Consider the following 121896-nt stretch of genomic DNA (forward strand, 5'->3'; position numbering starts at 1 on the left):
CGTTGGTCCTTTGTTGTTGGGTCGATCCCCAATTCCGCCCCGCGTCACAGGCTTGCGAAACTGTAATCCAAACAAAAGACAACAAGCGTGAGTGCATTTCATCAGTCTTTTACAACATGTGCAGTCGCACATACCTCTTGAAACAGTTTGAGGACCAACGGCCTAGTTGTTTCACTTCTTCCGCACCCAGACCCCGAGACGTAGCCTCAGCAGCGGCCCCTATTCTGAATGAGAGGGTCCCAAAATCGAACGGGTTCAAGCCCACCGCAGCAATCGTAAGTGCCAGCACCCTCTGAAACTGAAATTTCGTCAACGGGGTGCCGTCCTTGTGTCTAAGCAGGCTCCCCCCCATGTCGCCGGCCTCTGCGCCAGGTAGTCCTCTAAATACCTTATGGGACAACTGGGGCTCCCTCGGGCGCGCTGCAAAACCACACTACTCCCCAAAGCTTCCTGGTCTGTCTTGGACCTGGCTATCGAGATTTACATGGAATCACTCCGTATTTGGACATGATCCCTGCATAGACCTCCCTCCACATCCATCTTGTTTCTTGCTACGAGTTCACTTACCCGCATGGCCCCATGGAATGCCAATGCGAAAGCCGCTCGGAACAGAACTACCTCGGAAGGGGAGGAGCATGTCTCCTCAAGTTTTGCTAGTAGCAAAGACAATCTTTCTAAACCAATCGGGTGCCTTGTATCTTGTCTGGGACCTTCCAGGCGCTGCCAACCGCGGAGCGCCTTTCTGACTAGGAAGAAACCCGTCGGGTCCCGCATGCCGTGGAGCTGTGCCATGAATGATATGGCCGCCCTATGTCTGTTGGCAGTAGCGGCTGATCGGCCTTCCTTATGAAGCGCCACTAAGAACCCTAGGAAGGATTCCTCCTGCCCCCAGCTATGTCTCCCTACCGGCCCTAAAAAGGAGCAGTATGAACGAAACGCTCCCTCATAGGCTTTCCTCGTCCTGGGCGCTAAGCTGGCTGCCACGAGGTCCTGTAATCTGGGGCACCGATCTGCCATAGTGCTTTGGGGAACGGTGCCGCCACTAGATCCGCTGTGGGTAGATAACCCCTGAAAGCCTGCATGTGTGAACGAGAGAGTGCATCAGCTGCATTGTTCAGTACACCCGGCACATGTTTTGCCCTGAATTGTACATTCAATCTCATGCATCGCAATACAATTTCTTTCAACAGTCTCAAGATCCACTTGCAGCGTGCTGCCTGGTGATTGATGCACTCGACCACCGTCATGTTGTCTGACCAAAGCACGACTGAGCGGTCCCTAAAGTCTTCCGGCCATGCCAACAGAGCCACCCAAATGGGAAATAGCTCCAAGAATCCAATGTTACCTGTTAGGCCAGCGGAGTGCCACCATGTTGGCCATGCTTGCGCCGACCATCGGTTACCGAAGATTGCGCCAAATCCCATACTCCCCGCTGAGTCGGTCCACAAACTCAGTTCATCAGATGACGCTGGGGGTTTGTTCCACGCCACCCGACCGTTGAAGTCCGCCAGGAATGCCAACCAAATGCGCATGTCCTGGCGAACCTCTGCCGACAGTCTCGTGCGGTGGTGTCCCTCCTTGAGGCCTACCATAGCTTGTGCAATGGAACGTGAGAAGGGGCGAGCCATCGGTATCACTTTCAAGGCAAAGTTAAGCTGACCCACTGTTTGTTGTAACTGGTGCAGGGTCACTTTCTCCTTACCAAGGCATTGCATTAAGGAAGCCCTGAACTTGGCCACCTTCTCCATTGGCAGACGGAAGCATCCCTCCACGGAATCGAGCTCAATTCCCAGAAACTCCAGTGAAGTAGATGGCCCCACTGTCTTACCCGGTGCCAATGGGACCCCAAACTCCTGCATGAGAGTGCAGAAGTCCTGCAGTGTCTGTGCACATTCCGTAGTGTCTGCCGGACCCAAGAAAAGGAAGTTGTCTAAATAGTGCATCACCTGTCTACGCCCAGTGGCCTCAGTGAACGCCCATTCCAAAAAGGAGCTGAACATTTCAAAATAGGCACATGAAATTGAGCAACCCATGGGCATGCATTTATCCATGTAATACTTCCCTTGGAACGTGAATCCCAGCAAGAACTGGTCCCGAGGGTGTACCGGGAGCAACCTGAATGCTGATTCGATGTCTGATTTCGCCATCAAAGCACCGGGGCCCAGGCGATTTAATAACTCAACGGTATCGTCGAACGATGCGTATCGAACTGAACATACCTCAGGGTCAATAGCTTCATTCACCGAGGCCCCCTTTGGGGCCGACAGATTGTGAATGAGTCTATACTCCCCCGGATCCTTCTTCGGAACCACTCCTAGAGGGGAACACACAAAATCCGCCACTGGCGGGCAGGCGAAAGGGCCTGCTACCCGTCCCAAGCTGACCTCTTTGGTAATTTTCTTGGCGGCCACCGCCGGGTTACGTTGAACAGATAGTTGATTCTTACAGAAGGGGCTCCCCCGAAAATTCCCCGCCGGGATGTTGAAGCCATACAGAAAGCCATTCCTCAAAATTGCGGCGGAGACATGATCAGGGTATTTGTTCAGCCAGGGAGTCAAAGCCAAGATGTCGATGGGTGAAGATGACTGCTTCCCAGGCACCACATCAATCCTGCTTGGATCCCCCCTTTCCTCCCGAACCCCCGGACTTGGATCTACAGCTAGTTTCTGGGTGTGAGGAGTTCCCACAGCCCGAACAAGCATGCCGGTACCTACATGTTCCCTGAGGCCTGTTACAGTTACCTTTGTTGAAACCCCAACAAACCCCACGCTTGCCCCCATTCCCGCCGGTCTTGGGCTGTGATTCCCCACCGGCGCTCGCACGAAAGGGCAGTGCCGGTCTCTGTTGGATTGTCCCAGAGCCGCTCCAGCCTGGTGACGACGTACCCGCCGACCCAGGCAAGAGCTGCTTATGCCATGACACCGGGTCGAGACAATCCCACGTTAAAGCCTCGTCAAACTCTTTAGCTTTTCGAAAGTTAACGTCATAACCCTTCCATTCATTCCCCCCGTACATTGTATAGAAATTCATGATCCTGTCCTGGTAACATGATAATTCGGGTAACACTTCGGGCTTATGTTCCCCCATTACTGCTGTAAATATAGAAAAGGCTTTGACCCAGTTCGCCATGGTCTCATCGACCCTAAATTCCGCTATCTTGGCCCGCCATACGCTGGGGTGCCATAAATCTTTCTGGGTCTTTGCGTATTCTATCTCACGATGGTCGGTCAACAGTGAAAACATGTTAATATATTTGTCCCCCCATATCATTTCCTTCGTGGCCGCCGGGATGTGCTGAGACAACCTTTCCCGCCTTGAAGGCACTGAACTCTCCCCAACCAATTGCAATGGGTTCTTACCGGGTTCAACCGCTGTGTCCGCTGTCTTCGCTCGGCCATCCGTTGTAACCCCCGTTGCTACCTGTGGGGGAATATAAGGAACATTCGCCGTCCCGGCTTCCCTTGACTGCCGTAACTGCTCAATTATTATTCTGGCTTCCTCGGCCGGGTCCCCAGCAGCCACTGGCCCTCCTGCTTTCTTCTTTAGCCAGGGTAACACTGCCGCTAACTGAAGTGCCAGTTCTGAGGGCATCTGATCATCCTCGACTGGCGTTATCACTACGGGGATTGGTAAACCCACGTCCGGACCTGGCACCGGGTTATCCACCGGTGCGACTGGGTTGATTGCGCCCGGGCTCGTTGGGGGCACCTCTGGAGCTGGGCTCTCCCTGGAACCCGCTCGCCTCTTATTCCTCTTACCCTTACCCTCTGGGGCGATGTCTGGCAAAGCCGGCCCTAAACTTTCTTAGGCCGCCCCGAGAGGTTGTTCTGCGCTGCTATCTGCTTCTTAACATCTGCTAAGCCCCGACCGATCGCATCCACTTTACCCATTTTTCGGTCCATCACCGCTACCCCGTTCACGAGGGTGCGTAGCAACTTCTCCATCTCGGAGCTCTTTCCCGCTTTCTTGCCCGACATATCTTGATTACTTCTTCCAATTTGATCCTCGAGGTACTAGAGCTTCAATACGCCTGGCACTGAAAGAAAAACAACAAAGATTACAAGTTCTCAAAATTGCCGCTTGTTCCTTCGAGGGCTCACGAGCGACGAGTGGTGCAGCCTTCAGAGCACCGGAACAAGAGGAAGCCTTGTTGGATTCACGCTCTATTTATCCTTCTGCGGGAGGGCGGGGGCCCGCCTCAGGTACGCCCATCCGTGCGCGGACTTCCGGGCAGGTGTCTAGGACAACCCCTTCTGGGCTCACACTTCAATACAAGGGTGTTATTGTCACTACAACCAAAGTATATGGAGGCATTTACAAAAATCTACTTTAAGCATTGAATATTCAACAAACAGTAACTTTGCTTACCAGATTAAAAAGTTAATTGCAATGGCATATGTGCCAACAACAGAAGTTGCTAATTATTACAATTTACTACTTGACAGCCCTTTCTACCGCAACAATGAGAAAAAATTAACGCCCTTCTTAGACTATTTTTAAGACACCTGGGTGGGAAGATTACATCGTTCTGGTCACCGCAGACAACCTAAATTCCAAATTCCTTGGTGGAATGTGCATGCTAGTACTATAGCACAGAAAGCCAAAACCAACAACGCAGTAGAAGGATGGCATAATGCCTTCCAAGCCACAATAGGAAGAACACAACCAACACTCCATAAACTAATCCAAAGCATCAAAAAGAGCAAAGCTACCAAGAACTAAGAATAGAGCAATCTATATCAAAAATCGGCCCTAAACTAAGTAAACAAACATTAAATATGTACGAATACCTGCAACAAAAAACAAGAATGTACCCAAGTATCCAAGGTCTAGAATATTTAGACCTAATTGCAAAATCTATCCTTTAACAAAAGACAAATCAAAACGCATCAAACAATAAATGAAACAGGCCTTTTTTTTTAAATAGTTAAATTATGTCATGTAAAAATAAATGTAATGAATTATTACAAGACATAATGGAACTAACTAAAATTTTTTTTACAATTAGGCAAAATCCACCCCAAATAAATATAAATTCTAACTTACGGTTCTGCAGCTGTAGAATGTGTTGCAAGTAGATAGTTTCAACACGAATAGAACCAAAAGCAATCCACAGGTAAAAAAATATCCCCACAAAATGCAAAAAATACAACTGTGTAATCAGGGTCCAACGTAGCAATCCTCTGGATAACGGAACCATAGTAAACCCGAAAATAAATCACTATAAAAAACGCACCAAAATCCCAAAATGGCAGGAAATGTATTTAAACATTACCCTGTATGTTTAAAAAAATCGAGAGGAAATCCATCTGCTCACCAAAACGAACACCTGTAAATAAAGTAAAAACAAAACCCACCCGCAATAAATACGAAACCCAGAAAGCCTAAAAATAACATATAAAAAACAGTAAGAGACATAAACTAATACTTTAATACTATACATGAACATTACTTCCATATTAACTATCAAACAAAGTACGTTATCACTAACGTCCCAAAATAACACGTACTTTTCACATAAACTGTAAAATACAACACATATCCACACGTACACACGAAAACTATCTCAATTATGTCTTATAATATACTTAAAAGTAATTAAAATCAAACTTACTTTCACCAACATGAAGCAGCTCCCAACCGCGAGGTTCCGTTTTCTGAAATGACCCAAACAACGATGTAGATAGAGTAAAAGTGAAGTACAGAAAACAAAATGGCAGCATAATAAAAACAAAAATAGGACTTAATCCCAATTATAGAAAAAAAATATGTGTTATAAATTGCAATTTTTTTTCCATGATTATTAATAATGTTTTAATATTTTTTATAAACATATGATGTATGTAAAATATACAATAATGTATTAAATAGAATTATATATTAAATAATGATTGTATATTAAAAATATGTTTATGATTGTAAAAAAATATTTTTATGTATATAAAAATGAGCACTATTTTTTGTTTATAATTTTGCAAATGACAATTATATGTAAAATAATTAACATATTAAATGTTAATAAAAATATTTAACATTTTATATGCTAATTAATATAATATTACAATGTATACATGACAGAAATTTGAATGTAAAATGTTATGATAAAATTGATAATTGTGTATAACAATTATGTACATCTTTCCATCTACAAATGAAAGTATTAATAAAAAAAATTTGGGCACAAAACTATATTACTATTGTACCTAAAAAATGTTGTTACTTATAATCTAACTGTTAAAATGTTTAAAATACTTATATGTGTTTCTTTATAAAAAGAATAATTGGAAAAAAATATTATAATAATTGCACCAAAAAATAAAATTAATTAATAATATATTTTTTTCTTTAAATTAACAATTGTTAATACTGTAACTACAAATCAAACATAAGTCATACAAAATGTTTAACAGTAAGCAACAATAACTTAGTATTCTAACTCCAAATACAACATAAGTCATGGAAAGTGCTGGACAGTGAACCATAATAATTTACTATTCTAACACCAATCCAACATAATTCAGGGAAAGTGCTGGACAGTAAACCATAATAATTGACTATTCTAACTCCAATCCAACATAAGTCAGGGAAAGTGCTGGACAGTAAACCATAATAATTTACTATTCTAACTCCAATCCAACATAACTCAGGGAAATTGCTGGCCAATAAACCATAATAATTTACTATTCTAACTCCAAATCTAACATAATTCAGGGAAAGTGCTGGACAGTAAACCATAATAATTTACTATTCTAACTCCAATCCAACATAAGTCAGGGAAAGTGCTGGACAGTACACCATAATAATGTACTATTCTAACTCCAATCCAACGTAACTCAGAGAAAGTGTTGGCCAATAAACCATAATAATTTACTATTCTAACTCCTAATGTTACATAAATCAGGGAAAGTGCTGGACAGTAAACCATAATAATTTTCTATTCTAACTCCAATCCAACATAAGTCAAGGAAAGTGCTGGACAGTAAACCATAATAATGTACTATTCTAACTCCAATCCAACATAAGTCAGGGAAAGTGCTGGACAGTAAACCATAATAATATACTATTCTAACTCCTATCCAACATAACTCAGAGAAAGTGCTGGCCAATAAACCATAATAATGTACTATTCTAACTCCAAATCTAACATAATTCAAGGAAAGTGCTGGACAGTAAACCATAATAATTGACTATTCTAACTCCAATCCAACATAAGTCAGGGAAAGTGCTGAACAGTAAACCATAATTATTTACTATTCTAACTCCAATCCTACATAAGTCAGGGAAAGTGCTGGATAGTAAACCATAATAATTTACTGTTCTAACTCCAAATCTAACATAATTCTGGGAAAGTGCTGGACAGTAAACACTAATAATTTACTATTCTAACTCCAATCCAACATAAGTCAGGGAAAGTGATGGACAGTAAACCATAATTATTTAGTATTCTAACTCTAATCCAACATAACTCTAGGAAAGTGCTGGCCAATAAGCCATAATAATTTACTATGCTAACTCCAAATCTAACATAATTCAGGGAAAGTGCTGGACAGTAAACAATAATAATTTACTATTCTAACTCCAATCCAACATAAGTCTTTGAAAGTGCTGGACAGTAAACCATAATAATTTACTAATCTAACTCCAATCCAACATAGGTCCAGGAAAGTGCTGGACAGTAAACCATAAAAAATTACTATTCTAACTCCAATCCAACATAACTCTGGGAAAGTGCTGGACAGTAAACCATAATAATTTACTATTCTAACTCCAAATCCAACATAACTCAGAGAAAGTGCTGGACAGTAAACCATAACAATTTACTATTCTAACTCCAAATTTAACATAACTCATGGAAAGTGCTGAACAGTAAACCATAAAACATAACAAAAAATAATATTTCTTTACAATTATTGTTTGTATTAATATTTTTTAAATTTGATTCAAATATCCTTATTTTTATAATATGTTTGTAAATATTTTAGCTTCACATTTCGTAATTATGATACATTTACACACTTTTTTTTATATTACTACCCACTCCTATCTACTATGTAAAAAAATTTTTAAAAAAGAAAATTTAATTTTAAATTTGATTTGTGAAATTAATTTCTATTTCCAATTTTTTTTCCACAAACACACATTACTATTATTTAGTACACAATCTTAGCATGTATAAAAAAAACAACACAGTAATAAAATATCACACACTTTACTTCAGATAAAGGTATTGACATTTTTTCCAAATTTCTAATTTCAAAATTCTAATTTCGATTTCAGATGTTCAAATTTCAATTTTTATTGTGAATTTTGTTTTAACTTTAAACACTAGAAATAAAGATTGACACACTTAATTTTACATTTACAATATGATAAAATAAATATAAAATTTACATTTCGAATTTCGAATTTCTAAAATATTTTTTTTAAATGTTAATCATTTTAATTTACACATTTTAATATACTACCCACCCTTATCCCCTATATAACCAACAACCCGCTACTAAATCTTTCACATTCTTAAAAAAATTATTTTGGTTTTTAATTGTGAAAAAATTTTACATTTCGCAATTCTAAATCAATTTTTATTTTGCGAAATTATTTATTTTTCTCTTATAATTTTTACACAACTTTTTTAAATTACTACCCACCCTTATCCCCTATAAAACCAATAACCCGCTCCTAAAATATGTACTATTATTTATTAATTTTTTATTACTTGTTTACTATAATAATTGCATTAGATATTTATTTACTATAATTTTAACTTAAAACATACATATTTCAACTTTTATATTACACATTATATTATTGTTGCGATATTATATACAACGATATTTCTCTCTACTACATTCTATACAACGATATTTTTACTTGGCGATATTTATGTAGGGGTGGGCGGCCAGCTATGCTCCGTGCACGGAGTGTGCGTAGTGCCGCCTACTCCACATTTTGCGGAGCGGGCGGAGCCAGGCAGCACTACGCACGCTCCGCAGATGGAGCGTAGCTGGCCGCCACCCGCCTCCCTCCCGCCCTCCCTAAATACTTTCAATTAAAGGAATCAAATAATTTAAAACGCACTTACCTTGCCCGCCGCTGCCCGCCGCATCCCCGGGGCTCGCTATCTTCCGTCTTCCGTCTTCTTTACTAATGCGCATGCGCGGGCGGCCGCGCATGCGCATTTTCTTGTGAGAAATGCGCATGCGCGGCCGCCCGCGCATGCGCATTAGTAAAGAAGACGGAAGATAGCGAGCCCCGGGGACGCAGCGGGCAGCGGCGGGCAAGGTAAGTGCGTTTTAAATTATTTGACTCCTTTAATTTAAAGTATTTAGGGAGGGCGGGAGGGAGGCGGGTGGCGGGGCTGGCGGCCAGTGGTGTTTGCTTACTGGGGCTACGCGGAGTGCGGAGGTGGGCGTAGTTTCTCACCCACTTCGCGTAGCTCCGCGAAGCCCCACTCCGCCAACTCCGCCCAGGGTTATATTTATGTCATTCTACAAATTTGATATTTACAACAACGATATTTTCTTTGACGATATTTTATTATCTCGATATTTTTACCACGATATTTATGCTAGTCGATATTCTCCCGTAGATATTCCTGCTTTATACCGTAAAACACACCTAGCGGTTTTGCCAATTCATGTTATTTTCAACCTATCTGCTAGTGAATGAAGATTATTAGTCAGCAATGTGGGTGTTAATTATTATAATAAAAATATAGGGCTTTATAAATTATTCATTTAACATACACCAATGGTGCACAATAATATACTTAGTTAAGTTGCTCACATATTGATAGTGGACAGCATGTATTATGTGGTATTGGTGGAAAGCAGCAGCGGTTTCTCTGCTAAGGCGGAGGAGCGTTGCGCCACTGCTATGTCCACAGTTCAGAAAGGAAAAATAAAATGATAATAACTCAATGTTATAATCATTTTCTTTTTCCATACTGCTTTAGGTGTGGGTGGGGCTGGGCTGGCCAGAGCAGTGGGAGGAGTGGTGGGCACTGTCTTAGTGGGCATGATGGTTTGCCTGACTGACTTGGGCCGGCCAAACAGTCAAGCGCACCTAACATGTTATCCTGCTTCCAGCTTCTAGGAGTCAACAACTGAAAATGGCCGAGATGCTGCAGCCGGTCTGCAGGTAAGTGATTTTTCTCCCACCACGCCACCCCCATTAAGTAGCATCCGCCACCGGTGAAAAGTAGTATTCATCAAGCATTCAGGTACAACATAGAGTGGGTTTCTTTGCAGTTACACCTAAGATTCAATTACTATGGTAACACTAAACCCCACCAGAGGCTATTGATGTTTCCCGTTCATCCTCCAGGTCATCTCCAACCCTTCCAACTGACAAACATGGAATAAGAGATAGGGAACATGTTACAGACACAATTCAATGCACAGGAATCCTGCACTATACCGTCTACCAGTGCAAGGAACACATGGGATACTACAGCGTATGCACAAGTGAAATCAACATTCAAAACCAGCTTAGCTTACAAAACACTAAGGGGGATATGTACAAGGAAGAGGCGGAGCGTGTCGTTAGCCTCCTTATCTTAACGAAATGCTCCACCACTTCTGAAATGCAAGGCTGCACCATATTTACAAGAATGTGGTGCTGCCTTGCGTTTCCCCCTGCGATGGCGCTAAGTTTAGGAACTTAGCGCCAATGCAGGCACCCTTGCACCAGAGTGCAATGGGTGTCTGCGTGCAGGGGAGGATTGTTTATGTGTAGGAAGGTGTCCCTTCCTGTACACAAACAATCCTAAAATGACATTCTGTCACTTTCATGTGTGCTGCTTCATGCAGCACACATGAAAGTGACAATATTGCATTTTTTTAAAGGTTTGTTTATGTACAGGAAGGGACACCTTGCTGTACATGAACAAACCATGGAGTTTGGCATTTTCCATGTGTGCTGCAGCACATGTGGAAAAAGCAAAAACGAGGAAAAATAATGCACTTCTCCTCGTTTCGCCAACATAAGCCCAGGGCTTTCCTGGTCTTAATTTTGGCGCTGCCTCCTATGTATGCCACCCTTGTGCAAAGGAGGCAGCGTCAAATACAATGGGTGTTGCGGTGGAATGCCCACCACAACACCCACTGCACGCCCTTTTCATGCTAACTATGGCGTGAAAGGGTGCCTTATGTACAAGGCAGCCACGTTAAGTGGCTTAACGCTGCCTTGTACATAAGGCGCAGCCCCTATCACCACCACAACATCCGTAAAATAAGCCCTTAACATAGCTGCCAAGGTTTTAGATTGCTATGTGTGACATTTTCATGATTTCAGTGTAATTATGAGTGACATTTCAATAACTATGAGTGACACTATCTCCGTCACCACTGACCAGTGTCACCCGACCATCACCGGCGCGGCCCAAACATAGCTGCCAAGTTTTATTACACATGAGTAACATTTCTATGTTTTCAAGTCACCTATGTGATTTTCACATCTCCTGTGCACCACCTTTTGTGATACTTCATAAGGAGCAGTGGTTTAAGAAAATGTATGGTACAAAACGAAAATCTTTTTATTAGTAAGTGCAGTGTAGTACCTGGATTAAACACACTACTCACACCTGACTTGTGAGGTTGCCCTGCACCCTTTCCTACCATACCATACCATACCTTCCTGGCTACCTCATATTATTATGCAAGCTGAGTGACTGACTGCTGCAACTTTTTTGCAACACGTTTCTGAACTTTGCACTGTGGCACGTGACAACTTGCAATAGCTAAGTTTGCAATAAATCCTGATTACCTATATTGATTTGGTCATCTTGTTTACTATGTACTAGGTTGGCACCTTACAGTCCTTTTCTTGTTAAGTGCATCATTAAACCTGTGCCAGATCATTTATGTCTGTCATGTGCTTCAAGATTCATACCTCACTCTGTATGTCACACGCACGCACCTTTTCCTGATTGAATGTCGATCCTTCGCTCCTAGTTGCTGTCAATTGTAATTTCGAATATTTCGAATATCAGATGGAGGACATTTGTGATTCACAAATCTGGGAACAAGAGTAGTTGTTCTAGGTTTTATGCTCACGTCGTGAAAACCTATTCTCAAGTCGTGAAAACCTCTTCTCTAGTCGTGAAAACCTCTTCTCTCGTCAAACCCTTTCCAGGAAGGCTGATTAGTGCCGTCTCACTTACATTCGTCAACAAATCAGTGTCAGGAGCACAGTCCAAGTGACTCTAAAATTCACTGAACCAAATCCCTAACTCCGGTTATATGGACCTCCCGGGAATCAATCGCCCTATGTAGCAAGTGAGAAAATCCTGTGTGTGTCTCACATTTTATAGAGAAGGGCAATTAATTGCAACATTTCTATGTATCACGTTTCAATTAAAAAAAGAACACGGAAAATTTACTGAGATGATTTGTTGAATGAAGAAAAGCCAGAACGTAACACCAGTACGAATCGGCCAGGTGCAGGACTGATGCAACTCTCCTGAAACAGGCTTCCAGGGTCAGGCTGCAAACCACATCAATCAAAGTTAATTCGGGTAGTATTCAATGCCACCCGCTGTCCAGGATGCCTGTTTCTGTGAGTCCTGCAACTGTCCAGGAGGCCGCTGCAAACGAAGTGCATAGTCAGTGTCAGTGTGACGCCGGTCGGTAAGCCATCACTCCGGCGATGATGCACGTAATTCTCCCAGCCCGGGCCCGGCAATAATTAATTGGACGCTGCATGGGCCATAAAATCACAATTACAGCGCTGTTTCAGATGCCATGCCGGCCATACTCACAAATTCCCTGCTGCGTAAGACCATAGCCAAATTGTAAAACAATCTGGGCCCAGGCTGTCTCTGTAGTTGCTGTTAGGCACTACCCGGCGGGCCCGTGACGTCGGGCTGTCTTGCTAAAAGCGGCGCCGCTGTGCCACAAAATTTAAGATACATTGTTGTAGCACAGTGGCGGTCAGACGGGACTCGGAGTGCCCCAAGCCTGAGGGAGGAGCGCACGCAGCCACAGGCACTGGCAACTGCTGATAGCTACCGCACACGTATTTCCTTCCAGGGCTTTAATGACAGTTGAGACATCAGATATGCGTGACAACGCATTTCAGTGCGGTGATTCGGATCACCACACTGAAATGCGTTAGTATAACGCGTGATACTTGGCAGGACTGTCCTAAATGTCAAAAAACTGGTCAAATGTGCCCCTCAGAACACTGAAAATGCAAGAGATATGTGAATTTGTAATAAAAAATGTTTTGAAGTACTTCTAATTGAATCAGTATTCGTTTTGTTCTATTATAAGTCTGACTGGACGTTAAAAGGGGTCGTGTGACTGGTTAAAAACATTTCTTTTCATACTAAGGCCGTTTCAATAGCTTCTGTGAACCGGAAACACTTAAATCGGATGTAACCTCGTATTGGCTGTCTGTCAACGGACACTAGCCATTCACAGAGCGTTCAACGTTACACGATGTGGATCGCGCAGCCGCAGTAACTGCTGCTTGGGTTTCTAGTCAGAAAAAATACTGAAGCCACGCCCAGTGATGTGACGTGCGCTGCGCCTCCTACTGGCGAAAGGCTCTATTGTCCCAGTTTTCTGACTTGGCCAGCCGTAAAAACAGAAGGGGCCGCTCCCGCCCCGAGGGATTCTGGGAAATAAATCTACAGCAGCTCGCGCTGAGGGTGGGGGCGGGGTCAGCATAAAATGACCACCGCGCGAGGCGGAATTAAGCTGCAGCTGGCGGCTCTAATTGTTTGTTTCGCCCGAATTACAGCTCTTCAGACATTGAAGCTCTCCCACTGCACGTCCTTATGTTCATAGGAGCCCCTGCGCGCGCTTCCTCGCAGGAGCGGGCACGTTCCAGGAGCTTCCGTCCGTACGAGGACAGCGCCACCTGCTGCTGAGGCTGTGAAGGGCGGCGCTCTCCAGCCATCTGCTGTCCACTTCGACATGAGCCAGTTCAGGCGGGTGGGGGCCCCGCCGCCCAGCATACCGACCGAGGCTCCTCCCAGAGCACCTGACAGCGCCCAAAGGTGAGTCACAAGGCGCTGCGTGAACAAAATGGCAACAGGTCGCCCATGTTATGGTCATTGGCCCTCACCTGTGCAGCTTTGAAAGTCCTAATTCGTATATTGTTACCACCGCCTACCCCCACCCTCTGTATGAAGGGAAGGTGAATCTTTGCAACCCAAAACGTATCAAAAGAACATAATTTAGATGGAATTCATATGTATTTGCCTCAACATGTTGGCTGTTTTCTAAATAACCTTCATCACCATACTAGTTAGGGTATATGTTTCATCTCGCCCTCACTTGGAGGGTGTTATCTGCATTAAAGCCATTTTTTATCCATCCCAGCATTACAGGTGGTTCCTGTAGACCTCAGTGGGACCACTAGCTCAACAAAACTCCCTAACCGTTTAAACATTTTTATTTACCTCATTGCCTTGAGTAAAATACCCATGACAAAAGCGGACTCTCCTCTAGTAAATATCTCGTTTTACCCTCTTTGCAGTACTTGAAATGGAAGTATAGAAGTGCTGGTACTCACTACTCTAGGCTGCCTGTTTGTTTCGGAGAAGTGGTAGTACTCTCCCCTTAATAAAGTATTGCCTGCTGAGAGCAGGTACTTGCTCAATTTAAACAGAAGTGCGAGTCATGAGTAGCATTAAAAGAAAACACTGCCTCATTGTAAACTCATTAGGTTGAGAGGTATGGAAATGTTTTCAGTTATCTGTAGTATGCCATACATTTTAAGAAGAACCATCATTTTGTCCTGGAATTGTGGTAACTTACACGCACCGAAACAAAACAAGTGTCTCACATGGTGGTAGTAGAAGGTTAAGTGTTCTTGCAGCTGTGCTTTGCCATAAATATCCCATCTAAATCCGTTATGCTTTGCACTGGTTGTTAATACAGTATGGCGGGATCCCTTCTGGTCTTGCATAGTGCTAGCGAAAATGCCCCGCAACAGTAGAGTGTATACAGCAGCTAAATTATTGGCTTGAGATGGAGTTCCCGGGTTCCAATCAAAGACTTTTTGCGTAACCAGTGATGGAGACCTTGCGACTTTAGACTATGGCCATTTCCACCTCTAACATATTTAAAGTAGAAACGTGTACTTCACAAGAGGGTGGAAATGCTGCTCCTAGAGAGCATCCTTGTCGGATAGAAAATTTTATATATTTGTTTCATGATCAACATGTGTTGCACATTTCAGACATCCTTTGATATTACACTGAGTAGCCTTTTTGACATATTCTGACTGAGTTCGGAATTAGAACAACAATTATCAAGCTTAGGTGTTCGTATTGTTAATGTAAAATGTACTCTGGTTTCCACGTGACCACTCTACTGTTTGGCAGATATTGTCATTTTCACTGCTTGCACTTACTAGTTTACATTTCATCCATTATAGCAAAGGTTTGATTCAACATTTTCGTCTTATCTTTGAGAATTTCTGATTGTGTTTAATAGCATGGACGACACACCACATGTTCTTTAAAGATATCTGTTTAGCACCGTCTCCTTATTTATTAAAAAATAATATAATGCAGAGTGACTTTCTTTCTTAGGCATCGCCCTCGCATCTATGACAATTGTGGTTTGTAGAAAAAATAAGCACTGTGAAAAAGAGGTTTGAAGATGATTCCTTTAATCTTTGGGTCTATTAGTGTTTTGTACTCGTGGGTATTTGCCCTGGTTTGGATTATTGTGATTGACAACTTCTGATTTACTGCGCAGCTGTAAAGAAAAATGTCAGACGATGATACAGTTAGATATTGTGAAAGGAGCCTGTATACTAAACAGTGAAAAATATGGAAGAGAAATACATCATAGACATCAAAATACGATTTATCAAGCTACAGAGTAAAAGTAAAGTTTTCAGGGGCAAAGTAAATCATTATATAACACTACAACAGAACAGTTTATAACCGTGTTTTATTCCAGGTTGATAATAAAAATAGTTCAAGAAGATAGTCCAGTGATCTGATAATATTTAGAAGCCGGCTTCTTTACCAGCTATAGCGCTGTACCGCAACACAGGTGTATATGTGGGAGATAACTGTAACGTGTAAGCAGAAAGTGCAAAATGTTTGGAAAGTAATTGGCGCTAAAATGTATGGGTGTAAAGAGGAGTGTACAATGAAGTTATATACTACATATAACGTGCACTTTGAAATATTACAGGAATTGAGAGTATATGGGTGATTTAAAAATATGCAAAATACTATTTACATGAGAAAAAACATGCAGGTAATGTATGCCCATTATCCCGCACAGCGGCAGTTCGTGCTGCCAGTGGTGAATGTATGTGTGCAAGTATCCGGTCTTAGATTGGGGTCCTTTACTCCTGCGCTCGGTGCGCTAAACCTATTGTTTGTGTTATTTTTCCATCAAAGGTTTTATGTGTGAAAGCATTGTCCCTGATGACTTGTTTGAGTAAACATATCTACTAGGAGATCAATTAGCATTTGGCATCCTCTTGAGAGAATTGCGGTGCCAATGGTTGTTCTCATGCCAGGTCTTATTTCGGTGAGTTTATGCTAGTATTTAGTACCGCCACTAGAGGGGAGACTTGTGCTCTTAGAATCAACTTTACCATTTAACAGTGACGCCATTAGATTTTGTTTTGGTTATAGAGTGGCTCCGACCTCAATTGCATGCCCGTCATCAGGGAAACTAAATCCATGAACCGGAAAATTGAATGTGAGAGACAATACGGTGAAAGTCATATGTTAGCATTTTTCATTGGCTTCATTTATTCTGCTTAAAGTGTTTTTGATTTTGAGCAAAGCTGCTTTTGTTTTCTTTCCCAACGCATGTAACATTCAAACACGTCCTTTTGTAATGCTGACACGAACAAAACAATAACGTTAGTACATGATTCAGCTAACCCATTTTAATAGCTTCTTGCATGTAGATAAGAACGGGTCGCAGTTGTGTTGCTTTTGATGTGCCAATTGCACGTTTAAGCCCCACAGGGTAGTGCATGTTTTGGGATAAACCTGTAATTTACAATCTCTGTTTAAATGAAGGACTTCCTACTTTATCTCCTCTGGTATGTACATGCCATGCGACGGAGAATCTCAACTTAGGTAAGCATGATTTAGGGTTGTATTGAGGGGGGGCGAGGGGGGGGGGGGCGGAGGACATTCCTAACATGACTCTAGGCCCACTTGCAAAGAAGGGGGTGAGAAGGCTCAGATCCAGAGTGCGCTGCTAGAAATGCGATGGCTTGCTAGGTGATCTGCTCCCCAAATTATGAGGAACACCTGATGATCACCTAGTGATGACACTTAATTTTGTGGGGTTCCTCAGGGTGTAGGCTCTGTAGGGCACAGGCGGTGAGACGAGGGAAACCACTGGCCTATGAAGAGCACATGAGCGCAAACGCAGTGTGCTTTTGGCGCACCTGCATCAGTAATTTAAAACGTAATGTGGACGACACGTACTGTTTCCTCTGGGCAGCACCGTGCATCTAACTCTAAACTTCTGCATTGGAGACTGTTATCGAGGACCTCGATATGCAAAGCTTTTTGATAGGCAAGGGTTAAAAATATCCATGTCGGGGAAGCCTTTTGAAATGTTTTGAGCACTATTTCTTCCTCAGTTCTACATAATTGCCAATTGAGAGAAACATTCATCGCCAGTATGAACTTTATTAACTTTTCAAATTGCATTTTGTATGTTTCTCTGTAATCTAGATACGGAAAATCCACATTATTTTTGTTTAAATATGTTCGTTCTTTCTTGGTATGTTAAAGAATTTTATGTTGGGTATCCAAAAAATGTATTAGAATTGGACACGTTCCCAGGTGTTTTTCTGCTTCGTGTTTGACAAAATGATGTTACTAGCCATCAGAGCTGGTCTCGTTGTCCGATCAATATTCTGTGAATCTCGGAACATCCCTTCATTACCCCTTGCCGTAAAATAAATGTGGTCTTGTATTGATGTAACTCGTGTTCGTGTAAAACTCTCCAATACTTCGGGTTGAGTTCGCGAAAACTGGAAAAAATGTAACCCTCGTTCACCGAATGCCGCAACAATGACATTTCGGCAATATGCGAGTCTCAGGTGAAAAATCTATGTACAACGAAAGCGTCAGTTATTTTTAATAGTCCCCTCTGGGCGCTGTCCTTTAATATTTTTCGTGTTCAGCACAAGACACTGCCGCTGTAGCTCATTGGTTCAGGTTTGTGACGTCTGTGACCCGGAAGTGCAGTATCAGTGTGTGGCTCGGTATTGGCTGGTTTCGAGTTTGCGAGAGCCACTCACAATGTTGCCAACGTCTACAGCTCCATATTCAGGATCCCGATTGGCTGCTTCAGTGGGCGTGTCCCCCCACCGCTATTCTGATGTACTGTGGAAACATTGGTTGGTTGCTCGCTCTGCACGGACTAGAGTGACAGCAGTGGTGTTTATCTCTCACGAATGCACTGCTGCGGCGTCTTGGTACCACTATAACGATGTAGCCATCGATCGCCCCATACTTGTAATCTCGAAACTGAGCTATCTAGCTGCCTCTCGAAGCCTATAGTTTCATTTATTTCCCTCACGCGATAGCACAGCGCCACCGTCTGTTGAGGATGGTGGACGCTCCTCTGTGTTTTGGGTTCCCCTCCCTTCTTGCCAAATGTAGGCTAGTGTTTGCGTCGCCATGTGACATGATGCATTTCGGCCCACCCACCCACCCCCTCAAAGTGAAGATGAGTGTAGTGTCATAGTAATCATACACGAACAGAGGAAGTGATTTTATATATAAATATTTATTTATGAGTATAGGTAAAGAGCTTGCGGGGAAGGAAGCAGGTCGAGAGGAAGGTCACAGCATTCTCACGTACAGTGCCACTGACGTCATTTAAGTAGGGAACCAACATTCTAAGTGACGTTTGGCTAGCAGCCAATAAGAACTGGGCTCCCGCCATGAGAACTAGACCTACAACATCTCCCTTTCTTAAATGAACAGAAATACATCAATGCATGGTCCTCCAAGTGCTGGGAACTATGGGAGAGGTGCAAGACCTAGATAGGATGCTATGACACCTCGATGAACCACGGGGAAAGGTTAAAAGGCAAAGAGGAGGTGGAGGTAATACAGATGTCACCAAAAGTGTTAGATCCTCAGACACATTTGAAAAGTGAAATGCACTGCTATTATCTAACCATTTACAGTCTTCACCTTATACTTCGGCTGTAGATTGAAGATGATATTATCTGATATGCTCACATTAACAACCATAGAATGGGTGTAGGTAAAGTGAATAAAGACATCTATTAAAGGAACACAGTGTTTCTAAGGGAACAAGAAAAGGGAATCACAATGATAACAGGTTTATACACTACCTAGAATGTGCTATACATTTTATGCTACAAAGATATCCATAACAGTTCCTATATCACAGGCCTAAGCCCATGTATGACCTAATAACTATCTTATACAAACATTATGTATCGATTGCTGACCCGCAACTGATGATATAATATGTAAATAATGTAATACGTCTTAATAACATGGGCTTAACCACGACTATCCCTCTTATAAAAGAAATAATTAACAGTTCATTTCCTATCTCCACATGAACTCCCAAATATTGGTCCTATATGTGTAGAATAATAAGTTATCAAGTATGTGGATGTAGGCGTGACTACGGGGGTAACCACTCAGTCTGTCACAGAACCCCAATTACGTCATATAACTATCAATACACCCTGGATGTTATAAATCACATCAATATGTTGTAAAGAACTTCTAAACAATCATAGGAAGACATGTTTCCAGATCTTATACCTTAATAAACAAGAAAAGAGAGACTCAGTGGCACTGTCCATGATAGAGTTGTAGAAAACTTAACCGGCCGGTGGTGTGCCACGGAATATGGATTCCGTTTTTGAAGAAGCGATTCTTTCTCTCAATATGTCCAACAGATCTTTCTTGCCAAATTCCTCGACTGGAAGATTAGACATAAACATGTAGTTCATTTGTGTACTCCTTAGTGGAAAAGTACGAGTTTAGGAAGTCCAGAACTGTATCAAATCCAATTAGAGTACTATTCCAACTGCAAATGGAAATACATTAACAGACAGAAATAACTAGGTAGAAACACGTAGATATTCCTTTGTTCTGGTAAAAATTATCTAGTATATGTATGCAGATCACCAATCTTGAACTTTTATGCTAAAAATAAGGAACACCTGGTAACACTTCTTTTTGAAAATATGTACTTAATTCCTTTGGTCGAACCATTGAACAGTGAAAATACTTACACAATAAAATGACAATCCAGCTTCTATTAAAAAAAAATATAAGAATATTGTCAGAAATCTTAGAATTTTACCTAACGTAAATTGGAGCATTAGATCCTGGTTGCAGTATAACATCAAAACAGCATTATCACCACGTGCTACTATATTCTTACCTCTTACGTATCTTCTACTCCTACTGCTCGAGAAAAAATATAGGTGTAAGAAAACGTGGACCTAACTCGAAATTATTTCTACGAGATTATTGCAATATACAACTATGAGTATACTCAGATAGTGAGTCAAATTATTCCTGATGCACTAAATTTATATGGCCATTACCATAACCATTTCAACCCCTATGCAGAAGGGATACAAACAGTGCTATTTACTATGCTCATGAACCCCTAATATGAACAGAGAGCCTTAATGACGATGTGATAAAAATCCTCAATATGATTTTCACCCGTAACGAAAATTAAAACAAAAATGGAACTTATGTATATCATTTAAAACATTGACCCAACTCATTTTGGTTCCAACGTCGCATTTTAGGCTGAAATTCCTATGCAAAATTGCTAAACGACCCTCTTTTCTTTGCATTTTGTGCATTCTTTCCCAATAGAAGGAAAACTTACCGCATCGGCAAAATCTTCTGTTTTCAAACAATAGCTCAATACCCATCACCCCGGACAATGTTGGATTTTTACTGACACCTAATTGCTTTTGAAATTTGCGCATGAAATAAAATATTAAAACATGAACGTGAATGTTTCTAACTTCCAGGTCTCCTAAATCGCATTTTGAGGCTAACTCCTTTACTTTACCAATAAACTCTACCACATTTTCCAAAACTAATCTTTTCGTTACAGCTACGCAGTGTCTATCAAGCATCACGACCCTTTCTTGATTGAATCTCTTAATTAGGTATTTAGGTCGGCTTCTAACTAATACCCGGCTGGCTACTACTAAAGACCAAAACAAAATAGTACTTTGTTTGTACAGCATCGAAAAACTTACCATTAAAACTTCTATGCGAGTGAGATAAGGACAGAAAATATAAACTAACTTCGAATTAGACATGCCTAAAGAAACGATTTTACGTTACCTCGCACTCACTTAATAAAGTTCCACGAAATGTCAGTAGCACTTGTAATCAGTCTGAATGCAGGAAAGCTAAGAAACCAAGATGGCTACTTACGTACACGTTATGACGTAATACGTCTTGCAATACCTTAGCTGTAGGATAACACTGAACACAGAGCGCGATGACGTATCTCTCTCTTCACAGCTGCTTTCTGACAGTTGCACGTTAATTAACTGTCACCTGTAACGGCAACCTTCTCCTCACACACCCACGAATACGTCTGAAAGTCTCTGACAGCCGTCAAAGAAATTCAGGAATCGAAGAAATTCTCCTCACAATACCAACGATTATTCCTAGAAACACACATATTGCCTTCTTAATGTGAATATTCACATCCCAAAATAAACAAATTCATACGTAACTTGCCTGAAGTTATGAACTGAAGTCGAAGAAGTTATGAACTGAAGTCGAAGAAGTTATGAACTGAAGTCGAAGAAATGATGTACTGAAATTGATGAACTTTACGCTGGTTTGCTTTACGTATCACTAGCAAAACCACGCACGAAGAAACTCGTCGAACGTCACGAATCTCCAGAAGTTAGAAAGAAGAAAATGGAATAATATTACCACAAGAACTCTTATTTCATTAAAATGAAGTAGCACTAGACTTGCCTTGAAGTTGTCTTGAAAGCAGAAAATGTTTTATTCCTCCCCAAGCTCGTCTTTCTTAACTCGCATCCCGTACCCTCGTCGCCATTGTAGTGTCATAGTAATCATACACGAACAGAGGAAGTGATTTTATATATAAATATTTATTTATGAGTATAAGTAAAGAGCTTGCGGGAAAGGAAGCAGGTCGAGAGGAAGGTCACAGCATTCTCACGTACAGTGCCACTGACGTCATTTAAGTAGGGAACCAACATTCTAAGTGACGTTTGGCTAGCAGCCAATAAGAACTGGGCTCCCGCCATGAGAACTAGACCTACAACATCTCCCTTTCTTAAATGAACAGAAATACATCAATGCATGGTCCTCCAAGTGCTGGGAACTATGGGAGAGGTGCAAGACCTAGATAGGATGCTATGACACCTTGATGAACCACGGGGAAAGGTTAAAAGGCAAAGAGGAGGTGGAGGTAATACAGATGTCACCAAAAGTGTTAGATCCTCAGACACATTTGAAAAGTGAAATGCACTGCTATTATCTAACCATTTACAGTCTTCACCTTATACTTCGGCTGTAGATTGAAGATGATATTATCTGATATGCTCACATTAACAACCATAGAATGGGTGTAGGTAAAGTGAATAAAGACATCTATTAAAGGAACACAGTGTTTCTAAGGGAACAAGAAAAGGGAATCACAATGATAACAGGTTTATACACTACCTAGAATGTGCTATACATTTTATGCTACAAAGATATCCATAACAGTTCCTATATCACAGGCCTAAGCCCATGTATGACCTAATAACTATCTTATACAAACATTATGTATCGATTGCTGACCCGCAACTGATGATATAATATGTAAATAATGTAATACGTCTTAATAACATGGGCTTAACCACGACTATCCCTCTTATAAAAGAAATAATTAACAGTTCATTTCCTATCTCCACATGAACTCCCAAATATTGGTCCTATATGTGTAGAATAATAAGTTATCAAGTATGTGGATGGAGGCGTGACTACGGGGGTAACCACTCAGTCTGTCACAGAACCCCAATTACGTCATATAACTACCAATACACCCGAGTGTGGGTGCATGCCAGGCAACCGATGGGAGGAGGGATTGTATAAAACCTACTAGACCCACCAATGACCTGTTACAATTTTACTGACTAAACTGATCTAAACTGGATGTTATAAATCACATCAATATGTTGTAAAGAACTTCTAAACAATCATAGGAAGACATGTTTCCAGATCTTATACCTTAATAAACAAGAAAAGAGAGACTCAGTGGCACTGTCCATGATAGAGTTGTAGAAAACTTAACCGGCCGGTGGTGTGCCACGGAATATGGATTCCGTTTTTGAAGAAGCGATTCTTTCTCTCAATATGTCCAACAGATCTTTCTTGCCAAATTCCTCGACTGGAAGATTAGACATAAACATGTAGTTCATTTGTGTACTCCTTAGTGGAAAAGTACGAGTTTAGGAAGTCCAGAACTGTATCAAATCCAATTAGAGTACTATTCCAACTGCAAATGGAAATACATTAACAGACAGAAATAACTAGGTAAAAACACGTAGATATTCCTTTGTTCTGGTAAAAATTATCTAGTATATTTATGCAGATCACCAATCTTGAACTTTTATGCTAAAAATAAGGAACACCTGGTAACACTTCTTTTTGAAAATATGTACTTAATTCCTTTGGTCGAACCATTGAACAGTGAAAATACTTACACAATAAAATGACAATCCAGCTTCTATTAATAAAAAATATAAGAATATTGTCAGAAATCTTAGAATTTTACCTAACGTAAATTGGAGCATTAGATCCTGGTTGCAGTATAACATCAAAACAGCATTATCACCACGTGCTACTATATTCTTACCTCTTACGTATCTTATACTCCTACTGCTCGAGAAAAAATATAGGTGTAAGAAAACGTGGACCTAACTCGAAATTATTTCTACGAGATTATTGCAATATACAACTATGAGTATACTCAGATAGTGAGTCAAATTATTCCTGATGCACTAAATTTATATGGCCATTACCATAACCATTTCAACCCCTATGCAGAAGGGATACAAACAGTGCTATTTACTATGCTCATGAACCCCTAATATGAACAGAGAGCCTTAATGACGATGTGATAAAAATCCTCAATATGATTTTCACCCGTAACGAAAATTAAAACAAAAATGGAACTTATGTATATCATTTAAAACATTGACCCAACTCATTTTGGTTCCAACGTCGCATTTTAGGCTGAATTCCTATGCAAAATTGCTAAATGACCCTCTTTTCTTTGCATTTTGTGCATTCTTTCCCAATAGAAGGAAAACTTACCGCATCGGCAAAATCTTCTGTTTTCAAACAATAGCTCAATACCCATCACCCCGGACAATGTTGGATTTTTACTGACACCTAATTGCTTTTGAAATTTGCGAATGAAATAAAATATTAAAACATGAACGTGAATGTTTCTAACTTCCAGGTCTCCTAAATCGCATTTTGAGGCTAACTCCTTTACTTTACCAATAAACTCTACCACATTTTCCAAAACTAATCTTTTCGTTACAGCTACGCAGTGTCTATCAAGCATCACGACCCTTTCTTGATTGAATCTCTTAATTAGGTATTTAGGTCGGCTTCTAACTAATACCCGGCTGGCTAGTACTAAAGACCAAAACAAAATAGTACTTTGTTTGTACAGCATCGAAAAACTTACCATTAAAACTTCTATGCGAGTGAGATAAGGACAGAAAATATAAACTAACTTCGAATTAGACATGCCTAAAGAAACGATTTTACGTTACCTCGCACTCACTTAATAAAGTTCCACGAAATGTCAGTAGCACTTGTAATCAGTCTGAATGCAGGAAAGCTAAGAAACCAAGATGGCTACTTACGTACACGTTATGACGTAATACGTCTTGCAATACCTTAGCTGTAGGATTACACTGAACACAGAGCGCGATGACGTATCTCTCTCTTCACAGCTGCTTTCTGACAGTTGAACGTTAATTAACTGTCACCTGTAACTGCAACCTTCTCCTCACACACCCACGAATACGTCTGAAAGTCTCTGACAGCCGTCGAAGAAATTCAGGAATCGAAGAAATTCTCCTCACAATACCAACGATTATTCCTAGAAACACACATATTGCCTTCTTAATGTGAATATTCACATCCCAAAATAAACGAATTCATACGTAACTTGCCTGAAGTAATGGAACTGAAGTCGAAGAAGTTATGAACTGAAGTCGAAGAAGTTATGAACTGAAGTCGAAGAAGTTATGAACTGAAGTCGAAGAAATTATGTACTGAAATTGATGAACTTTACGCTGGTTTGCTTTACGTATCACTAGCAAAACCACGCACGAAGAAACTCGTCGAACGTCACGAATCTCCAGAAGTTAGAAAGAAGAAAATGGAATAATATTACCACAAGAACTCTTATTTCATTAAAATGAAGTAGCACTAGACTTGCCTTGAAGTTGTCTTGAAAGCAGAAAATGTTTTATTCCTCCGCAAGCTCGTCTTTCTTAACTCGCATCCCGTACCCTCGTCGCCATTGTAGTGTCATAGTAATCATACACGAACAGAGGAAGTGATTTTATATATAAATATTTATTTATGAGTATAAGTAAAGAGCTTGCGGGGAAGGAAGCAGGTCGAGAGGAAGGTCACAGCATTCTCACGTACAGTGCCACTGACGTCATTTAAGTAGGGAACCAACATTCTAAGTGACGTTTGGCTAGCAGCCAATAAGAACTGGGCTCCCGCCATGAGAACTAGACCTACAACAATGAGTCACTTGTGTAAACACCGTGAAACCACTCTCTGGTTGGGTGACAATTTTATGACTAGACAAAGTTGAGATGGTTAGGTACTTTGTTGATTTTATTTGTAGCGCACAATTCGTGGTTTCGTGCACAAGAACGATACCTCGTAGATGGATGTATTATTACAGGTAGCCTAAAAGCGCCAGAGACGCGAAAAACGAATCGTATAAGTCTGTCCTGTTGCAAGTTTCTTAAATGATCATGATCCACAGGTTAAACACCAAAAGACTTTCAATTATTAAGATCAGAATCAAAATGTAACTATGCAAGAGATGTTTAAACTAATTTCGATCATTTAGCAATAGGGAGGGTAAAAAAAAGGAACATATATGAAAAAAAATGTTTAAGCATTTAACAAAAGGCAACATATGTCAAACTTTATCAATAGGAAGGGTAAAGAGAAGGAACATGAACATTCAAGCACTATTATCAAATATGTAACATTTAGGGAGGGTGAGAGAAAGAAACAAGTCAATGACGAACCCACATAAATTTATATTTACCTAGAAATGGTGCGAAGAACTAACCCTGGTCACAGGTTAGTTTAAAGGACAGACCCCCGAAAGTTTCAGTCGCCAGTAGGCTTGCAGGTGCAGATTCAGAATCGGGACAGGTAAAGCCAAATTGGATCAAGACAGGACCACCAAAGGTAAAGACTGGCACCTGCAGTTAAGTTGCAACGCCTGCGCTACTCCCTCTCTGCAGCAAACAGTCAAACCCCGATTGGGTTATCGATTTCCCCGACAAAGTGCTTCGCCAGCACTTCAGCTTCCCAGAACCCCGATTGGGTTACCAAATCTTCTGACAGAGTGCTCCGCAGCCCTCTGCTCTTGGTCACCGATTGAGTGCGTTGGGTCAGTGACAGGTCAGCTATTCAGACAAGTCAAACAAATTCTCTTGCTAAACCTACGCTAGTTATACTATTTTTTTGGGTCAGTGTACCCCCCCCCCCCCCAATGTTGCAAGCGTAAGGATCCCCAATTTTGATTGGACAGAAATATGAGGAGAGGTCATCACACCATACCAAAATGACACTTTCTGTATGTCATATTTAAAATATTGTTCCCGCCCATCAATTTATTTTTCTCATGACATCTTTATTCCACCCAACAATGAATGTTGTCTTAGTAAATACATTGTATGCATGAGCTTCATTCGACAGGGGTAAAAGGTTAGCTTCCCGGGCACATCTTGGATGAGACTGTTCTTTGGCAATCATTCAATGTCATTTCTGAAGCGTCCCTTAGTTTCTTGTGCGCATGTTCAAAATGGATGCAGTGGGTTCTCGTCAGGCCCAAACGTTTTTATATGTAAAAATAGAAAAGAAACAGTTTGAGAACACAGAATAAAAGAATTCACTGTATACCACTTATCTCTATTCTATTCCCATTTATTTATTTTTAACTATTGCGTTAAGGTTAAGCAGAACAAACAGCTTAGCAAAAGCAGCAGTGCAAGCTTCATGCATGCTGTAACACAGAGCGCCATCTTAGTTCTAGTGCGCAGATGCGAAAGTTTCCCTCCAAAGCAAAGAGTACCTCATGTCACATGAGTATGACAGACGCATGCGCAGTAGAAAATCCAGCGTAAAAGAAGCCATATTAATGCAAGGGGATTACAGTTAGTAAAAGCACATATGCAAGCTTCCCTCGTATGGAATGTAATGCAGTATTAGTAATACAAACATGTTTAATTTTATTAACATGTCGAGAGGGTTGAGTACAAGCAAGTCTCGTTATGTGCGAATCCTTGCTCCATCAATCCCCTCTTTGATGATATTTTATATCCTCACCAATTAATAAAACAGATGCCAACTTTTCACAATTCACCCAACTCAATTGCTTCAATCTTTCTTCTGGGATTCTTCTCATTATTTAAATGAAAAGTTTTCATTTTCTTATACATTTTGCCATTTAATTCTTCAAGCTCCATTTCATTGCAATTTCTTTTCTTCCCTCTTTCATTTACTGTATAACTCTTTCTGTGTTTACGACATTTGCAACAAATTATTAACCCTAAAATCAGTAGGCCTATTCCCACCATTGGCATCAGTATTCTACCTACAAAACTTTTCCCTACGTTAGAAATCCAGCTATTGAGGAGAGACCATCAGTCAGTCTCTTCCATGCACTATCAACCTCCAGTGGTTTGAGCTCTTTTTCTAAATGTGTAATTTCTTACATACCCTTTAATTTCAACACTCTTGTCAGGTATGTAAGTGCAACAATGTTGCGCTTTCAACATTCTACAGACTCTGCCCTCTTTTGCTAATAATTATCAAGATTAAGTCGATTTTGTAAAACCATTGATCTGATCGCAACCAATTCGGTATTGACCATCAAGAACCCTCCAGCAGTGTCAGTTGATAACCGATCCACAACTGTTGACAATTTGCAAATTCCACGCGTATTCAGAGCCACTCCCACTGTAGGTATCATTGCACTAAATATATTACCTACTATTTCTCCAAAACTTGCTCTTTTGCTACGTATTAATCCATTCGTTTCTTCATTGCTTCCAGTGATTTTATTTACATGATATATCTTTTTTTTATTTATTTTTTATTGGGAATATAAGTGCAATTACAGTTGATATAAAACATTATTTATAAAATCCGGAGATAAAAGCAGCAGTTCTAACAAAAAGACACTAACAAAGTCACTAACAAACAGATCACGACTAGACAATACAATAAATTATGTGGCAATAAATATAAGCTCAAGTTATACAATACGGCTGAACCAATTTCATAATGATTACATCCTGTTACTATTTCATAATAATCATAATAATCAATCTTCATCGGTTAATCGAGAACTAATAACAGGCTCTAAAAAGACATTTTCACATTTTGGCTTTTTACAGTTTTGATTTCCTCCAGTCTGTGACTGGGGCCCAGAGTCTTCTTCCAAAGTCCCGAGTTCTTATTCCTTTAAGTTCATACAATGCAGACTCAATATTATGTATTCCAAGCAATCTGGTGAGCCACATTTGGAAAGAGGGGGCCACACTATCTTTCCAGCCGGCAGAGATCAGAAGCCTAAGCACCACCACAGATATAAAGATCAAAGCTTCTTCCTCCTTCCCAAGTTTAAGTTCAGAATCCGTGCCCAGAATCATTAAGGTAGGGGATAGGTCAATCCTATGTCCTAGCAGCCCCCCCCCCCCCCCCCCCAAAATTTTTCAATCTCTTTCTTTACCGGTGTTAAAAGATTGCAATTACAAAACATATGTAATAGGTCTGCTTGCCTATTCCCACATCTTGGGCATGTATCATCCGTCCTGACCCCCCAAGAAAATAGTTTTGCCGGTGTGTAATAAAGATTAAACACTGTCTTGTAGTGCTGGGCCCTTAAGTTTGTAGCTCTAAAAATCTTCTTATTCAGTAATAGGGCCTTATCAACATCTACATCAGGATTTCCCAACTTTCTTGTCCAGGCTACCTCGGTCTTATCAACATCATCTTTGATCTCTGATAATAGAATATTATATATAATGTTAATTTTGCTGCGCCCTCTAGTAAGCATCTCCAATAAGGGACAGACGTCAGGAGGTAACAATTTTGGCCTCTGCGCCTTCATTATACAAATTATTTGTGTATAAACAAACCAATGATTATCTGGGATACCATATCTACTTTGTATAACATCAAAGGTTACTACTCCCTCTCCGTCCATCAATTGCCCCAGGGTTTTAATGCCCAGCTCTCTCCATATTTTAAGAGTTCTGTCGGCTTCGATTGCTGAGAGAAGGCTGGATTTATAAATCTGTAAGTATGAATTGTTTTTTGGAATATTACAGTGCTTTCTGCAAACCGTCCAAACTCTCCAGACGCCATCCATAATCTTAAATCTTGCCTTCTTGAAGAATTTGCGGTTTGTTTCACATACCATTAACCCCTGAGCCTTTCTACCTAACAATAATTCAAATATGGAAGGAGGGTGTTCTACTCCTACCATTGGGTCGTTGTCATTTGACTCAGACTGAAAGAGCACTGACATTTGTGTCAACAGACAAGTCCAATGATAAATCCTTAAATTAGGGAGAGCCAAGCCCCCACTGTCTTTGGGGAGAGACAGCAAATTGGTGGATCGTCTTATCTTCCCAAATTGCCAGATAAACTTAATTAAGATTGATTCCAGACTTGTAATACTTTTCTCCTCCAAAAATAAAGGAATGGCTCGAAATAGATACAGGATCTTAGGAAACATTGTCATTTTGACTGCGTTTACCCTCCCGATCAGGGACAGATGTAGCCCATCCCACCTTTTCAACTCCGATTTAATCGATTTAATAAGTGGGGTATAATTTTCCTCCACGATTTCTCAACCGAAGCATTAATTGCCCCCTAAATCGCCCGGCCCTGCCAAAAATTGTCTGCTTGAACACCCTCTTAAGTTAAGGAGCAGTTTGATCTTGTCTAGGATACTGTAGGTGGGCAAGAACTTGGCAAGGTCTTTTACAAATGGCCCACCTAAGAGAAGAACATGGGCCATGAGACTGGCCACGGATGCGTCTAACTCGTTCAACTTGGTGCAATGCGCATCAGGATAGACCGCCTGTGTACTGCTGAAATAGCTCAATTGTCATAGGGCTTGGCCCAACAAACTAGGACATCTGTCTATGGGCGTAGAAAATTCCTTCTCTTGAAAGGCAAGCCCGAGGATTTTTGTCTGAGGACCTGTCATATCGAGCAATTTGTCTTGGCAATTGTGCCAAGCTCTCTTGTGGTGTTTAGCATACCTTTGCATGAATGTGTAGGGTCTACCTCCGGGGTCTCAGTATCTTTGCCTGTAAGGTCTACTCTGGGTACTCTGAACGGAGTTGGGCTCTGACCTCCTTCTCAAAACCCTGCCTAATATGGACCTGTACATAATCTGCTACCTCAATTGGGGGAAGTGGGAGGGGTAATGGAGGGGGTGTGGGGAGGGGTTGTGTTGGGACTAACTAGATGACCGGGGATGCACAATGTCACTGGGTTGCAAGTCCAACCCTTTTAAGGACTTCAAGATCAACAAGGGATCACTCAGATGCTCAGAATGTTTCTTTTTGCTTGGTCCAGGCAAGAATATTCCTGAGCCAGTTTTAATTGGCTCAGGAATATTCCCACAACCATTTTATTTGTGGATTTCCTGGCCAGGATACAAACATCTGTAAAGGACAGTAATGCTCCTATCCGCAAAAAAGTCAGCATGTTTCAGCTGTCATATAAGTTGCCCAACAGGGTCAGTTGGCCTTCACCGGAATACAGATTCCACAATGCCCCAATTTCACTACCTGAAATCTCTGGTAGGGAGATATCAAACCAAATCTGGTCATTACCTTGTAATCACACTGCGGTAGTTCTGAGTTTTATAAATTCGTCCACTGAAACTGGTGGGCGAGCATGAGCATCCCCCTATAGTCGGTCTTCATGGAAGAGATGCCGCCCCATTGAGATTCTAATTTCACAGTGTACATATTAAATCATCAAACCGATAACCACAATATCAGTGAGTAGGGTAATCATCGCCTCTGTGTCCTTGATAGAATTAAAAATGCTTGAGACAGTAACTAGAAATATTTGTATTCTTAGGCAGATTATGCTTGTTTAAAGCTCTCCCAGAAGAACATAAATAACATCTTGAATAGGTTTACAATAAAACATTTTAAATGTAGACTCAATCTTCAGTCAGCTACTCTCATAATTTCTTCGAACCTAAAACCCAAGGCATAAGCTTTTATGCCTTTGCACCCTGTGGCACATGTACCTGAAAAGTCCAGGTGTCCGTACATGCTTCATATGAGAGCCATCTAATAGGCTTCTAGAGTACAATAACCAAATGGGCCTTGCAATTTTTCTGGCACTCCCTAGAACTATCTTTATATGCTTTCAACCACTGTACCACACATAGTTTCTTGTTATTCGGAAACACAGGAGAAGAAACGCAACATAAATTTGTCTTTGTGCGTTTGAAAATGTGAAACAAGTCAATATCTGGAGAAAACCCTCTACCTGTTAAATCAAAGGCTTATATCAAAAAACCTTCCCTCAGCAAGTGAGGCATAATAACATAGCTTGGCCGACAATTGATTGAAAAATCAATGTTATTCAACAACCAGTCCAAAAACATTCATAACACATTATAGTATGTTTTTTGCCGCTCAAACGGTACAGGCTCTTTTGTTTAACCAATGAACCCATCTCCTCCAGGATGAAGAATATCTCTTAAGCATGCTGGATGACCATGTCTGTTGAATGTAAAATTTAGCCTGTTGAAAAGTCCTGGCATTTCTCATCAACTCACAAACGTCTCCAAACCATGATTCTCAGGTCCCAATACTGCACTATGAGCACTCTGACCTAACGTGTCCCTGAGAAGATTTGGAAAGGAAAGAATTTCCACTAGAGATTTGCAGGCTGGTGCTAAGAGTACCCGAAACCAAGGTTGCATTCTCTACAACGGAGTCAACAGAGTCAGCGCCAGCTCTGTCTTGTCACTTGAGCTTTTACTCTTGGAGTCATCAAGGGAGGAAGAAACTCAAAATGACGATCCCCAAACAAGTCCTGCAGAAATGCACCCATGGTCATCACCATAGGATGCAGCCTACAACTGAAGAAGTTCTTTCAGTTGTGTGTTCAGTCTGGATGCAAACAGGTCCTCTGCAAACAGGTCCACCATGCATGGACCCCACATCCGATTCAGTGGGTGTTGCCTCCAGCTGCTGTTGCCTGTCACATACCTGGAGTCCCAATCTGCTGTGGCATTCCGGTACCCCGGAATGTGTTCTTTCGTCACTGAAATTTGATGTTGAAGTCAGAAGTACCAAAACTCCTTTGCCCTATCCTCTAACATCTGCAATTTGGTGGCACCAAATTCGTTAATGTGTCGGACTGCTGAGATCTTATCTATCCTTAGGAGAATGCAACTATGCACTTTAAGATGATACAGTTCTGATGGCAAATGAACCCACCAACAGCTCCAAACAATGTATGTTAAGGTTCAGTTCCATTGAAACGCAACAGGCTGTCTAGACTGATCTGTTGGTATTAAAGTATAATATTATCTCCGCCTGGCAGTCCAAGATGGCTCTGCCATTGCATGCCTCCTTGTGCTCCAGCCGCCATGTCCGGTCCATAGCAGCCTCCATCGACAGTCACTTGATCTGAATCAGACAAACTCATGTGAAAATTCTGGATCGTCCCTCTCTAAAGATTCCTGTAGCGCAAGGGCCCAGGGAAAATCACCTACATCGGTGAAGCCTAAAAGCCCAGAATCGTGGCCAACGTTCTCAATGATAAATTCTGGTTGATTCTGATGTCAATTACATCTTGATGCTCTGTATCTTCTGAAGCAGGAGCTGTAACTGAACTTGCACCGATCTACTTGAAACTTCAAAAACTCTATATTTTGGGAAGAAGTCAGGATTGATTTCGTGACATTGGCCACAAAGCCCAATTCCTGCAACAATCCAATTTCCCAGGATAAAGGCAGCCTTATTGTGCACTGCTTCTGGGACAGAATAATCACATTGTCCAAATCGACTATTACCTTGATTCCCCTGATGCCGAGAGACTTTACTGCTGTTTTCATCAGCTTTGTGAAGCACCACAGGGCGAACGGTAAGGCCTGGAACTCGTACTATTGATTCCTCCATTAGAAATGAAGGAAGTGTCTGTGTGGTGCAAAAATCAGGGTGGTGAAGTACGCATCTTCTAAATCCACTCAAACCATCGTGCTGTTTGAGGAGGTCTCTTGCTTCCATCTTGAAATGTCTGTATAAAATCAAACTATCGGACTCTCACAGGTTTAATATCAACCTTCAACCTCCTTTTTTCCTTAAAAGGACGACCTTGCTGATGAACGTCCTACGATGAAGGTTGGCGTGACATATCGCCACTTTGGCCAATAATCCCAGAATTTCCGACTATATAACACTCTGCTTTGGAAAGGAAACATATGACTGTGTAATTAACACTTGTTGCACTGGAGTGCCGTAAACCTTGAGCAGTCTCCAACACTAAATAAATCATCCTGCCAATTGTGTACAGAGTGGAAAATAAAATTGTGTACAAGTACTGTCTTTTGTAGTTTCTAAGAATTAAAGTATTCCCCTTACTTACGGTATATGAAAGCTAAAATATATAGCACAAGTCTGTTTAGTCATTAGCCTATACCTCAAGATTTTAAATCCTGAGGCAATGTTGGTATCTATGTTAATTTAAAGCTAACCCAAATATATTACAGCTACTAATATCTAACCAGATGCAGTCTTTCGGCATAAGAGTCTTCGGTACAAAGATGCATAAACATAAGCAACCGTTTTGCATGCATGTTCTATTTATACTACTCTTCTTTTCTGTCACACTTCAAACCTACATGGTCTAAACCAGATGTAAACATTTATTTTTTCTGGTATTATTCGTGTTGGTTATCTTAAGGGTAAGACTTATGTGGTCTGCTCAAACGGTACCAAGCAAATAGATTGAAATATTAATGAATTAAAAAGTCACACATTCAATATAAAACGAGGTAGTACTTAACTTATGTAGTCACTGGATGGTAAAAGATGTAAATACTCTCATGACTAATGTCAAATTCACCAAATCTTGACATTGGAATCCGAAACCGAAACTGATCCTTCCTTTAGAAAATCAAGGATATTTCTAAATCATGTGTGAGAAAAGATGTGGACTTTGAACCATTGATGAGCTCAATATTATGCCAGATATTTAGTCTCCACGCCACCCATCCAGTCAATGTTGTATCTGGGAGAAGTTTCACCTTATGTATTAACCGCAAACATATTTAAAAGGGTTAAAACATTTAAAAAACGTATTCCAGTGTATCAAAAAGCTACTCCATTGATTATGTAATCTATCGCTCAATGGTAAAAAGAAAATGTACATTTACTCATGACTAGTACCAAATGCACAAGCATTGAAATAATACTCCCAAACCCGGACCGATCCACAAGGAAAGTTCACACCGTATAAACTTGTATGTTGTGGGATATGTGAGCTTGAACTCTTTTATAGGCTCCATATCATAATAAGAATTTACACTGAGCCACCAAGTAAGTCACTGTGGTAGCCAGAAGAAAATCCCCTGTGCCTAATTAACATAGAAGTTATTTATGAAAATAAAAGTTCAAAGAACTTTTTCTATTGAATCTAGATTCCACTCTATTGTAGAATAAGGAATCTACAAAGAGTGACCATATATCAGTTTGTACCTCTCACTAATAATGAAATAGTACAGATTAAATGAATCATTAATAAGGTCAGTCTGGAACCACCTGCAATAAAGTGAGAGGAAAATCTGCCTAAATCTGATAGATCTATAGGCTCTAATAGAGTCCCAATTTTACACAAATAGTCATAAATCCACTAGACCAGCCCTAATCATAGCATCAAGGGAGACCTAATTAGAAAAAGAATTTCATATTTATTTAGTTTTTTACAAATTTCGATTCAAAAAGCAATATTGACAATGTTTGCATTACATAATAAATAATCAACTCCATCATCCCAAGTCCCACACGTCCCTTCAGTCAATCAAGTCGAACCACACATACTCACACATTCTTCATTCACCCTTCTTGCACCACAGCCAAATTGACAGTTGTTATAGATGAGTCGGGTCCCGTAAGGTCTCAAAAAGAAATAGAGACAAGATGGAAAAATTGCGGGACAATCTTCAAGCGCCAACGCACGTTTCGGTGTTCGGCCTGGACTTGGGCCACACCTTAATCAGGGCACAAAGCGGAAGGGAGGGGGACAACAGCACAAATCTGAAATAGTTGAAAACCAGACATTTGTATTATCCGTTTCTGGAACCACCAACATCTGTCATTGAAGATCAAAACAGACGCAAATACGTCATTTGGTTCATGTATATTGATTCAAATAAATAATATCTCTAAAGTCACAAAAAGATATAGCGAACAGATGTTCTAAATACATACAGAAATGTCAATGGAACTCCAAACAACTCACTACATATGTTAAGCTTTTGGATTACAGAAAATCTGTATAGTAAGAATTGTGACTTTAGTTTATATTCTAATAAATAATAACGATAAAATAGGTCATGATAAAATTTATAATGTAAGTAGCATGGTTAGGTTTCAGATTCGTTCGAACAATGTTATTCTATCTAGATTCTGACGCAGTTCCACAGTTTTAAGTTATTAATCCAGTATTTTTCCTCGCTCCTATTCTTAATTCCACATTTACGATTCGCTCTAATATGTTCTATACCAGTTAGTTTAATCTTATACACATCCTTCTTTGAATGTATATCCTTAATATAAACAGTCATAGGATATTTGGTGCCATGGTTTTTAAGTGCCCTCATTTGTTGCCTTCCATCTCTCCTTTAGTTTCTTTGTTGTGCATCCTATATACACACAGAATCGTATCTACACATTTTGTGAAATTACAATTGATAAATGACTAGGTACATACGTTTAGGTATGATTTTATATTTGCAAGTGTTTTAGCATCGTCATTAACATGTTTGCAACCGACAAATTAAAAACATCCCTTTGGAGGCTCTGGTAGCCCCATTGACGCATCTATTAAGGTCTTACTGCAGGCATAAATCTTTTAGTGTCACAAGGACTTGGATTACTCTTTAGTGTAGGGATTCTTTAATAGTTTAGCAAAGGTTGTTTTGAAATGCATCTTGCCAACTCCGGATCTGAATGTAAAATATTTCAGTGTTTCATTAGGCTGTTGAATACTGTTTCATTACCATTGCTATGTTTCGAAAGAACACAATCTTGTCTTGTTGTACAGTTCATAGGTTTAGTCTTTTCTTTAATAACTCTTCCCTTGGTATCATGTTGGCTTTCTTCGCGGCTTTCTCCAATATATTAAACCTATAACCTCTGGCCATACATTTTTCCATAGTAACTATTTCCTCCTTATGATATTCAGTGCATGTACTGCAATCTAGCCTTACAATTAGAGCGGTCGACCTCGAAGCTGGGGAACCGGGTTCGAGCCTCGGCAATGACGCTCAACATCCTGTGGTTCTGGGCAAATCAGTTAATCTCCCTGTGCCTAACAAAAAATAATATAACCATATGTAACATAACTGGTGCTCATGTAAAGCGCTCTGATACCTGATATCTTCGGGTCTAGTTTGTGCTATATAAAACTACAAAAATAACTCCCCCTTTCTTTAGAAATTTCCCAAAGGGTATATTATTATTTTTGTCAGTGTGACCAGATCTTGCATGTAAAACAGAATTCTCAGAAGTAGGTTTCCTAAACATTCTATAATTTAATACTTTGTCAGGGGTGTGGAAGTCCTATAGCCTCATGCCCAGGAAATATTGTTTTGTGTCAAGGCACAACAACTTTTGAGGTTTATTTTGTCCTTGGGAGAGTAGGCTCAACCCCCTGCAGCACAAACCCTTTGGCTGCCATTTTATAGTACCACATTCTTGAGCTCAGGGAATTGTCTGCAGTTAAGGTAATCTTTGCGTCCATCTGTTAATGCTGTTTGAACCTGTATGAATGAATGAATTCTTTTTATTGTTTGTTTACTCAAAACCATTACATTAAAACAAAATACAAAATTATAAAATTACAAAAGTTAAAACCAAAGAAGTTTGTGCCTCCGATGGGGCGGGATGGCGATGAGGGAGGGTCATATTAAGGCATGGGTCTTCTAAGTCTCTATGGGGGGAGGCCCTCCCGTGCCATTAGCAGAGTTCGTGTCTGATAAATGAACTTTCCGAAGGAGGCCATGTGCTTTACCGTTGTCAAGGTGTAGAGGTAGGTGGTCGCCTCCTTTGCCCTGCGGAGTCCTGATTGTCTTTGAATTGGCCTAAGATAGAGATTGCGGGCCGCGCGCAGGGCCGGGCAACAAAATAGTAAGTGGGCCAGTGACTCACGTTTGTACCTGCAGAGCCTGCATTCCCGAAATCCTGAGCAGGCCGTGGCGAAGGCATAAAGTTCTTTGAGAGGCAGCGGGTGTAATCTGTAGGCTAAGATCTTATGAAGGGCTGCGCGGCCCACGGCCTGCTTGAGGTGATGTTTGGGATTATGCAGGATATGTGGTAGGACCAAGGTCCCATGTAGGTTCTTTTTTGCCAGCGACTCCAGGTCCAATTCTATTGACCGTGCCCGTACTTGTTTTTTGATGGAGTTTTTGATGGCACTGTAACTGACATGTTCGGGATTCCAAGACTCAAAGGCAAGATTGAGTTGGTCCTTCGCCGCCTTGAGAGTGGCCGACCAAGGGTTCCCCGATTCTCTGAAGATGCAATTCAGTGTTGCCTTAAGTGTATTCTCCTTGGCCGTTGTCGTTAAAAAGTAGTACTTGCTTAGGGCTGCCATCTCTTCCAAGTATTGCTGATTGAGTGAGAACTCCAATTCTGACACACCTCGGAAGATGGAATAATCTCTTGTAGGCTCTACAGTGGATTTTTTCTAGTTCTTTATGCAGATTCCCTGGAAATGCTTGGAGTGCATAGTTTAGGGCCGGCATTAATTTTGCTTTGAGTACACGTTGGATAGCCATTGTGGTCGGGCTATATAGAGAAGCGTGCAGCTTGCAAATGGCGTAGGTTATAGATTTGCCTTTGCCTTGAATATTCTTTAGGTGTGTGCTAGAGAGCCCCAACTCCTGAAAGCAAATTCCCAAGTAAGTATACCGCTGAGTGCTTTCCAGCAAAAGGTTGCCAAGCCGCCATTTTAATGATTTTTTCTTTGGGTGCTTTCCAAAGATAATGATTTTGGACTTAGACAAGTTTGCTACAAGCTTATTTTTGTCATTGTATGCGGCGAGTGCCGTCAACGCCTTTTGTAGCCCAATTCTCGTGTGGTCCAAGAGCACCAGGTCGTCGGCGTATTGCATGAAGTGAATTTTTGTCCCGCCGATCTTTGGGATATGCAGTGATGCTCCAGACAAGGCTCTCTGCATGTCAGCTGTATATAGATTAAATAGCATTGGAGCTAGCACGCACCCTTGTTTTAGCCCACGATCCGTGTTGATCTTTGCTGATGCATGGTCCCTCGAGAGTTTAATTCTTACCCACGTTTTGTGATACAAAGATTGGATCGCCCTCAACAAAGCTGGGTTGATGTTCCATTGGGCCAGCTTTCTCCACAAGATTGCACGATCTACCCCGTCGAACGCCGCCGAATAGTCAATAAAGCAGGCGAATAAGGGGGGGCTTTTGCGTGTCCGAGCGTGGTGGACCAGATAAGCGAGTGCAGTAATGTTGTCAACTGTGGCGGACCCTGGTCTGAATCCAGTTTGACAGAATGGCAGGAGACCTTCAGCGTTCGTCCAGTCTGTAAGGTCCCTCAGGATCGCACTGGCATATGCTTTGCCCTCGATGTCTAGAAGGGCAATCAGGCGATAGTTTGATGGTTCAGATTTGTGCCAAAGTTCAAAGGCCTTTTATTTTCGAATTAATTATGCTCACACTGGCTCTGGTTCTGTCTGCCCTGGATACAGGTGACTGGATGATAGATTTGGACCCGCAGGATACCTATTTTCATGTACCTTACCTGTCGTCCCACAGACAGGAGCATTTCCAATTTGCAGTGCTCCCTTTCGGTCTCACATTGCCCTTCATGTGTTCACGAACGTGACTGTAGTGGTTACAGCACACCTTTGGAGGTCAGGAAATCCTGTTTTTACCTACCTAGACAACTGGTTGTTAAAGGCCGGCTCCCTGCAATAACTGATAGACAGCCTTCAGATGATGGAGAAACCTCCTAACATTGTTGAAGTTCACTATCAAAGTGCAACGCCCCATCTGATTCCTTCACAGAGACTCCCCTTCATTGGAGTTATCCTGGATACAGTACAGTTTTGGGCCTTCCATCCACAATACGTCCTGGGCATTTGGGGTTTGTCCTGATGTTTCAGCCTGAGACTACTGGTCCTTGTCGCATCCTGCATCCGGATAGTTGACTATGCCAGGTGGCATATGTGGACTTTGCAGTGGAACCTGTAGTTTCAGTGGGTCCAGAACCAGGGAAACCTATTAGATTCCATCCAGATCCTGAAAGTCCAGCAGTTGAGACTCTACTGCAGTTGGTTCAGCTGCAGACCCCTCTCCCTGTCCAATCTAAAGCTGACAGTGGTTACAGATGTGCCCCATCTGTTTTGGGAAGGCCATCTGGGAGAGGTGGCTGTAGGAGACTTTGGTCTCCGGCAGAGACCTGTCTCAGCCATTCGGAGTCATGGGCCATTTACCTGGTGCTAAAGGCCGTCCTACCATCCATCAAAGGGAGGCCGGTTCAGGTTTTCAGGGACTACACCAACATTGTGTGGGCTGCAATAAGCAGTCCCGGGTCCTGCGCCAGAAGGCACTTCGTCTCTGGTGCTGGCTGAAATGACTGGGCATGAACCACCTTACCAGATCTTTGAATGCCAGGGTGGGTGAAATCAACTCGCGGCACCTTGTGAATCAAAAACGGCTCAAACGCTCTGAGGCATCACAAGGTGTCTTTGAGCAATTGGGAAAATTCTGGTTAGAACTTTTGCCACTACAGCGAATGTGAAATGGCAAAACATTTGCAGGCTGGAGTTTCCAGGAATGTTCTCTCTCAAAGACTCATTTTGGCTAGATTGGAGCATGGAACCCCTGTACACCTTCCCGCCTTACTTCAAGATCTGAAGAAGATCAGGAACAACTGGGCCCCAGCTACCCTAGTGGCTCCTAATTGAGAGTGTGATACCCGGAACATCTGAGTAAAGTTATGATGGCTTTTCATGTCTGAAATCCATCACTCTTACAACATTCTTTGTCCAGCTTCAACTCTTGAAAAAGGAGTAGAGATTGCATCAGCTGGATCCTAAAAAAGATCTGAGTTTAGAAATCAGTCACACCAAACACTATCAGGTGGATGATCAGCTTTTTGTTTGCAGGGTTCTCTGGGGCAAAGAAATTGAAGACATGCAGAAAAGGACGCTGTCAAGGATAGTCTCTAGTTATGAAGCATCCAGCTCGGTGAGCAGCTATTCCACCAGAGCGAAGACTGCTACCACTGTGCTAATGGTCAGCCCCTTCTACCCAGAGCTGAACCTGGATCAGTTCTGATATGCATTGTCTAATGATCCCATGGGTTAAATTCATTCACGGATCTACTTACCCAAGATAATGAATCACAATGGGGTATGATAGTGGAAATGCATAATCAAACATAAGGCTCATAAGTCGATTGATGATAATATATATTCATAAATCACAATACAATAACATGGCATTACATAGAGCAGGCTGCTCAAGGTGCTAGAAAGTGCTCAGTGAGTGACACATAACAGGGTGTCACACAATAATATACCATTAAGTTTAATGTCCTCATGGGATCCTCATTTGACAATGGTGTAAAAGACAAACCCAGTGGTATGTCGACGTTTGACCCAGATGGAACAAATTCACTGGTCTTCTCAGGTCAGCCCCATCTGTCTAATGCCTGTAAATCAAAGACATAGGGCCTTAGTGTAATTAGGCTACTATGATGACCAACTGTGTAGTCCAGGAGTGGTGAGTCTGCATACCTTGTGAATAGACAATCCGTGTTCGATATAATCTTTCTAGTCACCTATGATCCTTAATTATATTCAATAAGTAAGACATACATTCTTAATAAGGATCAGGGGACATGTGCACGAGTCCACACCACATGTTATTGAAATGGGGAAAGAGTGCCCAGTGAGTAGACAAATGTTTTGAGGTGCCCAAGCATCCTTATTTTAGGGCTCGCACAAAGACCAACTGAATTGACAGGTTGTGGTTAACTACACAGGTTACATCTGTGCTATGACCCAGAGTAAACAAATGGCAACCACAAGTAAAAGCTGAAATCTGTTTGTGTGTTCACCCACAAAGTAAATACCCTGTATACCTACTTTTCTCTATTAAGCACACAAACCACAACACATGCCATTAACTGGTTGCTGGTAAAGCCCTGTTCCCAAAGTGGACGCCAAGGGTCTTTACTGTATGTGTAAAGTATTGTACAGACTGCGATATATGCCTTTAACTATAGTCTCCGTACAACAATGAACCATGCACAGCAAAATGTGCCACCAAGAAACAGGCAGTGATCAACATGCATGTACCTTACCATTCGAAACACATATCAACTTCCCAACAGTGTGGTAGAGAACCCCTGCATGCTTGCATGCCAAGCTGGGGCAGTCCGTGCTAAAGTTTCCAGAACTCAAATCATTGGGATATGCAGGATAGATTCACCCATGCATCTCTGCTCCCGTATGTGTACCTCTCTGGTGATACACTAGACCACTGACTATAGTAGCCATATAGGATATGAAAAACTGTGCGAACAAGGGCTGCATACAATCTGTATCATTGACATGATCATACTTTGCTGGGGACGTGCTCTCCAGCTTGTGAGATTTGTTGCATCGATCTCCAAGAGGAATCCTACATTTTCTAAATGTTAACTAGTGACTAAAAACGATGTATAATAACACTGGTAAGTCCATCAAAACCAAGTACATATGCCTAAATAGTATACATACCAATATGACTACCCATACTGACACACAAAAGCATCTACTCATTTAAGCAAAAGATGACACTTTCTTCCACGTAACTGTTCTTTGCATGTCTCTGTATCGTATAGGTGTTGCAATTATAAAGCTCATGTTAGTGAAAACACATTCCTCTTTTTCTAGAGTTAAATTGCATAAAAGATGTGAGAGAGTGACTGTAGCTATTGGAGTCTGGAGCCAGAGTGGCAGCTCATCCTTTTGAAAAAGCAACCACCAAGCGGTATTTAGAACGCCTGGGTGGACTAAATTTGGCAGCATTGCCAGCAGATCGCAACAGGGCAATCACATTCAGAGGTGGGGCATGGTGTCTTCCAACAGTAAATAGAACCCTAGTTCGATCTTTTCGCCTCTGCTGAAAACACAGTGTCCTAGCTTGCACATTGGAGTTCCCAAGGCTACTTAGAGGTGCTTACCACCTAGAATGGAGCTCAGATTCCTTTATGCCTTCCCACCTCTCCCTCTCTTGCCCATAGTTCTGAACAAGATCAGGAATGAGCAGGGGGCATGTCATCTTAGTGGCTTTGAGTTGGCCCAGGAGAGACTAGTACCCAGAACCTCTGGTCAAGAGCATCTGTCCCCCAATCAGGCTGCAGATTCAAGGGGATGTTCTGTTGCAGCAACCAGACGGAAGCCTTCACCCGGGCCTGTACAACCTTTACCTCCATGCTTGGAGATTGAGCGGCGACAGCTGACTGCTTTCGACATCCCTGCTGACTTAGAGGATATTATCTTAGCAGCCAGACAGTCATGTAGAATACAAATCTTGGGCAGTGGGAGAGGTTTGTGGCTTGGGGAACCTCTTGGCAGATAGAACTGCTGCAAGCAGGGTTGTTGGATGTGTTGCTCTTTGTGCTATCATTCTACTAGGTCCAAGGCTGCTACCACTGCATTGGCACATGGACTGCCAATCCTGAACGAGATGTGCTTCATTTCACTTGTTCTTGAAGCACTACTGTGATGATAGTCAAATCTGTTGGGTGGGAATTTTTACCCATTCGGTCCTGCCGGATGTTTTGGTCAGAGCCATCCCTCAAACCCATCACTTTGGAGGCACTGCTTTTGATATATGTTCATAAGATGAGAAATCTACGGTTACAAGTATCTATCAAAAACAAGTTACTTATATTCTGTAATGCTCTTTCAACTGCATACTCTATCAAACCATCTGTGACCCTATCAAACTCGTTTTATAGGTTCACTGATGCAGAAGAACACATCTCTAAACTGGAAGATGTGGTTCAGGGCCTAACCTCATTAGTAAACAGGCTGTCTGCCTTGTCTAAGGACCTAACGGGCCACATGGAGGATGAAAAAGTGAGAGCCTGTGGCAACAACATCCAACTGGTAGACTTCCTGGAGAGGGTGGAAGGCACTGGCCTGAGACCTTGCTGAATTTGCTCCTGAGTCCTTGAGGCTGACCTCTCCCCTTGTTGTCGAACTGAAAGAGCACACAACCAATGATCCAGAGGGTTTAACACCACCAGAGTCTTTGCTCCAGACCTTTTATCGCAAGGATACTGAACTTTAGAGACTGTGATTTTAGCCTTTGTGCTCCATGCCAAAAAGGAACCATTATCTATGACTTAGCCAAAATACTCCTCTTTCTGGATTGCACTAGGCTCAACAACTGAAAACTTTTGACTGTGTAAAACAAAAACTGAGGGCAATTCAACTTAGATATTAGCTCCGCTACTCAATAAAGCTAAAAAGTTTTCTGAAACTCCAAGATCTGTTTTTTCAACATACCGTGGGTGGCCTGGGATTGGACAACTGAGAAGAAACACCTTAAAGTTCAACTTCACCTATTCATGGCTTGGGGAACTCCATTAAGATTAAACCAGAGAAGGGGCCATGAGGTGAGAAACAAAGGTAAAAAACAATTGTGTGAGGTGGAATGGGGAAGCCCAAAGTCATGAACTTGGTTCAGATTCCATCCAAGAGAACTCTGTCCTAGAAGAGAACCGCTGCCTGATCCTGGTGTAGCCTGAACTAAAATATATCCAAAATAGCTCTCTGTCTGATAGTAGACTGGAGGCAGAAAAGACTATTTTAGAGAGAGGCCTGGAATACTTGTCTATCCATATTACTGTTTTTGTAACTTATATCGAGGTTGCACCACATTTCAATCCATAAGTAATCCACTTAAATCACAGGCAGTCCGTTTTCACAAGATGGTTCTGATGTCTTTTTTTATTATTTTTATTTTCTCTTTCTTTTAGAAAAACAACAGCCAACGCGTTTCATTCTGAAACCAGAACGTCTTCAGGGCATATATGAGTTCCAAGATGTCAATAAAATCCATAAATGTCACTATTCGTTGTATTCTTCAGTGAAGTGCTCCATTAAGTCTTTTGAACCTCTGGTTAACTTGTATGTTAGTCTTATTCTGTACATATATCAAGCCAAGTTGATTGTAGAGTATATTGGTGTGATTTAATAGTCACTTGAAAACTCCAGGGCATGTGTATGTCAGACCTAGCGCCTCATAAACCTTACTGAGGCCGTCAGTTCACCATAAACTCCTCGGCAATTCGCATGTCCTGCTCGGGCTGCATCCCAATCCATCATTATTTTGCACCCCATGTCATCTCAGTTTGGACACAGCTATATGCAAATCAGTCTTGACCCTGCTCCAATTGGAGCAGTACAGTCTGAACTGCCAAGCCATTTCCTTCCTGGACCGGCACGCAAGCAACCCAGGACCGGTTTCGCCATTTTTCGAAGCTCATGGTACAGCGTGGTTCCAGTGACCCAGTGCACACAGGACCAACGTCTGGGTATACTTGTCCCTCTTAGGGTGACAAACTAAAGTATACAAAAAAGTGATGAATGAAATGCTTGAATTAATCTCAGACACTGGTAGTCACTCGGGCCGAATTCCAATCGATTGGTATTTTACACACCATGTCACCTCAGTTTCGACCCAGCTGTATGCAAATTAGTCTTGAGCTCTGCTTCTGCCTTGAATCAAAAGCCATTTTGAAATTTAAGTTGCTACGCAAGTGGTCGGATTACAGACAGTCCAAGTTGGTATCCAAACTATATTTTTTCCACAAACAAACTGAAAATGTTTTTCATGTTTTATTACTCCATGCATACTGACGTATAATACGTAGAGCTCAAATACGATACAGGTGGGTGACTTTTTTCCTGCTGCAATAGTATTGGCTATATATTTATATAAGACCCTAATTGTTCCTCCCACTGAGATATTTCCTATTTGTTACTGCTTCTTAAGTGGTGATAATTTGACCCTTTGGTGCATTGCCAGTGCTTTTAATTTTCAAAGAAATTCGAAGCCAGAGTGCCACTGTGATGGTCAGTTTACCTGTTCTTGCGTATGCTTAAACATTAACTCCATGTACAACTTGTATTTGCCCATTACCCCACCCTGGTATTATACTTAAGTACACCACCTTGATTTGAATGTAAAGCACAGATAATAAATTTTAGGTGACTTAGGCAGGGCGACTGAAATTATGCAGCGGGGGAGGCCCAAATTATGCTGCAGAGATGATTAAATTATGATGCAAGGAAAGGTAGCCTTTGCAGCATAATGCCGCACTTTTCTGGTTGTTTTACCTCATTAAATTGTCATTTTTCCACTTTAACAGTTTGACACCCATATACAGCGATAAGTAACAAAAATATGATCAGTGGACGTTTGTGAAGGGCCTTCCACTGTACGTCAACACGCGTCCCCACATTTTTAGTAACTTTCAATCCGTTTAAGCTAGAAACACTTTTTTTTGTTAAAATCTGCAAATTATTTAGCAGATGATGGATTATGTGGCAAATGCGACTGATCCATAGGTATGTAGAAAGTGCTACAGACATAAAATTGCATAATTCCAATGGCCCTGCTTACAGGCCTGTGCTAGGGATGATGTAGCATGCATGGACCCACTTTTGATTGCATTTCCTTTTTGCAAAGGGGCTCCTGCATCAAAAGGTAGGTTAAGTCCTTTGCACCCAGTTATAATCCATGTCCCATCAAACAATATCATTTCACCATAAGTAAATCGTTCTAGTAATGCGAATGTTTAACCTTCTATGAGATTAACAGTAGAAGGTGGTTGCATGGGGTTGGAAGGGTGTAGGGGGGCGAGGGTGAACCTCCAAATTTGGTTTGTATCCATGAAATCAATCAATCAGTCAATCAAACAAGATTCGTAAAGCACTGCTATTCACCCACGAGGGTATCAAGGTGCTGAGAGACAACCTGAATGGGAGGAATCTGCTGAACAGCTAGGTGTTGAGTCCTCCTCTGAATTCCTAAAGAGGGTGAGGTCCTGCGGTGGAGGAGGAGACTGTTCCAGGACTTCAAGGCAAGATATGAGAATGAGCGTCCTCCACTGTTGCTTCAGCGGATGCAGGGGGTGTGAGTGAGGGAAAGGGAAGTGGAGCGCAGGTGTCGGAAGTATTTGCGGAAGATCAGGCGGTAGTTAATGTATACTGGTCCTTGATTGTGCGGGGCTTTGTAGACTTGGGTCAGCATCTTGAATTGCCATCTCTTATGGACAGGAAGCCAGTGGAGTATCTTCAGATGTATGGTGATGTTTGGGAGGTTGAGAATGAGTCTGCCCACTGAGTTCTGTATGGTCTGCTGTCTCTTCAGGAGGTGTGTGGTAATTCCTACGTAGAGTGCTTTGCCATAGTCCAAGCTGCTAGTAACCATGGCTTGAGTGATCGTGCGTCTGTTGGTGACTTGGAGACATTTGAAGATCTTTCGGAGGATGCGCTGATTGAGGAAGCAGGCGGAGTAGACTACATTGATCTGGTAATCCAGCATGCCACCAGGAGTCATTCCCTGGGGAGGTGTTGTTACCAAAGATCAGTACTTCTGTTTTGTCTGTGTTGAGTTTAAGGCAGATGTTTTGCATCCAGGCCGCAACGCTGGTCATGGAAAGGGAAGTTGGTCCTCACAGCGGAAGGGTCTTGAGATTGATAGGATGAGGTGGGTGTCTTCTACATAGGAGATGATGTTAAGTCCTTGGATTCTGATTCGCCATGGGGGCCATGTAGGCATTGAACAGAGCAGGGCTGGGGGATGAACCTTGAGGTACGCCTCAGATGATGATCTCATGTTCCGAGGTGAAGAGTGAAAGGCGGATTCTCTGGGTTCTTCCGGTGAGGATGGATGCATTCCATTTGAGGGCGTTCTGATGAAGCCTCTTGATCAGGGTGTAGTGGGACACAGTGTCGAAGGCTGCTGTGAGGTCCAGGAGGATCAGGGCAGCCATTTCTCCACGGTTTAGGAGGATTCTGATGTCGTCTGTGGCTGGGATCAGGGCAGTTTCGGTGCTCTGGTTCGCGTGGAATCTGGATTGGAATGTTAGCCGTCCGTCCCCCCTGCCCCCATTCCGGAGAGAGAATCTCTGAGAATTTCTGGCCCCCTTTAAGCAGGTAGAAAGTATCCTTGGGAGGGCAGATGGTGGTTGAGTGTGTGTGTTGGGGGCATCTTGGGTAAAGGCAGGCTCCATCTTGTCCGGGATAAGTATTGCCCGCTCTCTCCTAGGTGCTGCAGGGGTTGTGAGGGTGGCTTGACTGTGCTGCAGTCCACAGCTCCCTACAGCAGTTAAAGTGGGCCTGAAATTATCGTGTTAGTAGTTTGTAAACCTGATAATTCTGGAACCGGAGACCCCTACGGTTACAAAAAGCGTAATTCATAGCTCTAGGTAAATTTGCACCATTTGTAATGAGGGCTATAGTCTAAAAGTGAACTGGCGTTGTTAGTAATTTTCTATGGTAGCCATATTTTAAGATGAGCCTTACTTTATATAAGTTGACTCATAATGTGAAACTGAAACCTTGACGCTTTTAATTCGTAACTTCCGTTTTTAACTCACTTCTTTTTTTGTTTCATTTGTTAAAGCATTGCAATAGGTGGAATATACAAAATAATTAATACTTCTCTGCTGGAAGGAAAAAATGTTCTGAAACTGGTTCCTGTTTCTCCTTCACCCGTCACGACCAGTTCTTCTACTGCCAGTATTCCAAGTCCCAAAAGTGCTTCACTAAATACGCCGTTCTCGAGCAGCACTACAGTTCCATTGGTTCCTGTGCCTATTGGTCAGCAATTAAACACTGGGACAAGTATTTTATCTGGCAAGAATGATCCCCCAGGACTTGTTCACAATACTGCCATAGAACGCTCCACCTCATCCTTCCATGGCACTGCTGTTCCTGTGGATAAACCTTTGATGCACCAAAGGACCGCCCCTCTTCCACTGTCAACTAAACACGGAGATAAGCCATGCATGGCAGTAAAACCAAACAACCTTCCTGGTACGGTGGGGTGCCCTGTGCTGTCTTCTGGGCATCATCTTCAGATCCCAGCTAATGCTGAGGTCAAGTCAGTGCCAGCTTCTTGTTTGCCTCCTGCTGTTCAGCAGAAGATACTTGCAACTGCTGCAGTGAGTGCCTCTGGGACACAGTGCTCCAAGATGCCAAGTGTTATTTACGTGTCACCGGTCAACACTGTGAAGACAGACACTCCTAAGCGCTTGCCAACCCTATACCCCAAACCACACGTACCGCACTCCAAGCCAGCAATGTATGCCACAGCACAAGATCCAAAAAGCTGTCCTGCCCCTGGTGTAAAAAGCTCAAACCGTGAGGAATGCCAGGGTAGTCCAATGAAGTGGGTTGTGCACGATAGTCCACAGACAGAGTCGCAGTGTCTTATTCCTGTAAAGTCCTCAAACAGTATGGCTTCCAAGATACTAAAGACCTTGACAGGCATGAAAACAACAGAAAATAGTTCAGCAAATCTGATTCCTCTGTGCCCTACGAGTACATCTGCAGCCACAACTGGCGTCACTTCGGTTAAAGAGAATTCTTTAGTCTTGTACAATGGCAAATTGTATCTGCTTGCAAAAAAGGGCATTGATGTTTGCCCGAATGAATATGAAAAAACAAGCTCATCCGATATTAAGACTCCAGACAAGCCTACAGATGGAACATTGGCCACTGATTCTGTAAATAATATATCTAGCAAAGTCGTAGATATGGTCCTATCGAAAAACAGAAATACTCCTCACGCTGGCCCCATCAAAACATGCATAAATTCAGAAGTGAGCTCTCCGTTTAAGGTCAAGGAAACTCCTCTATTAACACAAGGTGTTGCCATTCCCGGAAATAAAGAAAACCACCCAAGAATTGTGTCTACGATTAAAATTAACACGAATGGCGAGTGTTCGATTAAATCAATTTATCCGGAAAACCACAAACATTCTACTGTGACCATGAATGAATGTGCAACCCCAGAGAAGAATGATCCCATGAAGAATTTGGCAAGCCGATCTGATACTACGGTTTCGCTAACTCGGGAGGTAAATATGTTTGATCACATATTTTCTTTTTAAAATAACTAGTTCCTACTGTGTTAGGTAATGTCTAAATATGATGTACAGTATATTAAACGTTAGTAATCTTTGTTGGCATCTGAAAAACATGCAGATAAGATGTTGAATAAGTCTGTTTCACCTTCAGTTTATCCCTGTATACTGGTTTCACAAACTTAATACTGACTGAAGCTTTACTCCATTTATTTTTGCCCTTAAAGTTTGCCCCATTTAACTCGGTGAAACATTTAACTTTTGGTTACCTTTTGAAGAAGGCTCAAATTCTTATGCAGTGGCTGTAATGTTTATCATGGCTTTGTGGAACTTCAGAAAAGGTAGCATTTATGCAATCATGCTCCTTTTATTTTGTTGCTCTAAACACTTGCAGTCAGATTTTGCCAACAGCACAACAATGGACGAATAAAAAAAAAACCTGCATGCAATTTACACTTATATTTGTGTTGACAATTTTATCAAGATAAAGCACCTACTCAGGATCAAGCATGTATGAGACATTGTGTCTCTATATGGCACCCAGACATAAAAAGAGAAATAAATATCATTTTCGAAGAAAAACTCTTCTGGGGTCAGTAGTAAATACAAACCATAAAGGGATATAAAAATAATTCAATGTGCAATACAGAAGGTAAAAAACAATAGTTAATAAAAGTGCATATCCGATAAATCTAAGGCATTAGCTTAAGGGTTTGTCAAATTCAGCAAGAGAATTGCATGAAGTCAAGTCCAAAGCTTGATACAAACCAACAAGGGTTTAATCTACAAACCAACAAGGGTTTAATCTCCAAAGTCTGGGATCAGAAGTCTGTCTCACCTCCAAATTGTACTAACTTGTATAGTGAAATTCACAATCGACATCAATGGAAAGCATAAGGTGAGCAAAGCTAAAGGAATCCCAGTGCAGAATTCTATTACAGGACCGGAGGCTTCGTATTATGCTTCTCTTTCTTTTATTTGCTACTCACAGCAGCCAATGAAAACGTTTTGTATGCAAATAAAACTACATTTCCCATGATGCTTGTCTATACATCACATCCTGTACAGCCCTATAAGAGCCACTGCATCCTGTTTCTCTTCCTCTTTCTTTGCTGCTCACGCAGGAAGTTAAGTGCTCGAGAACTATAATATGATATTTGCCTTCTTTGGTCGTTAATTAATTTGTGATGATTATGATTGTATGGCTATGCTTGCACGTAGATCACGCTATGTTTTAAACTCTGCTGTTTTGCATTTGTAAGCGCACTAGCATCGTAATTCTCTCCATTAATACTGTCTTTACGCTAGCACACGCATCGCGCTGCGTTTAAACATTCTGGTGTTGAGTGTGTTTCATGTGCATCAGGCTGATTTCCCGCTGGCCTGCTACTACCTTCAGGCATGCTGATGAGCTCCAGCCGGGAGCGATAACTTCAAGAGGCTCTCGCCGAGAGCGAAGCTAAGGCGTCATGCGGGCGGCCCCCGGGCTCATAATTATTCTGCTGCTGAACTAATATGCTTAAGTTCAGTTGTGTTGGCGCTCTTAGTTGTTCCCCCTTTAAAGCCTACATATTTCTTTTAATGCGGCTGTGCCAAATAGTTTTGGCCGCTCACACGAGCGCACGAAGACCCTTCTCCCGCCTCCGGCGGGCGCTATTTATGTTTTAAGACTTCCAGCCTCAGGAAATATTGGAAAGCCTCCCGTGCTACGATAATATTGCGCTGCCTTTGGCGGCATGTTTTTCAGTGTTTCAGGTGTTCCTTGTGTCTGCTCCCCGCTGGGCAGATACCGCATTCTCTCACTGCGGCCCACGCGGCCGTCCAGTCAGATTTCTTTTTGGAAGCACGCAGAATAGAGGCTAGCGCTGCCTCCTTTAGAATTGTATGTACAGTGTGCGTCTGGTGTCGACATCTGTGCTATTCATATTACGATGGCGCTCGCTCAGCCCGATATCCACTCTTTTGATGACTTACTCTATTTATTTATATGTATTATTCCTTTTACAATAAAGGCCTGACGGATTTCTGTTATATGTATTCATATGTACTTCTACCTGTTATAGTAAGGACCTTGCAACTTTCGGTGTTATTTACTGTTCCCTTAGTTTCTCACACTTATTAAGCATTCCTGCCAGGAATTGTTTTCGCCCGCGGGCGAGATAATTGAAATGTTCCTTGACCGGTTGGGTTTTAGCAATGTGCGCATCAAGTTGCAATACCTGCACAATTTGCATTATACGCTTCAGGCCTCACTTCCCTAGTAGATGAATGTGTTGTAACACGAAACGGTTAACCCTTCCGGTCACACAACCTGAAGACGCTCCTGTGGGAGTGGAGATAGCTTGCTCTCATCTTACATTTTGACTCTACATATATTGGCCCAGCTGGACACAAAATCCAGACGCGGCCAGGAGAGCAAGGCACCGTGCTGGGGTTCCAGCGTTCCTACTAAGCCACTGTCGGGTAGTGGTAAGGTATCTTACTAATACCAAGGGTTGCGTGTTCAATGCAGGTATGTACTAGATGTTGTTCTAAACTAGTAACTTCACAATGTACGTCCATGTGTATATCAGGGAATACTTCCGTTCATGGCGCAGTTTCGCGCTTATCCGCCAAAGGCCTTCCCTAGTGGCTGGGTGCGGAATAGAGCAGATGACGCTCCGGGGGACGTAACCTAATCGGGTTCAATTTATACCAGTTTGGATCACGCCCTTCGCACGATTTCCGAGTTTGCTCCTAATGCCTCATGTTCAGACAGAGCAATTTTGACTTGCGCCTTTCCGGCTGTAACAACAGGAGGGCCCTCGGAGTGCGCACACGCTCCTTATAACTAGACATGGCTCTTACACCCTTGTGGGCTGGAATGACTTGGACTACAGCTTTGCTGAGGAGCCGGATATATTATTATTTTCACTTCTAGTGTGCAAAGGGTTGGCTCCCCCTCTTACTCCTCCGTGATTGGTGCCTTGCACTACAATATTTCATTCAGACACCCTTACACAGGCCAGGTGAGATACAAGGAGGATGAAACCTACATTAATGAGCGTTCGCCCCAGAATGCACTCGGTGCCAATCGGGATTTTCCATCCCAGTGTCAGTCACCAGGGCCCAAGGTATACAGTCCCCAGCACAGGGTAGCAAGCCTCCAGGACCGCCCATCATTATTTATGCATATACTTTGGGCGTTGTTTTTTGTCTTGTTTCGTTTTCTTTTCGTTTTCTTATCCTATTTTATTTCTCCTAAAGCCAAGGTCGGTCTTCTTCCTAGTGTTGACATCCGCTCCCTCCTGATTCTAGATCTTTATAGGAAGGATTTTTCCAGAACTGTCGTGCTAGATGGTTCAGTCTCTGCGGTGGCTCCGCGGGTTGCAGTGAACCCGATACGTTTTTTTGGGTACATCTTTCGCCCCATCTCCTCCAAGAGGTGCAAATCCTTTTTCGGCAAAATGGATAATTTAATCATGTCAAATGGGTGGCCATGCACCATTAGCTTTGTTGCAAAGGTATCTAGAGTATATGGGCATGTTTAACCTTCCCCTAGATTCTCAAGGATACTTCATACTAACAGTCCTTTACATTTCCACTTTCCCTCATTTAAAAAACCTGGGCTTTAGAACATACGCCCCGGCCTACAGAGTCCTAAAGACAGATTTATCTGTCCCAACAGTGTTTGCAATGGCAAAATTCCTGACTGCAATGTGGCGGGTGCGTGCACGAATAATTAAGGACACTATAACCGTGCGAAACATCTTTCTTACCCCCCTTACAATTGGTCCAGTCGTGTTCTTCAAAAACTGTATTACACCTAGCATCTGTATAACCATCTCTTTTAGAATTGTATTTTAAAAAATAGCATACTTGTATAATGTTTTTTTTTTAATTCTTCTTAATGATAAAATAATTTGTATTTCCTTTATGACATTTAATGATCGAAATAAAGATTTCTGAAATTGAAATTGAAATTTCCACTTTCTTATGGCCATTTTCGACTATAATCCCTTATGCTTCAGGGTTTCAGCTTCCGGTCCCTTTTCGGGAATACACAATATCATGGCCGGTTCCAGCTACACTTCAGTTCCCCTATGCCTCAGGGTGTTCGTCCTCTAAACAGTACCCCGTTCTCTGGCCTGTCTCTGATGGTGCAATCCTTCACATATTCCCCTGGAAGCTCATTCTGGAGCTCTCCGTGCAAGAGTCCCTTCGGGCACTTGTTGGTGTACTGGTATTATTACCTTTGTTCCCATTAGTTTCTCTGACACTTGTACAATATATTTGTAACCGGAGCTACCGCCAAATTAGAACGTTCCTGATCTTCTTACTATTGGAAGCTTCAACTCCTAATCCCTCAGCCACCCTTCCAATGCCTTACATTGGCAAGGGGCGTGGTGCCAAGGCGATTGACACTGGAATCTGGGGATCACGGTTCGATCCTCGGTGCCAGATTAGCCCAGCACCATGTAACTCGGGGCAATAGCTTGCTTAATCTTCCTGACCGCCCCTGCGCCATGAGACCCTACTGTGATCGTTCACGCTTTACAAATGTGGATTATTATTTTTACACCTTCACTGTCAGCAGAAACAGATCCTAGCATTTCTGATGTATGAAGACCTCCATGCTGACTTCAACATCCATGGCTAAGGGTTGTGTCCTGCTCAGGATGATTTGTATCCTTTCACATGATTACCGGGGCTTCTTGCATGTCCGCCGTCAAGTAAGCAACCACCTTTTCTTGTTTAAGGTTCCCGATAACGGAAACTTGCCCGGCGCTTAACTGCGTTGCTGGCGCTCCCTTATACTCCAGGTTCTTCATTCCATTGCGATCCTTTCAACGTGGAAAGGTCATGTTAGCGGGTAGATACATCACACATGTCTCTACTGTGGGGTTAATTTTCCCCACATGACGGACGCTCTTCTACCAAAACTGTTGTACATATTGATTTTTCGCTCGGCTTACAACAGCCGTTCGGCCATTTTTTCGGCCTAGTATTTTCCAACAGAGGGTGAATGGATGGGCTTGTGCCAATCTTTCTCGTCAGGTATTCCATTAACTCCCTCCCAGATCAGGATATTCCTCTAAGGGGGCGGGTTTTTCTCTAGCTTCCCTTATTTATAATGGGCTATTCATATATACTACCCAGGATTAGATTCCGGTTCATGCGGTGACGCAAGGCCTTTTTTTACCTGTCGCAGTTCCTACAGCAGGTAACACCAAACTGGATTTTTACAGGTACGGTAGTCATTTCAAACAAGGTTTCATTTCGCTTTATACCAGGACCACAGCTTATCAAGGTCTGCTTCATAGAACGCTTTCCAGCTACAAATTATGGGTTTACTGTTTTACAATTTACAAGCGGTCCTAGTAACAACCTGTTACTGCGGTCTCGATAGCTACTGGCTCAAGTCTGCTATGAAGGCAGCAGGGATTCCTACCCAAATTGTTTGGGGCACATTCTATTCCAGGTGCTTCAGTATCCAAGATATAATTAATGGTTGGTTGCGTTACAAAAATCTTTTAACATCTGCCAGCGACTATACTAACCACATGGTTGAGGACGATTATTCCAGGGAATAATAATTTCATACCAAATGTCCGGTCACAGCCTGTTCATGATGCCATGGTTCTTAATGTTATATGATTATTTCTGTATGTTCAAACACCTCAAGGTCTCGATTTCTGAATTTCTGTTTCAGCAATTATTACCAATCGGTGGGTGATATAAATGTTGCTGTGTATTATAAGCGTTAAACTAGCATAATACGAAGCCTCCGGTCCTGTAATAGAATAAAAAATTTGCTAGCATTCACAGCAAGAATTTTCAGTTCTATTAAGGACACGGAGGCGAGGATTATCCCACCCGGTTTTAGTACTATATTGGTAATAATTACCCACCCACATGTATTTGATATGCTGTTTAAGCAAAAGTTACGGGTTTTTCCTGTCTCATTCCTTTCAGGTTCGAGAAAGACGACGGAGCAGGTCTGCTTCTGGTTTCGGAGACGTAAACTTCTCAATCGGAATGTGGTTCTTCCACGTTGGAGGATGGTTGTTGGGATTCCTTCTCCTTGTTTTTGGACTGCAATTATTAATGTTATTGACTGTTAAGGTTAGAGCAAAGAAAGAGGAAGAGAAACAGGATGCAGTGGCTCTTATAGGGCTGTACAGGTTGTGATGAATGGACAAGCATCATGGTAAATGTAGTTTTATTTGCATACAAAACGTTTTCATTGGCTGCTGTGAGTACCAAATAAAAAAAGAGAAGCATAATTCTAGCCTCTGTGTCCTTAATAGAATTGAAAATTCTTGGAGTGAATGCTAGCAAATTTTTTACTCTACAATGTCACCTATTGCCGCCATCCCAGCACTATCCTCCAAATTACTAAAAATGTTCTATTTTCTGAGCTAAGGTCCGATGTGGCAACAAAAATCTAGTTACACAAACAGTGGAAGCCCCATAAACAGCGATACAGGCAGGCAGAACCTTGAGTGTTGCAAAATGATTCCTCCATAATTCTTCGGGGAACTGCATGTGCACACAGAGTACCGATGTACATTAGGTTACATGTGGTGCCAGAGCAAATTTGCTGCGTTAAAATTAATGACTGAAGTAAAGTCTAGTTTGGGGCTAGTTAAGCCAATCGTAGGAAAACACAGATCTGTCAAATGCAGCGTTTTTGTTTAAATGAAGAACAGTTCATTATGTTAAGCACATTTTTATTCAATCAAAATCAGCTCTTACATACCTGTTCATGTAGCTGTAAATTGGAGTAGCCATTCGATATAAAAGAAAAGGTGCCTTAAAGCAAGTTTATAGTATGATTGTTTTAAAGAAAGAGTGGTTCTATTAATGAGGCAAGCTGAAGAATAATGGCACATTCTATGTGAATGCCTGCAAGAAAGAAAGGCAGAGAATCAGGAACTAGTGTTTGAAGGCATGTGTGGCTTTAGATATACATGCTTCGCATAATCCTGCCATCTAGTGTTGGGCTTGGATGTGTGCAAGTTTTTTTTCTTCGAAGACAGTAGTTCAAGTCATGAGGTAGTGTGACTCCTCCTCTTGCTAGTAATCTGCATTTTCATAGACTCAATTTATTTTCTTCCACCGTTTGGTTCGGACGTGGGCTGTCCTGCTCCGGTTTGACACCGTCGTGCTGCACTTTTCTCAGTTCATACCTGCTTTCTGTTGGTACTATCGATTTTGTGGTTCTCTCTCCTTCTCCCTCCCTCCCTTTCCCTCCGTCCTTCTCTCTCCTTTTTCCTCTCCTTCTCCGCCCGTCCGGTTTGACGACTTTCATTTTGTAAATGCTTAGTTGTGCCCCCCCACACCAAGTCCACTCAGTGATGAAACGGACACCTTTTCGCTTCTGTCCTCCGTGTCATGCTAAATATCCTCGCTCCGATCTCCACCAGTTGTGTAATCTGGGCCTTTACCCAGAACATGTCAAGGACCGCTACAAGCCTTGCCACTCCAGGTCCAAAAAGACTTTAGCGACAGTCGGGCTGACATTTCGAAATGTCTGGTAGGAGTGTGGACGATACACCAGACATCCAAGACAATAATCACTCAGAGTTGTTGGCTGCAGACCAAGATACCTTCTTCCCCAATGATAGCCCCAGCTCCGAAGTTGTGATACAAGATCTACCTCCTGCTCAGCCGGTCGTGAGTACTGCGCCCCCACCACCTCAACATTGACCCCAGCTGACCACTGCAAAGGGTCGACTTCCTGTTCAAGCACAATCTAAACATATTGCACGGGCCACAACTGCCTTTGGGCCATGGACCTATGGCTTCTTCGGAAATGCCCAGCCCTTGCTCCGAGCCGAAGAAGCCATCAAAGCCACAAGATTCCGAGCCAGCTACTCCAGTGTTAGACTCAAGTCGAGCTTTGGAGCCAAAAACTACCGCATTGAAACACCAACTGGTGTCTGCACCAAAACCTACCCCATCGGAGCCGAAATCTTTGAGCCGAAAACATCAGCATCGGAACCGAGCACTTCGGTGTCCAGCAGAACCGCCAGTCGATCGAGTTCCTTGGAACCCTTGCTTCAAAGACTTCAAGACAAGCTTGACTCTCTGCAAAAGCATATTATGATCCATCCCAACACAGGCTGAATAATCACTAGATCTATCCACTCTGGTGCATAATCTTCCAAGAGGCAGATGTCTTTTGAATACTTGAAGACGCTTTGGACTTTCCAACTCCGCCCCAAACAAAGGAAAAAGATCGACAAGGCTACAAGTTCTGTGCATATCATTCCACCATCTATACCAGCTCCAAGATATGCACCCTAACCTCCTGCTTCACCAGCTGACCCTGCATCATATTCCCCTGAAGGGTCAATAGATTCTTACTTGGAGGGTGGAGATGATAACACTTTCAATATCCCACCACAGGATTACCCATGGGACATGTATGATACTGACCCACCAGGTAATGCAGACCTACATCTGTACCCTACAAAGCCATCTCCCCCAGATGACACTACTGTTTATCATGACTTAATTGGTAGACTTGCCACCTTTCATAAGGTGCTGCTACATACATAGCCCCTGGAGGACAATGTTTTATTTGAAAGACGCTCCTCCACATACTATTCTACACTATATTTGCCGATGCTTAAGGGTTTGCTCCATCACACTTATGACATTTAATGACTCAGATGGATCTAGGGTCATAAAGCAAAGAGTAGGTAAAAAGTATAAACCTTCCCCTAATGACCCCATATATATTAACAGTCAACTTCCACTTGACTTTTTAGTTGAGGCTCCTGCATGTAAAAGAGCATATTCCCAAACCTCTGGTGAAGCCCCTCCACCAAATAAGGAAAGTATAAAGATTAACGCAGCAGGAAAGCAGGTGGCCGCACAATCCGCCAGTCATAGGTATTGCACACTACATCCGCTCCCTCCCTAGGTATGATAGAGCCCACTGGGACGAGATGGAGCAACTCCTCCAATACCTCCCAAAAGAGCACAAAAAAGGAGTCTATCAAATAGACTCTGAGGGTAAGTTAATTTCTAACACAACTATACGTTGTGCTCTCGATGCTGCTGGTACGGGAGGAAGAGGAATAAACTCTACCTTATTCCTACGCAGACATGCCTGGCTTCGGTTATGAGGGTTTGAACCCGAGGAACAGCAACATTTTCTGGCCCTCCCATTCGCTGGGGAGCATCTACTCGGCCCTCAGGAAGATGCCTTACTAGAAAAAAAAAATATAATGAGACAGCCAAAGCCATGGAAATGCTGCAGACACCATCTCACCGTGGCTCCTTTTGCTGCTCATCTTATTGTTGAGGGTCTAAGACCACCTCTCCTGAAACATCCATCTCATACCAACAGCCACCTCGCCTAGAAGATACTACCAATGCTCATATAGGGGTGACCACTCCAGGCACCAGGTCGGATGTACCAAACTTTCGACCACAACCACCTAATCACTAATTCCCCACCAATCACACAACACCTGTCGGGATCGACTACAAAGGTTCGCTCCCACCTGGTGGAGCATCACCTCCGACCTGGGTGTTGGATTTTATCCAACATGGTTATTGTCTGGTGCTCACTTCCACACTTCCCAACATTCCACCTCGCAAACACAGACTTTACTCACAAAATCAACAGTTGCTGGAGGAAGCGGTACAATCACTTCTCTGAAAAGGAGCTATAGAACCCGTTTCACTCCACCAACCGGGCGCTGGGATCTATTCACTAATCTTCCTTATTCCCAAAAAGGGGCGGGTCCCTAGACCAATTTTGGATCTCAGACCCCTAAACGAGTACATTCTCTCAGGGCACTTTCACATGGTCACTCTTAACCCCTTCGATGCTTGTGACAAGGTCAACTCGTCATGGGTGTTACCTGCGCTGTGCGTTTGACGAGTTGACCTTGTCACATAACAAGGGATTTTAAAAATTGCAGCGCAGCACGGGAAATAGCCGTAGCAATGATGCGGTTAATGATATCATTCCGTTGTTACGACAAGGAGACTTCATGGGCACACTCGACCTCAAGGATGCCGATTTTCATATTCCTATTCACCCAGCAGAACCCCCGGTATCTAATGTTTCTAATAATTGGTCAGCATTTCCTGTTCCAAGTGCTCCTCTTCGGGGTCACTACCTTGCCTAGAGGCTGCACCAAATGTCTTGCGGTAGTGGCTGCTCATCTGCGCAGACAAAGCATACATGTCTTTCCATATCTGGACATTGAGCTCATTAAAAGCACAACTCGTTAAGTCTTACCGACACACTCAGGTCACCATAACCTACTGCACAAACTAGGTTTTACAATCAATGCCTTAAAATCCCACCTCCAACCCCTTCAGATCCAACCTTGCCTAGGAGTAATTCTCAACTCACAACTCGGAATAGCTTATCTAAAAAATGCCAGGTTACAGTCTTTTCAGGTACACCTTCCCCAATTCCAACCTGGTCCACCAGTAACCATGAGAACAGCCTTGTGTCTCCTCAGCATGATGTCTTTATGCACAGCCATAATACCTCGAACCAGATGACACAAGCATCCATTGCAGGAGTGCTTAGCTCACCAATGGTGTCAAGTGGAGGGCCAATGGGACCATCTACTGTTGGTAGGCTGTCAAGCTTGCCACTTTCTTCAGTGGTGGAACACTAACGACCTGTTAAAAGGACGTCCTTTCCTAGACCCAGTTCCACAAAAGACGATAACAGATGCCTCCCTTAGGGGATGGAGGGCGCATTCGCAACATCTAACTGTCCAGGGACTCTGGACAGCCAGTCAGCAACACCTCCTCATAAATCACCTGGAGTTACTAACTGTTCACATATTGCTGAAAGCCTTCCTTCCTCACCTCATTGGCAAGGTAGTCTTCATGAAAATGGACATGACAGACCTGCATTATCTCCAAAAGCAACGGGCACCATGGCCCCTCCGCTTTCTCATTTAGCCCAGGCCATTTGGAGCTGGACTCTGCGACACTACATTAATCTGTTAGTGAAGAACCTACTGGGAGTGGGCAACAACTCTGCAGATCTCTACAGCAGGAAGTGCCCACAAGTTTGAATTCTACACGCAAGTTCTCCACCAATACTTTCAGCATTATGGACAATCACAAATAGACCTCTTTGCCACAGCAGAAAACAAGGCAAATGGCCAAACTTTGCCTCAAGGTTTCCACACCCACAGTTTAAGGCCAACGCACTATGGATGAGTTGGTCAGAGAGATTTGCTTACACTTTTCCACTTCTCCCACTGCCTCCGTTTCTGGTTCGCAAACTTTGGAAGACAGCTCTCACCCTCATCCTGGTGGCTTCTACATGGGCCCGATAACCACGGTGCACCACACTTTTAAAACTGTCAGTAGTTCCCCACAAAGCACTGCTGAAAAGGCAAGTCATTCTCACACAGAACCGTGGAGAAATCAGAACCTGGTATTAGCAATAATGATGGGACCCCCTCAAGACTATTACAAGCCAGGGAAGGAGGGGAATGAAATGATCAAACAAAAGAAGACAGCTTTCCCTTATCTACCATATAATTAGAAAATGCAACTAATCAGATATAGGTGACAAAGACTAGACCATGACTTGCAATATTACAACAAAATATATATATTTTTTAATTTCATGTTTATAAATATATGCTCCATAAATTTGCTTCAAATAACATTGTTTTATAAATTCATCAAATGTGATAAGATTTACAAATTTTATAAAGACAAAATATTTTTATAAATACAGAGAAAAAGAACACAAGAAAATATCACAAAGTGTAAATGAATCAGACATTTATAACAAATCAAATGACTGAAAACTAATACATATATGAAACAGCCCCTGGAAAAAAGACAGAAGTCCAGGGGCTGTTTCATATATGTATTAGTTTTCAGTCGTTTGATTTGTTATAAATGTCTGATTCATTTACACTTTATGATATTTTCTTGTGTTCTTTTTCTCTGTATTTATAAAAATATTTTGTCTTTATAAAATTTGTAAATCTTATCGCATTTGATGAATTTATAAAACAATGTTATTTGAAGCAAATTTATGGAGCATATATTTATAAACATGAAATTAAAAAATATATATATTTTGTTGTAATATTGCAAGTCATGGTCTAGTCTTTGTCACCTATATCTGAGTAGTTGCATTTTCTAATTATATGGTAGATAAGGGAAAGCTGTTCTCTTTTGTGAAATCAGAACCTGGACCACAGATCCATCAATCTTGTGATCGGGCTCATGAGGTCCTAGAATTTAGTTAACTTAATCTCTCACAACAATGTGTGGACATTCTGAAAGAGGCACTCAGGGCTACTACTTGGACCTGTACGCTGCTAAATGGAAAATATTTGTTGACTATTGTCCTGCCAAACATATTGATCCATTATCAGCCAAGGTGGAAGACCTTGTCTGCTACTTATTTCATTTGCACACCTCTGGTTTAATGTTTACATCCATAAGGCTACATCTAGCCGCAGTACTTGCATACCTACAGAATAGGCAACACACTTCCCTATTCAAATTCCAGTCATCAAGGCCTTCCTGGAAGGTCCTCAAGAGTCATTCCTTTTAGGATGACGCCAGCTCCCACATGGAATCTCAGTGTTGTATTAACAAGATTAATGGGCCCTCAATTTGAGTCCCTCTGCTCCTGCCCCCTCCAGTTCTTATCATGGAAAGTAGCATTTCTGGTCGCTATCACTTCACTTAGACGAATCAGTGAGCTTCAGGCACTAACTTTAGAAGAACCTGTTTTCTAAATACATATGGACAGAGTTGTACTTTGCACCAACCCCAAATTTCTTCCGAAGGTGGTCTCACAATTCCACCTTAATCAATCTATCACAACTCCTGTTTTTTTACCCCCAACCTGACTTAGTTGCAGAAAGTGCTTTGCACATGTTGGACTTAAACGAGCTCTCAAGTACTACCTTGACAAGACTAAGTAATTTAGGAAAACACCACAACTATTTGCTGCTTTCTCAAAACATCACAAAGGAAAGGCCATTCCTCAAGCAGGCATTGCATGGTGGATTGTGAAATGCACCCAAACGTGCTATGCTAAAGCTAGAAGAACTTTACCCATTCCTCCTAGATCTCACACCACTCATAAAATGGAGCTTTAATTGCCTTCCTAGGAAATATATCTATAGCTGACATGGTGTATACCACATACATTTACAAAACATTGCTGTGTAGATTTACTGTCCCGTCAACAAGCCAATGTCGGCCAAGCTGTTCTAAGTACACTATTTCATACATATATAACTCCCACAGGCTAGCCATCACTCAGGGAGGAGGACTGCTCTACAGTCTACGCTAAGAATGATTTGATTGATTTGATTTAAATTTTGTAAAGCACGGCGAATGCCCGTGGGCATCTTGGCTCTGCCTTATATCTGAAGGAGAGAAAGCTGTCCCAGAGTCAGCCTAATATATGACTTACAGTGGGGAGGTGAACATCCAGGTTTTAAACACTTTTCTAAAGGCACGGATATTAGGCTGGTGTCTCAGGTGCCATCGTATCTGATTCCAAAGCCAAGAAGTGATGCAAGAAAACGTTCTGCCACCCTAGGAGGCTCTGTGAATTAATGGCACTGACACTTTTCTGGCAGTGGTTGATTGCAGTGGGTTGTTCGGGATGTACCAGGAGATTGAATTTTTTAGGAAAGCAGGCCCTGAATGGTTAAGCGTTTTATGTGCTATACAGATTGCTTTGAAAGCTATCTTTTTTTTTTGTAGGGAGTAAGTGCACCAAGCGATGGGGGCGTGGCCAGAGTTGCTACTAAAGCGTAATCCAGTTTGGAACCAGGTGGGGAATTAAAACGAGTAACAGGGGTCCATCAACTCCTGATGAAAAGCAGCTTGACTCGCAAGACTTTTGATGCCGCTCGGTGCAAACCATCTCAAGTTCACCTTAATATTTAGCTATCAAAATAACGAGGCAGGCGTTGGGAATTGGAAGGCGAAGAACAAGTTTATTGCTCTAGAGGAGAGTACATCACATCGGACACCGGGGCTATCGTCAGGAGGTGCTCTGCCTGCATCTCTGTGGCATGGCCTTTTATACACATTTTCGTCCGTTTATTGCATGGTCAAACATTCCTGACATCAGTTTATTGCATAGTTAAAACATCTTTAGAATCCTCGCCTTAAGCTAGTTCCCACACAAACCTAGCAGCAATCGTCCCCCACCCAGATGTAACAGATGATCGCTATCTCGCAGCTGGACATTCCAACAGGATCTAAACACACGTGGGATCGGTCAGATCTAAGGGTTTTGGGTTATTGATTAAGTTAGACCCCTTTGTTGGTGAAACAAGCCTTCTGTGTGTAGGCAATAAACAATGTCCACAGGGGTCGGTTAGTGCCTGGGACCGGACTGAGTGGCCAGGTGCAGGGAAGGAGGTTATAAAAGGGGGCTTGCCTGTGCATGGAGGATGAAAGGACAAGTGGGTTTGGCGCGGGAAGTGACTCTGGGGCATTGTCATGCTGACAAGGTTTTACGACCCTAGTACGTGTGTTCAGGCTTAGTCAGAGCGCGGGGAATGATGGTGGGGTCAGGGTGACACACAGGTGACCAGCAGTGTATGAAACATCTGTGATGTCTAAAATGGTTGCCGTTTACCCGCACGAAGAGGCTCTTGTTAGGCAAGATGGCGCAGGCAATGTTCATGCTAGTTATTTTATTTCTAACACTCCACAAACCTCTGCAGGCTCTCCTGCGGGAGGTAAGGTACTGGTAAACCAACAATAATTAAAACAATGTGTGAAACAAGAAATCATAAAATAGGACTAAAAGGGGGTTTGCCCCGCTAAAATATGGCGCCTGCCCTACTCGGAGCCAGGCAAGTCCAAAATGTTACTGGTGGTGTGCATGTGTATCTGCACCCACACATGCCTCGAATGGAAAATGTTTCTTACCCATTGAGCATCTGTTCGTGGCATGTAGTGCTGTAGACCACATGCATCCACCCTCCTCCCTGGATGCCTGGACTGTTACAGTTATTATCACAATCTCCTTTTGCATGGCCATATCTATACACTACACGTTTCTTCACGTTTAATACTCCCCCACAATGTGGGAAAACAATCTAACAATGAAGTCGGTGACCATATGCATTACCAGCAAGAAGATGAGTAGCATTACCTCGTGGCTCGAAAGACTTTCTTTGAAGAAAATAACTTGCACACCTCCGAACCTAGCACTAGATGGCAGGATTATGGTAAGCATGCGACTCTATAGCATTACATACCACGTACAGATGCGTACTGGGTAAGTAGCATATTCCTTATTTTGAGTATGCCAAGTGGCACTATGATATGATGTCATCATTTATTTCTGACTTTTCTGCCAAATGCATGATGCTTTGAGGGGCTTGCAGGTTTGCTTTCTAACACAATCCCTATGAACGCATAATCTCATCATGCACAGTGCTGTTGGCTAAAATGCCAGAATTGGTAGACGCCGCTAACCTGGAACCATTTTTCTCCTGTGTTTAAAGTTTTTAAGAGTTATCTAGCCCACCTCAAAAGTACCTTTGGTTTTACATGTGAAACCAAAGGTAAACTCTGCTCACATATTTTGTGAGAGTTTACTCGCATTATGAATTAAAACAAGCAACAGCAAAGCAAATCATTTTGCCCTTTGTGTAGATTAAAGTTGTATATAGAGCTTCACAACACACTACATTTAACAGGGCATCACGATCTTCCTTAACACAATGAACAAATAAAGGACAGGTGGAAATAGCAGAAGGAAAATGACATGATTCTCATTTATACAGAACAGGAACAATAATGGTAGCTAACACAAAAAATAGTCTGTTAAAGGGTTTAAAAGATTGTTGTATGATTCCTGGAAACGGACAAAAACATACAAAAAGTAGAGAACTGCTGGAAGAAAAGCCAAGCCTCTTGTGGAATTAGCATACTTTCATGTACTCACAAACGATGATGAATCCTCACATACCTAGTTTTCTGTGTGAAATGCTTCATCGGTGAGTTAGACATCTAGCGCTGGGAAGCATCCATGAATATAACACTTCACTGATTACACAGTCTTTTAGTTATGGTTTCCCTATTTTGTGTATGGTTATGTCCCTTAAGTCAATTTTCTCCCTCAGTTAAACTTTCAGAACAAATATAATCATAGATGGTTAAGCTAAATATGGTTTTACTGTTGTCTTACTATAGAATGGTTGAGCAACAGACCCTGCTTCTCTTTTCTGTCAACACGTTTCGGCACTCAACAGTTTCCCTTCTGGGGTCAGGTGTCTTCCTCAGGACAATAGGTATATAAAATAATGTGAAACTGCAACAGAAGGAGGGGCAAGAGGAACTCATTTTCCTAGGTCCCTCTCCTTGAAGAGGCCTTGGGATACACTGTTATTCAGGCTGTCGGCATGTGTGGCAGGTTTAACTGGGCAGGACACTGTAATAATAGCCTGTGCCATGAAATAGACCATACCCATTCATTGACTGCTGTTGTTTTTATAGCGGAGGTTCAAACTTTTAAATGAAAGTGTATTTTGGATGTATTCAGTTAAGCACATTAGATAACAATGCTTCACTGAGTGGCTGTTATTTTAATTAACAAACCATTCCCCTTCTACCCTGACAAGTTTATTAAGTCAGTTGTTTGGTTTGTTGTATATAAGCTTATAGAGCAATATGACGGTGTATTAAAACATGTGCAAACGAGATTTGTGCAGTGCACATCCTGAACAGAATTATTTCAAATGTGATGATCACTGAAGGCAAGGCATAGCAAAGAAAATTAATTGCCCAGAGTCGCCCAGTTTGGCCAAGCTAGAAAGCTGAGATTGAAACCAAGGTCTTTGGGTCAGGGCGCCTGTTAGACTTGACTTTTTTTAGCGGGTTCACCCCCAAACGTTTTGCATTTTGGCCTCCTGTTTTTGACCTTGTTTCTGCTGGTTTTAGGACTCTGGGCACTTTACCATGGCTATTCAGTACTGAAGTGCATATGCTCTCCAAGTAAATTGTGTGTGTAAGTATTGGTTTTTCCATGATGGGCTTATTTGATTTACTACTTAGTACCTAGAAATGTGCACATGTGTGCCCAGGGCCTGTAAATCAAATGCTTCTAGTGGGCCTGCAGTACTGATTGTGCCACCTACATCAGTAACCTTTCAAAGGGGTTTTCGGACCTGCTACTGCAGTGTCTGCAAACAGTTTTAATTGCCATATCGACCTGGCAAGTGCGCCCACTTGCTAGGCCCAAACCTTCCCTATGCTTACATGTAAGGCACACCTAAGGTAGGCCAAAGGTACCCTCAGGGGCAGGGTGTAGTGTATGTGAGAGGTTGGACATGTACTGGAATGTGTGACAATTTTCTCCTCACAGTTTACCAGCCGTCAGTGCACGTTTTCACCAGGCACACACACCACCAGCCGTCAGTGCAGCAGGCAGGCTGTTCTCAGAGATTCTTGATAAATATGTGTTTGATGCTTGGGAGGGAGTGGGTTGAGTTTCCTTAAACCATGCTGAGTATGCAGGGGCAGTGCATTAACTCCTGTGTGAGTGAGTCAAGCTGCCTGGGGCTCACTCACTCAACACTTGTAAATTGTGCCTGCACAAGGCTTTTTCTCATTTGTAAAGTTCGGCGCATGTGCACAGCTAGGCAGCCCCCACACCCCCAATGACTGCTTCCTAGAACCAGAATGGAAACAACATTCAGAGCAATGAAAACACGTTCATTTGATGTAAAGAAATGTTTACAGAAACCATGTCCAGCTATTATAGATCTGGCAACTTAAACAAAACAGCAACAAAAAACAAACAAGCATTGGCATAGCCAATAGGTCTAGCTTTTTGGACCCTATAAGTATTTAGTTATGCAGAAGAATATCCTTGGTGCAACAACACCAACTTTGCATGGCTAAACATTTAAACGGTCCCAAATGCAAGACCTATCGGCTATGCCAATGCTTGTTAACTATGAAATTAAAGCATGGTTTGAAAGAGGATTCGCTCGTAGGCCATCCCGCCTCACATTGAAGGTTAATGAGTCTTTCAGTTCCGGTAAGCAAACAAGGAGCACAGTTGGCTCTGCTTCTTTGAGATCAGCTGCAGGTTAGTCCGTTTAGCCTATTGGGCCATTTTCGAGTGTTTGGTTTGACCCCATTTTGAACCGTTTGGTTGAGCCTATCAACAGGGCCAGGGGTTAGTGTGTAACCTCTAAGGAATTTCGACCTCGTGTGTCCCTGGCCTCAACCGACAACCTTTAAACCGGTATTTCTATCTTTGTCTAGGAAAAAACAATCTTCTGCAACGAGGAACTGACCAGATATTTTAGTAGGTGGAACCATTGCTGTTGCATGCTTTAATCTGCAGGTCATAGGTTTAAACCCTGGCAAAGCTAACACTGCCTTATATCCTTCTAAGGTCGGAAAATTGAACTGAATTAAATTAGCTTTTACAAGTAGCAGAAGTGGAAAATGAAGCTGTGTGTGCATCTATGTATGCGTGTGTGTGTGTGTGTGTGTGTGTGTGTATATATATATATATATATATATATATATATATATATATATAATTATCCACCAAATTGTCCTAATTTCGAAATGCGCTCTTTGCACAGCTGGTGCGCGTGTCGAGGCAGGACAAGCCTCGTGATCATTTCCTTCACCAAGACGCCAAAAATAACACTCGCACTCTCACAGACCTCAGATTAACGATTTATTTCGTTTGTAGCAGTGCCATTATCCCCCTTCACCTAAGCATTATGTGAATCACAGAAAGTGACAGAGGACTAACCCCACTCAGGTCACTAAACGCACCATCTTGGAATTGTTTAAATGCACCATGTCAGTCTATAAAAGGAGTGAATAAAGCCCACCAATGGGCTGATATACATAGACAGGGGGTATTTGTGACATCAAAATTGTTTAAGACATAGACAATGCATAAAGCCGTGGATCGGCAAATGTACTCTATCAATTCATTTCATCATAATAATACTTATATATATATATATATATACAATGATACATATCCTATTTCATACCGAGTTATCATAAAATGCCTCAAATTTCATCCATCAAAAATTCATATGCATCAGGCAGTTCAAAATCATGTCTATAGTCAATTTGCAGTTTATTGCTTGCACTGCCCCTGTGGCCTTCGCTACATCGGCAGTACAATCAAGGAGCTGAAATTGAGAATATTAGAAAACCTCAGGGCCATAGACAAAGCAGACCCGACTTATGGTGCATTTAAACAATTCCAAGATGGCGCGTTTAGTGACCTGAGTGGGGTTAGTCCTCTGTCACTTTCCGTGATTCACATAATGCTTTATTAACATGCCGGTTGTTGTACATGTGTAATTCACACTGACGAAGGCAGCACGCCGAAATGCGTCTGTGTAAGCCCCCAGCATAATAACAACTTGTGTGGTTGAGAAGAACTCCTCGAGTGCTGTTTTGTTTCTTCGGCAAAATGAAGGAAAGTTGGAGCGTCATGTAACGCGGTATCCCGCGAGCCGCCAGCAGCACCCGTCCGTGAGTGAGCAGCTTTTCTTCGTGGAAGAGGAGCGTTTTTATTATATATTACCTACTGGCGGTCGCCAGTAGGTATATATAGTTAGGATTTTTTCTCTATGGGATTTTTGAAAATTCTATGTCTAATAACTTTGGCGTTTGTGGACGGAATTGGCTGAAATTTTCAGGAAAATGGAACATTTTGTTTCTGAGCAGCCCCTGACAATTTGGGGGGGTTTCATCAAGGGGGGGCCGAGAAAAAAGGGGGGTCCCAAAACACATTTTTCCCATGTTAATTTCCATAGGGCGGTTGGCCTCACTTTTAGCTCGAACGGCTGAATGGATTTGCACGAAACTTGGCAAAATTGTAGGGACTGTTAGCCTGATGTGCCTTTGCTAGGTCTCAATATATGTGCTCCAGTGGATTTTGAGTAATTTAGGTTCAAAAAAATATATATATCTGGGCGGAGCCTAACCACACATCTGATCTGATTGGCTGTCAGCACTTCATCCAAGAAGTGTTGGCAGCCATCTTGGGACCAATATACATGATAGCACCTCATTAAAAAGCATTGTAGTTAATAGAGGGTTTTAGGACTTTAGTTACATTATAAATCATTTGTTGATGGTACCATACTCGTTTTAGGAATTGTGGTGGGTTCTAAGGTGATTTTACCATGTGAAAAAACCTTCTGCTGTGATATCATGAATATTGTTTGAAAGAAAACTAATATCTCATGATTTTCCCACAGTGGTTTGGAAGGGGATCTATAAGCTAAACTGAAAGCATATTTTCTGTAAATTCACATTATCTTTCTCAGTCATGTGAAAATGAAGTCTGACATTCTCAGTAAAACATGTACATCCAACAAGGACAGAGACTGTCAGTTGATTCCTTTGTGTTCTACTGCAGCCTCCTAGAGTGTTCTAAAGAACAACTAGAGCGCTAACAGTCCTACTTATTACAAAGGTATGGCACACCTGAAGCCATCTTGATTGGAATAAAGTGGTAACTCTTAAAACATTTAATTTAAAAAGAAACAACATGAAGGGGTATATTTTGCCATAGAAAGTATGATTAGTGCTGCAGAATGAAAAATTAGGGCACATTTTGAGTGACTTCTCAAATCCTTTTCTATTTCATTAAAACATTCTGACATGCAGTCTCCCAAAATGGCCACCAGAGACAAAAGAGCCCAAATGTAGCCCAAATATCACCCAGATGTAGCCCAAGTATAGCCCAATGACAGAATGTCCCAGAGTGTTCTAAAGAACAACTAGAGCGCTAACAGTCCTACTTATTACAAAGGTATGGCACACCTGAAGCCATCTTGATTGGAATAAAGTGGTAACTCTTAAAACATTTAATTTAAAAAGAAACAACATGAGGGGGTATATTTTGCCATAGAAAGTATGATTAGTGCTGCAGAATGAAAAATTAGGGCACATTTTGAGTGACTTCTCAAATCCTTTTCTATTTCATTAAAACATTCTGACATGCAGTCTCCCAAAATGGCCACCAGAGACAAAAGAGCCCAAATGTAGCCCAAATATCACCCAGATGTAGCCCAAGTATAGCCCAATGACAGAATGTCCCAGAGTGTTCTAAAGAACAACTAGAGCGCTAACAGTCCTACTTATTACAAAGGTATAGCACACCTGGAGCCATCGTGATGGGAATAAAGTGGTAACTCTTAAGACATTTAATTTAAAAAGGAACAAAATGAGGGGGTATATTATGCAATAGAAGGTATTATTAGTGCTGCAGAAAGAAAAATTAGAGCACCTTTTGAGTGACTTTTCAAATCCTCTTCTAATTCATTAAAAAATTCTGACATGCAGTCTCCCAAAATGGCCACCAGAGACAAAAGAGCCCAAATGTAGCCCAAATATCACCCAGATGTAGCCCAAGTATAGCCCAATGACAGAATGTCCCAGAGTGTTCTAAAGAACAACTAGAGCGCTAACAGTCCTACTTATTACAAAGGTATGGCACACCTGAAGCCATCTTGATTGGAATAAAGTGGTAACTCTTAAAACATTTAATTTAAAAAGGAACAAAATGAGGGGGTATATTTTGCCATATGAATTATGATTAGTGCTGCAGAAAGAAAAATTAGGGCACATTTTGAGTGACTTCTCAAACCCTCTTCAATTTCATTAAAAAATTCTGACATAGTCTCGCAAGATGGCCACCAGAGACAAAAGAACCTAAATGTAGCCCAAATATCACCCAGATGTACCCCAAGTATAGCCCAATGACAGAATGTCCCAGAGTGTTCTAAAGAACAACTAGATCGCTAACAGTCTTACTTATGACAAAAGTATGGCACACCAGAAGCCATCTTGATTGGAATGAAGTGGTAAGTCTGAGGGGGTTAATTTTGCCATAGAAAGTATGATTAGTGCTTTAGAAAGAAAAATTAGGGATCATTTTGAGTGACTTCTCAAATTCTCTTCTATTTCATTAAAAAAATTCTGACATGCAGACTGAAACATGCACTTTGAATACCAGCAGCAGACGTCCCTGGTGAGCAGTAGCTTTACTACAGTGATCTAATGTGCAACCAGAGTGCTAACATTCAGAATTTATGGCAAATGTGTGACACATCTGAATGCCTTCTTGATGGAACCAAAGTAAACAAGCATTGAAAATGCAATAGATCTCGCCCTCATTTAAGTTAATGCCATTCTGTTTGTAATGAGGTGGCTTTTGAGCTTTGCTTTTATTAGTGTTTTTTCAACTTTCATGTAAATAACGCACCGTTTTCACCAAATCGACTTTGCCCAAGCACACCCTTCCCTTCGGCCAACAAATCCCAAAAATTTGGCACACCTGCCGATCCACTCTCCCTACAGCTCACCCAAGCGCCGTCCCTCTAGCGCAACTGGAACATCCCAAATTCACCTTCTCCATGCGCACCAAAAACTCCCATTGAATAACATGACAATTCGCTACTCCGCACAAAAATTGCTCTTTAAAGCACTTCCACTGCTCCGATCCGCTTCAAACTTGGCTGGACACTAGTTCCAGCGATTCCCTAACATCTCACCAAAAATCAGCTCAATCCATCCACTGGAACGGGGACGAATTTCAACCCGAATACGCGCCCCCCGCAAACACAAAAAAAAGCCATAAAACGGCCAAATCTCGACCAAAAACCGCCAAAATCCCTCAAAACCTTGCCAACACCAATACGCACGAAACTGAACCGGCCCCTCAGCCCTAGGCTCCGGGAACCCTACTTAATTGACCCAAAAGCCCTAAAAAAGCAACATAATACACATGAAAACGCCCTAACAACCCTAAAATGCATATAAGTATATGTATGCATGCATTTATGTTTGTATTTATATGTAGATATACAGATGATATATGTTTATATATGTATGTATATATATATATTCACTGAAAAAACCATAGGCTATAGACCATATATAGTTAGGAATTAGCATTTACAAAACCTTAAAAATTCACTGAAAAAACCGTAGGTTATAGACCATATATAGTTAGGAATTAGCATTTACAAAACCTTGAAAATTCACTGAAAAAACCATAGGTTATAGACCATATATAGTTAGGAATTCGCATTTACAAAACCTTATTTTACTCACACAAAACCATTGAAATTCCATATATAGTTAGTTGCACTAACTATATATCGCGCACCCGCAATCCACTGCTGATGATGTCACATATTACATCATTCATGACATGGTCAGTGACATCACTGATGACATCACTGATGACATCTCAAATGACATCACTGATGACATCACTGATGACAACATCCAGTGACTGTATGTTTCTGTAAAGTTAAAATATGTCTTACATATTGAAGAATGAGTGGATGTATAAGTGTCTGGATGAAGGATTTAGTAGGTGCATGACTGACTGTATGAGTGAGTGATTAAATGTGTCTCACTGAGTGCATGGGTTAGTGACTAAACTGTCTTAATTTGTGCATCATTATGTCTGTTGTTCTGTAAACTGTTGCATGTGTTGATAAGTAGCTATATGAGTAACTATATGGGTTATTGATTGGTTGCCCAAGTATTTGTATGGGATACTGAGTGTGTGTGGGGGTGGCTGGGAGGTGTATGACTCTGTGCATAGATGTGTGAGCAGTTGATTCACTAGATGTATGGTTTCAAAAGTGCATGTGGAAACAGCTGTATGGGCGGTTGACTGTGTGCATGAGTGTATTGGTGAGTGAATGGATATCTCAGTGCTACATGTCAAAGTAAGTACATATGTAAAACACAGTACATGTGAGAGTTGACATATATAAATAACTGTGCATAAGAGCCAGTGAATGTGTGAGTGGCTGTATGGATCATTGTGAACTTGTATCAGGGATTGTATAAGAGAGTTAATATGTGTTAGTATATGTTTGAATAAGTAAAGTTTGTATAACTGTATAGTTGAGGAAATGGAGGTGTGATTGATTCTTTGATTGACTGACTAGGTGTGTGAGTAACTCCATGGATGAGTGACAGTCTGTGAGTGTCTGTTTACACTGATTGTATCTAAGGTTATATTAGAGTCTGAAGAGGTTCATCGTATTATCACATGAATGATATCATCAGTGATGTGATCAGTAATGTCAAATGAGATGTCATCAGTGATGTCATCAGTGATGTCATTTGAGATGTCATCAGTGATGTCATTTGAGATGTCATCAGTGATGTCATCAGTGATGTCACTGACCATGTCATGAATGATGTAATATGTGACATCATCAGCAGTGGATTGCGGGTGCGCGATATATAGTTAGTGCAACTAACTATATATGGAATTTCAATGGTTTTGTGTGAGTAAAATAAGGTTTTGTAAATGCGAATTCCTAACTATATATGGTCTATAACCTATGGTTTTTTCAGTGAATATATATATATATATATCTATGATTGCTCAACATTCCCAAAATGATCCCAGCCGGGTTTGGAAAAAATACAGCACTCTCGGGGTTCCTATTTCTCAGCAACCAGGATTTATTTTTCCAAACAGACGCGTTTCGGGAGAAACTCCCTTCGTCAGTGTTTACATGAAAACGCGCGAAGCGGCAACATTATATCACATCATCGTGGGTGACAGACATAACCTCATAAGTGCTGCGCCTAGTCCAACGGCACCACTAACTCGGGAGTGCTGCCGTCGTCCGTTGGACTTTCGAACCTCACCTGCGCAATGGAACGTTCAGCACTGGAGCTGGGCGTTCCATGGTGCTAAGGTGTTAAACATAGGACTACCGTAAGTATTTTAACCAGCGCCATCTTGTAGTATGTTATTGTGTCACATATACCAGTGTGAATGTTGAAAATACATCAGCCTTCATAACCATAAAGTGGTCAGGCTACCATTTGCTGTGTTGAAAAATATTCACATGTGTGTGGTGAACATGGACAGGGTGCATCTGGTGCTCCATAATTTTATATATAGGATTATACCTTCAATTTAAGCACCAAAAATTGTGCGTTTCAACGTTAAGACCAAACGGTCATCTCGTTGTAATCTTACCGTGGATCGGCGATTGCAGCCAATGAGGCTGCTAGTTTCCAGAATATACATCATATCCATGAACCTCCACATAATCACACTGTCAAGGCTAACTCAAAGCACCCATCCAGACAATTTCAAATCCTCTTATCCAATACATTGGTTCTCTATTCTATTCCAGATTCGGGTAAACAAAATTCAGTTAAGCGAAAAACAAAAACACAAACACACAAGGGTCATACAAGTGCAGTTACAAGGAAACAGACAAGTTTCAGCCCAGGTGAGATGATAATTCTTCCCCCATATTCAGCCCTCCCGGGGCCTTGGTCTCTAAGTCTATAATATATTGGGATTCTAATCTCCTAAACATCTGTAACTTGTTGCCCCCTCGTGGATTTTCGGATATGCAGTCCACACAGAAAAACCTCAACAGATCCCTGTTGCTGTTGTGCTTTATGGCAAAATGCCGAGCGACCGGATAAGAGCAATCTCTGTTTGCGATCGCTCGCATATGCTCAAGCACTCTTAGTTTCACCGGGTTGATTGTGCTGCCAATATATCTCATTAGGCAACGACGCATCAAACAGTAAATCGCATAATCTGTGTGGCATGACATAAATTTATTTATCATCTTTCCACCCTTGCAGCCTCTCACCTCGAATGATAATGTTTGTTTGATGGATGCGCAGGCCTTACATTTCCCACAGGGGAAGAAGCCCTTTGCATCATTCAATGTTCCCTGACTCTTGCGTGTGGGATTTAAATGGCTCTGAACCATGTAATCACGCAAGCTTCTAGCCTTTCTGAAGGTAATTAATGGAACAATTGGCATATCTGGGCCAACAATGTGGTCGGTCTTTAGAATGTGCTAGTGTTTTTTTATTATAGATCTCAATCTCGATGAGTTGGATGAATAGGGGGTAATCATGCGAAATTGACCATTAGTGTTTTGGCGTGGCTTTTTCTCAAAGAGAAAATGTCAATGAAGTTTTCTCACTCTATTGAGGGCATTATTCAAGAGGTTACGTTTGTATCCTCTCTCGGAGAATCTGTCCATACTTTCCCTAGCTGCCTGTTCAAAATCTTTGTCCAAGGTACAATTGCGTCTTAACCTGAGTAGTTCTCCGTAAGGAATACTGTGGATAAGTTTCTTGGGGTGACTGCTGGTGGCGTGTAGCACGCTATTTCCCGCTGTTGGCTTGCTGTACAGTGAGGTACATATCTTACCGTCTCTCACAGTAACTTGAAGGTCTAAATGGTTGACCTGCTCTTGACTAATGTCCCCCGTGAATCTCAGATTACAATCATTGTTGTTCAACAATTGGATGTACTCTTTTGCCTCTTCTATCGACCCATCCCAAATTAGGAATAGGTCGTCAATATATCTACACCAGGCGACCACCCTGTTATTAGATGTTTCATGTTCCGGGGCCCAGTCTACCTGCTCCTCCCACCAGCCGACGAACAAGTTCACATAGCTGGGGGCGAAGCATGAGCCCATCGCTGTACCAGACAATTGTTTATATATTTGATCCTGAAATAGAAAGTTGATATAATATAAACAAAATTGGATCAACTCCAGCAACATTTTGTTGTGCATAGCAAATTGTAATGGTTTCTTATCCAAAAAATATTTCACAGCATGCAGGCCCTTCTCGTGTTCAATACACCTATAAAGACTCGTGATGTCTAATGTCAAGAGTACATAGGTGGATTGCCATTGTAGGTTCTCGATTTTCTCAATGAAGTCAGATGTATCATTTATGTATGACTTCAGAGAGAGCACAAATTCGAACAGGTCCCCACGGAGGGCAGAGTGACTTCCAGTGTGTTCCTATGCTTCAGGGCATTTGCCTAAACACATTTCTACACGGAGTCCTGGCCGTGGGGAGCTGCACCATCATCACCTGGGAGAGAACCTGCAACCAGATGGTGAGGCTGCCGTTCTGAACTTTTCATTTTCGGATCAGCAAGCCCCTCTATATGCTAAATTAGCCTGCCTGTGTGTGACATCACCTACTCAAGGAAATAATGAAAAACGAAATTACAGACTATGCATTTAAACTTACGAAAGGAATACTGCGTCCCAACATGCACTGTAATTAACATTTCTTCAAGCACACGCCCATAACAGGATGAAATGCAAATGAATAAAAACCGGAAATGCAGGCATGAAAGTTTCTGATGCTTTGTGTGTTCAGCCCATGAGGAAGGGGTCAAGGAACCCTGAAACGCGTTGGCACTTTAATGATTAATGGAACATTAAGGCAGGCTGCATCTTTAAAAGCCGGAGGGCAGAGTGACTTCGAGTGTGTTCCTTTGCTTCAGGGCATTTGCTTAAATATATATATATATATATATATATATGCCACAAACGTTGCCCCGGTGAATGAGCCACAGACTCTGCAGGGCGGGTCAGTGCAAACGTTAAAAGCGATGGGGGAGTGTTCATCATGGTATTGCCTCTGAAGAAGTGAATAAACGAAACGCGTTAAGCAAAAAAGGTGATTTGCATTTATTTCTGCTTGCAGGCGGATGCTGCCCGTACCAGTGATTCAAGGAACAGGTTGAGCCTTCCGCAGCTTCTCGGGTGCTTTCCAAACTGCGTGTGTCAACCAGGAGCTTGAGATATATATATATATATATATATATATATATATATATATATATATATATATATGTTCACAAAACCAAACTTGTCTTTCAAGTAGGGAACACTGACACCTTGCTGCTGGTTCAAAAGGTGCTTTTATTTTAATGTTGAAAGCTGTACAGGTCCAAATAAACCCAACGCGTTTCTCTCTTGGAGGAGAAACGCGTTGGGTTTATTTGGACCTGTACAGCTTTCAACATTAAAATAAAAGCACCTTTTGAACCAGCAGCAAGGTGTCAGTGTTCCCTACTTGAAAGACAAGTTTGGTTTTGTGAACATTTTCTACGAGGGAGTCCTGGAACCGTTGCACTGACCCGCCCTGCAGAGTCTGTGGCTCATTCACCGGGGCAACGTTTGTGGCATTAATTATCCATGAGCCCAGCTCACCAAGCATCCTGCTAGATTAAACACGGAGATTTGCCAAAAGAAAATCGAAAAGGAATGCTGGTAAGGGAGCAAGATGTCGTTTTTTCACTTGCTGGCTGTGGTAATGAGGGTGCTGCATATGAAAGTATTTAAAAAGACAGTTTCAAAACGAATTTGCAGTCACAGACAGTCCCTATTGTGAGACATTTGGCAGCATGTTGGTAAAGTGAACAATAAAGTTTTCACATGCTGCAGAGAAAATAAAGGACACACCTGCCTGTAATTGCACTCTGCAAGAAAACCAAGCTGCAGTGTAAAACCACGAGGCAAGGAGGAAGCAGAGCTTTTACCCGTGATCAAGCCTCTCTTGGAGGAGAAACGCGTTGGGTTTATTTGGACCTGTACAGCTTTCAACATTAAAATAAAAGCACCTTTTGAACCAGCAGCAAGGTGTCAGTGTTCCCCACTTGAAAGACAAGTTTGGTTTGGTGAACATTTTCTACGAGGGAGCCCTGGAACCGTTGCACTGACCCGCCCTGCAGAGTCTGTGGCTCATTCACCGGGGCAACGTTTGTGGCATTAATTATCCATGAGCCCAGCTCACCAAGCATCCTGCAAGATTAAACACGGAGATTTGCCAAAAGAAAATCGAAAAGAAATGCTGGTAAGGGAGCAAGATGTCGTTTTTTCACTTGCCGGCTGTGGTAATGAGGGTGCTGCATATGAAAGTATTTAAAAAGACAGTTTCAAAACGAATTTGCAGTCACAGACAGTCCCTATTGTGAGACATTTGGCAGCATGTTGGTAAAGTGAACAATAAAGTTTTCACATGCTGCAGAGAAAATAAAGGACACACCTGCCTGTAATTGCACTCTGCAAGAAAACCAAGCTGCAGTGTAAAAACACGAGGCAAGGAGGAAGCAGAGCTTTTACCCGTGATCAAGCCTCTCTTGGAGGAGAAACGCGTTGGGTTTATTTGGACCTGTACAGCTTTCAACATTAAAATAAAAGCACCTTTTGAACCAGCAGCAAGGTGTCAGTGTTCCCTACTTGAAAGACAAGTTTGGTTTTGTGAACATATATATATATATATATATATATATATATATCTCAAGCTCCTGGTTGACACACGCAGTTTGGAAAGCACCCGAGAAGCTGCGTAAGGCTCAACCTGTTCCTTGAATCACTGGTACGGGCAGCATCCGCCTGCAAGCAGAAATAAATGCAAATCACCTTTTTTGCTTAACGCGTTTCGTTTATTCACTTCTTCAGAGGCAATACCATGATGAACACTCCCCCATCGCTTTTAACGTTTATTTAACATCTGCCACGCCCAGATGGGTTGTCCGAATGGAACTGTGGTGATTTCTGGGAAATGGAGTGTCTTAAATTAATCCTCAGATGGAAGCACATTTACTCGTGAATTTCACAAGTGAGAGTAGAACGCCGGTTGACTCGCCGTGATCAGAACTCTGACTGCGGTAGTATGGGGTGAGTTTGGGAGAATATCCTTAGGTGTTTCCTTATGAATCTCTTGTTCTCCTTGGTAAAATGGAGAACGATATGCGGTTGCAGCCGTGTGTATCTTATATACTTTTACAGATCACGTACTCGTGAACTTTACAAGTGAGAGCAACTTTTCTTCGAGAGTAATACGAAGCATAATGGGGTGAGATTTTTGTATATACTTACTTCACGCTTAGACTGTATAATAAGCGCCTTATTTTGTTATGAGGTCTTTGTCATTACATCGTTTTTCTCATACAAGAATGTGGCAATTCTTGGTTACAGATTAATGTAAGACTCCCGATTGCCATCAAATGACTTTAATTAGAAGGATACAAACTGAAGCGTTTGGACGCATTGGCAGGGTAATGTGTACCATTTGGAATAGTTTTCCCAAATTGCTTTTAAATAAGAAAGGACGTCAATAGTAACATGCTCTATGACACATACATATGAATTTTGTGTTATAGGTATTGAAATTGAATAACGGTACAAGAATACTCTTTTGTTTATTTGAGGAGGAGGAGGAGACGATAAATACTTATGGTAATACATTTTAGATTATTTAGTGGTGACATGATGGTCTGTTGTGACTGGGACTGCCTAGTGTTGCAGTGACCCTTTAGTCGATTAGAGGCTTGGTGTTTGGATCAGATTATGCGTGTGCTAGAGGATTACTAGCTAGTATGTTGGGGCATCTGAGTTTAATTTTATATTTTGAATTGTTTTTGCAGAGAAGGAATTATCTGTTGGTGTGGAATTAAACATTGATGACGGATTTATTGGTCATATGTACTATATATCAGGGGATGATATTGACCAAATGTTAGAATATTATGTTAACCTGATGATCTATTTTGTTACTAGATGTAAGAGTAAAGAAGATGACTTAATCATCGCTCTAGGGTCAATCAGTATTTTAGAAAGAAACACACCTCTTTGGTGGGGTTTTACTGATGACCTTTTCTATTCTTATCTAAGACCTCTTGGTGGTGGTTGCGTTGGAACTGTCTCTTTACCTAATCAACTTTAATGTCTTAATATGGATTATGGTTTATTATGAAGATATGATTTTGTGCTTATATATTGTTAATTTGGGTGCAGCCCTGAAGAAGTCTTAAGTGCTTGATTATAGCACAACGAAACACGTGTTGGCTGCTGCTGCTTTGGAATTGTGTTATGATATATGAATAATACAGACTATGGATACACAGATTATTTGAACTGTACCAATTGAAGAATATTTCTGTTTTGGAAGAAGAATAAATATATGGACTATTACAATCCTATTGTGATATGAGTGCTCGGGGAGGGTGTTTATTTATAATATGAAGTTAATATGCACATAATGTATTTACCAGAAGAAACCATGCCACCTCTCTTTGACAGTGATTGCAATTCCATTTATCACAGCACTGTTCAGTATCCCTGTATGCATCAGCTAAAGGAAGAGAGAGAGAAACAACCTACTTTAAATTTGAAGGTATTCCAGACCCTGCATGATGATGTACAGTCTGTTTGGAAGTTGCAGTAGCCCATCTCCTCAAAGAAATTGTCCGGACTAGCCTTAGGTCGTCCATTTGGATGCAGCTCAAAGAAACTACCAGGGTTTGACCCCAAGATTAGAGAGCATCTTCTCACCTTCTCATCCACTTAGGCCCTTTTTTCCGATTGGGTTGTAAACTCAGATACTCGCACAAATGAGAGTTTGTTCAGGGAGTTTCAAGTGTTATGATAAACAATGCACCCCATCAATTTTATTCTCACAAATTTCTGTCGGTCAAACCTCCTGAAATGTATCAAAGAAAAATGCATGGAAAACTCAAGTACACATGGAAATATGCGTGGGAAGCACCTCCCTCCCCTTTTATTTCCTCCTCATTTTCCCTTGGAAAAGTTAGAATCGGAATGTTTACTGACTGTGGCCAATATCCCCAAGTTTAGTCAAACAATGAATCGTGGCAGAAGGCTTCGATTGTGCCTGGTTAAAGGTTAGCGTAATGATCCATCTGCTACTTCAATAAAGAGGCCAAATATGGCCTTTTCATGGTCAAAAAGCTGTCCCAGAATACAGGTCTTCACGTACAGGTAAATGCAGATGCAATAATATTGGGCTAGTACATGGATATGTTGATAGCAATGTCCAGAAATCAGTATGCTCATCCTCCTAAATTGCATTAAGCATTTTCAGGAAGTTTGTTAGAACAGTAAGGTTCACTGTCACTGTGACGCAAACCTCATCTAGGACTGTACCGATTGACAGCAGGGGTTTTGCAACTTCTGTAGTAGGGGATCACTGTGTATAGTCATAATCTAGTGAATAGTCCCGCCCATGTGCGTGGACCCCGGAGCAATCAAAACTAATCTCTTAAAGTGTCGAAAAAAATGCAGAACTGCACAGAGACTTAAGAGACAATTTAAAGACATATAATGCAGCCTATAAACAGGCTACACTGTCCAGTACTTCAACTAGAAATTCCACCAAAAATCCACAAACAGCAAAGCCTGTCCAGATTTTCCCTTGCCTTCAGCAAAAACCCTCTGGAATGATAGAGAGGAAGACATGGACAGACAAGCCCCATAGGCTGCCATTATGTGGCTCAAAACAGGATACTGTGCCTTTAAGAGAACTTTCCAGAACGTCACAGTATCCCAGAATGCACTGCAGGTCCTTTTACTTTCAGTTCTTTTTTCCGGCTCTTGCCAGCAGGACCCTGGAGCATTGAGCTCTCCCTGTTTAAGGGTTTTTGGTGATTTTTTCACTACTTTTCTCAAGTTAAGTGCTTTATTGTACTTTGGTGCCTTTCTCCTTGGTTCTTGCACTCTGTTTTTTGTCGAATATGCCTGCTTTATTCGATAAATGCCCGGAGTGCTCCAGGAAGAAGGCCAAATCGGATCCCCATGAGGTGTGTATCCTCTGCCTTTCTTCTTCACATATCCCTGAGGAGTGTGTGATATGTCAAGGCTTCTCTGGCAGGACCCTGAAGGACCGGAAGAAGATCAGACTTCAGGGCCTCGAGGAAAGAAGATTGAAGGCACAAGGTGGGTCTGGAGGGGCTTCTTCTGCCCATGCTGAGGCCTCTGGGGGGCTCCCCAGGGGCAGGAAGGCCAGCAAACGTCGCCATTCTCCGCCTGGCTCTATTGCGCCCACTACTGCGTTGAGAGGAATGACTGCGGTCTGCTCCCCATCGTCGGAGACTAAACGACGTCGATGCTCGGCGTCGAGGGATGTTACTAGACCATCTAAGTCCCCGGTGACTGTCTCTTCGTCGTCCTCGTCAGCGTCGAGCTTTCGACGTTGACAGGCCAGGCGTCGGCGCTCGCCGTCGAGGCGACACCGCCGTTCGCCGTCGGCGAAGAGGAGGCGTTCGGTGTCGAGGGAGTCCTCGTCGTCAAGGTCGCCGTCGAGGCACAGGTCGCCGTCAAGGCACAAGTCGCCGTCGAAGCACGGGTCGCCGTCGAGGCACAGATCGCCATTGAGGCATGGAAGATCGCCGTCGAGGCGCAGACGGTCGCCGTTGAGGCGCCGACGATCGTCGTCGAGGCGCCAACGTCCCAGGCTGGTAAAGATGGAGGTTCGCCGGGCTCGGTGTACTCCGAGGTGTATACCCCGTCGGAGAAGGTGACTCCACCTCCTCCATTGCCGCGGGCCTCCCCCGAGGACTCCTACTCCTCCTCCGTTGCCTCCACCGCAACCTGGACCAGGGTTACCAGTGAAGCCGCCTCCAATTCCACCGAGGTCCACTTCGTTGCCTATTCTTCCTACACCTCCCAAGGGTACGCCTAAACCAAAGGCCCCGTCCAACCCCAAGTCACCCGCTCCGGTGGATCCAGTTGACCGCCCTCGGCCGAGGAGGTCACGTTCACGCTCTGGACGGAGAGGAAGATCAAGGAGTCGTCATAGATCCTCCACCAGATCAAGGCGTCGCCATAGGAGGCGGGGTTCTAGGTCCCGCACAGACTCTTCCAGGACCCATTCCTACTCCTTGACCTTATCGGACTCCCCAGAGAGCAGGGTTTCTCCAGTGGATGACATTGCCACTTTCCAGGAGGTCCTCCTGAGGGGGGCTGCGAAGTTGGGTATCGCTGTGACGGCTCCTACACCTTCGACATCAGTGATATTCAAGACACTTCACAAGAGGCATCTGTCTCGCCCTTTGCTTCCACTAGTACCTGGATTGAAGGAACCCACAGAGGAACTGTTCATCACACCGGCGGTGGTGAAGGTCACTCCCTCCTGACTTCTAAAGAAGTACAGGGCCCCGGATTCGACCCTGCCTTTCTGAGAGTTGATCCGGTACCGGATTCGGTGATAGTGACGGCGGCCAGGAAGCTACACTGTACCTCCCCGTCTTCCACCGTGCCGCCAGATAAAGAGAGTCGATGGATCGACTCAGCTGGAAGGAAGGCGTGTGGGACCGCATCCACAGCCATGAAGGCGTCCAGCGATACAGCTCTGCTGGGACGTTATGACCGGGCGCTGTGGGACTCCCTGCAACAGTTCGTGGAACTGCTACCAAGAGACAAGAGGGAGGACTTCCAAGAGATCCTCAAGGAAGGGATGCTGGTGTCCAATCAGGTCATCAGCGCGGCTGCGGATGTCCCCTTGTTGGCTGCCCATGGTTACTGCCATGGAATCAATCAGCGACGACATGCCTGGCTCCGGCTCACGTCACTCAAGCCGGAGGCCCAGCAGCGGGTGGCCAACCTGCCTTTTTCCGGGGATACTTTGTTCGGAAAACACGCAGATGATGAGATGGCCCGCATGAAGGCGGAGGCGGACCCTTACGGCTGTGGGCTTGGAGAAGCCCAAAGAGAAGAAATCCTACAGGCCGTTCCAAAGGCGCTACGGCGCACAAGGAAGAGGACGGGGGCAGTCTTCGGGACAGCAGCAGCAACAACACCAGCAGTTCCGGAGACCCTTCCGGAAACGACAGAAGGGTAGAGGGGGACAGCAGTCCTCTACCGCGAACAAGGGCCCAGCCGGGTCTCGACCCTGAGCGGTTACTTCCCCTTCATCCGTTACCCGCTCCGGTGGGGGTAAGCGTTCAATTTTTTCTGGCAGAGTGGAGAAAAATTACTCAGGACAAGTGGGTGCTGAATATTGTTTGCAATGGATACAGTCTTCGGTTCATCAGGCCTCCTCCAGCGATCCCTCCAGTCAGCTCGCAGTATCAACTCCAGGCGGAGGCCGACATCCTGTTAAGGAAAAGGGCGATAGAAGACGTACCTCTGTCTCAAAGAGGAAGAGGTCTGTACTCCCGGTTCTTCCTGGTTCGCAAGAAGGACAAGAACGAGTGCAGGCCCATTCTGGACTTGCGGCAGGCAAATAAGTGGATTCGCAGAGAAAAGTTTCACATGCTGTCGTTGCATCAGATTTTTCCTCAGTTGCAACAGGGGGACTGGCTTTGTGCCATAGACCTACAGGATGCGTACTTCCACGTGCCCATCGCGTGCAAGCACAGGAAGTTTCTGCGATTTCAAGTCGGCGCCAATCATTACCAGTACACAGTGCTGCCATTCAGGCTGAAGCTGCGCCCAGAACATTCTCGAAGTGCATGGCAGTGGTAGCGGCACACCTCAGGAAGAACAAGGTGTTTGTCTACCCGTACCTGGACGATTGGTTGATCAAGGCCTCCTCTTTCTCGGAAGCCCAAGCACACTTCCAGAAGACGTGCGTTCTCTTGAACAAGTTGGGGTTGCACATCAACATGTCCAAGTCTGTCCCGATCCCGGTCCAGTGAATTCAGTACTTGGGAGCCACCATCAATACGCTGTCAGCAAGCGTGTCTCCTTCGGAGGAGCGACGGCGATCGATCCTTCGGAAGGCTCAGGCTCTTATGACCGCTCCATCTACAACAGTAAGGACGGTGTCTTCTCTACTGGGGTCGATGGCCTCTTGTATCTTCCTCACTCCTCATGCACGACTACACATGAGACCTCTGCAGGAGTGCTTGGAGGACCAATGGGACCAGAGGAGAGGATCTTGGGACGACAAGATACGACTGTCTCTGCATGCTCGTCAGTCCCTGAAGTGGTGGTGTTCAGTGGAGAATCTCCTCAGAGGGGTTCCCTTCCACAAGGACATTCCCACTCAGACTATCGTGACGGATGCTTCTCTCCACGGCTGGGGAGCGCATTCGGGAGACTTACAGATTCAAGGCACGTGGTCTCCGATGGAGTCCACGTATCACATCAATTTCCTGGAACTCAGAGCTGTTCACTTGGCGCTGAAGGCTTTTCATCCGTCCTTCCAGACCACCCCTCTGCTTGTACAGACGGACAATACGACCACGATGTATTACCTCAACAAGCAAGGGGGCTCGAGATCGCGCACCCTGTCTCGGGAGGCGCAGACGATCTGGCACTGGCTTCTGGCCAGAGGATTGACGATAACGGCTACCCATCTACCAGGTGTGCAGAATGTTCAGGCAGACGCACTGAGCAAACTGATTCAGGAAAACCACGAATGGGTCATAAACTACGAAGTTCTAGGAGAAGTCTTCAAAAGGTGGGGGACTCCAGACGTAGATCTGTTCGCCACCGCCGAAAACAGCAAATGCCGAGACTTCGCCTCCAGGTACTACCAGCAAGGGACGCTGGGGAATGCTCTCTGGGTCAACTGGTCGAACAGCTTTGTGTACGCTTTTCCACCCATTCCCTAATTCCAGCGGTGCTCATCAAGCTGTCTCAGTCCAGGGCACGGATGATCCTGATTGCCCCGGAATGGCCCAGGCAGTGGTGGTTCACTGACCTGCTTCACCGGTCTCTCCTTCCTCACATATGGCTGCCGTGCAGGCCGGACCTTCTCACGAAGTTCGGGGGGCAGATGTTGCACCCCAACCTCTCGTCTTTGAGTTTGGCGGCATGGCTCCTGCCCGAAGATTGCATGGACCTACTGAAGGAGTCTAAGCGACCTTCCACTCGGACATCCTATGCTAACAAGTGGAAGAGGTTTTGTATCTGGTGTGCGTCCAAGAACTTTGACCCGACGACGTGCAAGGAAGATGTCATCCTTCCTTACCTTCTACATTTGGCGCGGTCTGGCCTTAATGTTCATTCCATTAAGGTTCATCTCGCTGCATTGACTGCCTACAGGAAAAGCCCTTCACAGACTTCCTTCTTCCAGATCCCTGTGATCAAAGACTTTTTAGAAGGCTTGAAGAAAGTATTTCCTCCTGTCAGGCTTCCTTCGCCTTCATGGGAATTGAATGTGGTGCTGTCCTGATTGATGAAGGAGCCTTTTGAACCCATTCATAAGGCTTCGTTGCAGCACCTGTCCTGGAAGGCGGCATTCCTCGTGGCCATTACATCGGCCCGCAGGGTAAGTGAAATTCAGGCGTTGTGTTGCCAAGAACCTTATACTTTATTTCATGCTGCTAAGGTTGTTATGCATACTCACCCTAAATTTCTTCCCAAGGTTATTTCTGATTTTCATGTCAACCAGACTATAACTTTGCCTACGTTTTTTCAAAACCCTTCATCTCCAGCGGAAAGGTCCTTACATTCCCTGGATGTTAGGAGGGTGTTGAAATTGTATCTGGATAAGACCAAAGGTATTCGTAGGTCAGACCAATTGTTTATCAATTATGGATCGGTCAGGACGGGTCTTGCGACCTCTAAGCAGTCCATCTCTAGGTGGATTGTGTCCTGCATAAAACTGTGTTACCAGAAAGCTAATAAGACCTTAGGAGGTAAGCCTAAGGCTCATTCCACCAGGGGCAAAGCTGCCACGAGAGCCTTGCTCCGTAATGTGCCGATTGCAGAAATTTGCAAGGCCACCACTTGGAAGTCGGTTCATACCTTTGCTAAGCATTACTGTCTGGACACTGATGCCAGGGCAGATGCTCAGGTTGGACAAGCTTCGCTGCGGAATTTGTTCGCACAATAGTGGTGTTGATTTCTTTCTCCACCGCCGCTTTGGTGTGGGGATGGGCTTGCCATTCTATTCACTAGATTATGACTATACACAGAGATCCCCTACTACAGAAGGAGTAGTTTCTGTCCTGTAACTCCAGTTCTGTAGTAGGGGTATCTCTGTTATAGTCATAAGCGCCCGCCCTCCTCCCCGGTGGAGAGATATTCATGTAAGGAATGCTACAGGTCTGGCGTGTTACGCCTTCAAAAAGAACTGAAAGTAAAAGGGACCTGCAGTGCATTCTGGGATACTGTGAAGTTCTGGAAAGTTCTCTTAAAGGCACAGTATCCTGTTTTGAGCCACATAATGGCAGCCTATGGGGCTTGTCTGTCCATGTCTTCCTCTCTATCATTCCAGAGGGTTTTTACTGAAGGCAAGGCAAAATCTGGACAGGCTTTGCTGTTTGTGGATTTTTGGTGGAATTTCTAGTTGAAGTACTGGACAGTGTAGCCTGTTTATAGGCTGCATTATATGTCTTTAAATTCTCTTTTAAGTGTCTGTGCAGTTCTGCATTTTTTTCGACACTTTAAGAGATTATTTTTGATTGCTCCGGGGTCCACGCATATGGGCGGGACTATTCACTAGATTATGACTATAACAGAGCTACCCGTACTACAGAACTGGAGTTACGGGACAGAAACTACTCCTTCCTATTCTTGATTAAGCAAACTGAGACAGATTGTGCTTAGCAGAACAAGGAAAACACCCAGCCTCTAAATAGTGGGATTCACTGACCCAATTCATTTATTCAAGGGTCACAAGTGGAGTCATTAGGACCTGTGGAGATGCTCCACAAGCTTGACTCCTTACTGGACCCATAAAATATGGAAACACACAAGCCTCAAACACCTCTAGTCTGCATGCCAGTAGAGGCGAAACACACATTGGTTGTCCGGAACTACTCCCTAATGGGCATTCAATAAACCATCTGTAATCTTCTTGGACATTCATATTGAATACCTTTTGAATATCTTCGAATCGAAAAAAGTATATTTATGGGTAGCATTCGTATTCAAAATACTTATTACTAGGGGGAAGTAGGCCCGTACTTCTTTGAATGTGTCCCTTCTACAGGCAACTGCTGTGCAGCCTTGTTGAAAGTAAAAAAGATATAAAACTGATATAAAAAGATATCCAACAGCCATTGTTGACAGCGACATAGCGTTATAAAAAAAAAAAGAAATTAGCCATGCTGCTGTGCAGTATGCCTAAAAAAACATTGACAGAGCCAATAGACCTTGCATAGGCAATACTTATTTGCATTTGCCAGTGTATGTTTAGAATGGCTATGCATTCTTGGCTAAGAATAATGTTCTTAGATAGAGCCAGAGTTGCGGTTATTTTTCCGCTGTGCAGCTTTTTTCGAAAAGCCGCGTTAAATGACGAGCTCAGCTCGTCTTCCGCACACGACCACCGTGGCTGATGACGAGCTGAGCTCGTCATCAGCAGCGAAGGGGTTAATACCTCATACGAACATTGTATTTGTTATGGTGACTTGGAATTTAATGCTGCTTCTTCATTGTTTGTTTCCCAAAATGTGTCCCCTTTTTCTACTTAATTGGCTTGCTCTAGCTGCGAGCTTTACCTTACCTCCTGATGTCCCACATCTAAAGGAACCACCACTAGTGATAGTATTGATTCTCTGTCTTTGAGCTCTTATTATGCCATATTAAATTCTTGTTGTTCTCTGTTCAGCCTTCTATACTATCGGGTGTAGCTGGAAAGGTCTATGGTCTGGGATCATGGGCTTCAGTAGGAGCTTAGTTTCACCACTCCTATCTGTTTCCAGTTTCATGTTTTGCCTTGTCAACCATGTACTCTTCCTCACTATTCAAACTTCCACTCAAAGTGTATTGGATCTTCTGTTTGGCCTTTCAGTGGGCTAGTTGAGGTAGGTATGCATTATGCACCCTGGATAAAGAGCAAGCGGAAGGGAGCTTGATCATATTGTCTCCAATCTCTGGGTCTTTCGTTGGTACCCTGCCACCCAGATCACTGTTTAAATGTACTTCTTTCAGCAGCATGCTCATCGCTTACCCCCAATCATCTGGCTACAGTTGTACCAATCTTCACAGGTTTTAGAATTTTCCATACCAGAATGAACATAAACCCCTCAAAATATCAAATTAGTTGAATTAAGGCCTTTAATCGTCGGTAGTTGAAGTAACTAGCAGGGTCAGTATGTTTAGCTCACTTTGCAGTTGGAGATCAAATGTTCTTATTTCTGTTAATTCCTTGTTTTCTGTTACGTCTGTTATTATCCCTATATTTCGATACTTCTAATTTTACTTTTCCAAATCCTCCAAATCCGTTTGAACTAAAATGAAAGAAAGAAAAATGAATAAAGAGTTTTAAGACCAATTTAATTTAATTTTTCATTTTATTTAAGCTTCTACCCACTTTTTTGCCCCAAACAGGAACCTCTTGCACACATTTAAATCCCCAGTCTCACAAACAGTCATTCATTAACTTGGTGGCATCAACAAAATAATAAGGCCCTGATTCCAGTAGAGCAAAACCGGTAAATTCTGATCCCGGTTCAGACTCCTGTCATTGTAAGGATCACAGTTCCACATACTCCAGAAAACATCATAACCTCACAATTTTACTTTGAATTATCGCAAGGCAAATCTGACGAAATATAATGGGTGAAAACATGCAGAATATTCAAGTACTGGCAGAATTTGGTGCAGAAAACATCATATTCAGTAGTTAATTCATCATTTTTACAACTCTGAATGGTGGTATTTACTGAACCTGATAAATATTGCACCCATAGTATCTTTGTTTACTGGGTACAGTAAATGCCTCACCCTCCTGTGGACCATTTGGAATCTGGGCATAAGTGGTGATCTGCTACCTGTGTATTGATGCTAAAAAATTCAGTTAAGTTATTGAAAATCAGGAACTGACTTTTAAGCCTTAAAAGATCCTCTTGTATTTCAATGTATAGAGTGCGTAAAAGGCTGGAAATTAAAGCTGATATTCAATATAAATTCCGTGGTTAACAATGAAACCCATATGATATTGGTGTTTTTTTTTTTTTTGCTGTTGTAGGAGGTGCCAGTTTCAACAAAACTAAGTAATTTAACAAGCATTGATAACTTGGCACTAAGCCTGGGACTCTTGAAGGAAATCAAAGTAAACCTCGAAAGAATTCCTTTTGATGTGATTGAATGTTGCAGCAAAAAGACAGAAGAACGGTTAAAATGTGGTATTTCTCCTTCAAAGGAGGAAGACGATGCAGTATTGGAAAGAAAGATGGATGGAATGACGAACGAGGCAAGTTGATTTTCTTAACTTCTGCCGTTACTTGCCTTAAATTAAAGTTCTTGCAAAGCATGACTTTTGGTTATAGCACCATATTTATTTTTATCATGGAACATTTACGTGAGAGTAAACTCTACCTATTTGTTTAGGTTATCAGGGCTCTACTCATTGGATACATGTAGATCTGAGACCAGTCAGTTTTTTGGGTCTCTCCTACGCAGAGCGCATGCGCTGCATTGGAAAAAGACCTTTTGGAATGGATTCACTGTTTGCCCTAAAAACGTGCACGCGTTGCATTGCTTTCAATCGCAACGCGCCCACGTTTGGCGATTCCCCTGCTGGAGCGAGCTTTGGCGTCATGTGTTAGCAATTATCGCTCCTGCGTTGCTCGCTCCCGTAAGGGACCCGCTTTCACTTTTGTTTTTTTTACTTTTAGCACGAGGCGCAGGCGCTTGTTTACTATTTCGTGTGGTTGAACTAGCAGCCTCCATGGAAGCCCTCTTAACAGCTTAGGCAGGACATGTAACTGGCTCTTTTTCACACACAAGGTTTCTTACAGTTCGCTAAAATAATTACAGATGTGGGAAAGGAGTAGACACGCTTTCCTGCTTGGAGTTACCGTCCTGGCAGAGTACTACAGGCTCGGTGCTGATGTGCTGTTTGAGATCAGTGCATTGGTTGCTCGTGTGTTACACTGACCAGGCATGACCAGAGCAATGGAGAACAGAAGGTGACAATGCCGTGCTTCTGGGGAACCTTGACCTTGGTACACTATGGAATATCACAAGTGTGATTGCAGCAGAATCACCTCTTTGCTTTAAACTGTGCGTCAGTCCCAGTTTTTCCCTGTAGAAAGGTGGAATCTGACAATATGGTTACCCCCACTTTTTCCTGGTGTTTTGCTGGTTTTCGACTTAGTTAACCTGGGACCCTGCTATAAGGGGCCCCAGTCCATCTGCTTTCTCTATAAAATGGACTCTGTGTACTTTAAGTACGTACCAGATTGGTTTCTGGGTCACCCTTTGGAGCCCCTGTATAGTGCACCATAGATACCCAGGGCATAGTTGCACCCTAGGCCTACCAGGGGCTGCAGTATGTATTCTGCCACCCCTGGTTTGCATTCCAAACTGACACCAGAGGTCTGTTCACACAGCCTGGGTAAGGTGGTGTAATCACCCCTTACTTAGATATAGTATACCTATATCTACCTTTATATATATATAGACACATATACACCTATAAGCCACTCCTATGGTAGGCCTCGACAATCCTCGAGGCAGAGTGCTTGGTTTTATGTGAGAGGGTGCCCTAGCATGAGCTGATTCCCTCTGCAGCTTTCGGAACCATCTCCTTATAGCTGTTCTATGATATAGCCATACCATATACTCTTAAGTGCATTATAATCCTCGGGGTTAATGCTAACTTTGGTTTGGCTTTATCAAAACATGTTGTGTAAGGTGTCAAACATTTAGTTACTGGTTTATCCGGTTAAAGTTAAACAGAGCCTCAGCATCACAAAATGGATGCTGCTGCCACAGACACGAGTCTGACCTCCTGTTGCTGAACGAAACTCCGACAGGGGAGGCCTGGGCAATAGGTTTCCTGTCCAGGGAGGTGCCGGCACCTCCCCAGACAGGGGTTTTGTGTATTGGGGCAGGGAGTGCAGCATTCAGTGAATGCTTTCAGACACTGCCTGGGGCACACAAGGTGCTCCATGCATAGCCCAGATCAAACCGGTTGCTGGGGCACACAGCCCCAGCTCTGGCATGGAAATGGACAAAGGGAAAGGGGTGTAACCACCCCCTTCTCAGGTCCACCCCTAGGAGGGACCAAGCCAGGTAGTCCAGACCCCATCCTTAGTATAAGTATAGGTATAAGTATAGGAGCTGTGTCCCTAGGACTTTGGATTACCCTGGACGAATCTTTGAAAGACATATCCTGGACCTTTGACGTTCCATTCTGACTGGAAGACTGAAGATATCTCCCTTGTTGTCAACGAGTGACCACCCTGTGCAAACAGGCACCAGCAGCAACTTCGCCGTTCTGCATTGTCGAGGCTCCCGTCGGATCCCGAAGTCTCTGCGACACAGGACCTGGATTTCCAAACTTCTCTGTCCCTGACCCACATCCACAGCAAAGCTGAGAGACGTAGGACCTGACATCATGGACATCCTTCATTTTGCTACCTGCACTCCTTTCCTGAAGCCTCAGTAAGTTGTGCATTGGGGTACGAGAAGCCCCAGCCCCGAGCACCATGTGCACCGAAGCCCAGGCCCTCACACTCTGCGAGTGTCCCGTGGGCCCCGCCTTTGCATTTGAGCTCTACGCATCTTCCCAGTCCCTTGCCCGTTGGCTAGTGAGCCCCCTGAAGACCTTTCTTTGAACTTCACTTGCTTTCATGAGTGATCCAGGCTTGCTCCAGCTTCCCTGAAAAGGAGAAGCGCCACAGACCTTGCTGGTGTGCAACAGAGCCAATTTCGACATCCTGCGTAGGTTGCGGTTGCCAAGGCTTGTTGGGTCCAATCCGGATACCGATACCACAGTCAACTAGATCCGTCGTGGGACAGCTCGAATCCAGTGCCTGGTCATCGTCGATGCCTCCTAGACCTCGTGGCTGAAGAGACAAGTTCGAGTACTTCACCTGAAATCACCCGACATCGCCTCGTTCCTTCCTGTTTCCTTCCTGGCCACTGGCTAGTGACCCAGACTCTGTCCCTTCTGCTTTCAGGTTCTTCAGATCTTCGATCCACCCTTGGATCCACCAGGACACTTTTCCTCTGGTCGCCTGCAGCACTTCTTTGTAGCTCTCCATAGAAAACGACAACGAAACCCGACACAAAAAGACACCTATGTACCCGGCTTCCCTGGGTGAGGTAACACGAGTACTCCGGTGCTCCCGTGGGTCTTGACTCTCGAAGTGTCCTAGTTTAAAAGGGTTACGTCCTAGTCAATCTGGAAGTGTCCTTAAATTGTATATTTGTAGCTTCTATGATCTCCATAGAAAGTCAATGGTAACCTGCGGCTGTGTTTAGACACTGCACGCTTCTCCCGTGGGCCTCCTACTTCCTAACCTTTGGTCGATTAGTGTAGCCCCAGCGATTCCACAGGCCCCAGGCCTGCTTTCTAATTCTCTCGTGGTACTTATACCACTTTCTTAGTATATGGTTTGTGAGGCCCCTTGGGCATAACGTATACTGTGCAACTTATCGTATATTAACTGTGACTTGTATTGTATTTTTACCTCTGACCTCTTAAAGAGTGCAGAGTGGTTGTGTTTAGATTAAATACATATATATTTGATATGTACCTTGTGTGGTGTCCTTTCATTTGGTACTCAAGGGATTATAATTGGTAAAACAACTTGCTTAACTCGCCTACTGAGGTCTTAGCCTGAAGACTGCTGGCTCATGCTACCACTAGGATAGCTTTCTATAAGGTTGGCTTTACAACCACCATCAAAAAGGGTCGATTATACTGGTGCAAGGTGCCCACTAGGCTAACTTCTCACACCCCCTTTAACCGAAAAGCGCTGTCCTCGGCACCGATGATCACACGTTTCAACTTAATGGGAAAGCTCGAACCTGTGCTGAATTGCATCTGGCCCTTGCCGCTATTTTTGGAAGCTGTGGCACAGAGAGGTAATACTCCAGTTCATAGAGTGAGCTGTAAAGAAAACAATTAATATGACCATTCCATTCTATACTGAAAATGCAACCTCACAATCTCATCAAACATAGTCTTTATTTATTTCGGCATAAGCCATAAAAAAGCAAGATAAAACACCACAGAACAAAATAAAACATTAGGAATAAAATGCCAATAACAAAAGAAAAACAAGCATTGGCATAGCCAATAGGTATCGACTTTGGGACCTTATAAGTATTTAGTTATGCAGCAGGTCCCAAAGTCGAGACCTATTGGCTATGCCAATACTCGTTTAAACTGCTCATATGACCGGATCATTCCTCAGTCCTATGTCCATAGTCATTTGACCCTGAATTACACGTACAATCTTTATAGTACTTTTCCATCAGTATTTTAAACTAGAAGAAACCCTAAACTTTGAAATTTGAGTTCAGTCCTTCTCCAGGGAGTTACACGACCTACGTTTTTTCCACAACTGTTACTGTCACCCTTTTCGTTTGTCAGTTTTAGGTGATGCAATGCTTCCTGAAATGAGGGTGCGTGACTCCTGGGGATAGGCAGCCCTCCTTGCCGACTAACCGTTCTAGTGATATATATGTCTGCATTCTGTATGTTCAGCACAAATCTAGGTACAAGGGAAAATTAGCACAGCGCAGTGTGGTTTTTCATGGGGTGATTTTTAGATCGCCATTTGCAGTTTGTAGGTCCGAGTGAAGTGATAATGTGGTTCCATTGTCACTGCACTGAAAAACATCTGTTATCCGATATGCAAAACTCGAAATGGAGACCTGTTTGCCATACAAATATTCCTCACTGTGATACTTAAATAAAGCTTCACAGAAAAAAGGTCAATGGACATATTTATTATAGTTTGAATCCAAATTCTAGTGCAATCCCATATTTGCATTAAGTTTCACATTTTCCATTAGACTCAGACTAGATGCCTTTGGGTCCAGGGAAATGGTTGTTTGATGAACTTGTTATCCCCATTACCTCCTTCCCAAACTGAAAAAATCCAAAGTGAATATGACCCTTATAACTATGATATTGGTAATATCAGGTCTTATGTCATCTATTAGATTATTCGAGTATTCATACTAACTGCCTGGTTCCTGATGACCTCTAGTACACACTGTGTGAACACTGTAAAAGGTGTCTAATGCTGTTTTAAGATGGCCTCTTAGAGAAGAGGATCTCCATATGATGTCTAGACCAAAGCATCAGTCAGTGGAGATGCCAAGCGAAGATGATGGGCCTTTACCTATTTTGTCTGGTGAGGTAAATGATTTCTTAGAGGGGATTTAAATATTCTGTTTTTTAAGAGTACCTGCTCCCCTTTGAGAGCAGAGTGTAGTCTTTTTTAACTTAATACCCCCGATCATCAGGCCTCTTTGAGTCATATTGCATTAATATTACAGGGGCTAAGTGTTAAGCAAAATACAGGCTTCATGTTCTCAAGAACCATGTACAAAATTCATAACAACATGATGTATTTTAGTATTTGTATTTTCTTTCTCCCTGAAGCAAATAATTCCGCTGTGAACTAATTTGTTTATCCACCAGATAAGCTCTTTTCACAGCATTGTTGATAGAAAAACATGTGAACATGTTCTGTTCAAAGTAAGAGAATTAGGAACACCAGACTACTTTATTTGTTAATTATGGGGCTACTGAGTGCAAGCAGAAGAAACACACAGTCCATACTTGGCTGATTTTGTTATGTACCACCACTTTGTAGCGGTAGGTCAAACGCCAATTCGACTACATGATTGATTGGCTCTGCTGTTCCAAGAAATGTGCCTTTTAAGTTTGCAGCATGGCAACATTGAGATGAGACAGTGCAGTGTAAAAATGAGAATATAATAATGATTTTTAATTATTTTGGTGGCTTCATTCTGTCATTCACAGATTTGTATTTTCTAGATGTCTTTGGCCTGGCATCCTTAACCATTCAACTGCCACTTGGGCGATATCTTAGCTATGCAGAGAGGGCTGGTATTGGCCACTCTTCCTTCACTATGCATAGCTGTTTGATCTCTAAGCAAGCTACCTGTAAATGTAAATGTACAGGAATTTATATAGCGCAAATCACCAAGCGGCTTCTAAGCGCTTGCTTAGGGAACCCGTCCTGGTATTCCCCTGTGAGATAACCCCGGCAGGGTATCCGCAAGGTGAAAGCCAGGCATCCCGCCGCGAGGGGCCGTTGTGGAGATTAAGCAAGCTATTGCGCAGAGTGTGAACCCGTGAATCGAGTAGGCACCGGAGCGAGAATTGTCGAGTCCATGGACATTTTAGGACTCAAGACCCCGCCGAGCTGGGAATTGAACCCTGGTCCCGGGCTGACCTCTGCTTCCAGGTCTGCCTCCTCTAACCAGTGAGCCACACTTCTCCACGTGAACCTTGATTTTTTTTATCATCCAAAAGACATTGTACCAAATGCAATTATAAACTTGACTGGATAATTTATCGCTCGTGGGATACGTGATGGAATTTTCTGACTTTTTTTTCTCACCTGCAAGCTTAAGTATTCAAGTAAATCCATACAGGCCAACTGGCTGCTTTGGTGCAGTATAGGGATTCTAAGCAAAACTATTGTGAGGCAACTGTTTGTTGAGCCACTTAAACCAGTTTTCTCTGTTGAGAAGCCTCTGGGGCGTGGCCTAGAGTTTCAAGATGACGGTTGCACTCTGAAGGACCTCCGGACCCCTCTGTCATCCGCTCGCAACCCTGCACCCCTTCAGCATCAGAAACCCTTCCACACCACCATGAAGTGAGCAGTACCTAGAACATCAGTAAGCCTAAACCTGAGGGGTGCTCCAAGCAGTGATACGGATGCCAGTGATACCAACCAGTGGCGGCTACTGTGCCGCTGTAAGATGGTGGCGAACTAGCCCAGAACTACAAGGATTGTTGGTTGCAGAGTGCTGCTGAGCCCCGCAGGGTGGTTACGAACACATTGTTACATTGCATACCTTAACAACGCAAGTCGTTATAAAGACTTGCTGTAGAGGGCACAAGGTGTTGGATTTGAAATCAAACACCTACCCTACTGTTGCCCCGACTGGAGTTGGAATAATAAATTATACTATTCAAACATCCAGCACCCCCCACAGCAAGTCGTTGTAGCGACTTGCATTGTAACAAAGTGGTCGTTGTAACGGCAATCAATGCATCATCGCATATTCAGTGCAAAGCATCCTGGTGACTCCTGGAGAGGAAGGAGGTGCCAACGGCTTGAGCCGGCAAGATGGCGGCCAGCGTGGGACTAGCGATGGACCTGACTGGGCGCAACACTTGTGAGGACTGAGGTACTGGGTGGGGGCTGCAGTCAGCCTGCCACCTTGTGCTGCGTCTACGGCCCTCTCGCTCCCTCTAGCCCCCTGTGCAAGATGGTGGTAAAGGTAGCCGGCCTGCTATAGGCAGGATATGGAGTTGGCAGCTGCCCCTGCAGCTGTGTGCACCCTGCTGAGAGGAGACGGCGGCTTGGGCATTTTGGCCTCCAGTGAATACGGACCACCCCAACGCCGCCCGGATCCTGAGGCGTGAGGCTCCCCTATGGTGTGTGCCCGAGCCAGTTCTGGATGCTCTTTCTCTACCCTCAACTGGGCCTGCCTGAACTGAAAGGCAACACAACTGCAGCACCTTGCTGAGGGCCTGTGGGCCTCCTGCACACCCTGGCTGAGTAAAGGTACTGGGCAAAGGCTTACTGGGCATGCCAAGTCTGTGGGGAATCGAGACTGCTTGATGCATGCGGAAGAACTCTGGGCCCCCCTCCCTTAGTGGATCCCAGGCCAGCCTGTACTGGGGGGAGGGTGGATCCAGGACACTCGCCCGACATCCCCCGTGATACAACTAACTTTTCTCCTGTGTGATCGGCCCTCCCTGTCTGGCATCCCACCCCCTCCCCTGGAACACGGAGGACGGCGCAGTCGGCATGCGACTCAGCAGGACAGCCGCTGAGGCTTGTGGCAATTGGACTCTAGAAATTCTTCCTATAACCCGTGTCGGACCCGGGGAAGTTGTGCTTCTACTGGGGCTGACCAAGACGACCTCAACATAGAAAAGGTAGACTTGGGGAGCCAGCTGTAGCAGACCGGCAGCCCAACTGGACGACTTGCCCTGCCTCCTGCTGCCCTGCACTCTATCATCAGCGGCTGTGGCATGGTCGTTGGACCCTGAGCGAGGTCCGGCTGTCCTGGTCCATGCAGAGGTGGCATGGGGTCAATGCTGAGCGGCAGTTCCCATAGGGTTTCCAGGCCCTGAGGGAGCGTGCCAGAACACCATTGGGCTCTGCGACCAGACCTCTGTTGTCAGGCGGAGATAGACTTCCAGGTTTGGGCTATGAAGTGGCCTGATTGACGGCCAAAGATGGTCCTCACTCAGACCAGACCGCCTTAATACCTGCACTGCAAAATATAACCAGAGGGCAGGCAGTGAAAGGAGGCGGTATTGTTGGTTACTGCGAGAACTCAACAAGAGACAAAAGAATCTGCTAGGCCCCCTAACATCCCCAGACTACCAGTGAAGACTTCTCTGGGCCCCACTCTGATGAAATCAATCCTGGGAATCCCCATGAGAACTGTCAGAAACATAACTAAACATGCCTGGGCGCACGCCACAAAGAGTTGGAGCTGAAAACTCTGACACAGCACTGTAGACAGCCAATTAAGTGAGACCCTGGCAGTAGACATACATTTTGGGCTTAGACTGTCCCCCTCGCTACAGCCCTGGGGAAGGATAAGAGAGCAAAACTGCCGCCATCCCGAACCCGCATAGAACAATATACTACTGGTGGCCCCTACTATGAGAAGACTGTACCGATTATGATCTCCCATTTGGAGGGGGATATAGCTACGATTTTGCAAGCTATAAAGTCCTCCCAGGATTCTGTAGAAACCAAGATAGGAGAAGTTAGGGTGGATATGGCCCTCATCCGTCAAGATCTTCGTAATGCCACTGACCGGATAACAGATGCCGAATCAAGACTGTCTGAGGCGGAAGATGGCGTATCACAACTGAAGGAGCAGGTCAACAAGATATTATCCTGCATTAATGACCTCCATAGGTGTGCAGAAGGTGCCGAAAATAGGTCACAACGGAATAACCTCCGCCTGGTGGGAATCCATGAGGGAGCAGAACCAGCGCAAGTTGCCGATTTTGTCGAAGACCAGCTCAAATCTTGGATGCCGCCTGCTCTCAAAATGGTTTGTTGTGGAACGTGCCCACCAAGCCCTCATGATCCCAAGGATCCAGAGGAGTGGCGATCCTTCTGCTGCATTTCCGTCCCTTTACACCGCTCCAAACAATCAGGCATCCTTGTGGCCGATTTGTGACCCTCACGGGGACTCTAGGAAATGCCACTATTAATCTAGTGTCGCTTTATTTACCTCCAGCAACTCTGGAGCCCACCCTCCGGGCCACCGCAGAGGTAATATCCTCTCTTCCCCAGCGGTTGACAGTAGTTCGGGGGGACTTTAATATAGTGTTAGAACCCACTAAGGACACCACAGGGACACCCGCTTCCCACAGAAACCTAGGTTTGTAATGTTGAGAGTATGCCTTCCCAGACAGCAGAAGCCATGTTGGCGAGAGTAATATGGGTCAATAGTTGATTAAGACTTATTTTTCTGAAGGAGCCACTGAAGAGTAAAATACAGTTGTTTTTCAACACGGTCAAATATGCACATAAAATCATCATGGCTGCAATTTGTTTCCACCCAATCAGTACACCCCGATTTTTTGCTTTTTAGATCTCTTTATTTTGGACTTTTTACTTTGGGTGAATCTCACTATCCGTGTCTCATCCACTGTAATCACATTGCAACCGGACAGCACATGTTTACCGTCAGTGTTTGCCTTTTAAGATAAGTCCACTGCGAAGCAGCCTGGGTAAGAATCACTTGCCTTGTTACTTGTGAACAAGTTTACACACGTGTGTACACACATGTGCGGGCTGCAAGTGGGAGACTACTGTCGTACACAGCCCAATAATTACACCCAGGTAGCCTGGTGTAATGGGGACTCAGCTGGGTTATGATGTTCATCTGGAATAGACATTATAATGTTAGCGTACACTAGCTGGGAAAGTCTGTTTTGTCTATGGTGACACTCGGTTTTATACATAGGTAGAGAGTGCAGTTTCGCTACCCTTTCGCCTGCATATACCATTGATGTCTTGAAGTGGAGTGTAAACTGTGTGAGAAAATCAAATATGTAACTTCCAAAATGATATTTGTACGTCTTATGGGTCATCCAGAGTTGTCAGATTTCCCTGGCTCGGCTCAGGATTAGAGCCCAGGCCATTTGTCACCCTGCTGTGGTCATTCATTACATTTCTCTCCAGCAGTAGGAACAAAGGCTACCCCACACAAAAGGAGCAATTAGCAGTACTACTCCCTGCTTTTCGAGGAGGAATGGGGTGGGGCAGAATTACCTACATTAATCGTTCAGCTGCCTCACTGCACCATTGATTGACCTACCCAAGACTAGAGAACAAAGGAGAGTTTCCAGACAAAAGGAGCCAACCCAGAGGGGTGCTCTCTTTAAGATTCTAGTGTGCAGGCCCTAACCGTGATGTCAGCGAGGGGCGGAGCTGAGATCCAGGAGCAGATGTGACTAGTGGCTCCTGTATGAAACCATTTTGAACTGTCCCAGCATGCTGGAAAGGAGGGTTGGGACAGGGGTGGAGAGGTGATGTGGCACCTTAGGATTGGCCAGGGGTGCCTTACCTCCCTGACCTCTAGAAACTTTCTTTTCCCATGTAATGCTCTTGCACAAGGGGGAAACTGTCTCTTGCCTGTGGATTTTTCCTGGGACCGCCATGAAGAACTGGAAGGAGGAACCCCCTGACCAGGACCAAGGACCCTGCTCAATTGACCCTAGAACCAGTTGATCTCCCCAAGGGCCAGTGAGTTTACCCCCACCGCCCCCTTACTCCTGGACTTTTTTGTGCGCAGAAAGCAAGCTCAAGAGGAGAGCTGGCGCAGTTAGCACAGAGAACCAGCTCTGAGATGACTGCACCGCTTCGGAGGTGAGGAGGGTTCCCGCAACTGCCCCCAATTGATAGAGCCCGTCACCAGTAGTAAAATGAGCCCAGGTTCTGCCAAATCGGCCCAACGGGTCCCAAGTTATTGTTTTTTTTTAAAGTTTGGCAACCTTTGATTTCTCCTGCCGGCTGGTTGGTAAATGTCCCGCCGCAAAGAAACTGTCTTTTTGTCCTTGGGGAGAAGGCCTGTGTGAGACCCCTTCCTGTCCCTTCATTTTACCCAGGGTCGCCATCACTCAGACATGATCCTGTTTTAGGGGGCTGGGACCCCATCCCCGGCCCCATGGCACAACTGAGAAAGAGAAAATGCTGAGGTGCCTTCATGCTCCCCCTGCCGAAGCAGTCAGGGGCCCAGGACCCCACTCCTGGGCCCCAAAACAAGGGTTAAAGGGGGAGGTGCCCCACCCCCTTCCCCCAGCTGTTATGTTAATACATTTTAAAGCGCACATATACCCAGGGTTGTCTTGGAGATGATTCAGCATAACAAGCATGTAGTTATAAGGATACTAGTTGTTAAAGAGCCATGATTTCAGCAGTTTTCTAAAAGTTAACAGGATGGGAACTGCTCTAATGTGTATAGGTAGACTATTCCTGAGTTTTGAGGCTTCTGAAGCAAAGCAACTACCCCCCCTCCCCCACCCCACCCCCACATTTCAGTCTTTTGAATCTGAGACAGGTGACCATCATTGAGCTTTGAGATCGCAAGTCCTTGTTGGGTATATAATTGTATGAGATGGTTGGTCCCAAGTTATGGAGAGCTTTGTAGGTAAGACAAAGTGCCTAGAATTTATTTTGATTGCCTTCTGAAAGCCAATGGAGTCCTTTAATAGTTAGAGATACTGACTGGAATTTCGGATGGTCAAGAAGAAGGCTAGCAGCCGCATTCTGATATTCAGATATTGCTTTTGGAGATTCAGGTATAGTCCGTTACAATAATCCAATTTAGTGAGGACTAATAATGTGATTCCTCAAATTAGGTGGAATAAAGGGAAGAATTTTTCTGATGATTCTGATGGTGTTGAAGCTTGAAGAAATAACTGAGTTGATGTGTTAGCTAAAATTTAGATTATCACCGATTAGGACTTCCAGGTTTTTAGCTTTTTGCACCGGTGAAGGTGAGTACTCCTAGTTCTGTGGGCTAACGGGTAGGATTCCTAAATTGTGGACTGTTACCAAAAAGAATGACCTCTGTTTTGTCTGAGTTCAATTTCAGGCAATGTTTGCCCATCCCATTACCTGTAGCCCTAACACAGTTGTGAAGTGTTCTGTCCCCGTATCCAGGAGCGGGCAGAGAGGAAAGGGCTGCTGTTTTCCCGTGGCCACATACAGTAGTGCCGTCCGTGTGGGTAGACGGATAAGGGCAGGCCAAGGTGGGCTCCCAAGGCACCCCATTGGTGTAGAGGCCTTCGGGTAGCCCGGGTGGGACTGGGCATCCCCACCCTGAGGAGATGAAAGAGAGACGTGGCACAAAGCAGAAAATAGCATAAAAACGAAGGAAAAGTTAGATGCTGCTCTCCCTGGCGCAGCGGCAGACCCACTAATATAAAATTCACTGCTTCCCAGAGGAGCCTCCCATAATTCCTTGCAGGGCCTTACATTTTAGCCCGCACTGTCAGAGATTTCTCCATCTGGGGCCACCACCAACATACTTCGAAAGATACTGCCTTTCTCGCATAAGGGATTTGAGGAGTCTAAACCCTAAGTTGGGGGAGACCCATAAACAGTAAACCTTTCAGGATTTTCCCTAGATTTCCTAGCACTCCCAAGTCTGGAGCGTTTTGCTCTACAACCGGTAGTGTTGCGCTCTCTAGGAGCCATGTGTATGGTGACATTCTTGAGGGTCTAAACGGCCTAACGGTGGCTAAATGTAATATTGGAATTGATGCGTCCTCCAGGGGCGAAATGTATGGTTACAAGGCAATGTTATATCAGTGTGATGCTCTCTAGGGGCTATTTTCATAAGTGCAGTTTGAAGGTATCAAATGTATAAGAAATACACAAATCCAGGGAAATCATGACCAATGCTTTATTGGTTCACCATATTAGTTTCAAATACTTTATTGGTTCACCATAATGATTTCAAATGCTTTATTGGTTTCCATAATTAGGTCAATGATTATTGTTCACTGTATATATGTTTTATTAACCTTAAGTGCATTCATGCTGGGGTTTTTCTTTGATAATTACATCTAAGTACACAATGATGATTTTAACTTGTGGTTTGTTGCTCTTAAACTGTGGTAAAACCAATAGACTCTCTTTATATGTTTGTGTGACCCCCCTTTAGTCACTCAAAGGTGATATTCAATGTTATATATGGTATTTTCCAATGTACTAATTTGTAACTTATTGCATAGTATTTCATTTTGTGCGTGTGTGTGTGATAAATGTACTGACTGGACAATCTTTTATTGAATGTTATTGTTGTGTGCCAGTGAATGGTAATTACTAACCCACACCACCTCCCCTGAGTAAGCCTTGGACTGCTCTTCTCTCTACCCTGAAAGAGTCAAGTGCTACAATGGGGTGCTTGGTTCTTACAGGCCATACAACTAGTAGCCCATTTTCCGACACCCACTGAAATGTATTATAAGTAAAATTACCTGATATAGTTGTGGACATCCTGGATACCTGCTTCGATTTTACTATTCTTGGTGCAACAAGCACAGTTATAGTTAATACCAAACAACCTGATCAATATTTCATTGAAAAAGTTTTAAATTATAGTCACTGTGGTTACTCTAATTTGAAATGACAAGGTTGCAAGTAATGTACTACTATTAATTTTCAAAGACGGGGTAACCTTATATTTCTAATGATAGGGCAGGAGTAGAGTCTTACTCTGTATCTGTGGTAATGGTCAGCAATACATCTGAAATGCAATTTTTGAGTGCATCATAATTTCTTGGACTTTCCTCTTTCAGAGGTTGAAAAATTAGCACAATTGAATTATTATTACATCACTTGAATATTTTAGCGCCCTGAGTTAGTGTAATTCATGATGTTATGTTATGTTATGTTATGTTAAAATGGGACTTTTATAGCGCAACGGCTACTCCAAAGGAGTGTCCCGGCGCTTTGTGCTCCAGACCAAAGAGAAGCTGGAAAACATAACAGTAAAAGAACAGGGGCCTGAAAGAGGGGACGGACTATCCAGAAAACAGCCAAGTTTTTAAGTCTTTCCTGAAGACAAGCAGGTTCACGGTATTCCGCAGAGACACCGGTAAAGAATTCCATAGCAATCTAAAGGACCGGCCGCCTAGCCGAGCCCTTTTGATACGTGGTACCCAAGCCAGAGCCAATGTTTCTGACCTGAGGGATCGTGTAGGTCGGTAGAAATCCAACCTCTTCTGAAGATATTTAGCACCATTGCCATGCAAGGCCTTATGGGCAAGGGTCATGGCCTTGAACAGTATCCTCTTCCGCACCGGAAGCCAGTGGAGGGATACAAGGAGGTTAGAGGCGCTGGTGCGACGGTGCAGGCCAAAAATTGCACGAGCGGCAGCATTCTGGGTAACCTGCAGACGCTGGAGGAGATATTCTGGCAGACCCAGATATAGGACATTTGCATAGTCCAATCTGGATCCTATAAGTGCCTGAACAGTGATCCTCCGATGTTCCTCCGAGAGAAGGGGAAAGAACTTGCGTAGCATTCTGAGGATCCCAAAGCATGTTCCCGTAAGAGTCGAAACCTGGGATTTGAGCGAAAGCTCGTTGTCAATTTTAACTCCCAGGTTCTTAGCCCACTTAGAAGACTGAGTGGGAGGGAACATGTCAGCAGGCCACCATCCATGCCAATCTGGTTCCGATGGGCATCCGAAGAATAGTATTTCGGATTTGTCCGAGTTGCACTTGAGGCTGTTATGATGAAACCAGTTAAAAACAGCCCCAAGGCACTCGCGGATCCTTTCTCCATCGAACTCTTCGCTCTTACGGCAGGTGAACAGAAGCTGGGTGTCGTCAGCATAAGAGACGATCCGGGCCCCATAGGACTCCGCCAGTGTCGCCAGAGGGGTCATAAGGATGTTAAATAGAGTGGGGCTCAGTACAGAGCCCTGAGGCACTCCGACTCCCAATGGCGGCATCTCGGCGGACCCAGGTGGGACCCAGACCGTCTGCCGGCGGTTGGCAAGAAAGGAACGAAACCAGTTGAGCACCGTCCCCCCTAGACCGATGTCATGAAGTCTAGTGAGGAGATCCTCATGGGGGACGGTGTCAAACGCCGCCGACAGGTCTAACATGACTAACATCACCCTGCCTCCGGTATGATGTGTGCTACATAATGCGGAAATTTTTTAATGGGAGGTTCACAAGTCTCTTGGTGTACTGGTTATGTGAAAGGTATTAGCCAGAGCGCCACCAGTTTTCTGGAATGTTTTTTGATGTTTGCACACTGTTGATTTCCTGCATATCCAGTTTCACTGCGGTATATATATTTATGAACCGTATGAATCAATCAAATCTGCTTTATTCAGCTGGCATGCAGCCATAAAATGATGGAAAAAAACAAAGGAGCAATATAAAACCAGATACCATGCATAAAACTACTCATACATCTGCAAGTATAATGATTCAAAATGGCCTGTGTATAACATCTGTAAGAAGGCCTGCTTAAAGTGCTATGCGCTTTGAGACCCTAAAACAGTACCTTAATCTTATTTTCACCCCAATGAATTAAAAACCCATCTCATAAGTTAAACAAGCATTTGCAATGCAATATGTCTCGCATTTACGCGACTTTAAGCTATTGGCGTTGTAAATGACTATGCCTTTTATTTATGCTTTAAAAGAAAACCAAAATAAAAGGCATTATCATTTGCAATTTCAATAGCTCAAACTTGTGTAAATGCAAGACCTATTGCATTGCAAATGCTTGTTTGTATATGACTCCTAAATGTTTGCTCTTTAGATTTCGTACTAGCTACAGCAAGTTTTAGATGTCTGCCTGAGCTCATGTAATCACAAAAAGTTTAAACAAGAAAACAACGGAGTGATTGTCTTACTGACATGGAGATGAGTACTTTTTTATTTTTTAATCAAAGTACCATTGCACCACAAAGGTAATTGTCCACTCTACAACACATATTAAATGCGTTAACAAAGACAATAGCTCTATCTAAACACTAACGCCCCAAAAGCGAGACTATTGGCTTTGCCAGTGCTTGTTTCTTGTGGCTCAGAGGGGCGGGTGATCTTCAGTTCCGTGGTGGTTGATTTGTCTTTGCCAGTTCTTGCTTGTTGTGGTTGTGAGAGGGGAGGGCGCAAGTGATCTTCAGTTCACCGGTGGTTGATTTGTCTTTGCCAGTGCTTGCTTGTTGTGGTTGTGAGAGGGGAGGGCGCGAGTGATCTTCAGTTCCCTGGTGTTAGATTTGTCGTTGCCAGTGCTACTTTGTTGTGCGTGTGAGAGGGGAGGGCGCGAGTGATCTTCAGTTCCCTGGTGGTTGATTTGTCTTTGCCAGTGCTTGTTTGTTGTGGGTGTGAGAGGGGAGGGCACGGTTGATCCTCAGTTCCCTGGTGGTTGATTTGTATTTGCCAGTGCTTGTTTCTTGTGGGTATGAGAGGCGCTGGTGATCTTCAGTTCCCTGATTTGTATTTGCCAGTGCTTGTTTCTTGTGGGTATGAGAGGCGCTGGTGATCTTCAGTTCCCTGGTGGTACATTTGTCATTATCAACTTTGTGGTGCAATGGGTACTGGGTGGCAGTCAGCTCTACAACCCATATTAACCCTACAATGCTAACATTCCTACCCAGCCATGGGAGATGCAATCTGAAGGCCTACGATTTTTACTGAATTGTGGGCAACACGCAGCTTCAAAAGCAATATGTTGTAATTGGAATTTGATTAAGACTTGTGGCAGGACACTTCGGTGGTATTGCACACAAGCTGGCTCCGTGAAGCCGACCGGGGTGGGGTTTGGGGGGACTGCTGCCAGCCTCCGGGGACAGGAGATGTGCACGTGTACGGAGTGCACATCTCCTGTCCGCGATGCCACCTCCTGTCTCCATCTGGCACAGAAAGCAGCGACTATAGGTCTCGCCAAGGCTTGCATGCCATGCGCTGCATCGCTAGGCGAGACCTAAAAACAGCTGCTTTGTAATGGTATATTGAGTGTCTAGAGTGTACAGCAACGCTTAAAAATTGGCTTACATAAAAACATGTTTCATCATCAGGCAGTTCTTTCAGAAAGAGTAATGACAGAGTACATACAGTCCATCAAATTTCTGGACTTAATACAAGGCATTAAAAACCTTTTAGCACATTTCTGCTAAAACCACAGAAAAAAGTAAAGTGAAGCATTGACTATTTCAAAATATTATTACAAGGGCAAACAAGCAATTCTAAATTGTGCTGAAAACCTGAAGGAAAGGAAAGTAGGTAGTTTATAGTGTCTGCCTGTAAGTGGTACAGTAAAGCACATTCCTACCTTCCTCTCCCAATGCACAAATAATTGCTGAGGGTTTTGGCATGGTTTACTGACAGATAAGTTGAAATGGAGGTTTTTGATATTGTTGAGCTTAACCTTTTCTCCCGGGCGAGAGTTGGCAAAAAATACATATTGCCTCCTGCCCCTGGTCACATATGTTTCAGCTTGGGGTAAATCAATGGCAACAAAGACTTTTTGTACAGATGCTAGCCACAGAATATCAAGACCTTTAACACAGGCTAAACAATATTTTATTATGGCTCCCGTTAGAAACGCCTCGTGATCTTTCCAAATCGAAAGCCATAGCAAAGGGGGGACAAATGTGAACATATATTGCTTAGTCCCAACTCATTATGGCAAACGAGGTGAGCAGAGGAAAGCGGCACAGATGAGAGCATACAACAGAAACAGTTTTCTTCTGTTTGGATAGCTGAAGAGTCCCTGATTCCCAATACTCCCGCCTTTTAAGTGGCAACTGGTACGCATTGCATAGAATACACTTGTAACATAGGGTGGCTACTCGATCCCCAGAAGGGGACGATAGGTTAAGAAGTGAAACAATCGGCTTGAAAAGCTTAGTTTCCCGCTCAATCTTTATAGGTATCCACGAGCCATTGGAGCTGAAAACCACCCCCAGATAAAAAAAATGTATTAACCCCTTCCATCATGCATCACAGTGCTCGTGTGCTGATGACGGCTGGTGGCCGTCATGAACCCGCCCACTCATTAGAAGTGCCGCAGAATCGCGGCCGCACCCAAGGGGTTAATGCTAACTAGGCAGTTTGTTTCAACCAAAATACTTAAGTGGTTTACTCCTCGGCCCTCAAGCCATGACAGAAGATTTAGAGAAATTGGTCAATAAATCCAGGGTTCCCATAAATTCCACAAATGATTTGATCAATAATCTCAGGGCTCTTTGGGTGCGTGCCAGTAAGACTGCATCATCTGCATACACCAAAATGGGGCATGGGTTACCAAGGCCCATAGGAACATCTGACGTGCATGATGTCAGGTGAGTACCAAGTTTGTTAATATACAAGATGAACAGCAAAGGAGCAAGCACGCACTCCTGTCATACCCCGCACCCGATTTTAATTTCTCTTGTAAGCTCTTCAATTTGACCAAACCTCACTCTGGCATTTGGGTTCATGTGCAAAGGTAAACAGATGTACAAGTGATTCCTCTTTCCCTGTTTCTAATAATATTTGCCAGACCTTTGACCGATTTTACTCAGTCAAATGCCATAGTTAGGTCCATAGATGCTAAATACATATGGGTGCGCTTCACTACAGTGTATTTGCCCAATATTAAGCAAAGGTTCCATCACTGGTCCTGAATTCCAGTATATTTACTAAAACCATACTGGCATGGATTCAAAATCTTTTCATCCACCCTCTCAATGGTCACGTACATAAAACGCTCCCATAGATTTTTGATAGAATAAATCTATGAGAGGGATTGGGCGATAACAACTGGGTGAAGATCGGTCACCCTTTTTAAAAAGAAGTACAATTGTACACGATGCCCATAAAGGTACCCAATAAAAAATGTTGTCAATATTGTTCAACAGAGTCTCTTATATGCTATCATTGCATTTTATCAGCTCGATTGGTATGCCATCCAGGCCAGGTGCCTTTCCCCTCGCACTTTACTGTTGACACTTCATTTAAGGGCACTGCCACTATAGGGTTTTACTCGACCCTCTTGCTTACACACATGGCTAGATTCCCCACTGAATACATTGTAGAAAAGTGTTCCTCTAATGCCTCCCTACTGAAGTGGCAGCCAATTGGCGCCCCCGGCCTGTTATCTGACCTCAGGGCTGGGACAGATTCCCAAAAACTTACTGTTCTCAGTCCTAGCTTAGTGCGCTAGTCTGTCCCACTGCTGAGGAATCACCTCCACCTTTCTATTTTTAGTTGCTGCTTTATATGTTTTGCACAAGCTGGTTACCTCCGTGGGGTCCCTGGGGTGATCTGTCAATACCTGCAGTTTACAAATTTCTAGTTGAAATTTTGTGATTTCTCTCGATGCCATAAGCAAGTCAATGACAACGGGGTTGTGATCCACGAATTCTGTTTGGACAATTGCCCCCGACACAAACAGATCAGATAAATTATTGGAAACAAAAATGTTATCAATAATGGAGAGACAATTACTTCCCCTAAACGTTGGCAAGTCAGCTTGTGAATCCATACTAATATAATAAAGAGAGAGCCCAAACCTTTTAGGCGGGTAATCTCAGGAACCACAGCACCAATCACAACACCCAATACAGCGTTGGAAAGGGCAGTTGCAGCATAAGGACATAGGCTATGCAGACGCCCATCATGTACATTTAAAAGGTAAAAGAACCGTGCCAGTAAAATAGACCCTTGTGGGGGTGTCTGCGTTGTGCTGTGGGCGTGTGCTATGGGCGTGACAAACGCTGGGGGCGTGTGGTACATTCCGCCCTTCATGCCATGTCTCATATCGTGTGCTAGTCCCACCCTGCTCCCTTTAAATACCCCTGCACCCCATAATCATAACCCACCCTTACTCCTTAACATACCCCAACACCCTTAAACACTAACCCATCTTAACCCTATAAATATACCCTGTACCCCAAAACCCAAACTTATCCCTAAACCCTAAAAATACCCCTGTACCCCAAAACCCAAACCTAGCCCTGAACCTTATAAATACCCCTGTACCTCAAAACCCAAACCTACCCCTGAACCCTAAAAATACCCCTGTACCCCAAAACCCAAACCTAGCCCCGAACCTTTAAAATACCCCTGTACCCCAAAACCCAAACCTACCCCTGAACCCTAAAAATACCCCTATACCCCAAAACCCAAACCTAGCCCTGAACCCTAAAAAATACCCCTGTACCCCAAAACCCATACCTATCCCTAAACCCACCCCTGTACCCCATAACCCAAAACTATATCTGAACCCTTAAAATACCCAAACACCCCAAAACATATACCTCAGTACCCCAAAACATATACCCCTATACCCATACTTACCTTATCTAAACACTAGCAGCCCGCCCCAGCGTTGCCTGGCTGGGGGCTGCATTTTTTGCCCGGGGCACAAGGTGGCTGGGGGCAGCATGTGATCGAGCGAGAAGAGGTAGGTGTGATGTACCTCCCCACTCCCTCCTGCCACGACTCCCTCCCGCCCCACTCGTGGTACTGATCACACCCCATAACTTTCCGAAAGCTCAGTAAAGATTTGCAATGCCGATTTGCAATGCCACTCGTAATCAAACCGCCCGCCCCGACTCCCTCCCGCTCCGACTCTTTCCTTTCCTTACCTGACCCGCCACTCCGCCGCTCCTCCTCTTCATTTTTTTTTTTTTTTTTTCTATTTCAAAAGAACAAAGGTCCTAAGCTTAGAACGATTTCAGGAAAAATTAGATAACATATAGACCACAATCGGACAATATGTACAGTTCTTCTTATACCCAGCCGGGCAAAGAATTTATTTCAGGAATGTTTGACAGGGAGTCAATTTAAATATTACAATATCATATCAAACATAGTAGTGTTTGAAGTAAGGCACAAGCCTGTGCCGTACTCATCAAGATAGAAAAAGGTTGTGAGAAAGGGGTGCAGAAAAAAGAACAGTTTACATCAGGCAAAGGAAGAGTTGAGCAAAAGACTGGTACTGCTTTAGGATTTAAATTGGCAGTATTCCCTTTAGTAGAGCATACAAAAATAAATCACAATAACAGAAATGTATGTCTACATAAGTGTCGACGGCGTTTCGATCCTGTGCTCTAAAATAGAAAGATCATCATCAGGACTTAATATATGCCTGGAATAACATAGAGCAATTAAGCCCAGGGGCGGGTTTGAAGAGGCGCTTTCAGTTAATGCTGGCCACAAAATTGTGGTACACTAGAGGCGTGTGTGATGTACTTCAGGAGGCAATATATTTCGGCGTCCTGGGATGGCTGCCCAGTGTGGAGTACTCAATTGGAAGAGAGTTTTTGGGGGAACAATCTTGGAGGGGGATACGTTGTCCCGTAGCAGCAACAGATAGCTGAATAAATATGAGTGAGCGCCTAGTTTGGCGTTCTCACCCGGTTTCCAGGGACTCCGTAGCGGCGGTCGGGAAATTGCACGATCCGCTCGCAATAGGCAGGATGACGGTGCATCTGTTCCTCGCAAGCGATGTTGCTTCCTCCTCTTCATGACGCACCTGAGCCGCCGCTCTCACTGCACCGCCGCTCCTTGTCCGCCGCTCCTCCTTCGTTGTCATCACACGCGTCGTGGCCAGCGCTATGTCCCGGCCGGCGCTACTTTCAGGGGACTACTTTGTTTTTAAACTTAAATTTTTAAATTTACGTTTTTTTTTCAAATTTATATAGCCTATGTCCATCTACACACCCTGACATTTTTAACGATGTATCGGGTGTGTAGATTTGCGCTGTGGTTCCCGAGTTTACCTGGCTCAAAGGGGCAAGTTCTCTCTTTATAGTAGTAGTATAGATATATATAAATACACACACATTTTCTCTCTCTCTTATTTTAAAGCCAGCAATTAAACCACGCTACATTGTGCTATATACCAGTGTCATTTTAAAGCGTTACAAGTGTGCAAGCACTATGCATACATCTAGGCTATAGGCGCTTCAGCTAATTACAACATTGCATGTTTTAAAGGACATAATATAAACTAAAATATGCTTCACCTACCCCAGGTGTTAAGTATTTCGAAATGATTGTGTGGATGCTAAACTACAAAGCATTGTAATAGTCTGTAACATTTTGCCTCTCGGAGCGGACTGTGAGGCTGAACCCTGGTTCACCATGCATTAGAGCTGAACTCTACATGGACATCCAGTCACAGACTGCGATGCTGCAGGCACATTCACCCAGTTCTCGAGCCTGGCTCTACAGGGACCTCTAGGAACAGACTTCAATACTGAACCCTGGTTTACCCTGTACTGAAGCCTGACTTTGCAGGGACATCTTATGTCATTGGTGTACAGGCCTCTAGTACTGCGCCCTGTACACCAATGGCAGATTCCATCTTACACGACCTCTCTCTATTGAGAGCCAGTGCTGTTGCCCACAAGTCTGCGTGCTTAACAGAGGTGACTGTGCGCTGAAGCACGGGTAGATTCAACGTACAGACGTTTCAGGCATTATCTAAGAGGGAGTGACAGCGGGACTGAAAATTAAAGCCGTGAACGATAAAAAGCCACAAAAATGCATCTTGGTATCACTTGCATTAAAGATGTCACAATAGGGTGATCGCTGCCGCCATCGGGAACTATGTCAAAGGTTCAGAGCTGGCATTCTCAGAGCTTGGGAGAAATTGCTGACCTTTTGCGCTGCCCAAGTTCTGGCATGTTTCATTGCGATTGTCATCACAATTATTACCATCACCCTTGCTGGTTTCAAGTTGTGGTGAACTCTGTGCCCTGCCTCCGGCTGGTAGTTTCTTACCCTTTGTCTTAGTCAATCATGCTTGCATTTGAAGGATCCTGATGTTTACAGCCCCCTTTCAGGGAATCCAGACCGCTAGTCGAGACCCATTTTAGGCTTTTAAATCATCTGCTGGCGTACTGCGGAATCCTTATGTGGAGCACCCTGTGACGTAATGCTCCCAGCAATTTTTCGCCAGGTAAACTAAGCAGGTAAGGCAGTCATGCAGCTATATTTCGAACAGGCCTGTCTCTATTGAGAGCCAGTGCCGGTGCCCACAAGTCTGCGTGCTCAATAAAGGTGACGGGACTCTGAAGCACGGGTAGATTCGACATACAGAGGTTTCAGTCATTATGTAAGAGGAAGTGACAACTGCCCTGAAAATTAAAGCTGTGAATACAGAACGATAAAAAGCCACAAAATGCATCTCTGTATCACTTGCGTTAAAGAGGTAACGTGCAGGGAAAAAACAGTAACGCCGCCTTGAGAAAATAAGGACAGGACCCAGATTGAATGCTACAGATCACTTAACAGAAACTTGCAGACACCCATTAAGAGCCGGCACTTGTCGGAACTGCTGGAATACACCATGTCCGCCGCTCCTCCGTCGTCATCACGCACGTCGCGTCGCAGCCAGCGCTATGTCCCGGCCGGCGCTACTATCAAGGGACTACTTTGTTTTTAAACTTAAATGTTTAAATTTACGTTTTTTTAAAAATGTATATAGCCTAGGTCCATCTACACACCCTGACATTTTCAACGATGTATCGGGTGTGTAGATTGGCACTGTGGTTCCCGAGTTTACCTGGCTCAAAGGTGCAAGTTCTCTCTTTATAATAGTAGTATAGATTAAAAAAAACATGTTTTTACAATTCATGCATTTACAAGCAATTTCGTTGTAAATGTAAGCGTGGTAAAAGCATATAAAATGTAATGCCATGCGTTATAGTGGCATTGCAGAGTCATGGTACTTTCGTAATGAAAGTATGCGGAGTGATGGTATGCGGAAAGAAAGTTGCAGAATAATGAGTGTTTACCCTCCCTGGTAAGTACATTGGTTGCACGGCGGCCCACATCTCCAGCAACATACTCATATTTTTTCACCACCCATTTGAAAAATGCACAGGTCTCTCTCATTGATGGCCAGCACCGACTTACACTTTTAGACACACCTCCTGCCACAAGTTATAGAATTGCAAACTTTTGAGCTGGGGAGCTACGTTTGAATCTTGGCATCAGCTCAACATCCTGTGTCTACCACAAATGAATGTGTTCTTCTGTAATGTAAATTGTGCTCATGCCATGTTGTCAAGTTCGCGCTATATAATATTGCAAGGAAAAATAAAGTAGGGAAACTCGAGTTCACACACTACTGAACGCGCACTCTTAAGTGCATCAGCAGTGCACTGTGAATCGGAGCGTTTCACAGGCCTGTCACAGATAAGAAATGCTATCTAAACGAAATCCTACAAAACAATATACTACTGGCCGGCAGCAATTCATACCCAGACAACGTCGGGACGGGCTGCTAGTGGTATATAAACAAGTAGGGGCTCTGAAATTATGTGGTAGGGTAGGAACAAATTATATTGCAGGGTTGAGTAAATTATGCTGCATATTTTGAGATCGTATTACCTCATTATTTTGACATTTTTACACTTGTTAACAGTGTCTGAGCATTGATTGCACCTCATTAGTATCAGTTTAACACGCAAATATATGGATAAGCAATAGAAGGGGGACCAGCCAGCTTTTGCAATCGGCCTTCCACTGTGCAGCAACACGTATGTCAATATGTCTGACATTAAAGTGCTAATGCATATAAGTGCAAGTTTGTGCATAGTGGTGTCTGGATATGTTTGCACTTGGAACGCAGTCCTTTTTGTTTTTCGAGGGAAGAGAAACTTAGTGTACCAAAGAGATAAATAAAAAATAAATGTAGCTTTCTTAAAATCACCACAATGCTGTTTGTTCGAGGCCAACAATAGCACACCAAACTCCAGGGATTCAAATTCTATTAAATAAAAATATATAATGGGTTTGAGGTTGGCCCACCATTAGACTATAAACAATCTTTCTATCTGTTTACCCCCAATCTGCCCTACCCAGGGGAGCCACATTACAGAAAGTGCCCCGGTGCGCAACAGGTGTTTTCACCTGCTCCTTATGGCCATGTGGTACTTTGTTATTACAGAAGTAGCTGGTGAGTTGTATAAAGCCCCTTCTTTAGTGTGGAACAGCACCAGCACAAGAGGGTGTAAGAGAGTGCACTAGGGAAAGGATTTGTATTAATTGGATGGGGCCAGCACATTCTTGAATTGGGCTGCCCTCTCACCCGTGGAGCCCAAAAAGTATTTCTGTGGCCTTCAGGGATTAGATTGGGAGGCTTTCCTGATCTGTCATGTCCAAGGGGCAATAAGCACAGAAGTCACCTAGTATAATATTACAGATAGTGTCCCAGCGGAGCAATGAGTATTTGCACCCACTCCTTGCGTCCCAGGAGACTTTGGTATTTTAGAAGGGGTTGCAGATGCTTGTCTGGTCCAGTCTACAATGTTGGACTGCACCTGCGCACATCTTTCCCCAGACAAATCACGAGGGATCATCCTGTTATTTTCATGGGTGTACAGAGGCAAAAGAACTGCTGAGGCGTACTGACACTGCGCCACATAGCGTGCTCCTTGTAAGATGAGGCGTGGGGTCCCAGAGTCCCGCACAGCCCCTCTGACCCCCCTCTCCCCCCCCCCCGCCCCCCCCCCACACACACCATCAGACCACCCCTCCCCGCTTTCCCCTTCCTTCTAGAGAGGCCGATCTGCCTCCGATAATAGACAGGGCCATTGCTTCAACCCTTTGCCCTGTCTTTGACAAATATACTTTTCTTAGTGCATGTGCTACTCTGGGAGTTCGCACTTGAGATGAAGACTGCCTTTTTTGTGTGGGTGTGTTTTTGTTTTTTTAACTCCGATGCACTACCCGGGCCTGCCCCAGAAACACCTCTGTAGTGTGCTGAGGCACAAACATACAGGGTGGCTGATGTGTTACTCAGACCCGATGATTTCTCTTTCTTTTTGCCCATCCTTTGAGACCAAATAGTTTTTCTGGACCCCTTCCTGTTGCAGGTGATAGGCCCATCTACACAAGCTTGGGGGGAAAAAATCGGTAAACGTGTGGAAATACAGAAGTGCAGAACATTTTTCATCTGTTTACTTTCACTCAATATGTAATGGAAACTCTGCAAAGTAAGCAACTAACTTGTTTTAATTACAACAGACCAAAATAGGAGGGATCCTGAACATGGAACATGGAAATTAGCTAGGTTAGGTATTACATGCTAACTACACCGCACTATTTTTCAGCTGGAAATAAATTTCAGTCACAAAATGGTGTCAGTCTTTTTGTTCATACTGTGGTTTAAATATGCACACTGCTATACAACCTTTTTAAGTCTATTCAACTGATTTCTCTCCACAGGTAACTATGGCATTTGAGCCTGAGATCTGCGGGGAAAACAATTTAAATCTGCTTGACAGCCTTGAAAATACACAGATAAGCAAGAATGAAGAAAGTACCCCAAATTATTGTAAAATTACAAGCATCGTTCAGCCAATATTGCACCAAACGGCCTCAAGTTCCTCAAAGCACGTAACTGCCTCTTTAAAACCAGCGGATTCAAAGAAAACAGAAATGCAAGAGATTGTGGACAATGAAATAAGATCAGTAACTAATGAGATATTCACTACTTGTAAACATGACAAAACCACCAGTACTGCTCTGCTGGTGGCCCAACAAACAACTTCAGTAGAAGCAAGCAAATTACAGGAGGCAACTTCAAATCTGAAACCAGTGGTTTCGAAAGAAAGAAAACCACAGAATGGAGATGTCTCCACCCCAAGCATTTCAGAAAGGAGCAGTAATGTTGAGGATGGACCCTCTAATGAAAACGGTAATGTCAGTCTACCAATTTTAGATCAAACATTCATAAATGTAGATGTACAAGATCAGCAATTTGCAGTGGGTCCCCTGAAAAGAAAATTTAAATTGATGGATAATCTAGTAAAGCCCAAAAGAAAGTATGCCATTGAATCTTACACCTTAAACGATGTGATATCTGACAATATGGGACCAAACCATTCCCAGGAAGAAGATGGCCATGTTAAACTTAAGGTTTACAAGAAAAGAAAGTCGAAACACCACAATATCACAACCACAAAGAGAAATGAAAATGACGAAGCATGCACCCTAATCAAAGACTCGGAAATTCCCAGCACCAGACTATCCGACCAATGTGCTGTTCTTGAAGACTCATCAGCTAGCATCCCGCTACCGTCATTGCAAGGATGCTTGTCACCCAGGTCCTCCTCACCCGGGGTGGACTTACTAGAGGCAGAGCAGGCCTCCAGCCCCAGCACTTCCCCGGTGAGGGAGGTGCCTGATCGGGCTCCAAGTCCTCAGACTTGGAGAAGCACAGCATGGTCCTCTGAGGAGCCTGTAGCATCTTCATCGAAGTGTCCTCCAGTGCTGCAATGCGAGGTCGATGAAACCATCAGAGAGGAGAGGATTCGAAGGTTGAAAGACCTTTTGAAAGAACGGGAACAAGCACTGGAAGCGATCAGGAAAACCATGTTGAATGTATAGTGACTAAACTATGGTCATGTGACTGCTCCTGCAAAGGGTCCAAACAAAGCAAAGTTTACACAGTAATGCTCCAGAATATATTTGTATGCGATAAGAATCGGTGCTACAAATTAAAGGTGCTTTTGAAGCGCAAGTGTTTATTTTCAGTCTGAAGTTCAGCTATTCAAACTCACTTTGGATTCCAACTTTTGGTACTTGGAAAATGATGTTGTAATGCAGCTTCTTATAATGCCGTTTCTCCCACGATTGTTACAAAATGTGTGTTGCTCACAGCGTGTAAACCTTTGTTAGTATCTTGAATTATTTTTGAGGGCGTCGAGTACCATTGCAAGTAAAAGTATTGCAGTATGCAGGTCAATTTTAGTTTAATGATGGTTGACTCCTTAATGGAATTGCAAATATAATTTGTGTTCGGTTAAAGTTGGTAGTTCTTAACGTCTAACTGGTATTGAAGGATTAATACGAGAGACTGAGGCTTCTACACTTGTTTATTTAAATTTAAATGTTGTCCTAAACGTAACCACAGACAATGAGCACTGGATCAGCGCAGTAGCACTTGCTTGTGTGTGATTTAAAAAATAATAATAGTTGTTTGTTATCCAAAAGTGATGTTAGATCATCAATTGGAAAAGAAATCAACTTATAAAAACAGGTGCTTCAAAAAGGGAAATACATGTAATATGGTACTTCCCATGATGCCATTTACCCAAGTCAGAGGAATTATGGGTAAAGAATAACAGGCAGCTTGGGCTATTAAGATTTTGTTCAAATGTAGTGGAGGAAATACAGGTTTTCTGTGATAAATTTTCCCATGCTTTTCAGTTAAATAAAACATAAAATGTACAAGTATTTATCAATTTGTCTTGAAAGATTTGTGGTGTACACTAGATACCTCCTGTGCATGTTAAATACTTTTCAGATGCTACTTCTGACTTTGGGCCTGATTACGAGTTTAGTGGTCTGGGAACGGGCCACCACGCCAGCACCCCGCTCCCACACTGCCAAACTCGATCTCCCACAGTTTTCTTCTGGTCTGGCAGATGGTCCAGCAGTGATGCAGTGCTAAGGCTCATAAGTGAACCTTGGAAAAGCAGCGCCCGGGGGACCGCCAAAACCAGTTCCTGCACAGCATGGACTGTGCAGTCCATGTCGTGCAGGAACAAAGGGTTCATGCACACTGGAGGCGGTAAACAGTCAAAATATCGATTTTTTAATTTCGACTTACACTTATATCGAGTTGCTAATATCGATGGGACAGAATATCGATGTCCAGAATATCGATGGCCAGAATATCGACCCTAAGGTAAGTAATATCGAAATTACTAATATCGATAGCATATATATCGATGTAAGTAATTTCGATTTACTAATATGTGTTAGAAATTTTAGTTAAGTATTTAAATTAATTGTTATAATATGTGTTTAATATGTTTTTAGAAATAAAAAATATATAAAAGTAAATAATATGTTTTACTACCAGAGCGGGTTGTGGGTTTTTAGGGGAATAGGGTGGGAAGTAATTTATTTGTAATTAAATAATTATTATTTAATGATTAATTTATTTTGCAATTAAATATTAATTGGCAATGAATTATTTTAATTGATTAATTGATTAATTAATTGATAATTTATGTATATTTTTAAGTAAATTATATGTTTTACTACTGGAGCGGGTTGTGGGTTTATAGGGGAATAGGGTGGGAAGTAATTTATTTGTAATTAAATAATTATTTTTTAATGATTAATTTATTTTGCAATTAAATATTAATTGGCAATGAATTATTTTAATTGATTAATTGATTAATTAATTGATAATTTATGTATATTTTTAAGTAAATTATATGTTTTACTACTGGAGCGGGTTGTGGGTTTATAGGGGAATAGGGTGGGAAGTAATTTAATTGTAATATTAATTAATTTTGGGTAAAGGAGTATTTTTAGGGTTCAGGGTCAGTTTTGGGTTTTTGGGTAAAGGGGTATTTTTAGTGTTCTGGGTCAGTTTTGGTTTTTGGGGTAAAGGGGTATTTTTAGGATTCAGGGTCAGTTTTCAGTTTTTGGGAAAAGGGGTATGTTTAGGGTTCAGGGTCAGTTTTCAGTTTTTGGGTAAAGGGGTATTTTTAGGGTTCAGGGTCAGTTTTCAGTTTTTGGGTAAAGGGGTATTTTTGGGGTTCAGGGTCAGTTTTCAGTTTTTGGGTAAAGGGGTATTTTTAGGGTTCAGGGTCAGTTTTTAGTTTTTGGGTAAAGGGGTATTTTTAGGGTTCAGAGTCAGTTTTCAGTTTTTGGGTAAAGGGGTATTTTTAGGGTTCAGGGTCAGTTTTCAGTTTTTGGGTAAAGGGGTATTTTTTGGGTTCAGGGTCAGTTTTCAGTTCTTGGGTAAAGGGGTATTTTTAGGGTTCAGGGTCAGTTTTAGGTTTTTGTGTAAAGGGGTATTTTTAGTGTTCAGGGTCAGTTTTCCCTACTGTTGCACCCACTGGAGTGGGAATAGTAATTATTGGTAAGTAAGTATATATTATATATGATTTTTAATTTTTTTTTAAATTAAATATGTAATATTTTTTTTTACCATTATTACATATTTAAATATGTTTTAGTAATTAATAAGTATTATTTACAGTATTTTTTATGTTCTTTTAAATTAAAAAAAATCGATATATTTTACAACGATATTTTTAACATCGATATTATTTTTTCGATATTTTGGTACTTACCATGTTGTACATAGGGCGTTGATATTTTTGCTATCGATATAATTACGCCGATATTTGTGTAGGTCGAAATTCTGTCTGTCGAAATTCTGTCATAGATCCACTGGAGGCACACCATGTGCCCCCCTGCATGCATCCTCAGGCCTGAGACACCATGGGGCCCTACAGTTTCCTCACAGCCACACTTTTCATGGCAGGCTCACTGCTATGAAAACTCTCTTGGTGAGGAAACTGGTAATAGGCTTGGCGGTGATGTAGTTGCACTGCCAGCATATTGCGAGCCTCCGTCCGCTGCAAGGAACCAAATATCTATCAGACATCACTGCTAGGATACTCAGATCCTCATCAGCAAATGTTCTTAAACACCCTGCATTTAGGTGCAAAACCTAAGGAGGTAAACCTTTAGCTGCTCTGGGAACCAGAGCCTGGAACCTCATGCCAACACACTTACGGCTGAAGGAAGCAGAAACAGAGTTCAGAAAGGCCTTGAAGGCTTGAATCTTCGTATCCTCCGATGCACTCTGCTCATCTCCCATATAATTGAGGTACCTGTCCTCCTCCTCTCTCTCCCGCATAGCGCCAGGATGCTTCTTTTGGAGTGATAGCCACACTCTATAAATAACCAAATTAAATCAATATCACTAGGAACCGCATATTCCTGTCTGTAGCAGCAGTCCTTTGGCGGTTCGACCGCCAAAGCTATAATACGGCGTTTGGACCGCTGGTACAGTGGTTGCCGCACTTCCACCGCTGCGCCACCCCAGGTTTGGCAGTCCAAGGACCGCCAAACTCGAAATCAGCCTCATAGAACTTTCATGGTCAATGTATTTTAAAAGCCATCATCTTTATGCCTTCTGTTCATTAGTACACACCTGCATTCAGCAGTAGAATGATATCAGCGAGTGCGTGGTACCTTTATAGGCTCAGATCTTCAAGTTTTTTTGAGATTTCAATCTACCTGTGCGTCAGGGATTTCCCCAAGAAGCCAACATGCTTTAAACTATGTGGTGTCTGTCACAGGCAGATGTCTGATGACCCCGCATCGCTCTTGGCCACGTGGAAGGTCCCGGGACTGCTCACGGAGCATCTCCCAACAATCATCGTCTTAATTCAAGTTATTGGTTAAGTCCCACAAAAGAAAGAAGTTGAATCTGCCTTGGACTGCTCCATGCTGACCTCATAGCGATCTAAGTCTCAAGGCCTCGCTCTTCGGTGGAGACTGTGCCAGGGTCTGCGCTGCTACTCCCCAAGTTTCCTGGGGCTGTAGCAACCCAACTCAAAGAGTTTTGTGAGGCAGTGGTCCTCCTATATGGGTGGCCGACCCCTCTGAAGTGCCTTTGGGCCCTAGGGGTGTAGGAGAAACCCCTATTGGAGCCAGTCTGGCCCCTTGGATCTAGTGCTGGATCAGGAGCGCTGCAAGATTGCAACCTTCCTCGGCGCCCGCTCCAGTGCCGTTGTTCCACCAACGCTCCATCTGACACAGAGCCAGATGGACAGCATCTGACTCCAGCGCCGACTAGTGCTATGCTTTCCGAGCCGGAGCCAGTGCCTTTTTTCTTTGACAGACCTGGAGATGGTGATGATTGGGAGGGGTCAGAGGGTCCTTATGGTTA

At 43.1% G+C, this 121896-nt stretch overlaps 1 protein-coding gene across 2 annotated transcripts; it reads left to right on the forward strand.

Annotated features, from left to right (window-relative positions):
- Positions 1–13552: 13552 nt before the first annotated feature.
- On the forward strand, positions 13553–118429 carry LRIF1 (ligand dependent nuclear receptor interacting factor 1). Of its 2 annotated transcripts, XM_086933753.1 has the most exons (4): positions 13553–14005; positions 48241–49699; positions 90191–90415; positions 116415–118429. In XM_086933753.1, exons 1-4 carry the CDS (start codon positions 13923–13925, stop codon positions 117576–117578), a joined length of 2931 nt encoding a protein of 976 aa, XP_086789879.1. In that variant the 5' UTR covers positions 13553–13922; the 3' UTR covers positions 117579–118429. The 2 variants fall into 2 exon arrangements, with proteins under 2 accessions (XP_086789879.1, XP_086789880.1); XM_086933754.1 differs by lacking the exon at positions 90191–90415 and having other exon boundaries at positions 13793–14005.
- Positions 118430–121896: the final 3467 nt, after the last annotated feature.

This window comes from Lissotriton vulgaris, chromosome 8, assembly GCF_964263255.1.
Source record: "Lissotriton vulgaris chromosome 8, aLisVul1.2, whole genome shotgun sequence".
NCBI classification, from domain to species: Eukaryota; Metazoa; Chordata; class Amphibia; order Caudata; family Salamandridae; genus Lissotriton; species Lissotriton vulgaris.

What these genes read in the sequence shown, in the direction of transcription:
- LRIF1 (XM_086933753.1), top strand. Translation starts at nt 13,923, where the DNA reads ATGAGCCAGTTCAGGCGGGTGGGGGCCCCGCCGCCCAGCATACCGACC. An exon ending in GCACCTGACAGCGCCCAAAG is followed by an intron (nt 14,006 to 48,240) that starts GTGAGTCACAAG and finishes CATTTGTTAAAG; the next exon opens with CATTGCAATAGGTGGAATAT. An exon ending in TGGATGGAATGACGAACGAG is followed by an intron (nt 90,416 to 116,414) that starts GCAAGTTGATTT and finishes TTCTCTCCACAG; the next exon opens with GTAACTATGGCATTTGAGCC.